This window comes from Dipodomys spectabilis, unplaced genomic scaffold (genome assembly GCF_019054845.1).
Source record: "Dipodomys spectabilis isolate Male_0828 unplaced genomic scaffold, ASM1905484v1 ptg000414l, whole genome shotgun sequence".
Taxonomy (NCBI): domain Eukaryota; kingdom Metazoa; phylum Chordata; class Mammalia; order Rodentia; family Heteromyidae; genus Dipodomys; species Dipodomys spectabilis.
The window spans coordinates 4,327,651-4,471,829 of NW_024871091.1; positions in this window are offsets into that span (position 1 = coordinate 4,327,651).

Genomic DNA, 144,179 nt, shown 5'->3' on the forward strand with positions numbered 1-144,179 from the left:
CCCGTTCTGGGTCCTGATCGGACCTCAGTTTCCAAGAGCCCTTGTCCTGGACTTTTCCCATAGACGTAGCCTCAGTCTGTTGGCAAAGGAATGGTTTCTCGCCCTTGTCCCGTACGTTTTCCCCCAAAACTTCCTTTCAATCCATCTATCTTTAAAACGACTTTCTCTCCTCGGTCCCCAGAGCCATAGCAATGAGGGAAGTTTTCTGCAGTAACACTCAGGGGCTCATGGGGTTTCCAGGGGGCAACACCCTTCCTCTTCTTACCCTCTAGTACTTGAACTCAGCGATTCCCCCAGTGCCAGGAATAACGACCTCTCAGAAGCTGCAGCCCTGGTTGGGTGGGAGCTCAGCAGCCCTTTGCTGGGGCCTTTCTGGAGCTTTGACTGAAAGGGATGCACCGCACCCTCCCTCTCTTAAGATATCGAAATTTTGCATTGTTTCCGCTACCTCTTTAAAACTCGCAGACTAAACATTTTGGGTTAGAACTGGAAGAGGGAAAAAACCAAAACCAAAACCAAAAGAGCGATCCAAGCTAATGCGAAGAAGCCAAGGCCGATCCCAGGCGGCTCCCAGAAGAGTTTGGGCGAAGAGCCTCAGCTCTACCTCTCTGTCCCCGGTGCCAGGCTGACATCACTATCTTGGGTGTGAAATTGTGTGGCTCCAAAGCACCAGACATAAATCGCTTCGATCCCGCTCGGAGAAACCATTTCTTCAATGGAGCGGCTTCTTTGGTTACGCATGTCAGAAGGAGAGGCGAAGATTCCAGAGATCGGCTAAGCCTCGCTGGGTGCCACCCTCCTCTAAGGAGGAGTGCCCGTCACTCTTGGTGATTGGGCTGCGGTTCCCCGCGCTACTCTTGCTGTCTGTGCTTTCTCCACTCGCTCACCCCAGGCCAAGAGGAAAGTGGCGCCTACCCTCCCTGCAGCGAGGATCCTGGAAGATCTCGCCTGGGGTAAACAGCTCTACGCACAGAAGGCCATCTGACCCCGAAAGACCCCCGGCACGCCCCTCTCCCGCCCCCAATCTAGAGCTTCAAAGTCGGGCCCACAAAAAGCCATACATTCGCGCAGTTCTGTTTGTCCAATGCCGGGACTGGCCCTTTTGCCCTTTGTGCTTGTAACTTTTCTAAACTTCCGTGTTCAACTAGTCTCTCCCCAACCCCTCCCTGTGAACATCTGCTTCCACTCACATCGAAGTCCCCTCCCACCTGCCCCCCCCCACACTATCTCCTGGATTTTCGGGCTATAAAAAACAAGAAAACACCGTTTATTTAGCACCTATTGTCTGGACGTACATCACTTTAAGAAATTCCCCTCACAAACCTTTACGTACACAGAAACTCAGGCACTGGACGGAATGACTTGCTTCCTGGGGTTCTGGAATTCAGGTGGCCTCGCCCCCCACGAAACACAACCCAGTTGTGACTTCCCTGGTCTTCCAGTTCCCCTCCTAATGCTGGAAGGGAAAAGCTGAAATCGGAGGAGCAGCTTTGAATGGGAGATCCGTGGGCCACAGAAGTCTGGCTTCAACAAATGCTGTTTTGAGGACGGAAATGTCACCTCCCAGAGAGTTTTCTTTCTTCTTCTTCTTCTTCTTCCTCCTCCTCCTCCTCCTCCTCCTCCTCCTCCTCCTCCTCCTCCTCCTCCTCCTCCTCCTCCTCCTCCTCCTCCTCCTCCTCCTCCTCCTCCTCCTCCTCCTCCTCCTCCTCCTCCTCCTCCTCCTCCTCCTCCTCCTCCTCCTCCTCTTCTTCTTCTTCTTCTTCTTCTCATCTTCAAATTGAGACTAATAACAACCATTTATCTCTTCATTGAGCCAAACTCAGAATTGGGGGTTAGAAATGTCGATATTACTGTCACTACAGTGAAGTACAATTTTGCCAATAGACTATTGAAGAACCATTTATTTGTTTTGTTTTGTACCAGTACTGGGGCTTGAACTCAGAGCCAGGGTGTTGTCACTTAGCATTTTCGCACAAGCCTGGTGCTTTACCATTTGACCCATAGCTTCCCTTCTGGTTTCTTGGTGGTCAATCACAGATGAGAGACTCGTGGACTTTTCTATACAGGCTGGCTTCAAATAACACTCCTTACATCTCAGCCTCCTAAGTAGCTAGACTTACCAGCCCAATTCACTGTTAAATGAACTAATCCTCTGGCCCTAAAGAATTCCAGGATCTCCACCCGGGCGGGCGCTGGTGGCTCACGCCTGTAATCCTAGCTACTCAGGAGGCTGAGATCTGAGGATCGCGGTTCAAAGCCAGCCCGGGCAGGAGAGACCATGAGACTCCTATCTCCAATAAACCACCAGAAAAACCGGAAGTGGCACTGTAGCTCAAGTGGTAGAGCACTCGCCTTGAGCTGAAGAGCTGAGGGACAGCGCCCAGGCCCAGAGTTCAAGCCCCACAACCGACAAAAAAACAAAAACAAAAACAAAAAAAGAATTCCAGGATCTCCTGTCAGCTGGGATACTGGATATGATTCCTGTTGTCTGTGCAATAATAAAGGTGGTGATGGGGAGGGAACACTCAGGGAAGTTGCCTGGCTTCCCAAGGAGCTGCCTTGCAAGCATAATCCTGTTCTGTCAGGAAGCCTAGGACACTAATAAAGTCTGCTGGAAGGTTCCCCTGAACTCCTGCCAGCCTGTAAGTCACAGAATTGGAGCTCTCAAGCTGCTCCGAATTGTCTTGTTTCAGAGCACCTGGAGATTCTGCATGCTCTGTCCTCAAGTAGTTTGCATCTTTAAAATGTAGTCAGGCTGGCCCAGATGACTGATGCCTATAATCCTAACTACTCAGGAGGCTGAGAGATCTGAAGAGGGTGGTTCATAGCTAGATGCAGCAGGAAAGTTTGTGAGATCCTAATTTCCAATTAACCACCAAAAAGCCTGAAGTTGAGCTGTGATTCAAGTGGTAGAACATTAGCCTTGAGTGAATGAGCTAAAAGACAGTGTCCACTCCCTTAGTTCAACCCCAGTACCCAAAAAATGTACTGTGAATCAGTAAATGAGGTAGTGTATTACTGGGTTCTCATTTGGTTTTTCTAGAAGACCTATGCACAAGTAGCTACAGAGAATTATAAATGTGTGTGCCTGCCTGCACTAAATCTAACCTTAGGAGTGCCTACCTTGTGTGAAGCAAAGGGCATAGTTCTGTTTTGCTTTGCTTAGGAAACGTGAAGGCACCTTTTCCATCACTGGAGCTCTCAGGGCAAGGTGCCCAGAAACAAGTTAGTAAGTAATTACTGTTCTAGTATTGGCATACATGCTTGATGATCATCTTGGCGGTCCTAAGAGTCTTTGGGACAAGAATTCAATCGCACTAGTCAGGAAGCCAAGCTATGAATGCACTTGGTCATGGGGAAAGGTAGTCTTTTCTGGCTCTACCTCAAAATGGAAGAATTCTTCCAAAGTTTTAACTGACTCCCCCCCCCCCCCACTACCCTCTGTGCCATCTTAGACTGATTTCCCCACTCTAACATAAATATCTCTCCAGGAAATTCCTTACAATTTAATTACATCTTTAGCTCTTGTTTCTTTATCTCATGCACTTAATTCTTTTTTTTTGGGGGGGGGGTCCAGTCGTGGGGCCTGAACTCTGGGCCTGGGCGCTGTCTCTCAGCGCTCTACCACTTGAGCCACAGTGCCACTTCCAGCTTTTTTCTTTTTGCTTATGTGGTGTTGAGGAATCGAACCCAGGGCCTCAGGCATGCAAGGCAAGCGCTCTACCACTGAGCCACCTTCCCAGCCCCATCATGCACTTAATTCTTGCATTCAAATAACTACTCAAGCACTTATTCTCTTCCTTTCTCAAATGTCATATGGTCAGACATAGGTTTTGATTTCCAATTCCTTTTTTAGGGCTGAACCCTTACATTTTGTCACTAACTGCTTTCTTGACCTGGGACAAGTGATATGAGAACTTGCCAGGCATCAGTGGCTCACGCCTGTAATCCTAGCTACTCAGGAGGCTGAGATCTGAGAATCATAGTTTGAAGCCAGCCCAAGCAGGAAAAGTCTATGAAACTCTTATCTCCAATTAATCACTAGAAAACCAGAAGTGGCACTGTGGCTAAAAGTGGAAGAGTGTTAGCCTTAAGTGGAAAAAGCTCAGAGACAGAGCCCAGGCCCCAAGTTCAAGCACCATGACCATTCAAATCCCATGATGGTTCAAGCCCCATGACCGACAAAAAATAATCATCCAATAAATAAAATACAAGTGTGTGAATCACTTAAAACTTTATCAAAGAATCCCAGCATGCTTTTGAATTTTAATAGCTTTCTTTCTTTCTTTCCTTTCTTTCTTCCTTTCTTTCTTTCTTTCTCTCTTTCTCTCTTTTCCCTTCCTTCCTTCTTTCTTTTCTTTTATTCTCTCTCTTTCTCCATCCCTCCCTCCCTCTCCTTCCCTCCCTCTCTCTCTTTCTTTCTTTTCTGTCCTTTCTTTCTTTCTGTCCTTCTTTCCTTCCTTCCTTCCTTCCTCTCTTTCTTTCTTTCTTCCTTCCTTCCTTTCTTTCTTTCCTTTCTTTCTTTCTTTCTCTATCCCTGAGTTCCTTTTGCTCAAGTCTCGCACTGTACCACTTGAGCCATGGCGCCACTTCCAGCTTTTTCTGAGTAGTTTATTAGTGATAAGAGCCTCACGGACTTGGACTTTCCTGCCCAGGCTGGCTTTGAACAATGAACCTCAGATCTCAGTCTCCTGAGTAGCTGGGATTACATGCATGAGCCACTGACACTTGTTTACTGTATTTCTTCATGTATAAAAATCTGAAAATATATGTTAAGAAACAGAATTCTAAACTGTTTTGGCATTAGGTGATAACACTTTGGCCTATATTTAGGTCTATATAGTTGAGTATTTGACTAGGCACCTTACTGGACTCAGGGGTAATATCATCACATTTGGATTCTCTTCTGCTTTAGATTTCTGAAGGAAACACACAGCATGGTTAGGATAAATGGTTCTAAAAATATCACAGCTTTGCCCTGGCAAGCAAGTGAATTTATGTGGTTTTGGCCAAGTGAGGTTAGTGTCCTTGGCTTTGCTCACTATGTGCTCAGATAAATGCTCTGCATATAATTTTGGAGAAATGATATTTTGTTGTTGAGTCTTTTTGGGTCTGGCCCACAGAGACAACAGACTTTTGCAAGTTGTCAGGATCTGTATTTTATTTTATTGTTTAATGTAAAATGTTCAATTTTAATATACAAAGGTAAGGTATTCCTTTGCAGGTTGAAATATTAGATTGGAAAAGCTTAGTTAACATAACAAGTTAAAAAGCCGGGCGCTGGTGGCTCACACCTGTAATCCTAGCTACTCAGGAGGCTGAGATCAGAGGATTGTGGTTCAAAGCCAGCCCGGGCAGGAAAGTCTGAGAGACTCTTATCTCCAATAAACCACTAGAAAACCGGAAGTGGCGCTGTGGCTCAAGCGGTAGAGCGCTCACCTTGAGCTGCAGAGCACAGGGACAGCGCCCAAGCCTAGAGTTCAAGCCCCACGACCGACCCCCCCCCTCCAAAAAAACACAACAAGTTAGTAAAGAAACTGTATTTTAATCATCTTGGCTTGGTGCATATCCACATGGTGGTAGTGTTCCCATCAGTCAGTGGCCTCTCAGTTGGCTTTTACTCTGTGATTTCCCTTCTGGATTATTTTCCTCATCATTTTAATTGTACACAAGGATCAGTTATACTATATTTCCTGACGTTAAATGCATTTGAAATACCTATCTCAGGTGTCCTACCTCAGCAACGGGAGGAGAAATATTTTTATTGCTTTGGTACTGAGGCTTGCGCTCAGGATCTGGATTCTGTCCCTTAGCTTTTTTTTTGTTCAAGGCTGGTATGGGTAGTACTATCACTTTAGATGCAATTTCACTTCCAGGTTTTTGGTGGTTAATTGGAGAATAAGAGTCTCACAAATTTTCCTGCCCAGCCTGCTTTCCAACCACAATCTTCAGATCTCAGCCTCTTGAGTAGCTAGGATCATACAGGAGAGTCACAGGCAACTGACCTGGGGGAGAAATACTGATGTATATTTCTGTTAACTCAACATTTATATAAAAGAGGTGGACATTTTCAAAAGAAGTACCTAATTGGGTCCAAATCTCAGTCCTACCATTTACTGGCAATGTGACCTTGGAGAGTTATTTAATTTGCCTCAGGCTTGATTTTCCCTTTTGTACAAAAAGTTAGGCTATTAAAGAGTTAATACAGGGAAACTCCCAGGACAATGTCACCTTGAGTAAAGGCTTAACTTTCTCTTTTAAAAAATCTGTGTCTTTAAGAGACATCCTCAGACATTTAAAATTGGAACCCAAAATAACAGGGGAGTCTTTGGCTCAAGTTTCTATGAGATTAAGGTCCATCTGTAGGAAACCTTACCTCCCTTTTTGCCCCTGCAATAATGGGATGGAAACCAAAACTGGAATGGGCCTTGAGCATTGGAAGCAAGCAGTATACCACTAGGCTTCAACTGCAGTCCTTCTCATCTGCACTCTTAAGAAATTGTGCAGAATCAAAAGCAAAGCTGCCTTTTGGAGCTTAGGCTGTTTTTAGACTGGATTGCCTTTGCAAATGAATCAATTAGCAGGTCTGAGGTTGTGCTATATGTTTTATTTTGTACCCAAAACATCACAACTTTCCCCCCCCCCAAGAGCTTGAGAACTCCTCCAGGAAGTAGATTGTGTCCTTCCCCTTACTGAGTTGTCAAAATATAGCCCAGTGTGTGCCTTGTGCACGTGATCTAAGAGCTATTATTGTTGCAACAACAGATTATTTTTAGGTGCCCAATGGCACCGAAAAGATGAAATTTAGTGTAATATGGTATTTCTGAACACAGTGATAACAGACTCAAATAGTCCAGGAAGACTGTATGGATTGGCACACTTAGCTGTGTCTGAGGAAATTTCAAACTGCCTTTCCTCAAAAGAAGAAGCTTCATAGATAAAATGAAGCTGTACCATTGGGATGAAAAGGCTTTTATCTGTATTTTCTTTTTTGTTTCGTTTTGTTTTTCGTCGGTCGTGGGGCTTGAACTCTGGGCTTGGACACTGTCCCTGCACTCTTCAGCTCAAGGGGAACGCTCTACCGCTTGAGCCACAACACCACTTCCGGTTTTCGAATGGTTTATTGGAGATAAGAGTCTCACGGACTTTCCTGCCCGGGCTGGCTTTGAACCACAATCCTCAGATCTCAGCCTCCTGAATAGCTAGTATTACAGGCGTAAGCCATCAGCGCCCGGTTTTATCTGTAGTTTATAAACCTCCTCAAAGTTTTACCACAATTTAAGTTTACCAAGTTTACCTCCGTTGAAGTTCAGATATTATTTTGCTAGAAGATATCTCATTTTTAAATAAAAATAAAGACTTTACATTTTTGTGCTTCTTTTTTTTTTTTTTTTTGTCGGTCGTGGGGCTTGAACTCTGGGCCTGGGCGCTGTCCCTCAGCTCTTCAGCTCAAGGCGAGCGCTCTACCACTTGAGCTACAGCACCACTTCCGGTTTTCTGGTGGTTTATTGGAGATAGGAGTCTCACGGTCTCTCCTGCCCGGGCTGGCTTTGAACCGCAATCCTCAGATCTCAGCCTCCTGAGTAGCTAGGATTACAGGCGAGAGCCACCAGCGCCCGGCTATTTTTGTGCTTCTTAATCTTGTCTTTGTTACCAACTATTTTAAAACGGAAGGATCCACTCAGAAGCAGTACCCAGAGTAACAATCCATTTTCAGATATTTAGAATTCAAAGGGAATCAAGGTAGCAGCGGAAATGGTTTAGGTAACTTGTGTTAGAAGAAATGCCATCACACAAAAATTTCTTATGGCCAGAAGTCCCATTGATGGCATATGTGAAGCACTATTTGTTATAGCTGAGTTCCTGCACTGCAAAGGAATTTGGCGTCAGACCACACAGTTTGTTCTAACACAATTTGACCTGTTACTGCAGTTAATTTCTGGGATCCCACAGCACTGGTGATTCATGCCTATGATCTTAGCTGCCTAGAAGGCTGAGATGTGAGAATCATGATTCAAAGCCAGCCCAGGGAGGAAAATACATGACTCTTTTCTCTAATTAGCCACCAAAAAAAATATCAGAAGTGGAATTGTGGTTCAAATTGGTAGAACCCTAACAGCAAAAGAGCTCAGATACAGCACCCAAGCCCAGTTCACCGTCCACGAACAACAGCAACAAAAATGGTATTGAATAAGAAGTGATTTGTTATAGATTTCTTCTCAGAGAAAACTCATAGCTAACATTGAACATCACCAAATTCCTACTCAGTCAAGCACTGCATTAGCACATCCAGCCAGGTAAACATCTTTTCCTAAAGTAAAATGTCAACATCGCATCCAATTCTATTCCTAATTCTTCTATATATTACTAAACATGCACTTCCAAGCTCTGTTAAAACATCTAAAGATGCTAGGAAGCATAGATAAATGAAGGACAGACTCTTTTGTTCTGGAGCTCACAGTCTAGAGGAAAGAGACAAAGAAATAGACAAATCCAAGACAACATTCTGTATTGCTATAATCAAATTCTGAAACCTAGACAGGAAATGCCATTGCTAACTACAGAATAACACGAGACTTCTTTAATCTTTAGGAAACATGTAGGAAAAGTTCCAGACTAATGGCAATGGCCACACAAACAGACTGCACCTCCCAGACTGCATCTCCTTCCTCCTTCCTCCTCTCCTTTTGGGGGAGTTTCTCATTTGCTTTTTCAATACCACTAGTTCCCAATTAATCAACCAATCAATCAATTAATTAGTTGGTTGTGGGGCTTGAACTCTGGACCTGGACACTGTCCCTTAGCTCTTCAGTTCAAGGCTAGCCCTCTACCACTTTGAGCCACAAGGCCACTTCCTGTGCAGTTAAGAGTCTCAGGGACTTTCCTGCCCGGACTGGCTTTGGACAGCAATCCTTAGATCTCAGCCTCCTGGGTAGCTAAGATTACAGGTGTGAGCCACCGGTGCCTGGCTAATTTATTTATTTTTTATTTTTTTTTATCACCTCACATAGGTATAGTTTCTTCTGTGAACTAGTTATTATATTTGATGGCCAGATACTACGATACTATTTCATCTCTCAAAGAACAACCAATATAGTGAGGAAGAGTCAATTAAAATTGGCTATTATCAAATGGTAAATGCATACATGCTGTGCAACCTACCAACCACTACACAATTATTATGTGTGAGGTGATGAATGTGATAATTACATTAGATAATTGTATTTGTTAAATTCATTATCATACATTGGAATCATTTCATCTTTATAATTAAATGTAGTATATTTATTATAACTAAGATTAAAAAATATTTATGACTCCAGGCATGTTACATATATCACCTCATTTAAAACATTGCTTTGATTTCAGGTGGGGAAAGTCACAAGGAGATTCAGCTACTTTCTTAAGGTTCCCTGGCTAGTCACTAGAAGATTTAGACATAAGCTCTAAGGTCTGTGTGTTTCCAAAGCCCACAATCCACTCCATTATCATAAATAATAGCCTTTGTCCTCAAGATGCTCATAGTAGTGGGGAAGACAGAGAAGGAAACAGGTAATTATAACACCATGGGACACTAGGAGCCAAGTGGAGAAATATGTCTTTGCTGAAGGTATTAATTAAAAATAGCATGGTAACAGATGACTCCGGTTGTTTTGTTTTTTCAAGATCAAGTGTTCAAATTTATTGTGTTTTTTTAAATGGCAAAAGACGCATAACCTAATGCATTATAACAATTTTAAATGTACAATTTAGTGATAGGAAATAAATTCACAGAAAATTTTCATCATCTCAAACAGAAACTATGTACTCATTACATAATAACCACTCCATTTCCCCCTCCTTCATCCCTGCAAACCACCATTCTCTCTCTATCTTTAAACTGTATTCTGATTATTCTAGGTATATCAGAGGGGAAATCATTAATTATACAGTATTAGCTTATTTTCTCTTCCAATCAAAGTTTAATGCTTCAAATTTATATTTTAGTGTATATAAAAATTTCCTTAAGAAAGCCAAATGAGCTGGGCGCTAGTGGCTCATGCCTATAATCCTAGCTACTCAGGAGGCTGAGATCTGAGAATCATGGTTCAAAGCCAGCCTGGCAGGAAAGGCCATGAGACTCTTATCTCCAATTAACCACCAGAAAACCAGAAGTGGTGCTGTGGCTCAAGTAGGAGAGCACTAGCCTTGAGCTGAAGAGTTGAGGGACAGTGCCCAAGCCCAGAGTTCAAGTTCCACGACTGACAAAATAAAGAAACCTAAATGAAATTCTGTTGTATGACTTGATATGGATACTTGATCTTTTTGTACTTTTTGGCTAGGGAAAATAATGCCATTATGTATAAATAACAATGAGTTCCTTCATTCAAGTCTTTTGAGGATATACTTAAAAGTGGAATTACTAGGCCATTTGATAGTTTTAGGTTTAATTGTGATGGGGTGGTGCTGGTGGTGCTGGTGGTGGTACTGGTGGTGCTGGTGGTAGTGGTGGTGGTGCTGGTGGTGGTGGTGGTGTGTGTGTGTGCTGGTATTAGGGCTTGAAATAAGCAACTTGAGCTCTTGATCATGGATGGTGCTCCACTATTTGAAACACATCTCCAGTCCAGCTTTTTGCTGCTTAATTGAAGATAAGAATCTACAACATTTGTCTTCTACAGGTTGGCTTCAAATGGCAATCTTCAGATCTCACTGTTTTTAGTAGCCAGGATTATAGGTATGGGCTACAGTTGCCTGACTAGGTTTAATCATTTGAGAACCCACCTATTTTTCCACAGTGGCTGCACTACATTATGTTCTCACTGGCAGTGAAAGAAGGTTTTGCACTGTCCCTGCAAAATTCTATGAAGAACTTTTCATCTCCTTACCATCAGTTGTTCTTTTTGTCTCTATTTTTAAAACTAAAATGTGCCCGTGTGAGTGTGTGAAGTGGTATCATATTGTGGTTTGAGTTTGCATTCTTTTTGTCAGTCATGGGGCTTGAACTCTAGGCCTGGGCACTGTCCCTCAGCCCTTCAGCTCAAGGCTAGCACTCTACCACTTGAGCCACAGCACCACCTCCGGCTTTTTTCTTTTTGCTTATGTGGTGCTGACGAATCGAACCCAGGGCCTCATGCATGCAAGGCAAGCGCTCTACAACTTAGCCACCTTCCCAGCCCTACTTCCAGTTTTCTGGTGATTAACTTGAGATGAGAGTCTCAGGGAATTTCTTGCCCAGGCTGGCTTTGAAACATGATCCTCAGATCTCAGCCTACGGACTAACTAGGATTACAGGCGTGAGCTACCAGTGCTTGGCCTTACCTTATTTCTTTAATTGGATTGTTTGTTTCTTGTTGTTGAATTATTGGAGTTCTTTTTGTTCATTCGTTCTTTTGAGATAGGGTTTGGCAATGTGGCCCAGGCTAGCCAGGAACTCTTTAGTCCTTCAGCTTTCTCCTTCCCAATTGTTAGGATTATAGGCTGGTGCCATGCATCTAGCTTAAGACTTATTTATATTGTAAATATTAATGTCTTATAAGATACCTAATTTACAAACATTTTCTCCCTCTTTGTACATTTTCTATTTTGCTTTCTTGATTGAATCTTGTGAAGCACATTTATTCTTAATGTGGTGAATTTCAATTTATCTATTTTATGTTGCCTTGTTTTTGGTGATATTCATGAGGTTACTGATAAATTAGACATCATAAAGATTTAGTTCAATATTTTCTTTCAAGAGGTTTGTACTCCTAGCTGTTCCGTTTAGGTCCTTGAACATTAAAAAAAAATTTTATTATGAAAATACTGTATAGAAGGGTTACAATTACATGGGCAAAATAATGAGTACCATTTTTAAAATTTTTGTATCTTGTTTTGTTTTGTTGTAATAGTCCGACTATATGCCTCAAGAAGACCTTGAACTTATTATGTAGTTCAGGCGGTCCTCCAACTCTCACACCTCTTATCTCAGCCTCCCTTGTGCTGCAAATACTGGTATGCATAGCCAGACCAGCTTTTGAACCAATTTTTTTTTGGGGGGGGTCTGGTTGTGGGGCCTGAACTCTGTCCCTCAGCTCTTCAGCTCAAGGCTAGCACTCTACCACTTGAGCCACAGCGCCACTTCCAGATTTTTTCTTTTTGCTTATGTGGTGCTGAGGAATCAAACCCAGGGCCTCAGGCATGCAAGGCAAGCACTCTTTCACTAAGCCACCTTCCCAGCCCCCTTTTGAACCAATTTTAAGGATGGTAACATATAATAATATGTTCATAATAATAAAGAGATTTAAGCGCTTGAAATATACTGCTATGTACAAAAAATAATTATAAGACTATTGACAGACTCTACAGTTTCATTTTATACATAAATGACTTTAAAATTTAAGATCTTTATTGTATATAATGATTAAATGTAAAGAAATATGGAATAGAATGGTGGTTATCAAAAGCCAGGAGAGAAGGAAACGACCATAGATCAAAGGGCACAAAGTTGAGGTTATATAGAATGAATATGAAGAGCATGAGGATGATAACTAATCTTATAGTTATAATAGTACATTATATATAGCTTTTATGATGTAATATAAAATGATATAGTTGACCATGTAATTATAATTTTATAGTTATTAATATTGTATTCATAGTAGAAATTTGTTAAGAGAGTAGAGTGAAGATGTTGACAATAACAACAACAAAACAAAAAAAACTAACAGAAGGAAGTCAGGTGCTGGGTGGCTCACATCTGTAATCCTAGAGGCTGAGATTGAAGATCATGGTTTGAAACCAACCTGGGCAGTAAAGTGTGTGAAACTCTTATTTCCACTTAACCACCAGAAAACAAGAAGTGGTGTTGTGGCTCAAGTGGTAGAGTGCTCACCTTGAGCTGAAGAGCTAAGGGACAGCGTCCAGGCCCAGAGTTCAGACCCCACACCGACCAAAAAAAAAAAAAAAAAAGGAAGAAAGAAAGAAATGATTACTATAATCAACCAAATTAATATTTTCATCATCTTTTTCTTTCTTTTTTCCCTCTAGTGTTATGAATTGAACCCAGCCTTCCTCATATCCCTTCTAGGGGGTTTTGGTTTTGGTTTTATTTTTGGTTGGTTGTGAGGCTTGAACTTGATTACTTTAGTAATCATTTCTTCAGGCATATGTATATTGAAACATAATGCTGTACACTTTGGATCCATTTCGAGTTAATTTTTGTCTACGACATGAAATAAGGTTCTAATTCCACTCTTTTACATATGAGTAAATATTTCCTCTGCACCAGTTAGTTACAAGGGTGTCATTTCCCCCCTTGAATGGCTTTGCCACCTTTGTGAAAAAGTTATTGTGACTAGATGTAATGGTGTACACCTGTAATACCAAGATTTGGGACATTGATTCAGGAGGATGGTGAGATTAAGGCCAGCCAAGACTTTGTCCCAAAGAATAACAAAAATGATAGTTGACTGTATACATGAGCTAGTTCTGTTTGGAATGTGTACACCTCTAATCACAGTGACCTGGTTCTTTGTTTTTGCCTGTCCTGGAGCTTAAACTCACAGCCAGGGCACTGTCCCTGAGCCCCTCTGTGCTCAAGGCTAGCACTCTACCACTTGAGCCACAGCTCCACTTCCGGCTTTTTCTGTGTATGTGGTACTGAGGAATGGAACCCAGGGCTTCATGCATGCTAGGCATGCACTCTACCACTAAGCCACCTTCCCAGCCCAGTGACCTGGTTCTTGAGTGTCTTGCCTGGGTAGAGAGAGATGATGTCCAAAGATTTCTGTAGCATATGGGTTCAGGGTAACTTTATGTTAATGAGAGATGAAAGATGTTTGACTCGAAAACCATTTTCTGTTTGTAGCACCTAATTCCTGAGCTCCGCCATGTACATTATGAGTGCTTGAGAATGTATTTCTTGAACAAATATTAAAAGCACTTTATGCTCTTGGTAACAATATGGGAAAACAAAATTTCTCTGTTTGATGTCTCCATTCGAATAAAAGCAAGAGCAACTCCTCAAATTAGAATTGGTGACATTTTCAAATATTCTGATAACTTCCTAACTTTAAAGCAGTTTTCAGAATTTCATAAAGTTCAAAGAGTTCTTTGATTATGATTCGCTCCCCTCCCTCTTTTTCCTTTAGCCTTCATGCTATACAACCCACTACAGACCCAGATCACTCTTTGATATAACTGCTATTAATCTTTCTCGCACTTAGGAAGCGACTACATAATGACACAGAGTAAATAAATTTCTCGCATTTACACTTCACAAATATGACGTAGTAATAAAGTTGTTCATTCTTTTTCCATGTCTATAATATGCCTAACACTACTCAAAAAGAATGCAATAAAATATTGTGGTGTGTGTGTATGCACGTGTGTGTGCTGGTTCTGGTGCTTGAACTCAGAGGCTGAGCACTGTTTCTTAGCTTTATCTGGTACTCTACTACTTAAGCTACACCTCCACAACTCCACTTTTAGGGATTTTTTTGGTGGTTAATTAGTGATAAGAGTCTCACAGACTTTCTTGCCTGGGCTGCCTTCAAATCACAATCCTCAGGTCTCAGCCTTCTGAGCAATTAGAAGTATAGGTGTGAGCCACTAGTGCCCAGCTAATGCTGTATTTTAATAGGGTTTAATTCCATATCTGGCTATGTGACAAGATTCTCAGAGGTTTAATGGACTGGATGTTGCCCACAAAATGAGGAGGCACAGTCTTTCCTATAAATAGTAATAGCGCAATTCTCTCCAATAAAAATCTGAAGCCACTCTTTAGGAACTCATTTGAGGATGGAGACTCAGTAGTTTCCTATGGGCTGACAGTAGGGCCTGTCTAACAGGGCCCATTTTGTGATTGACAGCTGAGTGGAAGATCGATAGTTGACATGGCAACAAGCTTGTTGCTCCAGAAATGAACTCCTTTTATTAAATTTTGCCAGCTATTGATCAATTCCTGATCCACATATCAAAACATGACAGGGAGCTAATGAATCACATATCTGGCTGAATTAAAGAACAAAAACATATTCAAGAGAATTAAGGCTGCATCTTCATCTAAAGTGTCTATTATAAAAGTGACTGGGATAGCTTAAATCCATGTGTAAGGATGCAAATGTATCCAGACTGGAAAATGGAATAAATAAAACACACTCTCCCAGTAAGTTTAGAATTGTAATTTAATTCTTTTCTTTTGATACTTTAAGCAAAGCTATTCTTCATATCAATCCACGCTCTTACTTTCCAAGTTTTATTCTTAAAGATAGAGTATCTGGCTAATCTGGCAGCAGGCCTGGATATTTTTTTCCCTTTAGCTGCTAATGGTATCACCACTCTTCTGCCTGTAATTTTAAGCTCTCAGACTCTGCACATGAAAGAACGAGCTTGGTGAAGAGAAAGGTTCCCATTGTGAAGAAGAATGGTGAAGACCATGGAGATGGCTTTGACTCATTCCCTTCCCATTTTCCTTTCTTCAACTTCCTTTACATTTCCTGGCCACTCAGCACCTCTCTTCAGTTGATTTTTTCCCCAGCCCAAATAGAAGACTGATTTCTCCTATAAGTAATGCTTTTAGTTGAGGACCCTCAGGGGTCCATCCTTTTTCTTCCATTAAACAAGCTCATGCCACTTTAAAGAGTGAAAATAGCTTAACTCTCCAGTATCCAAACTGTACATTAAAATCATTCAGAGACTTAATGATGTCACACGAACCATTTAGTCCATCACAAAAAACAAAAAACAAAAAAACCCCCAATGTTATGGAACTGTAAACCCTTTGTACAGCTACTTAAAAATAACAATTATAAATGCAAAACAGATGTGTTCTAAACCCTATTTACATGAAGTATAATAACAATTCTGACCACACAGTTTGTTCATATTGGATTTAGTAAGATTCCATTTAACATAAAACCTAAAGGGCTAAAGGTGTAGCTCAGCATGTTTCAATGCCCTGTGTAATAAGTAAACGGATGAATGAATAAAATTTTACTAAAATGACAGATTTCCAAAAATACAAGAGAAACTTTTCTAACTGCTATGAGTGAACTTGGTACAATTCACAAATTGTCAGCTTCTTATTTACTCATGTATAGGACAATTACTGAAAGACTAGCTGGATTTCTGTGTTATTGTGTGAGATCTATTTGTATAAGAATTTATTATCATAAATATAAAGTTCCTTCAATAATAACCCTATAGAAGGAGCAGCTTTGAGAGCTCTGGCAGGGATTCCAGACCTGAATTAGAATAGACTACTTTGCATGGGGGAAATTAGGCCCCACATTACCGATAAGTGATTTCATTATGTCTGATATTCTCAAAATGACTGCTGGCAGAATGAAGTGATTGGCTGCAGAGTATAAGTGGTACCTATTTGCTTCGTGGAGTGTCTGGGAACTTAAAAAAATGCAATTGGCTAGGAGCAAACTGAAGTAATTTAGGATTAATAGCTATTTTTATATATGTGCATGTATGTATATATGTATATATCTTTGAAGGTTGACTGGATATTACTGTTCAGTGTTCCAATAGCATTCTCTAGACATTGAAAAATCAATGGGCCATTCAATTTAATTTGAAAATAGATGTGTTCGTCAGGAATAGTGCTCATACTTGTAATCCCTGCACTTGGAAGGCTGAGGCAGGAGGATTATAAACTTAAATTCCATCTGGATTAACATAGCTAGAACCCAGGGATGGGGACATAGCTCTCTGGTAGAGTAAAAAGTTTGATCCACAGCACTGAAAATGAGTGAATAACAAACAAACAAATGTATCTTTAACAAGTATTATGAATAAGGCAAATAATACTAGGTCCTGCAGGGCAAAAATAAATAGTTCAAGTGGCTCTTAGGCCATCATCTAGTTTAGATGTCTTTCTGCTTTATATGTGGTTTGTGAGCCCACCTCTTGGTAGCTAAAAGATAGGTTCTAAGCCCCCTTCTTTCACGACTGCACCATTTACTCCTCAAGGTTAGAAATGACTGATTCATTCTGAAGTTGTTTTTCTGTATGTTTGTTTCTTTTTCTCTGATTTATCTGTTTATTTAATAAATTAGATTTTTGTAATTGTTATTATAAAGATGATGTGCAGAAGAGTTACAGTTATATAAATCAGGTAAAGAGTACATTTCTTTTTGGACCATGTCCCCCCTTCCCAGGCTATCTCCCAGTTTTTCCCTCCCATCGTCACCCACAAATTGTATAGGTCATTTTCAACATGTTGTCTAGTATCACTGTTGCATTTGTTCACCCTCATGCCTCCATTTCTGTGGCCCTTCTTGTCCCCTCCTTCAAAGACAGATAAACAACTGAGCAAATAGAAAAGAAAACAAAAACAACAACAAAGGGGAAAAAAACCTCTTGTTTTCATTTCCTGGAGTTTATTTCAATAAATATTATTTTGTATGATCATAAGCACATAGACATTGTGTCTTGTGTTCCTCTCCTAAAGAAATTACATTTTTTAATGCAGATACCAGGGCTTTAACTAAAGGTATTGCACACTCATTTGGCTCTTTTGCTCACTATTGGTGCTCTACCACTCGAATAACACCCCCACTTCCAGATTTTCATTCGTTAATTTGAGATAAAAGTCTCTTGGATTTGTCTGCCCAAGCTGTCTTCAAACAAACATCCTCAGATTTCAGCCGAGTAGCTAGGATTATAGGTGTGAGACATTGGTACCTGGCTTCTTTTTGTTGCTCTTAAGAAGATCTATATTCATTCTAGAAACTAACTTCTGCTAGGTGTATGCATTGATGCATGTAATGTGAATGGATTTGTTTGTCTTGTTTTATTCATAGGGAAATAGAAATTCAGATTGGTAAAAGATGTTTGCCAGTTTTTCACAGCTAATGATTAGGAGATCTGGGATTTTAGTCCAGGTCTGTCTGCCTTTATGAACATAAAATACAGTGGATACATCCTATCTACTTACATTTAAAGACTTTATTGGCTGAAAACTTATTCTGATTATTCTGAGATATTTTATTCTTTGAAGAATTAGGTTAGTATCTGAAAATACAAGAAAGAAAAATTCAAGACATTTTTTATTGTCATACTACTCTTTAGATTTAGATACTATTTAGATACTCTTTAGATTTATATTCTTCATAATTACTAAGTGCAAATCACCCATACATAGACATCTTTTACCACCAAATAATAATACCCATAGCATCACTGATACTATTACAAAATCTGAAATTCTAAGAATGGTGGCACACATCTGCAATCCCAGCACTTGGGATGCTGTGGCAGGAGAACCACATGTCAAGGCCAGCCTGGGCTAATTAGTCAAATCCAATCTCAAAACACATTGAAGCAAAACAAAACAGAAAAACAGAACGCAAATAAGACAATAAGCCATAAAAGTAGTTAATATTGACTAGTTTTCATTTGTGAAGTGTGAAAGCAGGGTATTTTCCAAAGAATTAAGTGTCTGCTGTCAGATTGGCCCAGTGGATGGAAAATCTATAAGATAGAAAGCAACAAGTTCCTGAGTCCTAAATAAAGGGAAATGGAACGAATACAGTAATATGTTACATAATCCCAATAGAAGTAGATTCAAAGAAATGTAAAATAACTCAGGAAAAGACACTGAAGGGTGATAGTACATTTTCTTAACTTCTCTTAGAGTAAGAGAGGTCTTATTACTGAAGAAACCCAAAACCCACTGAAGAGAATATGATTCCACAGATGCCTTCATAAAAAGACAAGAAAAGGCCTTCTTTTTTCAGTCATGCCTCTCCACTATGTATGGTGGGGGCAGCAGTTCGATAAATAAACTTCTTTTCCTGCCTGAAAAAAAAAAGACAAGAAAAGGCTGGGCACTGGTACTTCAGGCCTACAATCCTAGCTACTCAGGAGGCTGAGATGTGAAGGGTAGCTGTTGAAGCCAGCTGGGGCAGAAAGGTCTATGAGACTCTTCAGTCCAATTAACCAGCAACCAGTTGGAAGTGGAGCTGTGGTTCAAGTGGTAGAGTGCCAGTCTTGAGCAAAAAAGCTCAGGGATGGCACCTAGGCCCCAAGTTTGAGCCTTAGGACCGAGAGAGAGAGAGAGAGAGAGAGAGAGAGAGACAGAGACAGAGACAGAGACACAGAGACACAGAGACAGAGACACAGAGACAGAGACACAGAGAGAGACGGAGAGAGAGAATAACAGAAAAAATAAAAGAAAATAAAGCAAAAAAAGAAAGTAAGAAGGCTAAAGGAAAAAAAACAGTGGCAAGAATTAATTTTCAGCAGGTGTCACAAAGGCAGACAAAAGGCAGATGTGCAGATTTTCTTATGGGAGAACTGGGGGAGGAGGGAGTAGGTTCTGGCAGGGGATCCTGAATGTAAAAGAGTTAAAGGTGAAGGCCATATTCTGTGTTAGGACCAGGGAGGGGCTTTAATGTGAAAGGACGCTCAGCACTAGGTAGGAATGCACACTCCTATATGTGTCTATCAAGAAGAGTCAAAAATGCTCCCTACAGGAGGAGTAAACTAAGAGGCCAGGCCCTATAACAATGAAGTGTCCGTTTGACTTGAGTCAGAATAAACTCGCCAAGTTTCTGGATTCACAGGGGGCACAGCTTTTTCATTTTCGTGCCAAAAGACCATCTCCTAGGATATGGAGACCATCTGTGTCAAGGAGCAAAGCCCTTAAAGATGATTTCAATGTAAAATGTGGCGTGACGGGGGCCATATTGTCTGACACTGTCCAACCCCTTTCGTATTTCAACAAGTTAAGCACAAAGGAAGTAAAAAACGGCCAGTAACAATGAACCAGAATTCCCAGACAGCTCCAGGGGAGAGGGAAGAAGGCTTTGACAGAATTAAGACAAGTCAGTATGGATGTGCACAAAGGTGTCTAAAGCCACTAAGTACAGGATTTGAAATGAGCGAAGAAAGATGGCCAGCTCAGTGAGAAGCCACAGCCATGGGCCCCCACACTGCCCCAGCTCCTTGCGGGGAGATCAGAGTGGGAAGACAGGCAGCCAGTCTCCACTGGCTCCAGTTCTGCAAGCAGTTGTCAGAATTAATTCTGCTCAGATTGTGTTATTTTCCAGCGGTTGCTGAGCTGGGATTGGTAACAACAAATCCAAAAGCTTTGATAAACAAACTCTTGCTGCTGCTGCTGCTGCTCCCTCCTCCCTCCTCCCTCCTCCCTCCTCCCTCCCCCCCCTCCTCCTCCTCCTCCTCCTCCTCTTTTTGGCTGGGGCTGGGGCTTGAACTCAGGGTCTGAAAGCTGACCCTTAACTTTTTTTTTTTTGCTCAAGGCTAGAACTTTATCATTTAAGCACAGCTCCACTTCTTCTTTTTTAAAATTGGCTAATTGGAGGTAAGAATCTCATGGACTTTCCTGCCTGGACTGGCTTCAAACCTCCATCGTCAGATCTCAGCCTCCTAAGTAGCTAGGATTGCAGGCGTAAACCACAGGTAAACACCTTATGAGATACTTTTTAAGGTGTTTTTTTTCTTTTGATGCTGTTGTCAATGATGATGGTTTTGTTCAGTTTTTGTTTTCTTGAGAGCATTGGCTTATTTATTCCTTGCATTAATCGTTTGACAGATGAGGAAACTAAAGGTCAGAAAAGGAAAAGTAATCTGAGAAAGATCACATAGATAATTACTGATGGAGGTAGATTTCCATCTCATGTCTGTGAAGATCCATTTCCTTTCTTTTCTTTTTTTTTGGAGGGTCCAGTCGTGGGGCCTAAACTCTGGGCCTGGGCGCTATCCCTCAGCTCTTCAGCTCAAGGTTAGCACTCTACCACTTGAGCCACAGCGCTACTTCCCGGCTTCTTTTTTCTGCTTATGTGTTGCTGATGAATCGAACCCAGGGCCTCATGCATGCAAGGCAAGCGCTCTACCACTGAGCCACCTTCCCAGCCCTATGAAGATCCATTTCTGTCTTACTGCTTGCACAGAAGGTTTACTACTTCTCAGATGCCAGTGATGGGGATAGATATCAGTTGCAAATAACAAAGTCATTACGTCAGCTCAACTCACTGTAGTACTTTCTAGAAAGACTCACAAAGAGTGGACTCTTTATACCTGTGTAGGGAGAAGAAGATGGAGAGATGAGTAGTCAGTTCTTCCTAATCAGAGGTGGCCAAATGCTGCTCTATGGAGCTACAACACAGGCACCAGGAGGAAAAGAGGTACAGGAATCATGGAATGTAGTCAGGTCCATGATCCTACATGTGTGGTTGAAATGATCCACTGGTGAATGCAGCATCCCATGTAGACTGTGGCTAGTGGTCAACTCCTTTGTAACACTTCAATACTTCAGGACAAGAGGGCTGATACATTCAATAGAATGAATTATCTGCATGGATTTTCTTCCTTGAACACATCTCCAGTGAGGAAAGTATCCTGCTGTGGAAATGTTTCCCGTGGGCCATGGGCAAGGGATACACTCAAAATGGTATGTATCTTGTGTTTAGCAGGGTAGCTAAAATGTTATTTTCAAAGGCCACTGGGACTGAATGTCAAGTGCTTAAGGTGACTGTCCAGTGGAAACAAGTATCGGTCTCACAATCTAAGAAAACCACAGATTGTTTAGGCTACAGGGAAACATGGGGATGGTTGCAACAAAAATCCATTTACATACTGGGAACCTGAGAAGTGGAGGCCCCAAGAGAGTGAGGTCACACAGCATGCTTCCCTTCTTTTCAGTTTGCTATGATAGGTTTCTTCCTATTCCTATCTGTCTATGGTGCAGTTCCCTGGGACAAAATGCTGCTGGCATACTTATCAGCTGTGCAACGACTACACAATGAGAGACTTTCTTTCATTGAAAACTAATGTTGCCTCACCAGAAGAAATTGAAGTCCCCCAAAGAATCATTTCCTCCCTGGGATAATTTTGCTACAAGCTTTTCATTAATCCAATCATAAATTCAGTAATGCTCTTTGGCAGTTTGCTGAAGTCTTTAGGAACCACAGGGGATTCGATGTATTGTCTGTTTTATGACAAAAAAAAAAAGGAAAGAAAGAAACAACAAGCTAAATAAGCTCAGCTTTTAAATTGGTTTGGTTTCACATGGTGTAAGAAAATCACTCAGTTATCCAACAAACAAATGTGGACTAAACACCTACTAGCTGCAAGATATTATCCTATGAATATTGGGACTACACAGATGAATCATTCATTCAACAAATGCTCACTGCCCACTTTAAGGAGTGTTCAGCCTTCTGATCTCCTTAAAATAGAGAACAAATAAGTAAAAGCTAGACAATATTTACAAGTTCAGAGAAGGGAAGTATGGCTAGGATGACCAGGGAAAATACGGAGGAGGTGAGATTTCCTGGCCTTGAGTTTAGGTAGGATATGTGCATGTACAAATATTCTTGAAGGATACTCAGGGTAGAGAGCATGAGATGGTCAAAGAGCATCAGCTTGGCTAGAATATGGCTTCCAATCTGGGTTTGGTGGAGCTATCTCAGGTGCTACCACAAAACAGCAAATCATATGATGATATCTACTTCATTTTTATCAAAGCAGCTCTAACTTGATCTGCTCTTTTGCATTATGGTTCCACAAAATGTTGACTGTGCAGGTATATTTTACTGATGAAAGCAAATTTTTAAACCACTACTGGGCACCAGTGGCTCACACCTGTAATCCTAGCTACTCAGGAGGCTGAAATTTGAGCAACATGGTTCAAAGCCAGCCCAGGAAGGAAAGTCTGTGAGATTTGTCTCCAATAAACTACTCAGATAAAGCTGGAAGTGGCACTGTGGCTCAAGTGGTAAAGTGCTAGCTAGCAAAAGAATCTCAGTGACCAGCACCCAGGCCCTGAGATCAACCCCCAGGATCAGAAAAAAATTAAACAACTGGACCAGAGAACAGCTACATTGCATAGTGAGGAAAAGCTGAGAGACAAAGTTCTCCCAATAATTTCCTGTTACTCACCATTGTGGGTGCCAGGCCTTTAATATATGAGCTTTTGGAAAACAACCAGCATCCAAATTATAGCTACCTCTTTTTAATTTCCCTCATACTCACACAGCACAAGAAACATGGGCCGCTTAGTATTTGTTTGATGAGATGAATTTGGTGGCTTAACTTGGTTGTAGTGTTGGCTACTTATCAGATACCTTATTTCCCAGGCAGAATGAGATCTGTTTTCAACAATTAGTAGAAATCAGGTTGCTTTAAAATGTTGTGTATAGGGGCTAGGAAGGTGGCTCAGTGGTAGAGTGCTTGCCTTACATGCATGAGGCCCTGGGTTCGATTCCTCAGCACCATATAAACAGAAAAAAAAAACAAAAACGGAAGTGGTACTGTGGCTCAAGTGGAAGAGTGCTAGCCTTGAGCTGAAGAGCTGGGAGACAATGCCTATCCAGAGTCCAGACACCACGATTGACAAAAAAACAAAAAACAAAATTGTTGTGTATAGATTCAGGCTTCTACTCCCTTTTTCTTTTCTTTCTTTCCTTTTTCTTTTTAAAAGCACTTCATTTGCTGGTAGAAGTTGGGTCATACTGGATCTGTGATGATGCACTTCAACTCCAGGCCTTCCTTCTTCATTTAGGATTAGTAACAAGACAGTTCAATGGTGAATACATAATGATTTCTTGGCTTTGGTTTAATCAAACTGTGGGGACATTGGCCTTACTTTTCCATCTGATAAGCTTCTCCAGAGATGAGGGACCAAAGATGTATATCATAGGGTCAGAGTCCAACACTAATACCTGCTTTCCTGCTGAAGGATGAGATATAGACTGATATAAAGTATAATTGTCATGTTTTCAGGGATACAACTTGGACAGTAGTATATTCAGAGCTACGAAACAGCAAGCTATGCTGTCATGGGGTCTCAAGTATGTTTCATGAAATGTAATAATTATTTTCATCTTTACCACTTTACATAAAGATAAAGATTAGCCCTACTTTTTGTTTTACTTCACTGCTTTACCTGACCCTCTATTCATTTCAATCCAGAGTGGAAACTGAGTGCAGTGGTGGGTACCCGTAGTCCCAGCAGAATAGTAGGTAGAGGCAAGAGGACTGCTTCTACCAGAGCCCAGAAGTCTGAGGCCAGCCTGACAACCTAAAGAGACACTGTCACAAACACATCAAACAAACAAGAAAAAAAAACCCACAAACACCCAACCCCTCCCCCCAAGTAAAACAGAAAATTAAAGCAAATCAGTTCTCACTGCTGTAAAATATAATGCCAGAGACCACTGTAAAATTTTTCCTAAAGCTATCATTTGTTAGAGTTATTGCTTACCCACAAAGCCAATTGTCAGCTCATAACATATCGATTAAGGAATTTTGTAACAGACCTCCCTGTGGCTTAGATTTATCCTAAAGATAGATACTGATCTTTCACTTACCCCACCCACTGCATTCCATTTTTTTGTAAAAAATTGTGTTACCAATATGTTGCAACCACTTCCTCCTTCATTTATAGTATATAAACCTGCTTGTAAGTTCAATAAACAGACCTTGATCAGAACCCTGTCTTGGTCTCCTTCCTCGTGTCTGGTTTGTCTCTCATTCAGGTCAGTTCCTCTTCGAGCCCTTGTTGACCAACCCCGCAGGCCGGGGGAGGAATAATTTTGGAAAAACATGGCTTTCAAAAGTGAGAGTGTTCCGGTCACTCATCTTAGCAGTGAATTATTTAATTTTTTTCTGGTTGTAGGTTTGAACTCAGGGCCTGGATGCTGTCCCTGAGATCTTTAGCGCAAGGCTAAATACTCTGCCACGTCCAGCCATAGGTCTACTTCCAATTTTCTGGTGGTTAATTGGAGATCAGAGTCTCACAGTCTCACAAGCTTTGAACTTCCATTCTCAGATCTCAGCCTCCTGAGTGGCTAGGATTACATGTCTGAGCTACCAGCACCTGGCTCATGAATTCATTTTGTTTTAAATTTGGTGTTCGTTTTGTGTGAGTGTGTGATAGGGAGTAATACTGGAGTATGAACTCAGGGCCCACAGGGCCTTGTGCTACTCATTTGGCTAGAACTCTACACTAGCTAAGACAGGCTTCCTAACCTGTTTCTTTTCTGGTTATTTTGGAGATGGAGCCTCACAAACATTTTTTTGTTGAGATGGCTGCCAACCTTGACCTTCTAGATTCAATCCTTCTAAGTAGCTAGGATTTTAGGTAGGAGCCACAAACAACTTGTTTTTGCTTTGAGAAACAATTTTTTAGTTCAGGCTGGCCTTGAACTCATTATATAGCCTAAGCTGTTCATAAATTCATGATACTTTTACCTCCACCTGCTAAATGCTGGGAATGTATGTATGTGCCACCATACCTTACTATGTCAGCTGAATTTGTAACAGGAAAAGTGGATTAGAACTATGTGAATAATATACAAAACCTTTAGGGGAATAACAAAGGAGGAGGCAACAATGCTTGATAGGAAATGTACTCATTACCTTGCACATGTAACTGTAACCCCTCTGTACAGTATTTTTACAATAAAAAACATACAAAAAACACAAAAACTTGTATTGTACTGAAGCAAAATGCACAGAGGTGAAAGACTACCTAAATCAACAGTCTGCACTATTCTCCTGAGCAACCTTCTACTAGAAATCTGGTTGTCATAGAGGTTACCTATGAAGTAGGCCTAAACTGTGCTTTTTCCCCAAACTGCTCCTTCTCATAGACTCTCTGTATCTGATAATGCTTCACTGTCCTCTCAAACACGTGTGTCAGAGACACTCAAAATCCCTATTTTTTTACTAATACATTATGAACACACCAAACCTTACCAAGCCTCCATCCCTTCTATATGTCTTGATCAATGTCTTCATATCTACTATCTTATTTAAATCCTTCAGCATCTCACACGGATTATTTCAGCAGTTTCTTCTTTCCCTTCCTCCTCATTATTTAAGGCTCCTTCTCCCATAAGTTTTTCTCACTCCACTTACTTCATCCAAGGGGAAATTAGGTATCCTTTCAAAGTATATCCACTAGTTGGAACACTTATTTAATAATGGCTTATTTGATTTGCTTGTCTGTTTTCTTCACTATTCTTTGAGTAATTTGAAGGTAGTGGCTTTGTCTTATTCTTCACTTATTTTCTAGCATCTAGCACAGTTCTTAGCACATAGTTGGAATTCAATAAAACACTTGATGAATTGAAAAGAGACCATAGCCACTCACTGTAAAGAATGCCAAAATACCAGCTCTTTCAGTCAATTCACAGGAAAAAAAACTTACCCAGTAGTCCTTGATGCCATGTAGACAAATCAACTCATTGACTGGGTTTTTCACCTGCTCACAATTGTGCTTCAGTATAGAAACTCATCGCTAATTGTATACACTGTAGGCACAGTATATAAAAGATTGAAATAAGTTCACTCAAAGAAGGAAAATAAAAAGTCATAGTAATTGTCATTATCTCAAAAGCATGACTATAGATTATTTTAGAAGTTCCTTGGAGGTCAAGCACTGGTTGCTCAGCCTGTCATCTTAGCTATTCAGGAGGCTGAGATCTGAGGATCATGGTTCAAAGCCAGCCCAGGCAGGAGAGTCTGTGAGATTATCTTAAATTAGTCACTCAAAAATCAGAAGTGATTGTGGCTCAAAGTGGTAGAGTAGCACTGGGAATGTGGCTTAGTGGTAGAGTGCTTGCCTAGCATGCATTAAGCCCTGGGTTCAATTCCTCAGTACTACATAAATAGAAAAAGCCAGAAGTGGCGCTGTGACTCCAGTGATATAGTGCTAACCTTGAGCAAAAGAAGCTCAGGGACGGTGCTCAGGCCCTGAGGTCGAGCCCCAGGACTGGCAAAAAAATATGGTAGAGCACTAGCCTTGAGCAAAAGAGCCCAAGGACAGCACCCAGGCCCCACAACTGACAAAAAAAGGAAGTTACTTGGAGTCAGATGAAATGAACAGACATTAATGGAATCAAATCCTTTATATTGTGCTAGACTTGGGTGTGGAGAAAAGAGAAACAGAGGAGCTATTAGATTATTTTTTCTTCCACTAATTGAACCATATCACTAAATTGAAAAGTTTCATGCACACAAAACATTTAGTACCCTAAAGAAGATGAATCAAAGCCAAATCAGTACATACACAGTAAAATTATATTTTTCCAAAATATGGTAAACTACCTTGATGCCACAGTTGTTTCAAGGAAATAACATTCCTCTGTGTGCCTAAAATATGCGACTGTTACCAAAAGAGCCAAAATAACAATAGCATTCTGTAACTAAGAAAATCTTAATCAAAATGAATCAGTTTTATCCACCAATTTTCAATATTATTCAATGGAACTTCTAATATGGAAGTATATATCCAATCTAAAAGGCATCTTTGTTTTAATTATACTGGGATTTGATTAAAACAAAAATCATACTAGAAAGCCCAGCCTATCCAAGTGCAGTACTCAGTGCTGAAAGGTGATCAAATGTCTTAGTGCACTTTAGTATACTTCTATCACCTTGAAGCTGGCTGGTCTCTAGCTTCTTTTTCTGAAGAAAGTGATGCAGAGACTATCTTTTCCTCTCTCAGCAAAAATAATTATTGCCGGGTGCCAGTGGCTCACGCCTGTAATCTTATCTACTCAGAAGGCTGAGATCTGAGGATCGAGGTTCAAACCCAGCCTGGGTAGGAAAGTCCTTGAGACTCTTATCTCCAATAAACCACCAGAAAACCAGAAGTGGTGCTGTGGCTCAAGTGGTAGAACGCTCACCTTGAGCTGAAGAGCTGAAGGACATTGATCAGGCCCAGAGTTCAAGCCCCACAACTGCCAAAAAAAATTATTATGCAGTATTAGTAGGTCTGACTGTTAGCAGGTGATTATCATTCTTTTTTTATTTGACAGCATATACAACATCTACATAGAACTATACCATTGAACGGAGATAGGACACCAGCCTGAGCAGGAAAAACTGTGAGAGTCTTATCTCCAATTAACCACCAGAAAACCAGAAGTGGAGCCGTGTCTCAAAGTGGTAGAGTGCTAGCCTTGAGCTAAAATGCTCAGGGACAGTGCCCAGGCCCTGCCCTGAGTTCAAGTCCCGCAACCAACAACAACAGTTAACAAAAAGGTAAGGGCAATTCTGGGAGCTTTCCTTGTCCTAGGGGCCAAGCAAACCTGCCAACATTCTAGCTTTTTCAGGCAATTCAATGACTTTGCCAAGAAGGCGCATTAACTAGGTGATTGAACCCTTGAAATGTGGCTAGGAAAAATTGAGATTTATTCTCTAATTAATTAAATTTTATTGACTTTATAATGAAGTGATAATATTGGATATGTTGAGATAAAACAAATGTATTATATACTGTAGTGTTGAGGATCAAGTCCAGGGTCTTACGCATGCGAGGTAAGTCCTCCACTTCTGAGGTATATTCCCAGCTCCTTTATCTTTTATTTAATGAAACTACCAGAAAAAAAGGAGAGAGAAAATTGTGGATGTAGCTTGTCTTCCATTTCTGTTCACAGCAGCTGATCTAGAATCTTGCAATGCAGAGACATGAAGTAAACCCCAGGAATCAAGTTATCTTCCCATAGGCAAATGGTATCTCAACCTCCATTTCCTTGTCTGTTTATTGTTGGTGACTGGGACCTGTCTTAGGTGGGCCACAGGGAGACTCCCGGTCTCTGGATCACTGAGGGTTGGACCACCCAACCGATGGGGAAATACTATTACTCACTTAATGATCCTAGTAGACATGTTACATTTGCCAAATGCTGCTCTCAGGAGGTAGGAAAAAAAAAAAAAACCTTTCAGTTCATCCTCAGATGCCCAAATAAATCTTTTTCTTCCTCCCCACAGCAACAAAATATTGCAATAATAAAGCTTTGTGTCAACCAAAAAGTATCCCAAAGTCTTTTGCGCCTGTGGGGAGACCTGCTGCCAATAAGGCATTAAATCTGAGGGAAACATTTCTGCAATTACTGATCAAATACAATACAGCTAAATTTCACCTCCAGCATATCATTTTGATAATGGCTATGGAAATTATCCATTCAATCGCTATTCAAAAATAACTCAGGAAGATTGGTTACCAGATACTTCACAGACCTTCAGAATAATCCTTTCTAATCAGGCTGGTGGGAATTCAATAGGCAACATTTGCCTTGGACAAAATAACCTTTTGGGGGGGCTGCAGAGCTGTAGGCTTGCTCCTTCTCCCACTTGCTGCCCAGGAGGTGAAAGCACAAACCCACACACCCACACCCACCCACCCACAACCCCCCCCCACATACACACACACACACACACACACACACACACACACACACACACACAAAGCAGGGTCTGTTTCCCTATGGGCTGCGCTGCTGTCCGATGACTCACCAAAGTGCAGTGCAGACAGCTGTGCCTGCAAGTTAAGTGAAGCGCCTTAGTACTTATCAATCAGAAATCAGCAGGGCTTCTCGAGTTGTCCTCATTAAATTTAAAGCATATTCTCTTCCCAGCAGCAAAATTCTCCATTGCCATCCATTTCTGTACAGCCAATTTTAGGCAATCAAAGAGTGTTGGCTTCATCACTGTCTCTGAACAGATTTCTAGCTTGACACAGCTCTTCCCAGCTTCCCTGATCTTTGACAACCAGTAGCTATCTTCCTCAAGTTGCCACCAACTTGTCCCCACTTCCAAGTCATTTCCAATTATTTTGTCTTCTCACAGCCTTTCACAGGTCAGGATGTTTTTGTCCACAAAAGATGTCTCTCCTATCTGTTCCAACAGAAATGCTCCTTCACTTTTATTCATTTTATAGTTCTAAAATACGACTTCTCATTTAGCACACAGTAGATGTTCAATGTTTCATATCTACTTGCACACTTAACTCGAGAAGTCGAAAGGAACAAAAGTAGACTGGGATTAGGAAACATCATTCTACTTCTGCTTACCCATATGAACCCCTTAACTATAACTGGGAACTTCTCATTCCTTCCTCATGAGGTTATTGTAAGATTCAAACCCAGGGCTCTGAGATGAAAGATTTTAGTTCAGTCATCAAGAATTGAATGAGTCCCTCTTACATAAATCACAAGATGAGAGCTGTCCTCTTAGTCTTCTCTCATAACAATGATATGTGCGAGATAATTAACTAACAAAGAGAAAAGGGTGATTTGGGGTCATAATTTTAGAGGAGAGTGTCCATGATTAATTGGCCCCATTGCTTTGGGTATGTGGTGAAGCAGTCCATGCTAGGAGTGCATGGCAAAACAAAACTACTCACCTCATCAGCCAAGTATCTGGGAAAAAGGAAGAGGACAGGGTCCTTCCATCCTCTTTAAGGGCACACTTGAAATGACCTTTGAATTTCATGTAAGGCTCTACCTGAAAGTTTCCACCTTCTCCTAACAGTGTTACCCTTGGGATCAAGCTTTTTAGCACATGGACTTTTGGGTGACTTAAAAATCCAAACTATAGCAACTATGAATGATAAGGAAAACCCCTATCTTGTCTTCAGAGAGCACCCAGTCTTGGGTAAACAGAGAGGGAGAGAGAGACAGAGAGAGACACACAGAGAGAGATAGAGAGAGACAGAGAGACAGAGAGAGACAGAGAGAGAGAGCACAAGCTAATTCTAACTATTTGGCAATAGGTGATGCAAGAAGAGCAATAAGATCATGACAACCAGGAGTAAAGTGGTTCACTCAAACCATGGGCTTGGAAAAACAAACAAACAAAAAAACATGGGCTTAGGGGCGTGAAATATGTGTGGAAGAACTCAGAGACTTCCAGAGTCCTTTTTTGTGGGGAGAGGGGGAGGTACTGACAACTAACCCCAGGACCTCATTCATGCTAACACTTCCATCCCAAGCTTGTAGAGGAAGCATTTACATCAGAGTGGAATGGTGGCATGTGTTAGTAGACTATGAAGGAGAGCGTCCAAGGCAGAGTGAATGTATTGAAAGGCCAGCAACATACCTGAGAGTGGTTAGAGCAAACTGCAGAAGATAGATGATCGTGTCTGAGAAGGTAGGCCATGACTAGCTTGAGATCTCTTGGAGAGGTTCTGTAATTTGGAGGCCCTACACTAGGTGACTGACTATAGAATGGAAGGGACATATGCGATTAAAGTAAGACAAAAATTGGGCAGGAACTACAATAGAAATTATTCAAGCCACAAGTTCCCCATGGACTCTCCGGATGCTTAGTACCAAGAAAGAAGGCTCTAGAGTCAAATCTTCAGGAGATTCAGTGTGAAAAGACAAGACAAACTGAAGGTTAATTTCTTCTACTGTATTCTCACAATGTGCTTGGTGGGGCGGGGGGCAGGATTTAAACTCAGGTGAGCTTCACACTTCTCAGGCAGGTTTCCTATTACTGAGCCATGCCTTCAGCCCTTTCTACTGTAGTTACTTTTGAGGTAAGACTTCACATTCTCCCCACGCTAGCCTGGACTATGTTCCTCCTATTTACCCTGGGATGATAGGTGCATGCCACCATGCCTACTTTTTTCTGTTGAGATGAGGTTTGAAAAACTTTGTTGTGGGCTGGGAAGATGGCCCAGTGGTAGAGTGCTTGACTCGCATACATAAGGCCCTCGGTTCGATTCCTGCATCACATAAGCAGAACAAAGGGAGAAGTGGCACTGTGGCTCAAGTGGTAGAGCACTCGCCATGAGCTGAAGAGCTGAGGGACAGTGACCAGGCCCAGAGTTCAGCCCCCACGACCGAAAACAAAAACAAAAACAAAAACTTTGTTGCCCAAGGTGACCTGAAACTAGGAGGCTGACCTTCTACATATTTGTGAGGACGGATGTTTTCTACCACACTCAACTACCAGTAAGAAGGGGGTCTTATAAATGTTTTGCCTGGGCTGACCTTTAACTGCAATCTTCCTATCTCTGACTCCTGAGTAATTAGGATTGTAGGCATAAGCCACAGCCATGTAACAGGGCATACTTCTTAACCTAAGGTTTGAGGAGGATTTCCACCATCTACCAAGCAAGCAATGCTACAGTAATAACAGACATATCTAGTCTCCTCAAATTCAATTCAATTCTTACATTATCTGGAAAGAGAATCAGATTTCACAGATTGAGGATTCACTGCCCGAGACTGACCTTCAATATCAGATGCCACTTGCTGAACATCTGGAACTTGTGATTGACCAACTGTAAATCAGGTTCCCAAAAGACAATTATCTCTATGAAGACTCTGAGTATTTTAAGAGTTCTACACAAAGCCAGGAGCTGGTGGGAGGCTGAGATCTGAGGATCATGGTTCAAAGCCAGCCCAGGCAGGAAAGTCCATGAGACTTTTTTTTTTAAAAAAAAAAAAACAAACAAAATCATTTATTTAATATATAAAAGCATAAATGTATAAAACTTTATATTTCAGGCCTCCTTAATACTAATTAACAGATTCCAAGAAAAGAAAGGAAGAGAAAGAAAATAATAGTAAATAAATTTAAAATGAAAGCATTTAGAATAATTGGTATTATGATATGCCCCTTACCTAAAAATAAAACTAATACAATTATGATATAATCAATAGAAGCATGTCCTATTATTTATACTATGATGAGCATGGATTTTTAGAAGTATATCTTTTGTGCAGTCAATAAAGCAAGTTGGCAGATGGCCACTAGAAATTAAAGCAAAATTTCTTAATTTGGGATTATTTCTGAGCTCCAAGTCTTTTTTGTTATTTTTTAAATGTTTTTTATTGTGAAAATACTGTACAGAGGGGTTACAATCACATGAGCAAGGTAATGAGTACATTTCTTATCAAGCATTGTTGCCTCCTCCTTTGTTTTTCCCCTACCATCCCTTCCCTCCCACCTCCACAACTATACTCGCCCTCCCAGCCTAAATTGTAAAGTTCATTTTTCAACATAGCATCTTATATTTCTCATTGTTGCAATGGGTCCACCTGTATCCCTATTTAAACAATTTGTTTTTTCCCTTCTGCTCCCCAAATTATACCAACATCAAATACAGCAAAAACAGGGGTTATACCGTGGGGGAAGGACATAGAAAGCAACAAAAAATCACGTGATACCTTATAAATACGCAATAGCATCTCCAATAAACCACTAGAAAACCGAAAGTGGTCCTGTGGCTCAAGTGGTAGAGCGCTTGCCTTGAGCTGACGAGCACAGGGACAGTGCCCAGGCCCAGAGTTCAAGCCCCAAGACCAACCCAAAAAAAAAAAAAAGAGTTCTACACAAGGAAATGGGTCAAAGATCAAATGAATATTTCACAACGTCACATTCACATTGCATATCGCAGGTTTCTCTAGAGTTTTTATAAGTATATATTGACATATTCTCCTAGTCTTGATGAAGTCTTTACTTCATATAGCATTTTCTAAATTTAATTGGCCATAGAATTCTTTGTTTCCTCCTCCAGAAGATTCTGCAAAACAAGTATTTATTTATATCAAGGTTATGAAAAACAATGATAGAGCTTGAAACCGTTACACATGTGGTACCCTAGATTAAAGCCTCAAACAGGAAGGATCTGAGTGGAGAAGAGTGAAATCCAAATGATATGGGATAGATAGATGAGAAAGGGGGTAGTTAAAAGTAGTCAAGAGCCAAGTACCAATGGCTCATACCTGTAATCCTAGCTACTCAGGAGGCTGAGATCTGAGGATTGCAGTTCAAAGCCAGCCCGGGCAGGAAAGTCCATGAGACTCCTATCTCCAATATACCACCAGAAAACCGGAAGTGGTGCTGTAGCTCAAGTGGTAGAGCGCTCACCTTGAGCTGAAGAGCTGAGGGACAGCGCCCAGGCCCAGAGTTCAAGCCCCATGACCAAAAAAAAAAAAAAGAACAACCATTTTGCTGAGCATCAGTGGCTCACGCCTATAATCCTAGCTACTCAGGAGGCAGAAATCTGAGGATCATGATTAGACCCCAGCACTGGCAGGAAAGTCCATGAGATTCTTATGAGATTCTTATCTCCGATTAACCAGAAAGCTGAAAATGGCACTATGGATCAAAGTAGTACAGCACTAGTCTTGAGCACAGAATCTCAGGGACAGTGCCCCGGCCCTGAGTTCAAGCCTCAGAACTGGCACACACACACACACACACACACACACACACACACACACACACACACACACACACACACACACAGAATCACCATCTTAAGTTTTTACTTCCAATTCTTTTTTTTTTTTTGGGGGGGGGGGGTCCGGTCATGGGGCCTGAACTCTGGGCCTGGGCACTGTCCCTCAACTCTTCAGCTCAGGTCTAGCGCTCTACCACTTGAGTCACAGCACCACTTCCGGCTTTTTTCTTTTTGCTTATGTGGTGCTGAGGAATCGAACCCAGGGCCTCATGCATGCAGAACAAGCGCTCTACCACTGAGCCACCTTCCCAGCTACTTCCAATTCTTGTATGGGAAGCAGGAAGTATTTCTTTTCACCCATCCTCATTTCTAATCAACTTTATCCTATTATGCTAAAATAAATCCTTACTAAAACTTCTACCTTGTGAGTATCTCTGTGAGACTCCCTGAAAAACTTTTCCTGTGTGGAATTCTTTTTCATGTCTCATCTGATGACACAAGCAAAATCTGGAATTGTTCATTGTATTGTCCTACTGTTGTTAATTTCTAACTTTCAACAAATTTGCCTTGCTAATATAAGATGTTATCATCCAAGGAAGGTGAATGAATATGTGGAAATGCTATACTCTTTGCCATTCTTCTGAAAGTATAAAATCAACTCAAAACCAAATGTTAAAAAAATTATCAGTGCACACCAAAAACAGCTCAGAAATTACGATATAATTTGAGATTTAGTAATGAATTTTATTTTCTCAAAAATTGGAAATGAAAATACTCCTTTGTTTTTGCTAAAGGGAATATTCCTTCAAAACTTCACTGTTAACATGAGTAAAACACCTACCACATCATTGAGGTCCAATAATTTAGTCACCCTTTTCCATGCTTTCAATAAAGAAAAGAAAATTGTTGAGTGCTTAATTAGAAATATTATTTTTTTGTAGTATTAGGTTTGAACTCAAGGTTTCATGCTTTCTGGGCAGACTCTCCACCTCTTTGGTTGTAGTAAATTTTTAAAGAAGGTCTTGTACTTTGGCAAAAGGATAGTAATCCTATCTGGGAGGATCCCTTCATAGCTGGTTTTGTAGACATACACTATCATGACCAGTTTATTTACTTTTTGCAGGGGCTAGACTCAAACTCAATCCTGAGTAACTAGGATTACAAGTGGGTACTGTAAGGTTCTCGGGAAAGCAAACCGTTCAGGCAGAAAAGAATTTATTGGGGGTGGGGGGGTGGGGGGGTGGAGGGGGGGGGTGGGGGACGGCTGGGGGCGGGGGGAGGGGAGCAAACTGCAGGCCTGCACAAGATGGAGTCATGCGGGAAACAGAGGGGAAGGAAGAAGAGGAAAAAAAAGGGGGGGGGATAGTGAAAGATGGGAGGCGGGGCCACAAAGGATGGGAAAGTGATCTCAGAGCCTGGGGAATCTCTTTACTCTCATAGGGAGGCATTAGCAGGGGTGTTCAGTAAATGACCTCAGCAGGTGAGGAAGTGACCTCAGAGTCTGAGGTCCTTTGCTGACTCAAAGTCAGATGATTGACAGTCAGGTGATTACTGGTTTCAGGCAGGTGAAGAGGAAGAGAGGAGGGGCTGTTCTCCCAGACAGACCTAACAGGTACCACCACATCTGGCTCTTTATGTAAGCAAAAAGTTAAGGTTGTTGTTGTTGTTTGTTTCTTTGCCAGTCCTTAAGTCTAGGGCTTAAACTTAGGGCCTGGGCACTATCCCTGAACTTCTTTTGCTCAAGGCTAGCACTCTGCCACTTGGGCCACAGTGCCACTTCTGGTGTTTTCGGTGTATGTGGTGCTGAGGAATCGAACCCAGGACTTTATTCATGCAAGGCAAGCACTCTACCACTAAAGCACATTCCAGTCCAAAAAGTTAAGTTTTAAAGTTGAAGAAAACTTGTTTCCTTTCTATAACAAATAGGGGAGAAGGAAAAGGACACTTAGCACAGGATGATCAAGTGTTCATAGGGGAGACAGGAACTGATGCTGTACGGTATCATGTTCTATTCTATTATTGTGGTAAATAACAAATAGGAATGTGTAAGATAACATTGTAGCCCACACAGCTATAACGTCTTTCTGAAGCTCCTTTTGTGTGGCCCCTTTTCCCAACACATCATGGTAGTCTCATGGAATGGTCAGGGCATTCTCTTCTATAGGCAGCATGGAAAGTTCTGGCTGGCTTCTGATCCAGGGCAAAGGTATTCCTATCCTTCCTAGCCCATAGCTGAAGACATGGTTTGTTTTACTTTTCTCTTATTTTTATTTTTTTGGTTTGAAAATGGAATCTTTTACTCAAATTGTCCAATCTTTTCAGGTGTCCAGTTCTGAAAAAAATGAATCTTTGCTCACTGCCATTCTCATGGATTTATCACTGCTAGAAATTTTCTCAAACTTAATAAATGAATCATATGGGGCTTGGAAGGTGTCTTAGTGGTAGAGTGCTTGCCTAGCATTCATGAAGCCCTGGGTTTGATTCTTCAATACCACATACACAGAAAAATCCAACAATGGTGCTGTGGCTCAAGTGGTAGAGTGCTAGCCTTGAGCACAAGAACCTCGGGGACAGGCCCAGAGTTCAAGTCCCAGGACTGGCAAAAAGAAAAGAAAAGAAAATAGAAAAGAAACGAAAAGAAAAGAGTCATAGTTTCATGTATTCACCTATAATAGAGAATAGAACTGAACTGCTTAATAGTGATGGCTTGTGTCTGAATTCCTTTGTACATAAGCAGATAAATAGAAAGTGTACACGGTCTCATTAGAAGCAGTCCTGTAGTCTCCCTGGATTCTTCAATGAAAGTAGAACACTGTTGTCATGTTGGGAATGTTGTCTGATGGTAGAGCACTTAGAAAACATGACGCCCTGTGTTCAAGCACTAGCACTGAAGAAAAGAATAAATGAGTACACAAATAAGTAAGTAAATAACTAAAACACTCAAGCTTTAAATAAATATATAGATAAATGTACAACGTGCTTGTCTTCATTCAGCACAGCATCACTCTTTGTTATTAGGCTCATTCTGTCTTAAAGGAAGGATTAATTAATGACCTCCACAGTACAATATACAACCATCCTTCAAACGTATTCATCCATCCATCTTTTACTTCATTTTCTTTGTTTCTTTCCAATTGAAGAGACAACAGGATATATATTCCTGTAGAACAATAGATTATTATCCTAATTATAGTTGCCTGTTTTCTACACTTTCACCATTTTATTAAAAACAATTATCTGAGAAGAACCAATCTTTTGTAATACCTACCCTATTGTTCTCATTTCTCTCTGTATCTGATGAGGTCTTTTCAAAGGGTATTTTATTCATAATTATAGACTATAGGGCAATTGCTCAGAAACTGAGCCTAAGAGATATATTGTAGAGATTAATTTTTCTTGTACTTCTTGATCCAATTACACCTTTAGTTTTTGTTTCACTACTAGCAACTTAATAAACCTATTTTCTGCAAACCAACCACAACACTAAGAACAATCAGCATTAAAGAATGTTTTTAAAGAGTGAATATTTTAGCAAAGTATGAAATGGTAAATATAATTTTTATTTCTTAAAACAAAGATCCTTTGCGCATGACTATATGGGGGGAAAACATGCTTTAAATCCAACTATTCTTCCCAGAGAATGGTACATACTGAACAGAAATTTTATAAAAACCTTTTATTGCAAAACAATCCATGGCATTGGGACTTTATCTATTTTATTAAAAGATGGGGATCTCTGTGCTACCCAGGCTGGCCCTGAATGCCTATGCTCAAGGCATCTATCTACACACCTCAGCTTTCCAAGTAGCTGACACATAGGTGTGCACCACTCTGCACCCCTTGCTGAGAATGTTTTTAAAAGGTCCAACTCAGGCCAAATATATCTGAGTGAAAGTGCTGATCAGTCTAAACTGGAGGGCTAAAAATAAATCTGTGGTTGGAGCTTCAGATGATGATGGCCTACTGTAGTAGGTACTACCTTCTAGTAGGTAGTAGGATACAGAAACAAAACTAAAATTTCAGCTTAAAACTTTTTTTATGTTGTTACTGTAAAAATACTGTACAGAGGGGTTACAGTTACATAAGTAAAGTAATGAGTATGTTTCCTGTTGAGCATTGTTACCTCCTCCTTTGTTTTCTCCCTACCTTCCTCTCCTTCCCCACCTCCCCAACTTCCCCATCCCAAGTTGTAAAGTTTGTTTTCAACATAGTGTCTTGTACATCTCATTGTTACAATGGGTCAACTTCTATCCTTATTTCAGCATTTTGTTATTTACCTTCCTCTCCCCAAATTAGAAAAATGTATAAACAAGATGCAGTTCACCAACGTCAAATACAGTGAAAACGGGTTAAACCGTGGGGGAAGAACATACAAAAGAAACAAAAAAAAATCACATAGTACATTTTAAATGTGTTGAAAACAATAGCAAGAAAGAAAAAACAAGTTGTGTTCCTATCTTGGGGTTCATTCACTTAACATCATCTTATATGGTCATATGTACATAGCTTTTGACCTTTTCTGCTTGTCCTAGACTTATATTAGCTATTGCAAATAAGGGAAATCATACGACTTATGTTTCTTTGGTCTTGGCTTACTTCACTTCACCTTAAAACTTTTGATCAGATCCAAAATCAAAGCACTTGACATCATGGTCAGAATACACACACACACACACACACACACACACACACACACACACACACACACACACACATTGTATGCCTCATAATGACATTTCAATCAATGCCAGATCCATATTTAACAGTATCATCCACGTTTTATCATAGTTATCTTTCCTTACGTAACTGTATTCTATGATAGTTACAATGAATTTCTCAGAAGATATCTTTGTGGTTTGGGGACACATGTACATATGTACTTAACCTCTTACTACCTGGAAAGGACTGGTTTGTTGTTGTTGTTAGTTGTAGGGCTTGAACTCAGGGCCTGGGCACTGTCCTTGAGCTTTTTTCCTCAAAACTAGTGCTCTACCACTTTGAGTCACAGTGCCACTTCTGGTTTTCTGGTTAATTGGAGCTAAGAGTCTCACAGATTTTCCTGTAGGGGCTGGCTTCAAACCTCGATCCTCAGATCTCAGTCTCCTAAGTAGGTAGGATTACAAGCACGAGCCATCAGCACCCGGCTTGCCTTTCTTATCATATATTATCCTATTTCAATCTAAACCCAATTTATTTTTTCTGTTCATCCCTTTTTAATGCTGGCTGTGATTTCATGATCCACTTTTGAGTCATAACCAGCAGTTTTAAAAGCACAGCTCTTGTTAAGAAAAGGCTGAGAGGAGTCAGGCTGAGGATGATCAATGACAAAATGTTTTGGGTCATTTGCTCTTTACTGACCTAGATGGCTTCATGGGTGACACACCTCTAGCTCATGCAAGAATCATTCCAAGCCAGTATTTCTTTAAGTACTGATGTTTGCTGTGCAAACCCTTCAGGAAAGTGAGCGAATTATGAACAATAGGAATCTAATCAGGGAAAGAGAGAAGAGGGGCATTCCAGACAATAATAATGTAAAGATTGACTTTTTATTTATTTATTTATATTTGGTCTACAGCACAGAGAATCTGGCCAAAATAGATCATGGGCCAAAATTCTTTTTTTTTTTTTTTTTGGTCAGTTGTGGGACTTGAACTCTGGACCTGGGCACTGTCTCTCAGCTCTTCAGGTCAAGGCTAGTGCTCTACCACTTGAGCCACTTCCAGCTTTTTCTGCATATGTGGTACTGAGAAATTGAACCCAGGGCCTCATACACGCAAGGCAAGCGCTCTACCACTGAGCCACCTTCCCAGCCCTGGGCCACAATTCTTGATAGTTACATACTTGCTCCAGTTTCCACGCCTAATGGAGTCCTAACTTCAGATGTTTGAATGTAGTGGAAATTGTTTAACATGATATGGGTAGGGTACCCATTCTGAAAGAAAAAAAATTGTATTGAAAAGCTCAGATCATTTATAACATTGTGTACATGGTTTCTCTGCTATTTCCCCCATCATTAGAGCCTCAAGTACCCCAACTTAGTGAGTCTCTAATTTTGGATGGTATAATGATGTCCAATTTAATTCCTGCCATAGTAAATTTAAGGGATCTAAGCTTCTTTTGGCTAGCATCAACAATGTTATTGCTCTGTACTTGACTTTCCCTTCACTTTTTTGTATACAAGCCAATTAGTTGAAATGCCAATGTTACATGCTTATCAGTAGCAGTACAAAAATAGAACCAGCGAAAATGTCTGGACAACTATAATGGTATTCAAATCCCTTCGCTTTGAGGAAGACAATGTACAGAGAAAAATGGCATGGACTGCTGTACTCCAGGAAGGAAACAATATTAGATGAGATCCAGTTTTGGCACTTTAAAAATGCCTATTTAGGGGCTGGGAAGGTGGCTCAGTGGTAGAGCGCTTGCCTTGCATGCCTGAGGCCCTGGGTTCGATTCCTCAGCACCACATAAGCAAAAAGAAAAAAGCCGGAAGTGGTGCTGTGGCTCAAGTGGTAGAGCACTAGCCTTGAGCTGAAGAGCTGAGGGACAGCGCCCAGGCCCAGAGTTCAGGCCCCACGACCGGACCCAAAAATAAATAAATAAATAAAAATGCCTATTTATCGATTGTCCAGCAGTCCACAATAGGTAGAGAATGGGCAGATTTAGGCAATCAATGGAGAATGCACAATGTGCTGAGTATGTGAAGGCAAGGAAGCACTCATATGTACTGTGAAACATGTAGATCATAATGCAGGGGTCTCATGTCTTGGAATCACCCTCTTCTCAAAGGGTAAAGTGTGTTCCTCAACAACACAGCCATATATTTGGAATAAAACCTCACTGCGGTCTTTGAGTAAAGCCCTACCTAGCAAGCCTAACATTGCCTTTCCCCGATGACTGGATTCATACAACTTTGGGTAGCTTTAGCAAACTCAGTAGCAACCATTTTGAGGTCATGATCTTCATTGCAAATGGTCTCAGGTGAAGGGACACCCCACACTTCTGAAGAATACTTTAAACAAGATTTTGGAATACAAATTTATGCTGATTTAATTGCCTTTTGTCAAAGAAGATGGAATCTAAGCCTCTTTTCTTTTTCTGGGGGCAGGTTAATATGAAAATAATGGATGGTGAAGCAGTCCATTTGCTACTTCTTCCTGTTAGGGCTGCTATCCATCCCTTCTTTTAGCCTAAGCTGACTTGAGTGCTTCCTTGATTATTTTTTCCACCTCTGATGTGCAAAAGTAAACCAGGGCTTAGAGAGTGGCCAATTCAGGAACCTGCCTAACAGACAAATACTATAAAAACTTTGGCTAAATTCTTTGGAAAATATTTGGTCTTTTAACAGATTGGTACCAAAAGATAGCAGTTATCTAGTTTTGTATTATACTTATGGCACAAACGTTACCTAGATCTCAAAGGACTACATAGGGATAATCAATCACTTTTTCCCCACAGGACTCTTATATACAAGATTTTGTTTTATCCTCAAAGAAATCCTGCTAGGAGGAGTAGAGCAAGAAACATTATCTCCACTTTATTTATATATATATATATATATATATATATATGTATATATATATATATATATTTTTTTTTTTTTTTTTTTTTTGGGTCCGGTCATGGGGCCTGAATTCTGGGCCTGGGCGCTGTCCCTCAGCTCTTCAGCTCAAGGCTAGTGCTCTACCACTTGAGCCACAGCACCACTTCCGGCTTTTTTTTTCTTTTTGCTTATGTGGGCCTCATGCATGCAAAGCAAGCGCTCTACCACTGAGCCACCTTCCCAACCCTTATTTTATTTTTAAATAGCATATATATATATATATATATATTATATATATAGTTGGTGGTGGTGGTTATGGGGCTAGAACTCAGTCAGGGTCTGGGTGCTGTCCCTGAGCTGTTTTGCTCAAGGCTAGCACTCTACCACTTGAATCACAGCTCCACTTTCGGTTTTCTGCTGGTTAATTGAAGATAAGAGTCTCATGGATTTTCCTTCCCTAACTGGTTTCTAAACATGGTCCTCAGAACTCAACCCCCTGAACAGTTAGGATTAAAAGTGTGAGCCACAGGTGCCCAGCTTTTAACTATAATTTTATTATCTTTGAGTAGTTGTACAAATGAGTAACCATTCAACAAGTTAGTTCATATGATGTTACCCTTTTCATCATTCTCCCACATCCATCCCCAGCCAACCCCTCCCCTTGGTTTTCTTAATATCAGAGGATATACATTGACTATTATGACTCCATTTCCCCCCCACACCCACTCATGCTTCATTCGTCTACTCTCTCCACTTGAGCTCCCATCCCCTTTCAAGTGTCTGTTTCCTGATATTCATTTTGTTGGACTGCAAGTTAGTTTTGCTAAGGAATTACATCTGTGAACACCTTAACACAGTCAATACATTTGTGTACAGTTGCATACAACCTCATATGTCTTTACTTTTACATTTATAAAATAGCTCTAGCTTTTACATATAGGAGAAAATACATACCCTTTGTTTCTCTTGGCCTGACTTACTTCACTTAACATACTTTCTACAGGTGCATCCATTTCTTGGCAAATGATTTAGTATCATTGTTTCTATCGGATAAGTAAAATTCCATTATATATGTATGAATGTGTGTGTGTGTCTCACAATTTCCTGATCTACTCAATAATTGAGGTGCATGTGGGCAGATTCTATACCTTGGCTCTGGTGAATAGTGCAGCAATGAATATGGTTGTGCTAGTGGCTTTACTGTATCCTGACTTGTAATCTTTTGGATAAATGTCCAATAGTGGTAATACTGTACTGGTACAGTAGTTTGAACTCAGGACCTAATTTTCTTCCATTGGCTCTCTTGCTCCTAGATGATGATCTACCATGTCTTCAGTCCAGCATTTTGCTGGTTAATTGAAGGTGGAGTCTAGTGAATCTTTCTGCATGGGCTATATTTGAAAGGTGATCATCCAGGTCTCACTCTCTAGAATAGCTAGGATTACAAGTGTGAACTACCAGCATTCAGCTGTCACTTGGCTTTACACAGATTGTATGTTTATAAATACGGTCAAAGAATTTAGTCTCTTTAGAACTCTAGATTGTTTATTGTACTGGAATTCTATTTCTCAAGAAGTTTGAGAGAAAGAAGAGTGAGAGAGATAAAGAAAAGAGACATAGTCTTTATTTAAACTGGTAAATCGTTTTCCTTTTTAAAAACTTATATTTGTAGTAATTTGAATTTGGAGCAAAAGTGTCTCACAAATGTGAGAGTCAATATGTATATCTGCTTTTAAGGCCAAGATGGCATATTAACTAACTCACAGAGGGTAGCTCTGCTACATCTGTCCTATTCACAGAAATCAATATAAGCCATCACTACTGCTATGGTCTCTACAGCAATACATCAGTAGCCTGAAGGAAAACTTTCATGTCCAGCACATTTCAGCTACCTCTCATCACCTTTGGCTTCTCCCCAACTTGCATATTTGTATTGGATGTCCTCATATCTAAAATGATTTTAATGTGATTTTCCTATTTGATTCTGTTCTACATTATTTTAAATGTTTCAACAGACACAGGCATATAATCTGCTTTCTTTCAAAACACATTTCATTGTCACCTCTTAATTATAATTGCATTTGCAGGAAATACCGAGGTAAAAAAAAAAAACCCACCAACAATGGAGGCTAATTGCAACATGGACAAAAGATTGAAAAAAAAACCTAGGAAGATATTTTACAGGACTAAGCCCTAGGGTAACAGTATTGCTTATTTTCCAAGAATATCTTTCCTCCTCCTATTAGTTTGAGGGGCCATGCCACAAATACAACCCTAAACTAATGCCTTCTAATTTTCCTTAATGAATAACTTAAGCCATTAAATCCAAAGGAGATGTTACAAATGCACAAAAATCAATTCTAAATGTTTTGAATGCATGCTGTGTTCTGCTGGGTGACAGTGAATTATATAGATGTTGAGGGTTTTTCCCCCTAATAATGACGTCATCACTGGATAAGTGGTTTGCTAAGGAACAAATATTACTGGCTATAGGAAACTGTTTCTATATAGGAATTGGTCACTATGACATGATTATTGAGTCAATGCTACAAGGAAATCTGAAAGGATCTTGTTCCGTGTAAAACTCTACTTTGTCTTAAGAATATAGATGTGTCTGGACCCTTCTGATTTCCCAGTTGCATTTTTTTTATGTGTGTGTGTGTGTGTGTGTGTGTGTGTGTGTGTGAGAGAGAGAGAGAGAGAGAGAGAGAGAGAGAGAGAGAGAGAGAGAGAGAGAGAGAGTGAGAGAGAGAGTCAGAAAGACAGACAGACAGACAGACAGAGAGACAGAGATAGAGACAGAGAGAGATGGAGTCAGATAGAGGGTCCTGGGACATGAACTCAGGCTCTTGGTGCTATCCCTGAGCTGCTGGGTTTCTTGGAGATTAATTGGAGACAGGAATCTCATACTGTCCTGCCCAAGGTATTTTCAAATTCTGATCATCAGATCTCAGCCTCCTGAGTAATGAGGATTATAGGTGTGCGCCTTGCTTGGTGTTCTTTTTCTATAAACATCTGCAAATGACAGACTATATTTTTTGTTGGTCATGGGGCTTGAACTCTGGGCCTGGGTGCTGTCCCTCAGCTCTTCAGCTCAAGGTGAGCACTCTACCACTTGAGCCACGGAGCCACATTTTCTGGTGATTAACTGGAGATAAGAGTCTTATGGACTTTCCTGCCTGGGCTGGCTTTGAACCATGATTCTCAGATCTCAGCCTTCTGAGTAGCTAGGATTACAGGCGTGAGCCACCAGCTCCCAACTAATGATAGATTATTTTAAATGACAACTGCAGTTTGCAATCAGTAGTTCCCTTCCCTCCTCTTCCCTTCTCCTTCCTTCCTGTCTCCTCTCTCCCTTTTTTCCCTTCCTTCCTCCCTCCCTCCTTCCCTCTATTCTTCTTTCCCTTCTTTCTTTCCTATTCATTGTGCATTTAAACTTCTAGCTGCATTACAAAAAAAAAAAAAAGAATTCAGTAAATCTACAGCATTGTTTGCCTCAGTCCTGATAGATTTCAGACCTTTACACAAAACCAGGTATTTTCACATAGTTCTAATCACTGGGCACCTGATGTTTGCTGTTGTGATTTTTCCAATTAACATTATTTTCATGCAGATATTTCCACACATTGAAACAAACCACCTGCTCAATGTGCTAATGGCTGTGCAGTGCACCACTGAGTTGCTATGATATTCTTGGCTAACCAGGCTCCTTACGGTTGGGCACTTGGGCTGTTTCCAATTTTCTCCTATTATAAATGGCTTTGTTATAATGATCCTTATAAAATTACATTTCTTTCTTTTGGATTATTTCTTTGGGATACAGTCTCATACGTGTAAGTACCAGGTCACAGGCTAGTGTTGGTTTTAGAGCTCTCATATAGATGTCTGTACCACATAGCAGTTCCTGCCTAAATCCTCTATAGGTGATGTTACTGAAGTGTTTCAGTTGAATCAAACTGTTTTCAACATTGTTCTTTATGGCTTTTGAGAATTTTCTTTACTAATATATATATACACATATCTATATATTTAACTTATGTAGAACCTACAATACTAATTAGTAAGTGCTAGGAAGATGTCCAAATCTTTTAAGGAGAAAAAAAAACCACATTAAATACTCATTTGAAAATGAAGGATTTCATTTGCACCCTGTGGTTAGGGATTGTGTCAGCCAATAGCCTCTGGTCAACACCCACGTGGGATGGAGCTCTGTCAGGGCCTCCTGTGGGTTCGTCTGGGACACCTGATCTCATCTCCTTTTTTTTTCAATAACAAAGAAACTTTTATTCTATAAAAACTGATTTCTTGTTCATTCTACAAACATTTGTTGACTAATCCCCATTTGCCAAGCACCGTTCTGGGTGTTGTGCCAGGTACTTACCCAGCAATCCCAGGTTATACACAGCTGGTTAAAGGCTGCTGGGGCTAAAGAGTGACTGAGCTGCACCTTTGGGCACAGCTGGCCAAGTGCTGGCAAGCCTAGCCTTCACCCTGCACAGTGTACCATTTATATCAAATTTTCAAATTGCCGACACAATTATTTACATGCTGGGTTCCATACCTTTGCAAGGGCTCAAGCTGTCAGCATAATACATCTCATTACAACCAACACTGGGCATGGAAGATTACTTTTCAAGGCTGTGAGTGCAAAACATCAATTAGTTATAGGAGAGAGCAGTTAGCTGGCATGTGTTCGAGATTTTGCACCTTTGGGAGGGAGGGGAAATGCATTTACTTAATCTTTTATAGCTGAATCAAATGAAAAAAAAAGAGGGACAACAAAACCATTCAATTTGGGTTAGTTGATTCTTTAATCAGCCAAATAATTCTATGCTTCTCAATTAAGTGCAGATGCACACAGTGAACAGAGACAGCCAGGAAGGTGGCCTTTTCAATATGCTGTCACTATTCACTGGAAGCATTATCACACTGGGGCAGGAGACTGTAGAAATCAATAGCAGCTTTCTCAGCTTCAATCCTGGGGGCTGCAGCTGCCTAGGAAAACTATCTTTCCTTGTGTCACTTTTGATTTTTTTCCTCCAATAAGAGAAAGGCCAGATTCAACCAATATTAACCAAGCCTCTCCTCAAGTATGGAGTACTAAAGTATAAACTTGGGGATGTGTTCGGTATGAAGAGAACTGGTAAAGTGTTCTGGTCTAATGTTCCTACTTGCTCCTGGAGAGAAATGATTAAATTGAGTCATTGGATTCTGGAGAAAATCTGAGGCATATGAACACGAAGTGGGTATTACACGAGACAAGTATTCAATGTATAGCCTACAAAATTAAGAAGGAAGTTGCGGGTAGGGGAGGGATGGGTGAGCATGTTGAAAGGGATGACATTGATCAATATATATTCATAAACTGCTTTGTTAAATGCTAGCTCCTTGATACAACAACTTAAAGACGATTTTTAAAACAAGAAATTGATTGTATTAGGCATGGATACAGTAATTTAAGAAAATGTCTGTCTTTTTAAAAACATACCCAGAGGTGAAATGACATAATTCTAGCATTTGCTTTAATATAGTATAACCCAAAGTAGATAGGAGTGGAATGGATTAATAAATATAGAAAAAACATAATTCATATTCAAGCTGGGTGATGAGTTTATAGATCAATGCGGCTTTGGTAGTTTTGAAAATCTTCCTATTAAAATAACCTGTGTAAGCCAGGTGCTGGTGGCTCACGTCTGTAATCCTGGCTATTCAGGAGGCTGAGATCTGAGGATCGTGGTTCAAAGCCAGCCCAGGCAGGAAAGTCAGTGAGACTCTTATCTCCAGTGAACCACCAGCAAACTGGAAGTTGTGCTGTGGCTCAATGTGGTAGAGCACTAGCTTCAAGGAAAAAAGCTCAGGGGCAGCACCGAGGCCCCTAGTTCAAGCCTCACGACTGACAAAAATAAAATAAAATAAAATAAAATAAAATACAATGACCTGTGTAATCAGTGGCTTAAATTGAACATAAATAGCTTGCCTACAAGATTGATGGGATTTCAAAGGCTGATCCTTTGGAAGGGCTAGAAGATAAAATGAGGAACATTCTCAAATGATAATATATGATTTCATATTACTTGTGTGTTGAGATACCATTTCCAAAATCAATCATTACAGTTAATTCATTTAAGAAACACAACTTTATCAGACATGTACAAGTTCAAAAATGTATTAATCAAAATATGACATTTCAATACTAGTGGAAGTAGAGGGGGACAGGAAATAGTGAGTTTTCATAAATAAAGGGTGTCACTGAGATCAGCTGGAGGTGTTGACACCTATAGTTATAAGTAGGACCATAGCAACTGTGACATCACAGTGTAATGAATCAGCAAGATATTTTGGTTTACCAATACATCTGTAGCTATAATATGGTTTCTCCTCTGTTTGGCAAGAAACTACTATAGAGTAAGTAAAATCCCCACCAGGTGACATGGAGTGTATTTCTTGGTGGGGTCCTTTAAAAAACTTGTGTCTCTGTGTATCTAGGAGAACCTTTGATTTTGTTCTCTTTGGGGCTCTTTACTCCTTTCTGTAAATGACAGCACAGCTTCGTTTATTCAGCTGGGGCTGTCCCACAGCCTACAGATGGATTGTTAGGTGTATGCTGGCACCTGAGTTAACTAACTCTGGGTCATGTGGAAGTGTTTTTCTCTAAGATTATCCCCTTCACACCCCTCACTCCTATACTACCCCCCCTCCAAACTGGGCAAGACCACCTTGCAGAAGAGATAATGTCTCTGGGATGGAGGTGGAGCTCAATGGTAGACTATTGATATCATATGCACCCTACGTTCCAGCGGGGAGAAAGAGATAGTACCTCTGATTGACATAGATGTGTCCCAATTAAGGTAGGCATGTGTAACAAATAAGAAAAAGTACAGCCAGGCTTGTAATCCTAGCTACTTAGGAAGCTGAGATTTGAGGAAGGCGGTTCTAAGTCACCTGGGACAGGAAAGTCTGTGCAACTTTTATCTCCATTTCACCACCAGAAAATCAGAAGTGGCTTGTGACTCAAAGTGGTAGAGTGCTAGCCTTGAGGTAAAGAGCTTTTAGGGACAGCACCCAGGCCCTGAGTTCAAGCCCTGTGACTTGAGTCCCCATGCTAGGGATTCGGGTTGGGGTTGTATGTAACCTCTCGTTTAGCTGCGCTACTGGACCTGGATTTGTGCTGATTCCTCAGTGTAACCAGTCCCACAACCTTTCCTAAAGACTGTGCTAAAGTGAAAAAAAGCAGACCTCTAACCCCATACTTGGTGGTAAGGATCATTCTTTGTTGTTGTTGTTGATTGAATGAGTGATGAGCTGGAGGGGGTTACAGTTACATAAGTAAGGCAATAAGTACATTTGTTTATAATCATTGTTAACCCATCCCTCTTTATCTCCTACCTGCCCCTCCTAATAACACCCGACCCCAGCAAGTTGTAATGTCCATATGTAAGGATCATTCTTAAATAAAAGGCATTCCTGGATTTGATGCAGGAATATAGGAATTTTCAACATTTTTCTTCCATGCTTGAAGAAAAGCTTGTGTCTACATTGAAATTTGAATAGGATCCTCAGCTTTTGAGAAATCATTGTCACCCTGCCAATTGACAAAATAAAAAGAGATTGATCTGGCATTGACTATGGTGAACAGAGACAGAGCCCAGTAGCTGTCTTTGGGGAGCAGCCCAAGCTGCTGGGACCCAGCCACCTTGGGCACAGATGTGGTTGCCTCTCCAGAATGGATGTCTTCCAGAAATGTTGGCTCTGATGTCTGGTTTTGTAAATTAAAGCATATTTCCCTCATCAACCTCTGTCATAAAGTTACACTTGTTTTCATGAGGAGGCTCTGGCTACTAAAAAGTAATACAAATCACATTTTAGAATGTGACATGAGTTATTTGAAGGAAGGTGACAAGGCTTTCCAAAATCACATTAAAAGATAAAGAATCCTTTTATTGTAAACAACTCGAAATGCTGCTCTGATTACATTGGAAAAAGGGGGTTTGCCTCCTGTGTTTCTTCAGTTGGAAAACGTATTCCATCGCTTACCTCTCCCTGGATAAATATTTTCTTTGAAAACTTAAAGCAATTAGCTGTCCCTTCTGTAAAGGGCTTTATCCGAAAGGAAATCTCGTAATTGTTTATTTATTTAATCACCCTGTTCAAGGCTGCCAGTAGTGGCTGTGTTTGCACAATACCCTTTTAAGTTCAGTCTCCAGAAGATTTTTTATCTTTCTGTATAGTTGAGGCATCAGATACTGACGGAAAGATAATTACTATAATTTGTTCTTTCTGTAAGTATAGTCCACTAATGAGTTGTATTGAAGCGAGATCCTCCTATATTTGGAAGATACCAATGATCATTCTGATAATTTTTCTTTTTCCTTAATATTTAAAAATGTATTTCAGGTACACATAATAGCTGTGCATATTTATGGGGGTACAATGTAAAATATGTGTAATTCATATGCATCTATATATATTATATGTGTGTAGTGTGTATTGATGAAATCAGATAGTATGCTATAACCTGAAGCATTTATCATTTCTTTGTAATGAGAGCATTAAAAAAATCTCTCTTCTAGTTATTTTTCAATATAGAGTAAGTTGTTAATTACTATGCTAAAGACCTCTAGAACTTATCTGTCTTTTCTACCTACCATTTTGAGCTACTAACCAACCTTCTATTATTTCTCTCCCTCTCTCCTTTTCCCAGTCTCTGGTAATCACTATTCAACTTCTAAATTCTACGAGATGAACCTTTGTTTCCATGCATGAATTTGATCATATAGGATTGGTGCATGGCTTAGTTCATGATATCCTCCGCTTTCATCTATGTTGCTATAAACAACAACATCTCATCCTTTTCATGACTGAATAGTATTCAACTCTCTATACATGCCTCAATTTCATTATGCTTTACTAATATTGCTTTTCCTCATTCTTCATGCATTTATGGATTATTGTCTTATACAACACATGCACATATATTTACTTTGAATAATAATTCGATGTAAGACTTAAGATACTTTTCCTAGGGCAATAAAAATAATATATTTAAGTTGCAATGATAAAAAGTGCCAAGTGACATTCTTCAAGATTAGGTTTCCAAGCTAGAAATCAAAATAATGTATTAGATCTCTGCTTAGTGTTCATACCAGAATTCTGAAGCTTTGCCTCAAGCTGTATTTTCCTGGAAATTTTCAATCAGCTAAAAATAGCTTTATTGGTTATTACACATGTATATTTCTTTTTAAAATGCTTACTATTTTTTTTAGCTAAAAAGAAAATCATTGACTAATAAAATGAGAATGCAAGTCTTACTGCAAAGTTGCTGGTTTCTCCAAAGGATGTTCTATTCTAAAAAAATCTCATGAAGGCTCCTGAGCAATTATGGAACATGAAGATCCAAGCCCTGAAAATTACATTAAATGAACTAATGAGGACTGGAACTCACAACTAAAAGCAATTCTGGGGCTGGAAGGTGGCTCAGTGGTAGAGTGTTTGCCTTGCATGCATGAGGCCCTGGGTTCAATTCCTCAGCACCAGATAAGCAGAAAAAGCCGGAAGTGGTGCTGTGGCTCAAGTGGTAGAGTGCTAAGCTTTGAGCTGAAGAGCTAAGGGACAGAGCCCAGGCCCAGAGTTCAGGGTCCACGAGTGACAAAAATAAATAAATAAATAAAAGCAATTGTGAAAAAAAAAATTCATCCAGGCACTGGTGGCTCATATCTCTAATTTTAACTACTCAGGAGGCTGAAATCTGAAGATTATGGTTAAAAATCAGTTTGGGCAGGAAAACCCATGAGACCTTTATCTCCAATAAAACTATCAAGAAGCTCGAAGTTGAGCTTTGGCTGAAGTGATAGAATACAGGCCTTGAGAAAAAAACGCTAAAGGACAGCATCCTGACACTGAATTCAAGCTTCAGAAATGTCACGCCTTCCAAAAAAGGCTAAAAGTTCTAACAATTTCTAACAATGAACACAAATAGGAAATTTCTCTTTTCTACCAAAAGATGACTTTTTTTTGTTTTTCTTTTTTTTTTTTTTTTTTTTTTTTGCCAGTCCTGGAGCTTGAACTCAGGGCCTGGGCACTGTCCCTGAGCTTCTTTTTGCTCAAGGTTAGCACTCTACCACTTGAACCACAGCATCACTTCTGGCTTTTTCTGTTTATATGGTACTGAGGCATCAAACCCAAAGGATTTGGGCAGGCTAGGCAAGCACTCTATAGCTAAACCATGTTCCCGGTCCAAAGATGACATTTTCTAAGCTAGTCCATTTGAAAAACCTAAGATGAGTTGTTGTTGTCTGTGCCTGTGTAATGCTCAGCATTACATAGGAAAATTATGTATTTCATTGCTATATAACAAAAACTATCTGTTAATATACATATCATTGACTGTTCCAGTCAATTAAGTGTGTGAAAAGAACCAAGGTTACTTGTACCAGTATGCCAAGTATTCAACAATAATCCAGATTTAATTTCTTCCCAAATTAACATGATAGTCATTAATTTGACAGTGCATCTGTTGCTACCTTCAGTAAAAACATATATACAAAAGACTCTGGGCTGCATTTTAAATGATAACCTGCAGCATATTAGACTTAATCATTTGTCTAACATAGGTAAATGTATTGTTTCTCTTTCATTTCAAAAATTTTACTCTGATAGCATGATTTTTCCTTGGGAATCTGCAGGCACATCGTTAATAAATGATTTTGCAAATATGATTATGCAAAGAACAAATGAATATTGATTAAACTGAATAATGCATTATTTTCTTGGATAAGTATATTAAATTAACTCTCAGTGAACAAACAGCATGAATTAAACTAGTTAAATTTTGGAAGCTGTAACTAGCTTATTTTGCAATGCTGTGAACACTCAGACTGGTTTGAAACTTCACTTGCAGTGATTTTTTCTCTTCCTTTAATTAGGAGCTTTTAAAAGGCAGATATGTAAATAAGATCTTTAAAAGAAACTTGGAAAAGAAAAAACCACAATAATAATGTCATCTTTCAGAGTCAGCCATTCAGTAGCTCTACTTTTTTCTTGCATTGTTGATGTCATGGTTTTTCAGATATTTTTTTCAATGTTTCACTCTCTTTTTTCATTATGATGCCAGCTTCAAGAATCCATGGCATTGTTTTTCCTCTGTCTTTTCATATTTCCAAATCCTTTACACATTACTGAATAAAACCAATGATATTAGAAAACAAGTGAATTGTTTTCTAACCCCAACCATTGTTTTTTTTCCCCCCTCATCCAATCTTGTTTGAAACAATTTAATCTACAGACTAGAGGGATGTTTTCAACAGCCAGGCACCAGTGGCTCATGCCTATAATCCTAGCTACTCAGGAGGCTGAGGTTTGAGGACTGAGGTTTGAAGCCAGCCTGAGCAGGGAAGTCTGTGCAATCCTTATCTCCAATTAATCACCAGAAAGGGGGGGGGGAAACTAGAAGTGGAGCTGTAGCTCAATTGGTAGAGTATGAGCCTTGAGCACAAAAGCTCAGGACAGCACCCCCGCAACAAACACACAAAGAAGTGTTAAGCAGTATTTGTGGCTATAAAGAACAAAATAATAAATAGCTGGGGTTAGAGAGAGTTTGGTTACAGGTAATATATAAGTAGTTGACAACCACTAACTACTAACAATATGCTGGGTTCTAACATTTTATCCTCAAGCAGTACTGTGGCTGGGGGTAGTGGGGGGGTGGCAGGATATTAAGATCTAGATTCTCCAATGGAGAGTAGAGTCTCCAATAGTTTCTATGGATGGCCCAAGAGCGAAAAACTGTGTGAAAATGTCAGGTTTGGAGCACAGGTAGTGTGACTCTCAAGCCTGCATTAGCCCAGGCCATGCAAGTAAGATGTCATTCGAAGAGGTCTTTCAACCAACTGAGCATGTATCAGCCAGGGTCTCTAGTCTAGAGCCCTTCTGGGGAAGGAACTTGCAAGAGAAACTAACTGGGTGGGGGCATCCATTTGCATAGAGTTGAATACAGACACAATATGAAGAATCCAGTGATTTTAAGGGTGTGAGGCCGGAGAAAAGGGTGGAAGGCAGATCAAGACACCGTGTGTTTTGGAGAGAGAGGATTGACACCATCCACCAGCTGTGACCTAAGGCTGAAGAAATAGGCTGGGACTGCTGTGCATGCCATTAAATACATTGTTGGCATATAATAGTGAGAGAGGGAATATTATTCATACAATCCACAGGTAGTTACTGATTATAATGCACCAGGGACTAGCCTGAGCCCTGGAGATATGAGGCTGGTAATATTGTGAGTTGTCTATCTTCATCACAGTGCAATGGGTGTTGCACAACTGCACACTGCGTGTACAAGAGGGATTGCCTTTCAACAGTTTGTAAGCACAATTCCTCTCGACCAATATCAACCCTTTCGCCACTCTCCCCTTTCCCTCCCAACCCTGTGGCACAAGAATATGTACACCATAATTTCCCATGTTGCACAGTGATTCTACATTTGTCCTCTTGCTTAACCATGCCAGTAATTCTTCAAAGCACCTTTACTGATGTTTATATGTGTTTGAATCACAGAAAACTGGATTTCTTTTCTTTCTTTCTTTTCTTTCTTTCTTTCTTTCTTTCTTTCTTTCTTTCTTTCTTTCTTTCTTTCTTTCTTTCTTTCTTTCTTTCTTTCTTTCTTTCTTTCTTTCTTTCTTGCTTGCTTGCTTGCTTGCATGCTTGCTTGCTTGCTTTTTTTGTCAGTCATGGGGCTTGAACTCTGGGTCTGGGCACTGTCCCTCAGCTCTTCAGCTTAAGCTAGTACTCTACCACTTAAGCCATAGCACCACTTCTGGCTTTGTTTTTCTGGTGCTGAGGAATCAAACCCAGGTCCTCATGCATGCAAGGCAAGCATTCTACCACTGAGCCACCTTCCCAGCCCCCAAACTGGATTTCTTGAATGCTGTACAGTGGTAGGTTCTTGGGGTGAAATTCGGGTGATGGTCAGGTTACCACCACTGTCTCTAGACTCTTCCTTCTGTAGTTCAGGTGTGATAGGATAGTAGGAAGTTGTTCTCTCCATTCAGTTTCAAGGTGAACCAAGCCTATGACACCAGTTTTATCTAGCTTAAGGACTCAAACAGGGTAAGCTAGGAGCAGATCTGAACTGCAGCTGTAATGTGAGCCACAGCAAATACCAAATAGAAATCGCTTCAGAGGCTTCATGATGTGTTTTGAATACAACAGGATAAATCAGTATTTTTAGTAAATTCTCCCCAAGGCATGTATTTTTTGAGGGGGTTGGGCTTTGGGGCTGGCCACCAAGGCCATAATACTTGTGGTCACCAGCCAGAAGACTGACCAGTAGCTGCCACTCAAGGCTGCATGTCCAAACGGAACTCGTGTGTGTGTGTGTGTGTGTGTGTGTGTGTGTGTGTGTGTGTGTGTGTGTGTGTGTGTGTATGAGAGAGAGAAAGGAGGGGAGAGGGAGAGAGAGAGAGATTCATTGCAAGTCTCTCCTTTAGGACTCCTTTAAACAAAAATAGGAGCCATTTACTGTGAACCAATTTGATAAGGGAAATGTGGTAGCAATTGCAAGTAGCTAGCACCCTCTCAAGAATACTACCTGGATGGGAGAAACAGGGCCTAGAGAAGAACTCTATAGACTCGGTCTGGCATCCTCTACTCTTAGCCTGCTTTTCTAGGTTTGATTTCAGGACCTTCCCACCCTCTAGCTACAGTTTAGATTCCACCGCTGGGCTACACTGCCGCCCCTAGCACCACACTTCTCCGAGCCCCACAGATCTAGAGGTCTCATGGTACCTGCTTTCTTGATTTTTCAGCCTTCCGGGTATAGGAAAAAGCCCATCTTCCCTTTTATCTGTCTGAATTCCTCTCAAGACCCCTTCCTCCCAAATGCCTTCAAAACTTCGTATGCCCTCAGTAACTTTCACCAAGAATAGGTGGAGGTTTCTGCTTTGTGCTTCCCCAAACCCGTGTCTCCCCCAGCAGGAGCTGCCATTCATGCTCCAGCCACTTCATGATTTCTGGGCCTGGACAGGGAGTTCTTTGAAGACTGATGTCTCTCTCCTTCCTGTTTCTGGTGCCCAGCACAGACCTGATTGTCATTAATTGTTCCCTGGATGAATAAATGAATGAATTGAAATGCCGGATTATTGTGGAACATTTAGAAAGCAGAGAGTTCTAAGAATAGCTGGCAGATGAAGGGCTGTATTTATATTTCCGTTACCCTGACCACACTTTTCCAAGTCTGTTCACATGACTACTTCTTACAGTAAAGGGAGCTGAATTCTGTGGTCAAGTATTTTATTCATTACTTGACTCTTATCCCTGCACCTGAGAGACAAGAGAAAGAAGATGGTGAGTTCAAGGTCAGCCTAGGCTTCATAGTAAAACCTTTATTCTAAAAGAAATAACAAAAAGAGAATCTTATTTACCTTGCTTGGTACCACATAGTGCTTAATGAAATATTTGAGTAGAAGGCTGAAGAGGTTCTTAGGCACTGGCCTTGCAGTATCACACTCAACAAAGACCTATCGTTTGTTGCATAATGATCCCAGACATTCAGTATGAATTGCAAACTGTACAGTTCCAGAGAACCTTCTTCAGTGGTTCAACTCCAGCACACACACACACACACACACACACACACACACACACACACAATGATTATGGAGTTTCATGGGAGTAGACTCGGCAGGCTTTTGGAAGAGAAAAGAAACCCCCAAAACCTGCACATCCACAGTGTTAACTTTGTTCAAATTATTGTTAATAGTTTTTGGTCTTAACACTTCAGTTTGCCAGTGAGTACACAGGTAAGAATTGAGTATGTGCAGTACAGCAGATCCTGCTAAGGGTCTTGAACTCAGGGCCTGTGTTCTGTCCCTTAGCAGTTTTTTTTTTCCTCAAGGCTAGTGCTTTACTCCTTGAGCTCCACTTCCAGCTTATTACTTGTTAATTGGAGATGAGAATCTCATAGATTTTCCATCCTGAACTGGCATTGAACCAGAATCCTCAAATCTCAGCCTCCTGAGTAGCTAGGATTATAGATGCACAGGTCTAAATATTCATAAGGGCAGATATTTTGCACTTTCAGTCTTAATAGCATTACAACAAAAAGTTTTTTTTATTGAAAGTGCAAAATATCTGCCCTTATGAATATTTGGACCTGTGCTTAAATGATTGCATTTCCTCATAGTCCAACCTTCTGAGGTAACTATTATCATCTACCAGTTACATATAAAGCAACCTGAGCATTGAAAAGTCAGTAGATCTCCATCTCTGACAACAGGTTTCATTTCTTTTCTGCCCCATAGTCTGGAGTTTAAGTGAGAAATACATTTTTTAGATTTCAGAATATTAACAAAGCAAGACTTGTAAAATGTTATAGAAACTTAGAACCCATAGGTATAGAATTCATATAAATAAATAAGTAAATAAAAAATTAGAATTAAAAGGCTTTTCCTTACATTAAATAAACTCAACTAATAAATGTTTGAGATTATTGAGTTAGAAAATTACCATTTGGCAACTTCGTAGGAATAATTAATTCAGTCAAGAAACATCAATGGATGCTAAAATTAATGGGTGCAAGTTTGATGAGCAGTAGAAAATTGACATAGTCTCATGGTACCTCCACACAGAATACTTATTAATTACAAAGGGAATAAATGCAGTGAAGAAGCCTGGCAGATACTGCCACCTTAATGAAGTGATCAAAGTGAACATCATTAGCAATGGGACAAATTGAAGTCATGTGCCACCTGATAGGATGCAGTGGAAACACAGCAGCACTTCTGTGCTACTTGTAAGAGGTGCAGAGCTTGGGTCTCATCATGAGAATATATCAGACAACACTAAATGAAGAGACATTCCTCAAAAAGACTAGCCTGTACTCGTTGGAAGCTTCAAAGGCCTCTACAGCGAGGAAAGATGGAGTAGCTGTTGTAGATTGAAAAAGATTTAAGAGCTAGAAAGATTAAATCCTACTCACCATCCTGGACTGGATCCTCTTGCTATAGAGGGCATCAGTAAAACATCCACAGAAACTTGGATTGTACTGGTATGTTAGTGTAAGGTCCAATCCTGGATGGCTAGCAGACTCCACCCTCCTCGCAGCAAAGTCTCCACCTAGTACCTGCATTACCTAGGCAACTGGGACACCTGGAAGGTCATATCTGCATCCACTGAGGTCACATCTGAATTTGATGTGGCCACACCTTTCCCCGCCCATACCCTAGATAAGGCCTAGCCCAGGCCCAGGCGCTCTCTCTCTGTCTCTCTGCTCTGTCTCTCTGCTCTGTCTCTCTGCTCTTTTCTAGCTCTTTCCTTCTCTTCTCTTTCCCAGCTCCCTTCTCTTTCCTAGCTCTCTCTTTCCCACCTTTCCCAGAAGCTCTCTTTTCTAGCTCTTTTCTCCCTCTTTCCCAGCTCTCTCTCTTTCCCAGCTCTCCCAGCTCTCTTTCCCAGGCCTTTCCCCACCACGTGGAAGACCAAGATGGCCTGGTGCCAGCAGGAACGATGAATAAACCTACCCCTTACCTGAATATCACATGCGTGCTGCTGTTCTTACTCAGCTACCTCTTTTTAAAAACCTAACAGTATTCACAGTTTAAATGGCTGTATTGTTGTTATATAGAATACTGTTCAATAACTGAACTATCAGAGACATCATGTTGGCAACTTCCTATAAAGTAATTCAGGATAAAAAAAAATCTAAGGATACTATTTGTACATTACTATGAGCTTCAAACTTTTTGAAATACAGCCCTTTTGTGCTTCAAGGAATCTTACTAAACTGTGCATTACATTCACAATGAATTACCTGAAATGTAGAATGGCAGATATTGGGTGTGTGCATTGGAAGGGGGAGATAGAGCAGGGGCTGGGAATGAGGCACCCACACTTACTGCCCTGAGGATCACATCGATTTGAAGGGTTACAAGAGACCTGGGGCTTTCTTGTTCTAAGCTTTTAGAAAAAATCAGCACTCAGGGTGTCATTGACCATTCCTCCCCTAATACTTCCCATTTCTCTTCTTTCCCAGGAGACTAGTTTTGTCACTCAAGCAAGCCTGGCCATAGGAGCCACCCATGGGAAACTGCAAAAGATCCTATCAAGATGGTAGCTACCACGAGGCCTGGGTCATAGTTGGTTCTCAAGATGTCCTTTTGATATTTGATTGTGTTCTTTAAGCAGAGTTTTCTCACATAGACAGTGACTGGTATGGTTAAGTAAAAGTAACTGGAGACAAATTGGCCATGTTTGCTTGTTTCCTGGCTCTCTCTCTCTCTCTTGTTGTCTCTCTTGTATGGCCTCAGCTGAGCTGTATAAACTCTCTATAGTATCCTCATCTGTAAAATAGGGACAAGAGTACCTACACCACAGAAGTGTGTGTTGTGGAGATTAAATTAGCATATATATATTGCATTATCATATGATATGTACATATATGTATGTATGCATACATATACATGGAAAATTTTTTAGGCAACTGAGAGTCTGTTGCCTCTTTAAATCCAAACATGGTGAAAATTCTCCTGAGGGCATTCTCCCATACTGCCCTCCCCTTTTCAGGGGATATCTCAAAGGAGATGATATATGAACTAGGCCCCGAAAGAAACTGAAAGAACACCTCAAAGAATATCAAGGAATCAGCGCTCCCCCCGCCCCCCCACCCCCACCCCCCGCCACGACCCCAGCTCAAACTTGGACAAAAATTCATTTACCCAAAGTGAATGAATGATGTTGTCATCACTTTTGTTTACTAAGTATTCTGACATACTGTGTTTGGCAGTTTGATATTGACTTAAAATAAATGCACTTTAATAGTGCATAATGAGAGGCAGTACAGTGCATCAGTCTTGAGCATGAGCTGCTTGGCTTCAAATCCAAGCTCAACCATTCCTGGCTGGGGAACTGTGGGCAAACTCCTCAATCACTCTCTCTTCACTTCTCAGGTTATGATACCCACTTCACGCAAATGAGATGGGGCTGGGAAGGTGGCTCAGTGGTAGAGTGCTTGCCTTGCATGCCTGAGGCCCTGGGTTCGATTCCTCAGCACCACATAAGCAAAAAGAAAAAAGCCGGAAGTGGCACTGTGGCTCAAGTGGTAGAGCGCTAGCCTTGAGCTGAAGAGCTGAGGGACAGCGCCCAGGCCCAGAATTCAGGCCCCACAACTAGACTCCCCCCCCCCAAAAAGGCTAATGAGTTTACATTTTGTGGCTCACAACCAGAAACTAGGTAATTTATGAAGTGTAAAAGTATTGTTTCATGGTTCTGGAAGAAACAGAAGTCCTAGAACCTGGTGTTGGCATTGACTAGGCAATTGGTGAGGCTCTTCTTGCTTCATCATAACATGTAGACAAGGCCTCAGATAATAAAACAGCAACTTGTTACACTAGGTGTCGTCTTATTTTAAAGCCACTAATGCCATTATGGCCCCCCTCCATCCTCATCTAATGATTAGTACCAACTGAACACCCTACCTTCAAATATCATTAGCATATGATTTTGGGAATTCACTTTCCAACATGTAAATCCTGGGGCCAGAGCACACCCAAGCCAGAACAGTACAGAAGTAGACAGGAGTATAAGGTTCGGTGGAAATACCACCACATATTTCAGGCAGAAAAGAGTTCATTGAGGGGGTGGGGAGAACATACTGCCACCTGTAAAAGATGGAGGTGCTTGCAGGGAGTACAAGGGATGCAGGGGAAGGGAAAGGGAAAGGAAAGGGAAGGGAGGAGAGGGGCAAAAGGCAAGGGAAAGGCTACAAGGGTCAAGGGCAAGGGTACAAAAAGGGGCGGAACTAATGATGGAGAGTAATATGTAGGGAGAGGGTGGGGAGGAGGTGTGGCTGAAGGGAAGACCTCAGAGCCTTGGGGACCTCCTACTACCCCCAGGTGCCAGTTACCTGGGCAGGGCAGGGACTTCTAGGGAAGAGGCTACTTGGGTACCAAGGGTGAACAATGAGGAGGGGGCCATTTTTCCCAGGGTGGACCTAACAAATAAAATGGAGGATCCTGGGTAAGGGGGGGGAGGGGCACTTAGGTAGTTACTATTCAAAGGGCATAAGAGTACACTTTTCTGAGTAAATTCTAGAAATCTAATTTACAACAGAGTACCTATAGTTAACAAACTATTGAACAGTCAAAATTAAGAAGATAGAGCTCATGTTAAAAAGATCTTACCACCACCACACACACACACACACACACACACACACACACACACACACACACACATGGAATATGAGGAAGCATTTGGAGGCCATGGAAAGCATCTGGATTGTGATGACAACACAACTATGTCACCAAATTTGTATACATTAATTTTGGTAGATGTGTGTATTTGGGGGAGGGTGTCTTGGGGCTTGAACTCAGGTTCTGTGCACTGTTCCTGAACTTTTTTACTCAAGGCTAGTGCCTTACCACTTGAGCCACAGCTCCACTTCTTATGCACTTTTCCTGCCTGGGCTGGCCTTGAATAGCAATCTTCAAATCTCAGCCTCCAGAGAAGCTAGGATTGCGGGCCTGAGCCACTGGCACCCAGCTATTCAGGTTTATTTTGTATACAAATTACATTTCAGTAAAGCTGGAGACAAAGAATCAGCTCTCTAAGTCAGTGCGCGTGGCTTCCTGTAGATGACTTAATTCACCTGAAAGTCATGAGTCTCAGCAGGATGCACAGACTGAAAGCCTAGGCATCTCTTGGGAGCTTAGTAGTAATTCAGATCCTCTTAGTCCCAGGCCTACTGAGTTGCAAATCCATTTGTGAAGCAAACCAGTCTTAGTCGTGAGTGATTCAGATGCATACTACAGTTTGCTGAACCCAGGTTTAGTGCATTCCTCAAATCTTCCCAGTTCAACTTACTCAGTCTTTAAAGAGTGCCCATTGATTTTCAAATTGTGCTCTGCCTTTTCTTAGGAACACAGGAAGACTTTTCAAGAAGTCGCAACTGAATCATGTTCCTGATCCTGAAGGTCAATATGTACTTTTTCCTTAAATTCATCTGCTTAAGAAAGTATCTATAGTAGAGGTAGCAAACCAGTTTCTACTACAGCCTTTTTTCTCTTTACTAAAGAAATGCTAAATCTTACCCACTAGGGCTGTCTCCCTGGTGCATTGCCCTGGGCATGTAAACACCTCTACAAAAACAAAGAGGCAATTGGAAATGCTCTGCTGGTGCTGAAAAAGTGGATGGTTCTAATCAAAACTAGGTAACAAATCTCCTTGCAAATAGGTTGTGCTCAGTTCTTGGCTTTCAACAAAATTGAGAAAGGGGCTAATTCATTTGTTTATTTATTGCTAGTTGATTGGCCATGAAAGATATTTTTCGTGTGTGTTTGTGTGTGTGTGTGTGTGTGTGTGTGTGTGTGTGTGTGCTGATGGTGGGAATATAAAATGGTGCAGTTGCTGTGAAAGATTGCATATTGAATCCTCAATACAATTTTTTAAAAAGTAGAATTAGTAGCCGGCCACTGGTGGCTCACGCCTGTAATCCTAGCTACTCAGGAGGCTGAGATCTGAGGATTGAGGTTCAAAGCCAGCCCAGGCAGAAAAGTACGGAGACTCTTATCTCCAATAAACCACTCAGGAAACTGGAAGTGGTGCTGTGGCTCAAGTGGTAGAGCACTAGCCTTGAGCTGAAGAGCTGAGGGACAGCACCCAAGCCTAGAGTTCAAACCCCATGACCGACAAAATAAAAAAGTAGAATTAGTATGTGACCCAGGAATACCCTCTTTGGAGAATCTGTCTCAAAATATCAATGGTGAAAACCTTTTGGTATGCACTTTTTTTGTTGAGAAAATCTTTTAAGATACACTTTCCAGAATGAAGTACCAAACAGATGAAGAAAGTGGAGGAATTAATAAATGAATTAGTGAATACACACTAACTACCTCAGGTAAAGACTTGAACCATTGCTGTGTGCTAGGTAATATGAAGGCCCTCAGAGTATACTGGTGAACGTGAATAATTCAAGGTCCCTTTTTTGGCATTTGTAGGACTTGAACTCAGGGCTTGAGTTATTTCTGAGCTCTTTTTGCTCAAGGCTAGCACTCTATCACTTTGAGCTGCAGTTCCCTTTTTGGTTCTTCTGGTGGTTAATTGGAGATAAGAGTCTTGCAGACTTTCTAGTCTGGCCTGGCTTTGAACCGCAATCCTCAGATCTCAGCGTCGTGCGTAGCAAGGATTACTGAGGTGAGTCACCAGCTTCCAGCAGTCCAAGGTCACTTTAAGAGAGCATGGTTTAGAAGTTCAACCCAACTCATTGTCTTTTTAGGCTCCTCTTTCTTCAGACCTACTTTTCCTCCTCTTTTGATTGCTGTAAATGCTTTCACTTTCAGTTAGTTAGGGTCAGGAAATGCCACACCTTGAGTTGAGGCACTCTTCCTCAAGTAAACACAGCCACACAAGGCTCTCATTTCCATAACACTAACTCTTCTACCAAATACCCACCGGCTTCAAAGGCAGGACATCTGAGCATTGACCTACCCTCCAGATTTCTCAGCAGACAGCTGAGAGGGAAGATCTTGTGTGATCACATCCAGATGATTAATCCACTGTGATTGACTCTCGGGAAACTTACTAGGTTTATAATTTGTATGGTCAATCTAGTAGTCAATTATGTACTACTCACTTTCACTCCATCATTTAACAAGTATTGGTTGCCTCCCTTGTGCCCAGGGCTCAGAGATTCCCATAAGGATAAAATCTGCCCCTGGTGGTAATAAACTTACAAATTTATTAATTTAAATCCCACCCCCCTCCAAAATATGTGTAACAAAATTCACATAAAACAAGATTTCTGAATAAGGCACAATTAATTTGTACTGCAGTGACTGGGAAAGGCTTCAGAAGAACAATGATCTAAGCCAGAGTTTGAACTGCAAGTGGAATTTTGCCAAGCAAATAAAGTGGAAGAAAAGAGCAAATTAACTATTACATTGTCATCATCATGGTATATAATAAACCACCTAAAACTAAGTGGTTTTATTTATTTATTTTTTTTGGTTGGTAATGGAGCTTGAACTCTGGGCCTGGGCTCTGTCCCTCAGCTCTTCACCTCAAGGCTAGCACTGTACCACTTGAGCCACAGTGCCACTTCCAGTTTTTTCTGCTTATGTGGTACTGAGGAATCGAACCCAGAGCCTCATGCTTGCAAGGCAAGCACTCTACCACTGAGCCATCTTCCCAGCCAACCAAGTGGTTTTAAACAGCAATCATTTGATCTTGCTAAAAGTTTTCTAAAGATCCACTGCATCAAATCTGCTAATATGTTACTGCTGTCCCTATGGTAAATCACATAACTGAGCCCAAAGGTAAAGGATGGATAAATATATCCTGACTCTTAGGGAATGTAGTCACATGGTAAAGGGCATGGATATAGGAAAGGGGGACAGTTTGGAACAATCTACCCCGAAATTTCAGGCACAGAGATGACACACAATCAAAGGCATGGTTACACTGTAGGTCCAGTCCAATATATGCATTGTTTAGCAGGAGGTAATAAGGCTGTATTCAGTAACTATCTCCATTGACTAGAACATGGCAAAAGTGATGATGTGTATCTTCTGAGAGTAGATCATAAAAAGCAAGCAGCATCCTCCTTGCTGTCTTCAGCATCTTTCACTCTGGGGAGGGTTAACTGGAATTTTATAAGGCAAGGAAATAGTTTTAGATGAAAGAATGTTTTATCCTTCCAGAAAAGGAAGCAAAATCTTGAAGGAAATTAAAGTCGTTAGGCTTGCCATTTCAATAACAGGCCCAGGTGGCAAGGCTTTTCTGTTTTCACTTTGACAGTGTTTCCACCTCCTAAGTTTCAGTGGGCTGGGAGGTTAAGAGGTCCTTGTGTCATGCCTCAAAGATAGGGCTTCTGTGTGAGCTGCCAGGGAGGAGACAGGACAAAGGAATTTGTGGTGGGGCTGGTGTGTAGAGTGAATGGTCAGAGCCTCAGCTTAGGGCAATGGAGTGAATGATGCTACTCCAATGGGCAAGAGAGACAGAACACCTAACAAAGTTTGTTTTAAAGCTTTACAATCTAAGGAAACTTGCTTGCTAAATTTGGGACTTGCTTGGAACCCACTACCCTCTTTGACCTCCAATTTCTCCTTTTGTAATCGAAATGTCCATCCTTTGTTTGGCCCATTATGGTGATTTAGAAGCATGGAATTTGTCTTCCACAACTGAAATTCCTCATCACATGGTGAATAACACTCAAGTTGCATTCATACTTGGTTAGTTAATATTTAGAAGAGATGTTGGACTTGGGATTGATGCTGGAATGAGTTGCAACTTTGGGGACCATTTGGGTGATTTATTTTGCTAAAGAAGGATATGAATTACAAAATGCAAATAGTAGAATGTTATGGACTGCATCATAATGCCCTCAATTCATATGGTGAATACCTAACTCCCAATATGCATATATTTTAAAGTAGAGATTTTAGGGGGTTGATTAAGGTTATTGGAGGTAACGAAGATGGCTCCCTATTTCAATAAGATTGGTGTCCTTTTAAGAAGAGGTGGAGGGGCTGGGGAGATGACTCAGTGGTAGAGTTCGATTCCTCAGAACCACATAAGCAGAAAAGGCCAGAAGTGGTGCTGTGGTTCAAGTAGAATGCTAGTCTTGAGCTGAAGAACTGAGTGACAGCGCCCAGACCCAGAGTTCAGGCCCCAGGACCAACCAAATAGAAGAAGGAGAAGAAGGAGAAGGAGAAGAAGGAGAAGAAGGAGAAGGAGAAGAAGGAGAAGAAGGAGAAGAAGAAGAAGGAGAAGGAGAAGAAGAAGGAGAAGAAGAAGAAGCAGAAGAAGAAGCAGAAGAAGCAGAAGAAGAAGAAGAAGAAGAAGAAGAAGAAGAAGAAGAAGAAGAAGAAGAAGAAGAAGAAGAAGAAGAAGAAGAAGAAGAAGAGGAGGAGGAGGAGGAGGAGGAGGAGGAGGAGGAGGAGGAGGAGGAGGAGGAGGAGGAGGAGGAGGAGGAGGAGGAGGAGGAGGAGGAGGAGGAGGAGGAGGAAGAGGAGGAGGAAGAGGAGGAGGAGGAGGAGGAGGAGGAGGAGGAGGAAAGCAATGTCTGTCTGTCTGTCTGTCTGTCTGTCTGTCTGTCTGTCTCTCTCTCTCTCTCTCTCTCTCTCTCTCTCTCTCTCTCTTTCTGTCAGATGTGAGGTTATAGGGTTAAAGAGGACCTGTATTGCAAGGCAGAAGCCTCACCAGATAAACTCTGCTAGTACCTTGATTTTGAGCTACCAGCATTCAGAACTGTGAAGAAATAAATTTCAGTTGTTTGTTCCACATAGGTCGAGGTATTCCACGATTGCAGCCCAAAATGGTTAGTATAGATAGGTTGAATTGGAGATAGCAGGACACTGATATTTTGAATACCTGGTGGGCAGTTGGAAATACTCCTGCAGTAGTCATTTGATCATTGGCATTTGGAGGTAGATGAGATAGATTGATCAGAGAGAAAGAAAAAGGCTTGGCTAGAACTAGAGAGTGATGCTATAATTGACTGGTTCATTGAAGAAGATAGAACAATAGACATTGAATGTACTGTAAGAAAAATAAAACACATATATAGCAGAAACAAGGGGAAATTGGATGCCAAACTAGTTGTCAATACCACCAAAAGTTCAGAAAATGCATGTAAGTAGAGGATCAAGATGAGAGTGTTAAACTTTTCAATGGGAGTTCATGGGAAACCTTTGCAAAAGTTTCCTGGTGAGTTCTGCAAAGCTAGCTTATAGTGAAGAGTGATAGCTACTTTTCTGTTACTATAATAAAACACCAGGGCTAACCAATTTAAAAAGGAAAAAATGGGTTGTTTTGGTTCATGGTTCTAGAGGTTTGAGTCCATTGGCTCCATTGCTTTAGGGCCTGTGTTGAGGGTGTATAGTGGAGTAAGTCATGGCATCTGGGAAGCAAACAGAGGATGGAGGGACCAGCGTATACCTCAAACAACCTAAGATTTCATAGTAGGCTCTACCACTTCTAAGTTCCCATTAGTGCCATGAATTTGGGACCAAGCTTTTCACACATGGGCCTTTGGGAGAAGCGGGGGTGGGGGGCATTCTAGATCTAATATACAGTACTAATTTCATTATAAGGGTGTAGCTAGCTATCACAATCTAACTCATGGTCTCTCTGAAAGCACTGTCGCACTCTGGAGAACCCTGTGAGGTTGAGTGGTCAATCCCTAGGCCTGTATCTCAGCTCATTATCTCCCTCTGCCTAATCCTGCCTCTACAGATGATCCCAAGGAACTCATTAACAAATACCTGGCATTTGAATGGTCTTAGACTGTGCTTCATGGAAAACCCAACAAGAAACATAGCTTGCAGAAGAGAAATCGAAGTAGACTATTCTTCCAAGGCAACAAAGATTCAAAGTAAGATTATATAATGTGAGGGAAGGGATTTTGACCTTCAAACTTCCTTTCTATATCAAGCTCCGAGTTGGACATGCAGGATGTAGCTTTGCCATGACTGCATAACTCTAGGAAGAAGGTGAAGTAGGCAGGCAATGATGACTTGTTCACACGTCCCCTCTTCAAATATTTCAATAAAATACAAGGCCAGGGGCTGGGAAGGTGGCTCAGTGGTAGAGCGCTTGCCTTCCATGCATGAGGCCCTAGGTTCGATTCCTCAGCACCACATAAGCAAAAAGAAAAAAGCCGGAAGTGGTGCTGTGGCTCAAGTGGAAGAGCGCTAGCCTTGAGCTGAAGAGCTGAGGGACAGTGTCCAGGCCCAGAGTTCAGGCCCCACTACCGACCAAAAAAAAAAAAAGAAATACAAGGCCAGAACATCCTCCACCTTGTTTGCAGCCTCCCTAACACAATATGCACACTCATACATGGGCACATGCATGCATGTGCACACATCCCCACACCTCATATCTCTTAGAAATAATTGTTTCCTTTTTACTTCTTCCCTGGTTGATGTTAGACTGGAAAAGTGATTACATGAGCTGCCGAATATTCACGGCCAAGAAGGTTACAGTGAAAGGGAAAGAGGTAGGTAAATGGTATAAAAGAGGAGCTGTTTTTAGCATGCTGTAGGTTTGACTACCAGCACTGCAGAAAAGAGAAAAAGAGAAGGAAGGAAAGAAGGAAGGAAGGAAGGAAGGAAGGAAGGAAGGAAGGAAGGAAGGAAGGAAGGAAGGAAGGAAGGAAGGAAGGAAGGAAGGGAGGGAGGGAGGGAGGGAGGGAAGGAGGGAGGGAGGGAGGGAGGGAGGGAGGGGACGAAGGAAGGAAGGAAGGGAGGAAGGAAGGAAAGGAGGGAGAGAAGGAAGGAAGGAAGGAAGGAAGGAAGGAAGGAAGGAAGGAAGGAAGGAAGGAAGGAAGGAAGGAAGGAAGGAAAGTAAAGAAAGAAAAAGAGAGCTTTCTCTGCTGGGGACAAGTGAACCACTAAACTTCAAGCTTGGAACCTTTACACTTTATTTCTCCTACAAGAGGAACTCAGTCAGCTGGCAGCATGCAGGTCTGGGTGAGCTTTCTAGAGGGCATCATGGTGCAGGTCCAGAGGGAAATTGTACTATTCTCAGTAGCCCACCAATATGAAAGCCTTTGGAGCCTTCTCTCTGGAGAAATTGGGGCAGAAAAGAAAGCTTAATGAGGTGAGTTGTGATCACAGACTTGGTAGAGAACATTCCCACTAAGGCTCCAAACCTCAACTCAAAAGCCCCACCCCCACTCCTGTCCCATGTCACCCAGTGCTCTGCCTGGAAGTCACTGGGACTCTGTGCTTGAGTGCAAAAATAATGCAGGGAGACAAGCAGGCACCATGGGTATCATGATTACCCAGCACCAGAACTACTTAACAGAGACACTAGAGCATTTCAGACAGTGCAGATGCTGACTGCAGTCTGCTTAAGCATCAAGTTAAGGACTCTGAGGTAGCAGATCTAAAAGGAGATATAGACGATTGCCTTGGTGGCTCATGCCTATAATGTTAGCTATTCAAGAGGCTGAGATCTGAGGAAGGTGATTTGAAGCCAGCTTGTGCAGAAAAGTTTGTAAGGCTCATCTGCACCAAATAATCAGCATGTGTGCAAATGTGCAGGAAAGGAAATAAGGAAGTTTCTCACAGGACTTTTTGTGCTATAGAAATGAGATGTTTATCCATTGGAAAGTTGTCAAATGAATAAGAAGAAAGATAACAAATAACAAGAAAAAATGGAGTTATGAAAACTCTAAGACCAAGGTATTTTTAGTGTTCCCCGGAAATACCACGGTGAACAGCTAGCTATGTTTCAGCCATTTTCCAAGTGATGAAATATCTCTGAGGATGCATATTTTGAATTTGAAGGGCTAGACGGCAATGTTCAGGAAAATATCAATGTGTAACCAGCAGGAAAACAGATGGGAAAGAAGCCAGAAAAGCTACAGGAGAAGAAATGACAGCCCCTATAGGAATGTAAAATGTAAATGGAGGGGACATTGCATATCTCTGCAATATGTTTCATTCCTTCATAATTGCCTTTAAATTAAAAAGAGGCACATGTCTGTTTGTTTGTTGCAAAAAAAAAAAAAAATCCCAACTACAAAAGAAAACATTTAACTCCAGGAAATAAAAACTACTTGTTTTGTGAATAATCACTCCCATGCCTTAATGTCATACAGTGATAATTTCCCACATGATTTTCTTCAGTTCAATCACAGGTGTGTGTGTGTGTGTGTGTGTGTGTGTGCGCGCGCGCGCGCACACACACACACAGCCATCCTGGGGCTTGAATTTAGGGCCTGGGCACTGTTCCTGACTTTTATTGCTCAGGGCTAGTGCTCTACCACTTGAGCCACAAGTCCACTTCTGGCTTTTTTGGTGCTTAGTTGGAGATAAGAGTCTCATGGGCTTTTCTTATCCAGGCTGGCTGCAAACCCTGATCCATCATCCTATCCCAGCTTCCTGAGCAGCTAGGATTACAGGCTTAGGCCACAGTCATCCAGCTCAATGGCAGTTTTAAACCTGAAGAATAAGAGAACATGAAAGGTACAAATATGAATATGGATGTAGATAGAGACTTAGATTTTATCCCAATGTATCTGAAAGGAAGGGCAAAATATGCTGTGTCGATTTCTTCATTTTCCTTTAAAGTATCATTAAAAGACCATATTAATTGTACAAAATAATGGGTTTCATTATGACATTTTATATATGTATATAATGTACAAAATAATGGGTTTCATTATGACATTTTATACATATATATAATGTACTTTGATTATCTTCACCCCTTCATTACTCTCTTTTCTTCTCCATTTCTTCCTTAATATTACCCCTTTGAGAGAAAATATGTGGTATTTGTGTTGCTTAGTGTGATTTATTTTCCTTAACGTGATTATCTCTAGTTCCATTAATTTTATTGCAATTGACATTAGTTTGTTCCTCTTTATGGCTTAATAATTATGTCCGTATACCTCATTTTCTTTATTCATGCATTAGGTGATGGCACCAGGGCTGATTTCATAGCTTGGCTATTGCAAATAATGACACAGTACACATGCATATGCAGGTATTCCTACTGTAAGCTAGGGAGATTGTTTGTTCTCCTCTGCCTGAGAATCTAGTCACCCACTCAGAAATATCAAAGCAGACAGCAGTAAGAATTTAAAAGGATTCAGTAATAGAAAATGGTCTGGTCCAAGCAGCCTTTATTCATCATCTCCAAAATGCAGTGGTTTCCCATAAACCATAGTGCTAATTCTGTTTCTGGTCATCCCAAAATGAAATATTCAAAGGAATGTAATGACAGCAGATTGTAGCCTAGACCCTATGTGTTCCCTGAGTCAAGAAGCTCTTTCTACTCTTTTTTTTTTTTTTTTGAGACACTGTCTCACTATGTACTCCCAGGGGACCTTGAACTTTTGATCCTCCTGCTTCAGGTTCCCAGGGGTTGGGATATTGCAGGTGTGTCCCAACCTGGCCCAAACTGCTCTTTCTTTTGTCTCTGGCAACTCATTGTTTTGTGTCTTTTCCCAAACTAATGAAAGTACAAGTTATTTTCTCTCTCTCTCTCTCTCTCTCTGTCTCTCTCTCTCTCTCTCTCTCTCTCTCTCTCTTCTCTCTCTCTCTCTCTGCCAGTCCTGGGGCTTGAACTCAGGGTCTGGGCACTGTCCCTGAGCTTCTTTTTGCTCAAGGCTAGCACTCTACCATTTGAGCCAAGTGCCACTTCTGGCCTCTTCTGTATATGTGGTACTGAGGAATTGAACCCAGGGCTTCATTCATGCTAGGCAAGCACTTTACTGCTAAGCCACATTTCAAGCCCAAGTTTTTTTTTTTTTTTTTTGGTCAGTTGTGGGGCTTGAACTCTGGGCTTGGACGCTGTCCCTGCTCTCTTCCTCTCAAGGCGAGCCACAGTGCCATTTCTGGTTTTCTAGTGGTTTATTGGAGATAAGAGTCTCACGGATTTTCCTTCCATGGGCTGGCTTTGAACCAAGATCCTCAGATCTCAGCCTCCTCAGTAGCTAGGATTACAGGCGTGAGCCACCGGTGCCCGGCCTTTATTGATTGTTTGATTGTCTGCTGTAGGGCTTGAACTCAGGGCCTGGGTGCTGTCCCTGAGCTCTTCCGCTCAAGTCTAGTGCTCTACTATTTTGAGCCACAGCTCCACTTTCAGGTTTCTGGTGGTTTATTGGAGATAAGAGTCTCGCAGATTTTCCTGCCCAGGCTGGCTTTGAACTGTGATCCTCAGATCTCAGCCTCCTGAATAGCTAGGATGACAGGCATGAGCCACCTGTGAGCGCCTGGCTATCAAAGTACAAGTCATTCTTTCCCATATATTTTTGAGGCTCATTGGTTATTTTCAGTGTGTGTATAAAATGATCAATTCTTCATCTGGTAATTTGGCATCCTTTAGTTGTGCAAGGGTTCTCTGCAGGTACTGATCAAAGTTCAGGCAGTTCAGAGCCTAGTTTGTGAGTTTCCAAGAGAGCCTTTTAAATTCAGTCTCGTTTGAAAGGGAGGAATGCCACGTTCTCACCATGGCAGAAAAGCAGAAGAGGGAGAGTTTCCACGAAAAAGACCTTTTATAGCTTCATTAGCACATTCAGGAGGGTTCTGTTCTCATGAAATAGCTATCTTCCATAAGGTTCCATCTCTCAGAACTATTGGATTGGGGATTAAGCTTCCAACGCATACATTTAAGGGCCACATTCAGACCAAAGTAACTGAGAAATGAGATGAATGAGACTGAACGAGAGGAGGAAAGGAGAATGCAGAGAGAGAGAGACCACGCTTCCAAAACAGTGTGCATCTGACCTCCAAAGATTCCCCTCTCCCTCTTTTCAGCACTGGGCTTTGAATTTAGGGCACTTGCTAGACAGGTGCTCTACCACTTGAGCCAAACCCCCACCCCAAATTTCATGATCTCATCTATCCATAACATGTCCTAAGCTACTTAGCCAGTAAGCAAGTAGAGCATCTCCAGGTACACATGGCTTTGTCATTGTGAATGTCTGAAAATTCACGCCAATTAAAGAGTGGAATAGCAAAATTGGTAGTGACTCTATTCTTTGACTTAAATAAGTGTAGATAGCAACCAACAAACTTAATCCAAGAACTTGCTTCAGGCATCCAAAACGAATGTAAAATAGCTCATGAGTGGAAAACCAGAACTTCAGAGTAGGTTGAATAAGGCCTGCAGAACAACAAATAGTCAAGAGAAATAACAATGGCATTCTTGGATGTGAGCATTCTCAGAAGCCTAGCCTAGCCGAGGACAATGTTAACATTCTACTAAGTTTAGTGCTCTAGTCTCCCTAGAGCGAAGGTCTCTGTTTTTCTCCCTCAACAATTTCTTTTTCTTTATTTTTTTCCTGTGCCCATCAGCTTGTTCTCAGGGTGTAGGTGCTGTTCCTGAGGTCCTTTTTGTTCAAAGCTAACACTCTACCACTTAAGCCATACCTCCACTTCCAGCTTTGTGGTGGTTCATTGGAGATAAGAATCTCACAGACTTTCCTGACTGGGCTGGCTTCCAACCAGGATCCTTAGGTCTCAGCCTCCTGAGTAGCTAGGATTACAGGCAGGAGGGACCAGTGCCCTGTCCCCTCAACTGTTTCTATTTACCATGTGTTTGCTCCCAATGTCCAACCTGAGACTATCTTGGCTTCTATACTTTCTATTATGCAAAAATGTTATTCATAGAGCAGCTGTGGGGCTAGACAAGAAAAAAAATTACAAACTCACCAAGTATCCAACTCTCCTTTATACCTTCATCCTTCCTTACTCTTTAAGATACTATGGATTAAAATGATTTAACTCATGAAACCATGAGTTGAGATTCAAGAATATAAGAATATATTCAAATTGGGCTCACATTTTATTTCGTTCTGAGTCACTCACTGTGAGAAGAGACCTGGAAGATAATATAGTTCCACTTCTGTTTCTTTAAATTCAAAGATGGGAACTGACTTTATGGAAGGTCCTAGAATCAAGGGCTTACAATATCATGTACAGTCCTCTTTATAACATTCCTGGTGACAGTTGGGTGGGTGGGGGTGGGTGTTGGTTTTGAGAACAGTCAAGTATTTCAGGATCATGGGCAGACAGCAAACCTTAGGTCTTGTAGTTAGTGAATACTTTGACCTCAACCTCGTGCCAGTGAAATCATTATTTTGAAAGGCCTGCATTTCCAGTCCTGAGATAATTTCCTTTGGGTGCACTTGATGGGTATAAGACATATACCTTGTCTTCTCTTGCTCTCTTTGTGCTTACATTCAGGAAATAATTTTTCTTGTCAGATCTCCACTGGACATCTGTTCCATTTCAACTGTGCCCACCATTCCTGCCCTACCTTCCTCTTGTCACCTCCAAATCTGGAAATAGGAGTTGACAGTGACGAGTGCGCCCTCTGCTGTCCCCTCTGAAGTCATGTCCATGAAATTTATACTCGCCATTTATACTGCTACCTGAGACACATTTGGTCAGAAACCGAGGCATGAACTTGAGTTTCTTTCTTGCTTACAAATAATCAAATCGCTGGGAACACATTGTCTCAGAGACTCCTTGTCAGTCCTTATGATGAGAATACGATCGTTAAAGAAATGTATAAGTTCTGAGTTTTACTGACTTTTGGCAGAAAAGCAGATTTCTAGCAACACAAAAAGTTAAAAACGTATCAACAGTGCTTTCACATGTGGGCTGTAACTCAGTACAATTACAAGCTTTTAAAACAGAACTTAAAAGGAGCTCCTTTTCTTTCCTGGGAGCATGAAAAGTAATTAGAAATACATTCTGAGTCCTTCCTAGATCCCCCGCTCTCCTGGGGTGTGCTTTAGCATTTGTCGCTTTTCTCACACGCCTCCTCCAGCCCTCCCCCCACCAGAGCTGCCTTGGGAGCTGCCGCCTCATTCTCAAGCCTTTTCAACATTTCGCCCTGACCCATTCCTTTCCTTCCTCTCTTTCTTCACTGTCTGAGATCAAGAGAGGCACCTCCAAGGTTACACTCAACCTCACTGAACCAGACCCTGGCACAGATACTGGACTATGTTTGTTTCCAGCAGAGAAATCTAGATACCAGCGAAGAGCAAATGCCAATTGTATTTGGAAGCCTCTGCTTCATAGATCTAGTTGGGTGCATTAGGGGGCTGGAATGTCTTGGAGGTCTGTCTTTGCATTCTCTTAAAGTGTCCCAGGATAACAGGGAGGACTTGGAGCAACTCAGCAAATGCACAGTTCTGGTAGGAATTCTCCTTCAACTGTAATTGGTTTACAAAAAAAAAAAAAAAAGCTCTGTCTGGGTGCCAGTGGTTCATGCTTGTAATCCTAGCTACCCAGGAGGCTGAGATCTGAGGATCCTGCTTCAAAGCCAGCTCAGGCAGGAATATCACTGAGACTCTTATCTCCAATGAATAACCAGAAAAAAAAGAAGTGGTGTTTTGGCTCAAGTGGTAGAACACTAGCCTTGAGCTGAAGAGTTCAGGGACAGCGCCCAGGCCCAGAGTTCAAGCCCCACAACCAACCAAAAAAAAAAAGCTCTGGAAATGAGTGGACAGCGTTTTGGAGAGCTTTAGCTGGGAGAGGGAAATAGCAGAAGAAATATCAAAGCCATCAGAACAAGAATGTGGAAGAAATCCCACAGGATGTAAGTGGAAGAAGGAACATGAGAGCAATTCTAGAACAGTGAGCACAACTGATTCCTCATTCAATCCCAAAGGCAGCAAAAGTAGCACTGCCCTAGCCATGATCCCATTCACACCTTTGCTACCAGGTGATCCCTGACTATGGCCTTCAACTCCTAGCGAAGAAGCCTACTGTCTCTACTTCTGAATCTAGTGAAGAAGGCACCCAAATCTGGTAAGAAAGGACAACGTTACAATTCATCATCATCATCATCATCATCATCATCATCATCATCATCATCATCATCCATTACATTGGGTTCAGCCTAGGGGACAAGACACATTAGGAAATGATGGATATACTCTTGAATAAATACCTAACAGACTATTTTATATTTAATGAGAAGGTGTGAAAAGACTATTAAAAGCGTTTAATGTTGTTGTTCTTGGTGGGAGAAAATCACTTCAGATTGGGCTGAAAAGAGCCATGGGGTTGGGCTCTGTGGGTGGAGTGAATCTGAGAATTGGTGGCAATTCCGAGTTGGGGACAGAAGGGGAAACCACAGGTAGGGGATCTGAGAAGAAGTGTGGGGGTTGGGCTTTGACCTGCGGACCTTGGGCATGTACATGGAATGTATATATTCCACAAAATCATATGCATTCTTAAAATTTTTTATTGTAAAGATACTGTACAGAGGGGTTACCTGAGTAGCATTGTTACCTCCTCCTTTGCTTTCCCCCTACTATCCTTTCCCTCCCTACTTCCCCAACTCCTCCCTCCCCTCCCCCCAGGTATATATTCTTTAATGATCATATATGTATATATGACCCAAGCTCATAAGCAGGGTTTGTATTGGCAATTTGTGGAGGTAGGCTTTCATCTTTTCAGCGGGTTGGTGCTGACTCCAATAGTTTAAAACATAATCCTGAGGTGTCTGGGGGAAGTTTAGGTGCATTTTTGGTAAAGGGTGCCAGGTGCTGTGCAAATTGCAGTGTGCTCAACATCTTCTTTTTCTGTGCTTGGGTTAGAGACAGGATACAGCAGGTGGTTTCCTTCCTTCCTTCCTTCCTTCCTTCCTTCTTTCCTTTTTTCTCTTTCTTTTTTCTTTCTTTGTGTCTTTCTCCTTCCTTCCTTTCTTTCTTTCCTTCTTTCTTTTTTCTTTCTTTCTTTCTTTGTACATAGTCTGCACTCTGTACCCCTGCTCCCATACTTTTCACCGTATCTTGATGGCTTGCTAGGGCGGGGGGGCCAGAGAGATTCTTAACTCCAAAGGCAGCCTCAACCCCCTGTCCTCCTCCCTGTGTACCTGTAACTCTGGATCGCTGGAACCCCAAGCTGGTCGGTATAATGAGTGCGTTGTGCAGCTCTCTCTGTTGATTTAATACAAGTGCACCGTGAACGCGGAAAAATAAATAGAAGGACGGAACATATGACTCTCAGTCGTGAAAAGTCTTTTCGAATAAATAAAAAAGCGGCTGCGTTTTCCCTGTTGAATGTAAATTCTTTTGAAGTGGAACTAATCATTTCAAGGATAGTTCACGTTGTCCTAACAACGCGGGTGAATGGCAAGGGCCCTTCTTTTTGTTAAAGATATGTTTTCTTTCTTTCAGTCAAAACTGATGATGATACCCTTTTCACGCTCTGTCCTCCGGGATCGTAAATCTCCACTCCCAGCTACTCCGAATCACACTTTCAGAAGCCAAACCCCCGCGGGTGACCGCTTCTCAGTCCCAAGCACTCCCCTCGCCCATTCCCTGCATTCTCTGAGCCATAGGGGGCGCTGCAGCCGGGGAGGGGCGGCGAGAGCCTCCCAGATTCGGGGTGCAGCTGCACCCGGGGAGCGGAAAAGTTCTGGGGGCACGCGGGGTGCAGCTTCAAACGAAGCACGGGGTCGTGATCTCTTCCCTCCTCCATCCTGATACCAAGGCCCTTGTCAATCTTCACGTGGCTCTAGGAATGTGACTAGGAGTCACAAAAGCTCCAGCGCCCTGGCCCGCGCTTATCGGCAGCTGGTGCCCACTTATTGGGGACGGAAGGTCATCCTGAAACAATCCCGCTCAGCCAACCCGCTCAAATCCTAACTTTCCTCGCCTAATGGGGGGAGGGGGGGGTTCCCTTGAACAATCCCAAAGACCCTTGCGGCCCAGCTCCCTGCACACACCGCCACCCCCTTCCGTGGCCTCCCTGCTTTATGGGGTGTAGCCCACCCGTTCTTCGAACCCCACCCTCCCGGGGGATTTGGTGAAGCACCTTTTGTACCCAAGCCGATTGAGGGGCGGGATCAGCTCGCCACCCTAGCAAATGTCCTTGTCACAGGGGGCGGGAGAAAGTTGCTTCCAGTTCACCTACTCTGGGGCCTCGGACGAGGTGGGGGAGGGGACTGCAGACGTCGATGCTGTGCTCCTCGGTGGCCCACAAAAGCTAAGTGTGGGAAACCATGGGGACTCGCTGGGTGTCCCGGTGCCAAAGCGAAATGGATCGAGTCCGCCCACCGTCCCCCCCACCCCCCGCCTCCGAATCTTCGGCGTCCCGCAAAAAAACAGGGGAAAGGAGAGTTGCTCCGACACGAACAACGAATGTAAGCAGCCACAAAGGTGGGCCTGCCCTAGACAGGTCCCAGAGACAAGTGTGGTGAGAGGAGCTTCCCTGGAAGGAGCCAACTGGGCAGTTGTTCCCCACGTCCGATCGGTGGCGGGACGGTGTGTGTGTGGGGGGGGGGGGGAAGGTGGGCACAGGATGGGATTCCTGGTAGCCCGGACCATGCTGGCTTCATTCGATTTCCCGAACAATCTCAGGGGCTCCACGGCTGAGCACTGCCCGATCAGAAGGGTGGAAAAGGAAAGCGAGGAGCCACTTCACTTTCACTTCCTTTCCTTCGCATTGAAATGGACAGGCCCCCGCCCCTTGCCCCCCCCCCCCCCTCGGCAATGACCATTGCCTTTTGCCAGCACAGCAGAGCAGCAGCCTGAGCACAACACCAGCAGGTGTTCTCTTACATATACCTAGCTGGGATAAGTCCCCCCAAACTGCGTGGGTGGGGCTCCCCATCACATCGCTCGCTGATCCCCAGCTATGGCCTGCGAACATCTTGGGACTCAAATTAGCTGTTTAGTGGAGGTGGGGGGAGGCAAATCGGAGACAGTTCGTGAGGTGGACAACTCTGAGAAAGGTGGAGGCAGGCTTGAGTTTGGCTTGGATGCTGATGGTTCCCACGGGGGCCTCTTCTCTTTGCATCAAAACGAAACAAGCATTGCAAACTCAAGCTGCAGGCTGTGTGTACACCTCTAACTCCCTACAGCAGACACAGGCCACTGGGCCCCGACGTCCTCGCCATGCACTTCCCTTTGCCTGCTTCTTACCCTCAAAGACGTTATAGTAGAGCATATTCACAGAGCCTTGGGTGGGGGTGGGCATATGGAGCATTGTTATACGGGATTCGTCCTCGTTCCAGAAGAGCCAGGCTTGGCCCGGTGACCCAAGCTGCCCTGGCCATTATAGACATAAAGCTCCCAAATATCTTTCTGCTATTGGTCAGGTTCAGGATCTACTAAAGAGGAGCAATGATGAAGCTCCACCCGTTGCTAAAAGAGAGCCAGTGCCTGGGAAGTACAGGGGTTCCTGATGCGTAGTAGGTGCTCAGAAAATTCTTATTTTCTCTGTATGCTCTTTATAGCCTGGGCCCTTCCCACGCATCATTGGCCAGAAAGTTTAAGAAAGAAAACCCACTTAAGTGTCGAAGTGGATTTCAGTGTTCGAATCTGCCCCACCCCGCGCAGAATGGGCTGCGGACCCACATGCACAGCCTAGGCTCCTCACAGGCACCTCAGAGGACTGGGGGCCAAAACCCCAAGGAAAGGCTTTCAGGGAGATTGGGACGTTTCCCTTGTAGTTTCCCAGTGTCTGAATTTAGGGTCAGAGAGAGAGAGAGGCGGGGGGGGGGGGGGGGGGGGGAGGGGGGGAGGGGGGGGAGAGCAACTTAGCCGCTGTACTCCAGGAAGCTGAGGAGCAGGACCACGTGGCCCCACGCAGCCAGGACAACTCAGAGTACCTAGGCAGCCCGCGCACTCGTCTCCTCCGCTGCCAGCAAACCGTGCGCATCGGGCTGCAGTGCCAAATCGGGAAGCGGCCGCTTGTAGTTCCTTCGCCCCGGCAGGAGGCTCACACCGGACAGGAGGGAGGCGCTGTCTTGGTGGTTTATTCCCGCTGTGGCGGCAGTGCTAACATCTCTGTCCACCCCCTTCGCCCCTCCACGTTCTCTCTCTGTCTCTCTGTCTCTGTCTGTCTCTGTCTCTCTCTCTCGTACTCTCTTTTTTAATAGAGAGAAAACGAAAAAAAAACCCAACAACCCACAACCAACCTTCCCTTCCCTCCACAATAGACGCACCAGGGGGCCTTTCACTTGGCCAATCTCAGGAGTTTCATAGGAACTTCATTAAATCAATTACTTGGTGAACACATCACAATTTATTTGCAATTAGTATCAAAATGTCTTACTTTTCTTAATAGGTCGGAGCAGATGTAGCTACAGAAGGGACTACGCGATTTCGTGAAATCTATCTCCTACAACATATTAAATCTTCTGGTCAGAAGAGAAGGAGAAATTCAAAGGCAGTTTAGAGAAAGAGGAACAAATCCATCCTGGAGACAAACGTGATCCGTGCAGGTGTTGGAGCAGCTTGCGTTATAATTGTATCTAGCGGAAAGGTTGCCTTTATTACCCGTAATGAGCGAACAAAAGTCACTGTAATTAAACGTCTGGTTTTCTCTGATGACTGAGAGGTGCGTGTCTAAAGGCGCCGGGTACAGAGAAGGACTTCAGAAATGGTTAACAAGACGCCTCGTTCTTTGAATAGTGGCTTTGTCTTAACGGTGTGTGTGTGTGTGTGTGTGTGTGTGTGTGTGTGTGTGTGTGTGTGTGTGTGTGTGTGTGTGTGTGTGTGTGTGTTGGGGGGGGAGACAGAAAGAGAGAACAGTTATCTAATTTTCATTGCCCCAAACCTGAGATTTATTGATTGCGACAACAGTTTTATTGTGGTCGGGGAGGGGCAGGCTGCAGGTTTATAGAAACTGATTTACTTGCGTGGGGATGTAAAAACCTATGCCACCGTCGCTCGTCGGAAGAATGGACCTCTCAGCTCCTGTTAATACCATTAGTGACACGGGATCGAATTTCAAATGCAGCCTGGTGACAATTACAGACGGAAACAGATGCCCTTGGAAATTTAGGTCAAGTGTTCCAAGATTCTGGTTTCATGGTCAAGGTTGTCTCGGGGGGTCGCCTTGAGGAGACGTGCATAAATCTGTCCTCCGAACTGGGGACGAGCCTTCCAGGGACGAGACGGGCCGAGAATTTATTTAGAGGGGTCTCAGGTCACCGAAAGAAGAAGTGCGGGAGGTTGTAAACCATCCACTCACCCACTCACCCACTCACCCCCCCTACACAAATGTACTGGGCCAGAGCGAGGGGGCCACTAGCTACTTCTGAGGGCGCCTCCCTGCAGAACTGTGCATGGAGATCTATCTGCACGCCTGCATCCCATTTGTCCCTGTCCGGAAGCCTCCTAACTTTTGTGTTAAAACCCATCCTCTCCCAAGTAGGAATTGTGCCCCCCACCCCATTAGTCTATCTGGAAGAGTAGCTTGGAAGATTACACGTGAGAACGAATTCGGAGGAGGCTAGGCTTGCAAATGGAAGGTCTTATTATGAAAGCGCACGCCCTCGCTTCCTGGGCTTTTGCATCGCTGGCCCCTTCCGCTAAGTGGGAAAGACCCTCGGCTTCTTCTCCGCTCCTCCCTGCGGGAACCCGAGCTGAAAGCTGCCGGCTCCGCTCGGCCCGCACCCAGGTCTCTCCTCCGGGACAGGAAAAACATGTTGTCTTTGCTCCCGGTTCTCCATCCCAACCAGGCGCCTTTAAGCGTGGCGATCTTTGGGGTTTACGTCCCTCTGGTGGGTGTTTTCCACTTGACAACTCTTTTAAAGACGCAGAACCATATTTTATTTACTGCCTACTATAAATTATTTACTAGCAGGCTGAGGTAATTCCATTAAAGCCGTACGGTTTGTTTATACTAAATGGTTATCTGGGGACTGCTTGCTTGGCTTCGAGCCTCGAGGTTCCAAGGGAGGTGAGGACGGTCGGCGTGGGCACGATGCCCACGGAAAAGAAGAGGTCCGCCGGACATGAGAACAGCGTTATTCCCCTGGAAGAATGTATTAACAATCAAAGGCACTCCAATAGTTGTCGTTTGGGTTTGGTGGGAAGTGTCATTCTGAGCCAAGTTTATTAATCCCACTCCACCCCACCCCCAACTACTCGCTCACCCCCTAGTATGACACACAACGTGAATTCTTTGAACTAACTCAGCGGTGGCTTCAATCAAAGTTGAGGGAGGATGAAGTATTTACCTGGGAAAAAAGTCACAAGACCATTTGGGGGATGTGTGTGTGTGTGTGTGTGTGTGTGTGTGTGTGTGTGTAGCTCCTAGTCTGGACTGCTGGACGAAGAAAACACTGCAAACTTCTGTCTCTGGTCCCCTCCTCCATCAGGCTGAAAAGAAGGAGTAGAAAAAAAATGGCTTGAGAGAGAAGGTATCCCAGTGCTGGATAGATTGACTGTGTGTTTATATACACATACGTGTATACACCTCTGTGTACACACTCACATGCTGTCTCCCTCCCTAAGAGTGAATCCCCACATCAGCACTGGCCACTGAATTGCTTTTTTTCCTGCTTCTCTGATCATGCCTGTGTTATGTGTATATGCACAACTGTATCACTCATGTCTCTAAAAACATCAAACAACATGAGACACACTGGCTTTTGGGGGTGCTTTTGGGGCTGAAGCAATCGAATCTTCAATGAACTTTTTATCTGAACTCGTTGCTTTGACTTATGTTGGCCTTAGAAGAAAGGAGGAGCTTCACCCATTTCTATGGATATCTTCTTTAGAAAAGGCTCTGGAAGGATTAAATAATGGCCTGTGAATTTCTCACCTGGTTTTATACATGAGAACTAAAGAATTGATTGGGTTATCACATTAACATGGGGAGAGATAAAACACCTGGACCAAAAGCTACTTATCTGAAGCAACTTGGAAATGATGTACAACATAAAAAACACCTATTCCCTAGTTTGTTTTCTCTCTTTTTCTTTTTCAGCTGAAGAGATTCAAGGTAGGTAAAACATGGTGTTGGTCTCAATGATTAGAAGACCTACTGCTGTTCATGACATTTGGGACACATCTTCTATTCCCAGTAGGTAGATTCCCCAATAGTTTAAAATTCAATGACATCATTTTAATATTCTTTGATTATGTTTCCTGATAATTTGGTTGCATTGATTAGTTTAAATTATGTTTCACCAAAGAGGGAAAGTATAAACACCTTAAGTATGTGAACACACATCAGTCACAGGGAAACCATGGAGATGCATGCCTGTGAATGCCAGGAGATTGCACATGATCTAACTACACATTTCAATACCCCATATATGTAGCTTTTGTTTTGGAAATCATGCAATATAACCTATATAATATAAATGAGGCACTCAATAGTGAACAGTTGAGCACATTCTCAGTATCATACAACCACCTCCACTACTTAGTTACAAAACAGGATAACCTACCCAAAATAAAATTCTGTACCCAGAATTATTCTAGCCTCAGACAACTGTTTTTATTGGTGTTTTAAAAAAAATCTCTTTAAACTAGTAGTTTTTTTTCCCCAGCCAAATTGTGGATTTTCCTTTTTTTAAATTTTTTTATAAAGATGATGTACAGAGCCATTACCATTTCATAAATCAGGTAATGAGTATATTTCTTTTTGTACAATGACACCCCTTCCATCATTCTTTACTAGTTTTCCCAGCAGTAGTATCTTTATTTTCAACATCTTATTATTTCTTAAGATCCATTGAATCATGTTCTATTTCATACATCGAGCCAAAGATACAAAGAGATAGGAGATAAACAGCATAATCTGTTTATTTACATTTGTTCTAGAAGCCAATAGGTTTCCAGATTGGTGTTTGCAGCCTTTAATGAGGGGGAGGGGTGAATCCCCAGGTAACACAAATACTTTCTTAGTCACTGGGGGAGGGACTTGAGTTCCAGGCCTCAGATAATCTGACTTGTCACCAATAGAAAGTGGATTAGTGTGGTATTTTCTCTCCTGAAATGTAATTTGTAAAGCTTCACAAAGCAATAGTTATATACTCAACCTTTTGTAAACCAAGTGTACTAAGAATAGGTTGTTAGAAAACCATTTGTTTCTGGTCATCAACATTGTGCTTTGAATTCACAATTATGGAAAAGCATTGTGAATAGCTTAGAATTGCCAGAGTCCTATTTCCTTGCACTTGTGTGTGCTGATGCATTCATTTACTTCACACAGGCTCATCATAAAGACAAAAGGAAATATGACTGTGGCTTAATGAATTTTAATCAAAATTGAAGCTACCAGTCATGTCAGTAGAACCACAGTATTCATAGTATTGGAGAAGCTATTTCTGGGATGACAGTGAAGGGGCAGGATTGGTCCAGAGCCTTGAGCTCAGACAGATTTTTGAACCTTGTGTACCACCCTGGATTAATATAGAATTAAAGGGGTAATGAATGCATTGATGGGTGAAATCATGGATGGTGAGTCCTGCAATTGAACATTTGGCTTCATTTTGTTTAGGGAATGTTCCTGTTTTAGCGGAGCTGGCCAATGCTGACCCTCTAGTATACTACAAAAGACATACTATGCATTTCATTTGGAAATCGAACATCATGTCAGTGTATACATGCTTCCAATGAAATACACTATATTTTCTTTTTTCCCCCTTAAAACATCCTTCCTGCAGCAAGGCTGTTCAACCGTAGACATTAACGTACAGAGGCCAAAGGAAGCTATGCATTGGAGTGGAGGACAAAGGCTCGATGGCTATGGACAACTCTACAATAACAAAAAGGTGGAAAAAAATTTTAGACTTCTTTGTTCTTTGTTGTAGGAAACGATTTTGTACCTTCTAGACTGTTTAACATCATTCTTACACTCTCCATTTACTCCCTAGACATCAGTAACAGAAACATAGCTAGTCATGACCATGATTTAAAAAAAAAAAGTATTTCTGGAAATTGCCAAATGATCCAGGTGAGAACCACAGTTTTACAGGGAATCATATGACCTTGAGACAAACTGTTCTGTTGTATCAGTGTTGGGGATAGAACCCTAAGCCCCATGCTTGCTAGACAATGGCTCTACCACTGAACTACACTGCTGCTCCAAACTGTTCCTTTTCAATTGAACTTTTAAAAGCCCAGTCTGAGAGTCAGAAAAGATATTAGAAATTCTTCCTTCATGCACTAAGGAGGCTGTTAAGAGCATGGACTTTAGTACAAATCCTAAATTATAGCTCTGTCAGTGCAGGGAAGTCACTGAACTTCTCGGAGCTTTAGTTCCTCTTTTGTAAAAAGGCTACCAAAATCCATTGTCTATTTGGGTGGACTGTCAAAATACAACTTCCCCTGCACAAGTAACATGTGCTACTTTAGTAATTTTTTAAAAGGACATGAAAAGATCCATGAGAATTGGGGTGGAGTTGTAGTTCAGTGTTAGCATGTACGAAGCCCTCAGTTCAATCCCCAGCAGTACAGGATATATGTGTGTATATATGTATATACATATGTATGTATGTATGTGTATATATATGAGACAGGTATTTACTATGTAGACTAGGCTGGTCTTGTCTTTTCTATGTAGTCCAGGCTGGCCTCCAACTAACTGTTGATCCTCCTGCCTCCACCTCTGGAGTACTAGGATTACAGGTATGTACCACCATGCCTGGCTTCACAGCATTGCAAATAAAGTTGACACGAGGACCGAATAAGCTATTGCATGTGTTGAGTTTAGCATAGTGCATGGTGCACAGTAGGCAAGAGAGTAAGCACACTTTATGCTTAGTTACTGCATGCGAACTGTGAGGTAGCTAAGCATGAATCCCTCCTCTTCAGTTCAAGACTCCTGTTCCACAGCTGAGAGAGCTTGGGGTGGTAAAATCCCAGCATTCCTTACTAAAAGAGCCACCAGCAAGGCACAGCAGTTATCTGAAGCAGTATTAGTCTGTGACTGTGTCCTCATTGCTGTCCACCCTTACTTTTCTGAGTCCTTACCATGGATTCCCAATGTTACTCCTAGGATGGGCTATCTAGTGTCCCTGACTTAGGCCCAGTTATGTACAAACCCCCTTCATTGTGTTTTCCCTTAGCACAGCCAGGAGAGGTGCCATTACCAAGAGTACTTTCATACTCACTTAGAGTGACCTAAAAGGGATCGGTTATCAATTAAACAAGCAGCATACAAATGGATTTGCAAAACAGATTTCTGATTCTTGAGTCCTAGTAAAAGTGTCAAACAGCCTATATGCTAATGTTGTTCAGACAAATACAATCATTTATTCACTTAACAAACTGTGATAAACACCCTCAAGACAGTGCACTCAGCTATTGCATGAAAACTGACTGGGTTGGGGTAGGAGGGTTCAAGAGTGCTATTTAAAAAAAAAACATATTTGTGCTTTGGTTTTGAGGTCCAGAAGGTGCTTATGTGATAAGAACCTGGGATAAGAATATGCCAGGTAGAAGGAAGAATAAGTCCGAATACCTGGAGGCAAGACTGGGCTGGGCATTTATTTATGTGTGTGCTGGTACTGGGGCTTGAACTCACAACCCTGTTTTCAACTCAAGGTTGATGCTCTACTATCTGAACCACACCTCCACTTCTAGCTTTTGGTTGATTTGTTGGGAAGTACTCAGGCCCCAAGTTCAAGCCCCAGAACCTGTGCAAAAGCAAAAAAAAAAAAAGGAAAGAAATACAAAAACAAATTTAAATTGATTTCTTGAAATTTACTTTGACATGTATGAATTCACAATGAAAAAATTGGAAAAAATGCATTTAAAATGTTACTCGCTTCCTTTTTATTGCTTTTGAATATATTTTATCTAGTTCAATTTCTGTGGCTATCCATTTTGTGGCTAGGAATGATCTAGATGCCTTAGGAGATACAAAGATCCAAGACATGGCCTGTGCCCTCAAGGAACTGACAAGCTAGACACAGTATCATGTTCTTCAAAAAGCTTGAAGACTAGAAACAGAAGCTATAGCTTATAAAAGGAAGCAAAAAAATCTACTCCAGAAGACACTGTGGCAGTTTGGCTACCCTCTGATTTTGTGCTTGAGTTCTTTTTCTAAAGCATAGAAAATGCCTATCACTGCCTTGTTTTTTTGGTGGTGGTAGAGTTTTTGGCTTTCCTTTTCTCTCCTTCCTCTTCCTTTCTTCATCCTCATCATTAAGACAGCTCTTGATCGTTAACATTATTTGTTTTTCTTCCTAAAATTTTTTTTAGCCTTTAAATGGTAGGAAAGACAGAGGCACAGAGCACAGTTGCCCCACAGATATTAAAATTTTAAATAAAATGATAAAAACAGTATTAGCTTTGTATAATGAATGTTTTCTTCACTAAATAGTATTTTATTACTTAGGTCAGGTGATCCAACAATACTTTAAGGTATTACTTAAAATATCATAATAAAGAACTTTCTACCTGAAAAGAACATTTCCTGTATGGTCTCAATTACTTGCTCTCCTGAGCCTTGTCTTTATTGTTTTATGGGGTATTGCCCCTTAAAATTCCTACAATACAACTTGGAAGCTGACTTGTGCATATAGACAACAATCAGTTCAGAACATTATTACTTTCTGTTTCCTCTTTTCACTCCTCTTTGGCTTTTCTGCAAAGGAAGCAAACTGACCTAATACCTACTCTCTGGTGTTTGCAGTCAAGTACAGAATGATGCCCACTTTCTATTTATTTTTGTGCCAGTAGTGGGACTTGAACTCAGGGCCTCATGCTCTCACTTGGCATTTTGCTCAAGGCTGGTGCTCTATCCCTTGAATCATACCTGCACTTCTGGCTTTCTGGTGGTTAATTGGATATGAGTCTCACAGACTTTCCTACCCAAGCTAGCTTTGAACCACAATCCTCAGATCTCAGCATCCTGAGTAGCTAGGATCATGGGCATGTGCCACCAGTACCTCGCCTGATGCCTACTTCATATCAGCAAAACATGGGTGTCTGTGAACAGCAACAAGGAAGGGAGGGTAATTTCATTACATGGTATTTAATACTGAGGAATCTTTAATGGAGGAAGAGGCAGCAATAAGAATAAGGAGTGAAGACAGTGCCTCCTCCATTGCTTTATACCTGCTATTATTATTAATCTATTAATCTGCTACATATTGTGAATGGGTTAACTAATTGTTTCACCTTTCGCTCCATCAAGGGATATTTAAGTTACAGTATTCAGATGCTTTTTCTAGTTTTTTTCCTATCACATACAATCCCAAGCAGTGTTTTAGTAAGGTTCTACGCAGAGATATTGCTTATCCCTCCAAGGATGAAAAAAAACTGTGAACACTTCTTTGTGTTGTATCCTGTGGATGAAGATTGAAAAATGTCACAATGAAAAAGGACTTCTGACACTCTGTTCACCAGCTGCCATCATCCCTCACACATCATTCCTCATACCTCCTGACTTTGTTTCTCATTTGTGCTTATAACTAAAAAAAACAGTGTCTTCTCATGCAACAGAGTTGCACTTCTCCGTGTGCATGCAAATACATATCCCTGACAATTTTCCTTTTCTTTTTCAACATCAATTTCTCTCTCCCCCCCTCCCTCTAATGCGTCATTCTCATTAGCATACAATTGTGTTGCTATTCTATTCCTCCCATCTTGAAAAAGATGTATACTTTTAGGGACCTACATTTGCTTTCAGATACTGTCTTGTCTCTCTGCTCTCTTCTGGAACTAAATTCCTCAAAAGAGCTGTATGTACTCCATGAGTGATCAGGTACTCACCTAGCAAGAATAAGGCCCTGAGTTCAATTCCAAATATGCCCCACTCCAAACCCAGAACACTCAAATTCCTAAATTCAGGTAAGAATCACACCTGCCATTTGTTGTTTGTTTCTCATAGTCTTTGGATGTCTTTTGTTCCTTTATTCCTTTTACATTAAATGAGTATTTTTTGTGCTCTATTTTAAGACTCATGCCATTTCCTTTATAGAATTTTAAAATCATTTTCTTAATGCCTGCCTTGGGATTTGAAACTGACATCTTAACAATCTAGTTCAGATTAATATCAACTAAATTTTAATAGCATATGAAAACATTGCTCTTCAACATCTCCCTTCCCTCCTTTTGCCTTTGTGATGCTACTGTCATACAAATGATAACTTTACCCGTTGTCTGACCATCAATAAGCATTCATAATTAATGCTTTATGTATTTGTCATTTAAATTCAATGGGAGAAAAAAGAGTTATGAACAAAAATATGACAATAATGCCATTTGGAAATTTCAACACTCACATTCAATAATGAGTAGAATAGCTAGCTAGACAGAAGATTAACAAATAAATAGAACCTTGAAGAACCTATACACATACTGGAGCTAATATATACCTAACATCCTAACTAACAAACATATCCTCAGCCAGGCACTGATGGCTCATGCCTCTAATCCTAGATACTCAGAAGGCTGAGATCTGAGGATCCTGGTTCAAAACCAGCCCAGGCAGGAAAGTCCATGAAACTCTTATCTTCAATAAACTAATCATAATAAGCCAGAAGTGGCATTGTGGCTCAAGTGGTAGAGAGCTAGTCTTGAGCACAAAAAGGCTCAGGGTTAGTGCCCACTGAGTTCAAGGCCCACAATGGACAAAACAAAAACATAACCCCCCCCCACATCCTTCTCAAGTGCATACAGAAGAGTCATAAAATCAAATATACATTAGTCCTTAGAACATTAAATATGAAAGAACTGAAATTATGAAATATATGAACTTTGGCTACAATGAAATATAAATAAAAATAAATAATAAAAATTGACAAATGTTTGGAAATTGAATAATACATTTCTAAAGAATCATTGGATAAAGAAAAGAATGAAAAAATAATTTCAGGCTGGATGCCAGTGGTTGACTTCCAACTGGCTACACTTGTAATCCTAGCTACTCAGGAAGCTCAGACCTGGAGGACTACAATTGTAGACCAGCCCCAAGAGAGAAGCTTGTGAGACACCTTCTCTAATTAACTGGCAAAAAGTTGGGCTGGAGGTGTGGCTTAAGTGGTAGAGTGCCAGCTAGGAGTAAGCAAGCTTAGCAAATGTGAGACCCTGAGTTCAAACCTCAGTACCATCCACACCCCCCCTCACCAAAAAAAAAAAAAAGAAAAAAACGAATTTCAGATGAAAAAATATCACACACTATACCAAACTTTATGGGATGTGATGATAGCTGTGCTAAAAGAGACACTTCTAGCTTTTACACATATAGTTTTAAAAAGAATCTCAGGTCTGAGGATGTAGCTCAGTGGCAAAACACCTGTTTAGCATACATGAAGCTTTAAATTCCATTCCAAACACCACAAAATATCTAAATATAAAAAAGAATGTCAAATCAATAACCTAACCCACAATCTAATCAACAAAAGATTGAAAATCAGTAACTTAAACTTCCATTTTAAGAAACAAGAAAAGAGAGCAAATCAAACAAAGGAAGTAATAAAGAATAAGAAGAAATATATGAGCCAGATGTGGTAGTTCACATCTGTAATCCTAGCTACTCAGGAGGTGGTGATGGTAAGGACGTGGTTTGGGGCCAGTCAGGCAAAAACTTAGCAAGATTCTATCTCAAGCAACAAACAGGCATGTGGTGTGCATCTGTAATTCTAGCTATATGTGATTCATAGTTAAGAAGACTGCAATCTGAGACTAGCCAGGCAAAAACATGAGACTCTATCAAAAAAATAATTTTAAAAATAGGACTGTGAACTTGGCTTACGTGGTACTCACCTAGCAAGAATAAGGCCCTGAGTTCAATTCCAAATATGCCCCACTCCAAACCCAGAACACTCAGATTCCTAAATTCAAGAATGAGAAAGGACTCGCGTTACAAAAGAAAATGAATTCTAAAGGAATACTATGAATAGTTTTAAGTCAGCACATTAGAAAACTTAACATATAACAAAAAATTCTGCTGGCATGTAAAAAAAGAAAACTTAACATATAACCCAGCAATACTAGGCATAGATATGTACCCAAGAAAGCGGAAACAGAAGTGAGGGTAACACAAAAATCCACCTAACCCATGAATAAACAAATTGTGATATCTATATATAATGGGCTATTTCTCTCCATGAAAACAAATGAAGTACTCATTGATACTATCACCAGGGTGAACCTTGAAACCATGGTGCTCAGAAGAAAAGCAGACATGAAAGGTCACATATGGTATGACTTTCTTTCTTTCTTTTTTTCCCCAACTTAAAAAAATATTTTAGTGTAAAACTGCTGCACAGAGGGATTACAGTTACATGAGTAAGGTAATGAGTACATTTCTTGTTGAGCATTTTTATACCTTCCTTTGTTTTTCTCCCATATCTCTTCCATCCCCCCACTCCTTCCCTCTCCCCAACTTTTTGAAAGGTAAGTATATGAAGATAGTATACTGGGTACAACTTTATTTCTGTGAATCTTTCACAAAAGGCAAATTCATGGTTTAAAGCAGATTGAAAGGGACTGGAAGGCCAGGTGCTCGTGTCTCACAACTATAATCCTAGCGACTCAAAAGGCTGAGATCTGAGGATCTCAGTTCAAAGCTAGCCTGGGCAGGAAAGTCTATGAGATGCTTATTTCCAATTAATAACAAAAAAGTGGGAAGTGGAGCTGTGGCTCAAGTGGTAGAGCAGTAGTCTTGAACAAAAAGGAGTTCAGGGACAGTGCCCAGGCCTTGAGTTCAAGCCCCTTGACTGGCAAAAAAAGGAAAGGAAAGGATAGGAAAGGAAAGGAAAGGAAAGGAAAAGAGAGGGACTGGAACTAGGAAGCAATGTGGAGTGACTGCTAATAGGTGTGATGCTTCTTCTAAAGGGCAATGAGAATTTCCTGGAATTATATATTGGTGACAGATGTACAGCTCTGTAACCATGTTAAAAAACACAACACTCAATTGTACCAATAGACTGGGTGAATTTTATGATGCATACATTGCATATGGGAGAAACAAGATCAGAGGTGACACTGTTTGAAAAGAAATGTAGTCATTACCTGACTTATGTAACTGTAACCCCTGATGTTTATGCATCACCTTTACAATAAAAAAATTCATATAAAAATGTTCAAAGGCACACAGCTTGTACTAATTGACAGCAACAGGCCCATTTTCCCATTAGCTAGCATGGGTAGATTCAATGTTTAGTCCTAATTCTTTTTTTTTTTTTTTTGGTCGATCGTAGGGCTTGAACTCATGGCCTTTATGCTGTTCCTGGGCTGTTTTGCTCTACTACTTTGAGCCCTAGTGCCACTTCCAGTTTCCTGGTGGTTCATTTTAGATACTAGTCTCATGGAGTTTCCTGCCTGGGCTGGCTTTGAACCATGATCTTCAGATCTCAGCCTCCTGCGTAGCTAGGATTATAAATGTGAACCACCAGACCAGGTCTAATTCTTTTCTTTTCTTTTTTTTTTTTAATTTAATTTAATTTTATTTTATTTGTGAACATACTGTACAGAGGAGTTACAGTTACATGGGCAGGATAATGTGTACATTTCTTACCAAGCATTGCAGCCTCCTCCTTTGTTTACCCTTCACATCCCTTCCCAGCCTCCCCCCTCCCCCCCTAATCATAATTCTTTTCTAATACATGTGCATGCTTGTCTTTGCAGTATGGTCAATGGATTATACATTCCTATATCTTTACATTTCACTTGGCTATATGACCTGATTTATCCAATAGGATGGTGGAGCACATGATACTCATAGTTACTATGAATATACCTGGGCAGATAGGTTTGTCCTGTTGCTCTTGAACATATCAATATTAGATAACTAACCTTATGACCAGGCAATTGCCTGAAAAATACATGCCACTCATAGCATCTTGGGTTCTATAATGAGACACATAGGACAGACATATTGTTGATTTGCCAACTTGAAAGCAAGGAATAAATGCCTATTACTATATTCCATGGAGATCTGGAGATTGTAACACTGCCATAGGTGACAAACACAAGGTCACTTTGGTGGGTTATAAATACAAAGGTTTAGCTCTTGGTTATATTGTATGTACTATGCCAATCAGTTCCACTTGTTTCATTTCTTTCCTTCTAGGATCCACTATGAAGAAACAGCATCACTCAAACCCCCTTGGTCTGTGGATGAAGGAGAAAAGAGTAGAATCTAAGCCAACTGTTCATGTTGTGTGTGTGTATGTGTGTGTGTGAGTTGTGGGCTTGAACTCAGGTCCCAGGCGCTATCCCTAGATTTGAACTGTGATCCTCATATCGCAGCCTCCTGAGTAGCTACGATTATAGACGTGAGCCACCGGGCCAGCCTTTTCAGGTCTTTTTTTTTTTTGTCGGTCGTGGGGGTTGAACTCTGGGCCTGAGCGCTGTCCCTCAGCTCTTCAGCTCAAGGCTAGCGCTCTACCACTTGAGCTACAGCACCACTTCCGGTTTCCTGGTGGTTTATTGGAGATAAGAGTTTCACGGACTTGGGGCTGGGAAGGTGGCTCAGTGGTAGAGCGCTTGCCTTGCATGCCTGAGGCTCTGGGTTCGATTCCTCAGCACCACATAAGCAAAAAGAAAAAAAAGCTGGAAGTGGCGCTGTGGCTCAAGTGGTAGAGCGCTAGCCTTGAGCTGAAGAGCTGAGGTACAGCGCCCAGGCCCAGAGTTCAGGCCCCAGGACCAGACCCTCCCCCCCCAACAAAAAGAGTTTCTCGGACTTTCCTGCCAGGGCTGGCTTTGAACCTGGATCCTCAGATCTCAGCCTCCTGAATAGCTAGGATTACAGGTGTGAGCCACTGGCACCTGCCGGCCTTTTCAGGTCTGTATTCAGAACATTTCAGTTCTGTTCTATGTCAGAGGGGAAAAAAGCAAATTACATGGATAAGATGGATAAAAATGTGGAGGGGATAGAGACTCCTGGGGTACCACAAGTCACATAGCTAAGGTCAATGTCAACACTGCAGGGATGTATAGTCCTCCCACATACTCTAAAACATTCTATAATCTGTAATAGTGATCTTAACCTCTTCAGGACTTCGCTGTCTCATCTCTGAAATGGGACTCATGGTAGAACCTATCTCAGAAAGTGACTATGCAGATAGGGAAAACAACATTGCAAGAACATGTAGACTAAGCACTGTAACAATATTGTTACATTAAAAATGAATGTTTATGGGCTGGGAATGTGGTTCAGTGGTAGAGTAGCATACATGAAGCCCTGGGTTTGATTCCTCAGTACCATATAAAGAGAAAAAGCCAGAGGTGGCACGGAGACCCAAGTGGTAGAGTGCTAGCCTTGAGCAAAAGTAGCTCAGGGACAGTGCCCAGGCCCTGAGCCCAAGCCCTGTGACTGGCAAAAAAAAAAAAAAAAAAAAGAATATTTGCTTATACCAATTGTTCTCTTTGACTATGGTGAAAACTGGGTATTCAGTATGCTTCATTTATCATACTAAGGTATTTTATTTATAAACATTGAAAACAATTCTATTTTTAGAAACTATGACTTTAAAATCAAGCCTTTAAAATGGTACGAATGCTTAAATTCCTTTCGAAAAATGTTCCTCTCACAGGCTTGCAGTCGAATTCATTCTCTCTGGAAATCGGTAGAAGAGTTTCTGTGTGGTAGGAATAGGACAGCAGGTGGTGGTAGCATGAAACAGAAGAAAAAGCTTCATGGCTGAAAAAAGATGAAACCAAAAGGTCCAAAAAGCTGCTTGTAGCTGTGAAGGAAACAGCATCGCAGGACCCCAGGTGGACGAGCCACTCTGAGCTGTCATTGCCCTTGGAAAAAAAACATTTCTATTCACATAATGCCTCTTCCTTTTCTTTACTGTACACTAGATACCCGGTTGTGGATTTTCACTGAAATTCTTTGCTCACTCAGCATGCCTGTTAATCACCTCCTGCAACACTCAACACACACTTGGGGTTTCTGAAAACTGTAATAAGTTGTTTTCTTGCTTCTTGAGTTTCAAAAAGCATCAACAGACCCACACATCAGAACAAATGGGGAAAAATATACCTACACACAAATTGAGCCTGTTCAGTACTTCTTTTAGTCCTGGGCAAGACCAGAGCTTTGGTGAAGACTGAGGGAGGCAAGATGTGAATATAGTTGTCTTATAAATACTATACTACATAAACACTTATGCTATTGCACTTTTCACTGGATACCGTCTACTTCTATATATCTTGAAAACTTCAAGGTGCTTTCCAGTCCTGGAGAATCTATATTGAGTATTGAGTGTCAGTACTGACTAAGGTCTCTTGGTAGAAGTGGGATTCTCTCGAAATTTACCCTGCCTCTAACCATTTATTAACTGCAATATTTTTTTTCCCGTCTTGGTACTTGAACTCAGGTTCTGGGCACTGTCCCTGAGCTATTTTTGCTCAAGGCTAGCACTCTACCACTTGAGCCACAGCACCACTTCTGGCTTTTTCTGTTTATGTGGTACTGAGGAATCGACCTGAGGCTTCATGCATGCTAGACAAGTACTCTATCATGAGCCACATTTCCAGACCTGACCTACAATCTTAAATTACACTGAAATGGTACATTTCCCTGTTGGTTTAGTTGGAGATAAATGTGCATTGAGTTTCTAAATGTCTGTATATGCCATAGGTTCTACCAACCTCTTCATCCTTCAGAACTGTTAGCAAAGATATAGCAGCAACCATGGTGGACACTCACTTTCACTACGTACCATAAACATCCAGTATTTTACTTAATCCTTGAGTTCGAATGTTTTTAATGTCAATACTAAGGCTTGAACTCAGGGCCTGGGCATTGTCCCTAAGCTTCTTTTGCTCAAAGCCAGTGCTCTACTACTTGAACCACAGCACCACTTTTGCCTTTTTGGTGGTTAATTGGAGATACAGTCTTATAGACTTTTCTACTCCAGCTGGCTTTGAACTGATGAGCCTTCCATCTCAGCCTTCTGAGTAGCTAGGATTACAGGTGTGACCCATCAGCACCTGACTTGAATTAGAATTCATTTATCATCTCCATTTCACAGATGAAGCGATAGAGTTCCTGGGGCTGGGAATGGGCCTAGTATAAGCAAGGCTCTATGTTCTAAAAAGAAGGGAAACGAAGGGACATGAATTTCCCAAACATAATGTAGACATAATGTAGACCAGTTTTGGCATATGGTAGTGATTGCGTGTGTAGGTTCTGATGTTTGACTTCTATTTTAATTGTTTTCTCCCCTCACTAGCTGTTTTAACTTGTTCAATTTGTTTATTTATTACCTTTCTTTTTTTTGGGGGGGGGGGGTCCAGTCATAGGGCCTGAACTCTGGGCCTGGGCGCTGTCCCTCAGCTCTTCAGCTCAAGGTGAGTGCTCTACCACTTGAGCCACACCGCCACTTCTGGCTTTTTTCTTTTTTCTTATGTGGTGCTGAGGAATCGAACCCAGGGCCTCTGGCATGCAAGGCATGCGCTCTACCACTGAGCCACCTTCCCAGCCCTATTTATTACCTTTCTTGTGCCTCAATATACCTTTAAAATGAAGATAATGGTATTGATATCACTTTAATTATTAATATTTCTTTAATAATATTTTTACTTTTATCAATGAGTTAATGAGTTCATTGAAAATAGTGAATGATACAAATTAAGCATCATGAGAACATTTGTTAATATACTAAACATTTGCCTATTCCTAGTGAAAATTTATGTTTATGCAGAAACCTATACACAGTTCGAACTAGCCTTAGTCATAATAGTTCCTAACTGGAGATAACCCAGAATTTCTATTAAGGAAACTGGGGCACACTCATAGTATGGAATACTATTTAGCTATTAAAAAAAATAAGAGCTGGTCTCTGGTAGCTCACACCTCTAATCCTAGTTACTCAGGAGGCTGAGATCTGAGGATCATGGTTGGAAACCAGCCTGTGCAGAAAAATCCATGTGACTCTTCTGCTCAATTAACCACCAAGGAGCCAGGAATGGAGCTGTGGCTCAAGTGGTAGAGTGCTAGCCTTGAAAAACAAAAGCTCAGGGACAGTACCCAGACCCTGAGTTCAATGTCCAATACTGATACACACACACACACACACACACATACACACACACACACACATACACACACACACACACACACACACACACACACACCACAAATGAACTTATTCAAGTAACAAATTGGATGTGAGTTTTAAAAAGCTAGCTTCAAAAAGACACATGCTGAATGGTTCGGTTTAAATATCATTCTTGAAATAACAACATTGTAGAGATAAGGAAAAGATTAGTGGTTGCCAGGGCTACAGATTGCAGAAAGAATGATGTGGGTGTTGTCATAAAAGGGTAGTACAAAGATCTTTGTGGTAATGAAATAGTTCTCTACTTTAATTGCAGTGGTAGTTTTATGTTTAAGTCATAAAATAACCTACACATGGAAAATGCAGTGTCAAGCTCCTGATTTTGATACTATACAATAATTAGGTAAGACATAAACATGTTTAAGGTGTGTTCACTTTTCAACAACTTTCTGTGACTCTACAATTACTTCTAAACAAGTGGTTAAAATGTTTATTAAATGAGTGAAATGTTTGGAGCAAGCTAGAATTTGAATGTCTATCTGTGCAATAATTATGAACATCTGTTAAATGTTTACTGTAGGCCAGCTCCTGTTAAGTAGCTTGTCAGATGTCCCAGTCAGAAGTCTATATTGCAAGACCAGACCCCAAGTTTGGGTCTAAGCATTCTAATGACTATACTGGTTCTCTCTGAATCATATTGAGGAAAAGTATCAAGATGTTATGTGAAGGGAAAAAATGGGAGTATGAGAAAAACTAAAGGAGGGACAAACAAGTGCAAAGAAAAAGATGAACTCATAGCTGGGCACTGGTGGTTCACAACTGTAATCCTAGCTACTTAGGAGGCTGAGATCTAAGGAGCACAATTCAAAGTCAACCTGGGCAAGAATGTGTAAGAAATGCTTATCTCCAATTAGCCACAAGAAAACCAGAAGTAGTGCTGTGATTCAAAGTGGTAGAAAGAGCTCAGGGACAGCGCCCAGGCCCCAAGTTCAAGCCCCACAACTAAAAAAAGAAGTTCAATTCATTTTCTTCAAGGATATAAATATTAAATCCACAATAATATATTATAAAACAGATAGGTTGTCAAAAACAAAAAGTCTAAAAATACCAACTACTATCAAGCGGTGTGATACTGGGGATTTTTATTACACATGTTTGAAAAGAAGCATGGGTTTATTAACATGAGCATGTGCATAACCCACACCTAGCAATTCCTCTTCTAGTCAGATACTATGAGGAACTTGTGCATCAGGAAACATTTTTTTAATAGAACTTTGTTTACAATAGCAGAGGAAGTTGTAACTGATAAAATTGCCCAGCAGTAGTAGATTTGGAAAGTAAATTGTAGCATAGAAAATAAAGCGACAGAGAACTTAACACTATAAATTGATGTACTTACTGCACTTATATAAAAAATTCCTAGCCTGGTGCCGGTGGCTCACACCTGTAATCCTAGCTACTCAGGAGGTTGAGATCTGAGGATCACGGTTCAAAGCCAGACCAGGCAAGAAAGTCCGTGAGACTCTTATCTCCAATTAACCATCAGAAAGCCAGAATTGGCACTGTGGCTCAAGTAGTAGAGCTCTCGTCTTGAGCTGAAGAGCTGGGGGACAGTGCTCAGGTCTAGAGTTCAAGCCCCACAACCGACAAAAAAAATTCACTCAACAGAGTATATTTTTCAAGGGCATATAGAACACTGTCTAGAAAAAAATCATATGTTTTGTCATAAATAAGTCTCAGTATTTCTCTTTGTGTGTGTATTTGTGTATTTGTGTGTATGTGTGTGCGTGCCAGTACTGAGGCTTAAAGTACTGTAGCTTGAACTCTGACCTGGATAGTCTTCCTTAGCTTTTTACTCAAGGCTGGTGCTCTACCATTTGAGCCATAGCTCAAGAAATCATACTAATTCTGAAGAGTTGCTATCTTACAAAGTTAGCTTTCCCAATGACAAAGGAAGGAATCTATAAATCAATGAAAACTAGATAATTCACAAATATGTGGAAAAGAAATAATATTCTCTTTTTTGTTGGTCCTGGGGTTGGAGCACAGGGCCTGGGTGCTATCTCTAAGCTCTTCAGCTCAAGGCTAGTACTCTACCACTTTGAGCCACAACGCCACTTCCGGGTTTTTAGTGGTTAATTTGAGATAAAAGTCTCATGGACTTGCCTGTCTGGGCTGACTTCAAATCTCAATCCTCAGATCTCAGCCTCCGGAGTAGCTAAAATTATAAGCATGAGCCACTGGTGCCTGGCAGAAATAGTATATTCTTTAAAAAAAAGGTCATCAAAGAAGAAATTACAAAATAAATTAGAAAATACTTGGACACAAAGTGAAAGCTTGGCATACTAAGCAGTGTTCAGAAGGAAATTTATAGCAACAAACACAAAGGTCTCAAGTAAATAACCTAGCTTTATAGTATTAACTACTAGAAAAACAAGGAGAAAATAAACTACAGAAGGAAAGAAACAATAAAGTTCACATTTTTAAAATAGGGCAGAGAAAAGTGATTTAAAAAAAACCCCAGGGTCCCTTCGAAATTTACTCTATGAGAATATCAGCACAATTGAAAAACTTTTAGTTATAATGAAAAAAGACAGAACACAAAACATACCTAAAAGTAAAATTGAAAATAGCACTATTACTTCCAACCACAAAGAAATAAAAAGGACTAAAAGAGAATCATATGAACCTTTGTAGCACAAGAAATTAAATAACCTAGATAATACAGAAATATACAACTGGATCTAAATGGAGAGAGGGATAAATAGAAAATGTGACTACACTGTAACAAGTAGAAAGTTTGAATCAATCTTCGAAAATATCCTGGCAATGAATAGCCCACTGAAAATTCCGGGTGGCATCACTCATGAGTTAGTTTTACCAAACATTTAAAAAATAACTGACATCAATCCGTATCAAGTTCTTCCAAAACAATCAAAGAGACTGACACACTTTCTAACACATCTTACAAGACCAGTATTACCTAGATACCAAAGCCAGATAAATATATCTCAACAAAAGAAAATGACAGCTGATTATTTCTTGTGAACATGGTCATCAGGTTCCTTAATAAAAATACTAGCCAAATGAACCCAGCAGCATATTAAAATATTATACAAGAAGCTGAGGTTTATCCCTGGAATGTAGAGGTAGTTACATAATGAAATCAATTCAGAGAATATATCATGCTAACAGAATAAATGAAAAATATCTTCAAATTATCCCACTTGATGCAGAAAAGACATTGGAAAAAAATCTCAAACAATTAGATTAAACAATTTCCTCAATGTGATTAAGGGCCATTATGACTAAGTCTCAAAACGCCCAATCAAGAGACTCTAATGGTGCCTTGCCCCACATGGACGCAGGCTCTGAAGCTCAAATGCTCCATTGCCAGGTTTTTTGTTTTTTGTTTTTTGGCAGTTGTAGGGCTTGAACTCTGGGCCTGGGCGCTGTCCCTCAGCTCTTCAGCTTGAGGCTAGCACTCTACCACTTGAGCCACAGCGTCACTTCCAGTTTTCTGGTGGTTTACTGGAGATAAGCGTCTTTTGGGCTTTCCTGCCAAGGCTGGCTTTGAACTGCGATCCTCAGATCTCAGCCTCCTGAGTAGCAAGGATTACAGGTGTGAGTCACCAGCGCCCAGTTGCCAGTTTTTTGTGTTTTGTTTTTCTTCTCAAACTTCCTAGACTGTTACTTGGTAATGGACTGATTTTGGTACTTTTCCCTACCATAAACAGCTGTTGTTTTCTATATCCACCCTCTTTTTTTCTGTATAAAGACACCCAGAATCATAATTTCCATAATGAAATGGATTGTCTATTTAAAGATGCTTTGAAAACTACCTGCAGGTTCTACGTAGTGGTTAAGTGGCAATCTATAGCTTTATTTTCAATGTGTAAAATTATCTGTAGTGAGGAAGGAATGAGAAGATATTCTGGATGAAAAGCTTTAAGTGCAAAAATGCTTTTAACAAAACTTTATTTTCAAGTATTCATGGCTTATGTCTGTAGTCGTAGATACTCTGAGGGTGAGATCTGAGGATTGGGGTTCAAAGCCATCTTAAGCAGGAAAGTCCATGAGACTCATCTCCAATTAACCACTGAAAAGCAAGAAGTGGAGGTATGACTCAACGGGAAGCATACCACCCTTAAGTAAAAATGAAAAGGGACAGTGTTAAGGTCCTAAGTTCAAGTTCTATTATTAGTGCACACACACACACACACACACACACACACACACACAAAGCCCCAATACCCTAGATGGTAACTTACACTGGGAAGTTATATTAGTTCTCCAGTGCTTTATTATTCATGAGGGTCTCAATGAAAGATTCATATTAGGAATTACAGTAAAATGAAGTATTCTTTCTTCAAGCTTTACAAATCCAGCTGTTTGTTTTCCATATTCGTGTATGCTTACTTATTAGTTTTAATTACACTAATAATTTCCCTAGGTTCTTAAATTTACATTAGCTTTTAAAATATAGAGAAAACATTTCTCATATAATTTAATCATTTGTGCAAATGGCAGACAAGAAGTTATTGGCTTCTATTGTAATTATTATAGTCCATGTTTGGAGCTCATTTGTACAATTGCTAAATTAATAATTATCATTTACGTAAGCAGATTAGGTCATCTGCACTCATTTACAATTATAATTCAGAAATGATTGGATGTTCTTCAAATTTCTCAATTTCTTTAATGCCCTTATTAAAATGGTACATTAAAGAATTTTCCAATTAAGTCTATTATCATAAGTAAATTTGGCTTAGTACGTATAATTACTCCCATGCTATTGCATACAAATTTCCAATTAATCCATCTATTTTCTAAAGTGTATGACAAAACAAGTTGATTGTCATGATGTCGTTTGGCAGCACTTGCTTGAAAGATATTTTTTCAAATTCACAATGCCATATCATCTTTATGAATCATATGAAATAGATAAGTAATTATTCTATAAAACAGATAACAGCAGGGAAACTTGAATGGTCCTTGCTCTTTACATTGGTAAGTAGATTGTGGGAAGAAGGCATTTGACTTACTATTAATATTTTTCAATCCTGTAGAATGCCAAAAGATACTTAAAGTATTTAAAAATTCAGGCAAAGTTAAAAAGACATCTATTTTTCAAATTATGAATGTAATAGACATTTGTTGTATGGAATTTAGTCAATACAAAAGGTAGGAAAAAAGATCATAATTTCACCAACCAGATATAATCTTGGTTTATATTTTAGTTTTTATCTTTGAAGTCTCTATCTATCTATCTATCTATCTATCTATCTATCTATCTATCTATCTATCTGGGTGTCTATCTTTCCATGTCTATCCACTTATATCTTTAACATACAGTAATGACATTACAGATGTATTGTTCTATGACTACAATGAAAAGAAAAATGTTTCTTTCCACTTTTTTTTTACCACAAAATTGACTTTATTTTGTATTTACTATATTATTTATTATTTCATATTTGGAAAAAAGTTCTTTGTAAGAAAAGGTGTTTAACTCCCAACTCTCATACTAATAGGTTGGGTAACTTTGAATGAGATACTTCATCACTCAGAACCTCAGTCTTCTCATTAGTAAAATGAGAATACAGAAAGGAGTTGTAAGAATCAATGAATTGATTCAATAGAAAGCTCATACATAGAACAGTGCCTAACACTTAGAGACTATGTTTTCTGTATTATTTTATTAGCTTCCTGTGAGGTAGACAATCAGCTTGTTGCTGTGGTATGTAAGTATTGGAGATTGTATTTTAGAGGAGGAACCACAAATAGGAAACTTGTCACTTACAGTCCTTAGTACAAGATCAGAAAATAGCTGTGTGCCATGGCTTATGCTTGTAAACCTAGGTAAACAGGAGGTGGCGATTGGGAGGAGATTGCAGCTTGAGACTAGGCTAGGCAAAAGCTTAGCAAAACCACATTTTAGCTAAACAAGCACACCTACAACCATAGTCCCAAGGAAAGTGTAAGTAGGAGGATCACTAGCCAAAAATGGCAGCAAGAGAACATGGGATCCTATCTTCTAAAACAAATGATTTAAAGGGGAAGGGTAAAGACATGGTTCAAGACACAGATTGCTTGTCTAACAACCATGAGGTTCTGAGTTTGTTAAACCACTACTGACTGACCAAAATAAATGAACAGACCAACAAGTAAATGAAGGAATGGAGATCAAAGGATACCTTTTGTAAAGAGAGGTATTAATAATGGACCTTTCCATGATGTGACAATTTTTTTTTTGTCAGTCATAGGGTGTGATCTCTGGGTCAGGGCACTGTCCCTCAGCTCTTCAGCTAAAGGACAGTGCTCTACCACCTGACACTTGAGCCACAGCACCACTTCCAGCTTTTTTTTTTTGGTCTGGTCATGGGGCCTGAACTCTGGGCCTGGGCGCTGTCCCTCAGCTCTTCAGCTCTAGGCTAGCACTCTACTACTTGAGCCACAGCGCCACTTCTGGCTTTTTTTCCCTGCTTATGTGGTGCTGAGGAATTGAACCCAAGGCCTCGTGCATGCAAGACAAGCGCTTTACCACTGAGCCACCTTCCCAGCCCCACTTCCAGCTTTTTCTGTTTATGTGGTACTGAGGAATCAAACCCAAGGCCTCATGCATGCAAGGCAGGCACTCTACCAGTAAGCCACCTTCCCAGCTTGACAATTACTTTTGTTTAATGTTTTTTTCAATGCTATAAAAGCAAGAGTACATATTTAAATTTCTATTTTTGAAAGTGTTATTAAGTTCTATTAATGAAAAATTAAATTAATGGGCATAAGCAAAAAGATCTAACTACAAAAGCTACAAAATAAATGTATTGAGCTATAATTTCTAGTGCATGAAAAGTTAAAAGACACAGTTTGGATAAGTTCTGGTAAAAGTATTCATTGGAGTAACCACTATTAAAATTATCTTCACCCCAACCCCAGCCTAAGACTTAGCAAATCACTGATCTTCTTTCTGTCAGTTTTAGTTTGCAACTTTTAGAATGTCACATATGGAAAAAAAAAAAAAAAAGAATGTCACATATGGATGTTCACCACACCTCTTTTCTATTTCCATGCACATTACAGATTCACATGGTCAATTTCTAAAAACAAATCATGTTGTGATTTTGATTAGTTCTGAGTTGCATTTATACATTTGTATAAATTTGTAAAAATTGTATATATTTGTAAAAATTGATATCAATTTGGAGGAAGATTAAGGACATGATTCATTTCTCAACTTATATAGTTTTTGTTCTATTTGCTTTTACAGTATCTTAGATTTTTCAGTGGATAGATATGCTAATATTTTGTTAAATTTATTCCTAACTATGCTTTGGTTGCAGATGTTTTGTGAATTGTTTAAAAATCCATTTTTAGGGTCGGATGCAGTGGTTTATGGCTGTAATTCTAGCTACTCAGGAAGCTGAGATCTGAGGATCAGGGTTCAAACCCAGACGAGAGAGTCCATGAGACTGTATCTCTTAATTAACTACCAAAAAGCCAGAAGTAGAGCTGTGGCTGAAATGGTAGAGCACCAACCTCAAAAACAGCACTGAGGCCCTGAATTCCAGTGCTATTACCATCACACACAAAACAAACTTGAGATCCCAGCATACTTCTTTTGTATAAATTGACAAATTGAATCTATAATGTACATGTGAATGAAAAAGGCATAAAGGAAAAACATATACACATATTTATATATACTATCTATTAATATTTATTTAGATATTCTAGTCTATGTTTGCTTTCAGACTACAATGACAGATAAGAGTAATTATGTCATAGATCATGTGATCTGCAAAGGCTACTGTATAAGCTATCTCTTAGGAAAATATTTCCCCCCCACTACTGCTCCAAACTACATGTGGAATTCTAGGAATTAATTCACTCACTATTCCATAGGAAAGCAAGCAAGAACTGGGAACAATTCCAGAGGAAGGATACTAAGATGATTGAGATGTTGGAGTGCTGAGGGAATGGGGGGAGTGCTAATAGCTATCAGAGAACTGACTTAGAAAATAAGAAAAAAGGGCTGGGACTGTAGCTTAATGGTAGAGTGCTTGCTTAACATGCACAAAGTCCTGGGTTTGATTCCTCAGTACCACATAAACAGAAAAAGCCAGAAGTGGTGCTGTGGCTCAAGTGCTAGCCTTGAGCAAAAAAGCTTATGGACAGTGTCCAGGCCCTGAGTTCAAGCCCCAAAACTGGCAGATTTTTTTAAAAAAAATTAAGATGGCACTAGCATTTGAACTCAGGCCTCATGCTTGCTAGGCAGTATATGAACCACATCCCCAGCCCCTTTGCTTGTAGTTCTTTGTCCAGGCTTGCCTAGGAACATGAGTGTTTAATCATGCTATCTGAGGGCTAGAACGACAGTTACACACCATCAAGCTCAACTTTTATTTATTAACAGAGTCTTGAGAACTTTTTATCAGTGATCCTTCCAATCCCTGCCTCCTGAGTAACTGAGATTAAAGTTATGTTAGGGAAATGAACCCTAAGATATGTAATCAAATGTTTTTTTTCCTTTCATGCGATAGTTTCTAACACATTTACAAGATTATTTCTTTGTTGCTTTGTATGTCCCTCCCCCACAGTATAACCCCTGCTTTCACTGTATTTGATGTCGGTATAATTTGTGGAGGGGAAGGGGAAAAACAAGTCGTTTAAATAGGGATACAGGTGGACCCGTTGCAACAATGAGATGTAGAAGTCATTATGTCAAAAACGAACTTTACAACTTTCGTGCGGCAGGGGGGCGGGGTGGGGGGCAGGGGGGCGGGGAGGATTGGGTGGGGGGCAGGGTGGGGGAGGATGGGAAGGGATGGAAAGGGGAAACAAAGGAGTTATCTGTAGTTATCTGTAGATAACTAAGATGATAGATACTTTATTTTATTTATTTATTTATTTTATTTTTTATCATCAAGGTGATGTACAGAGGGGTTACAGTTACATAAGTAAGGTAATAAGTACATTTCTTGTCAAACTTGTTATCCTTTCCCTCATTTTGATAGCTACTTTTAATCATCATATGATTTATGAATGTTTAACAGATAAAATATATTGTAACTTTATGGAAGGGTTATTTTACCATGGGCCCAGATTATCCCTAAACTTGCTTCCTGAAAGTGATATCCTGCAAGGCCTACCCACATTCTGACGTCTGTAGTTAGTCATGTAGGCACAAACAGATCAAGGCAACCACAGTGCGAGTACTTCACTCTTGGGGTGGGGAATTGTTTTGTTAGTTACATGTTACCACGGTATAAAGCCTTTTAACTTTTAGGCTCTCTAGTTTGAGCACAAGCATAGGTAGCCACCATCCTGGTCCATCACATTGTCCTATGAAAAGTGCATTTTAGACAGATGGTGCTTCTGGTGACCAGTGTGTGATGAGTGTGAACTGTTTTACTGTGATCTATTAAGTCTCAATGTTGTACTTTTGTTCTGTGTTTGTGGTACTGGATATACAACACATGATCTCATGCATGCCACACAAATACTCTTCTACTAAGCTGTAACCCTAACCCTCACTTGCTCCTTTTATAATCTTCTTTAGCGTCATTTTACTTCTTGCTTACTTCTAGCAGTTAGAGTGGCTTGAAAAAATACATTTGCTGAATAAATACATTTGCAAAAGGGTAAGATTGAAAAGAAAAATGTTCTGGCTAATTAAAATAGATCATACAGGATGAAGTAGAGTTTTTGAAGAAATCACTCAAGAATCGCTGAAAATAAAAAAAAATTACATCTCTAATATATATGATTAATAGAAGAATCTTGAAGACAATATTACACAAATTCAGTGACTTCTCAGACTGAACGTGTGGGTCCCAAGTTATTATTTTAAGTGTGATAATTGATTTTTCTTACTGTCAAATACTTGTCTCGTAGACATTTCTGTAACACAGGCAAGTCAATGTTCTTCACTCACTTGTCACTGCTATTGTCATGGGTGTGTTTGACTCTTTTGTGACAAGGACCTATTTGAATTCTATTCTAACTTTTGGCATTTTTTCCTGAGTTTCATCTTCTCCTTTCCTGAGGTACCAGGCTGCTTTTCTCTCAAAGATGTCATCAATCTCAGCTTTATTATTCTCAAATATATTTCCATATATTTCCATCCTGATCCCTTACAATACTAGCATGCCATTTATTCTTCTGTTCCTGTGACAGTTACAAGCAATGTTTTGGGGAATGGAGATAATACTTTTTTTTTTTTTTTAGCAATCAAGTGTTTCATCCTCATTTATCAGAGGGGCCTTATCATTTTGTTTCTGGGTCTAATAACTCCAAATTATATTCAAACTCCTTTCCTATTTCTGAACACTCATCAAGTTATATTTTCTTTCTATTTTTTAAAATGCCTGTCTTAGGGCTTAATTTTTTTGGGGGGTCCGGTCGTGGGGCCTGAATTCTGGGCCTGGGCGCTGTCCCTCAGCTCTTCAGCTCAAGGCTAGCGCTCTACCACTTGAGCCACAGTGCCACTTCTGGCTTTTTTCTTTTTGCTTATGTGGTGCTGAGGAATCGAACCCAGGGCCTCAGCCATGCAAAGCAAGCGCTCTACCACTGAGCCATCTTCCCAGCCCCTAGGACTTAAATTTTAACTCAAGGCTGGCACCCTACCACTTGAGCCACAGCTCAATTTTATGGCTTTTTGGTGGTCAACTGGAGATCGAGGACTTTCCTGCCTAGGCTGGCTTGAACCTTGATTCTCAGATCTCAGCCTCCTGAGTAGCTGGGATTACAGGCATGAGCCACCAACACCTGGCTTTCATTTTGTATAGGTTCTCCCTCAGCCACACTATTGTGAGTCATCGTAGCTTCATCTCATATATTCCATTCAAAGCTCAGCTGAGGACCACTTTCCACCCACCAACCACAACCATCAACTACAGCTTGTACAGACACCATACCAGGAAATAATTGGTATTTCTTAATTTACAGCTCAACTATATAATAGTTTGGAGATGCTTATAGTATACATTTGTTCATTTTGGTACCTCTGCCCTCCTGATGCAAACTCTCCGTCATAACTTCCCATTGTATGCAGAGTGAAATCCAGACTTCTTTCTATGGTCTACAGTCCTATAGATGTGATGTGGCAACCTCTCCCTGTTTTGGCTTTTTTTTGCCAGTCCTGGGGTTTGAACTCAGAGCCTGGGCACTGTCCCTGAGCTTTCTTTACTCAAGGCTAGCAGCACTCTATGACTTGAGCCACTGTGCCACTTCCACCTTTTTCTGTTTATGCGGCACTGAGGAATCGAACCCAGGGTTTCATGCATGCTAAGCAAACACTTTACCACTAAGCCACATTCCCAGCCCACCCCCCATCATTCATTTTTATTCTGAGCCATTCTTCCTATTGTTCATACTCTGTTCTATACCAAGAATATTATCGGTCTCTTTTTCACCTCCAGACACTTGGCTTGAATATCCACCTCTTTTCTCATTTGCAAATTTTTGGCCAACTCTGCCTTTCAGTGCCAATTTACTCAGAGGAGCTGACTTTGTGTTTCCCATTTCAATTAGCCTGTATACTTTTGATATTCAAACACCAACTTCTAAGGGTATATTTATATTTTAAAAACCATCTATTTTACTCAACAGACATTAAGATCATAAAGTCAGAGACAGTGTTTGCCTGTCTTATGTCCAAGTCCTTATCACTTAGCACAAATTCTGGCACATAGTAGGCATTCAAGCCAAACATTTTTTAAATGAGAGATTTTCAGCAGCATCAGAAAGTTTCTTATTTATCTATCCCTTTAATGAAAACTGAATCCTACTTAGCCTAAGCCATACAATCCCTAAGCCCTCCATGTGCTGGAGACTAATCTTATTAAGTTGTTTTGACTGCAAGACTAGCAGACACCTGCTCCTGGCTTTATTAGGTGAGATTATGCTAGTGTCTTCTATTAATTTCCTATAGTGTTTCTGAGAGTTTCCTCTGGAAATAGCTTTATGTTTTCCTTTAATGTGCTTAGTGACTGATCCTCAGTGTACTCCACGACCTGAGTCCCACCTTGATATTTCTATCCACACTGTCTTCTTATCTATAATTGGACCTACTGCAGTCAAGTCAAACCACGACTTTAAGATGTCAGTCCTGGGCCAGAGACATGGCCCAGTGAAAGAATGCCTTCCTAGCAACTAGTCTCTGAATTCAAACCCCAGTATTCCCTCAAGATAACAGTCCTTCTAAAAATACTGAATATTCTGCACCCAAGCATTTAAGTTGATCTCATTGGAAGAGACATACTCCCTCTTTCAACAGAGGCCCAAATGTAAGAATCTCAAGTTAAAAGCTGATGGGAGAAGATTGTCCCCCCAAAAAGCCATACCTCAGAGGAGGTATGATTATGAGTCATGAGTTCATCAGCCACAGGATAGGAAAAGGATGTTCTTGATTTTTTGGAATGGTTGTCTTCAGACCCAAGCCCTTCATTTATCTTGTCCTTATAAGTCTGCATATCTTTGTCCACTTATACATCTTATATGAGGATGCATCTTAATTTAGTGGCTAAGACTTGTGACTAACCAGCTAGACCATCAAGTTTCAAATCTTGACTTCAGTAACTTTAAGATGTATGACCCTGACTAAACAACATACTCTGGGTATAATTTCATCATATACAAATGAGAGATAATAATAATAATAATAATAATAATAAAAGGATGAAGCTGGGCCCCGGTGACTCACATCTGTAATCTTAGCTACTCAGGAGGCTGAGATCTAAGGATCACAGTTTGAAGCCAGCCAGGGCAGAAAAGTCTATGATACTCCTATCTTCAATTAATGACTTTGAAAAATCCAGAAGTGGTGCTGTGGCTCAAGTGGTAGAGTGTAAGCCTTGAGCACAAAGAGGCTTAGGGACAGCACTCAGGCCCTGAGTTCAAGCCCCAGAACTGGCAAAAAAAACACCCAACAACAACAGGATTAGTAATAGTTATAAGAGGATGCAAGAAACTTACATTTGTAGTGCTTGGAATAAGGCTTGGCATATGATAGGTATTCTATTACTTTCCTTCAAAGGGTATGTGAACAAGAATTTACCCTTCTGCTTTTATCATTGACTTTTTTGTTTTAAATTTAGAAGGCATGAAAGTACATGCAATCAGGCTATTATGTAATATAATAGTCCATCCATTTCATTTATGTGCCCAGAAATAAACCCTCCTTCACTGCCATTCTTGTATGTCAGGTGATATAAGAGAGTAACTGAGGCTGGGTGCTGGTAGCTCATGCTTATAATCCTAGCTACTCAGGAAGCTGAGATCTGAGGTTGGAGGTTCAGAGCCAGCTTAGGCAAACAAATCCAAGAGACTCTTATTCCCAATTATTCAGCACAAAGCTGGAAGTAGAGGTGTGACTCAAGTGGCACAGTGCCAGATTTGAACGATAAAGACAAGCAAATAAGAGTCTGATTGTGACATGCGAAAGGAATCTCTCAGGGTAGGCATCACTTCCTCTTTGAATGAATCTTCTTTAGCCTGTTTGTAAACAAAACTCAAAACTAACCAGTCTCTTATTATTTTAACTAAATAAAATAAAACTGCTATTTTTTTTAAAAGAGTGCTGGGCCCTGAGTTCAAGACCAAGTACTTCAAAAAGTTTAGACATTTATACATCATATGCTCATCAACAGAGATGTATAATTGCTGGTTTTTGCAGTTGACTTTTAAATGAAAAAGGAGAAAGAGTTAGACCTCAAACATATACCTGAAAACATCTAGAAAACCATATACATATACATTTATCATGATTAAAATGAAGTATGATATGCTCAGGAATGGATTCCCATGATGTAAGTGCTTCAAATGATTAGCTGGCAGTTTAACAAAAGGACAAAGAGGAAACTGAAACACATCTTATCTGAGGAGGGTTCAGGGAAACGTGGTGGACAAATTGAAAGGAATGGTGGGTAAACGCAGTTCTAATATTCAATGTACATATGTGAAATACAATCAGGAAATTTGAGGAGATGGATGAGGTTGGGATAGATAGAAGTGTGGAAAAATCATGGAAGACCTTTTAATCTACAATGGATTTAGTCATTTAAAAATACTTTAAAATTTGGCAAACAAAACTGATACTTGGAAATATTTTGGAGACAACTTTTCTTTGGCTTAAAGCTTAGAAATCATTTGAGTTAGTCTGGTGTGAAAATTAATAGGCTCAAGTTTAGTGAAGGAAGATATGTGAGTGTCTGGAAGATTAGCAGTTAGGATTACAAATGATAAGGAAGTGTAGTAATGTACAAAGAAAATGGATTGAATTTAATAGTCTGTGGAGAACAATGCTCCAAATCTTGCTCAAAAATTTTCTGACTGAGCTTTTTTTTATATAATCATCATTTCCGGCATTTGAAATACCACAAAGAGCAAGAAAGAAGAGTCATTGTCATTCCAATTAAAGAAGAAGGTTTATAGCTACTAGTAAAATACCAAATCTATGTATACTAAAAGACCTCATCAGAATAGGGCCCAGAACACAGTAGGTATTCAATAAATACTTGTTGAATTTATTAAATGAATTATACTATAATTTATTTTATGAGAACATAATAGGTTGAAGTTTAATATTATTGTATGTCTTCTGTACATGAAGAAAAGGATTTGCTAAGTTATGTCCTTAGCATAAACAAATGTTAGTTCTATTGTAAAAGCTAATTCTGTGGTATAAAGGAAATCTTTTTTGAGGGTCTACAGAATTTTAGTTTTGATGGAAACAGATGTCAGGCCAACATCTAGCTTTAATAAGATGTTATGGTAAGGTAATTTCTAACGTATACAGGTAACAAAACTCCACAGAGATTTATCTAACTGTAGAAATGCATGTTTACATTTCAAGGACAAATGAAACTACAAACCTTAAAGACATGTGAAGGTCACCATTTGGTAATTTTATCTATTCCTTGGGAAAATATTTATATATTTTAAAAAGGTTAGAATAGGATTTTTTCCTATTTCTTCCAATCGAATCTTCCTTCTTCTTCTTCTTCTTCTTCGTCAGTCATGGGGCCTAAGCTCCGGGCCTGGGCACTGTCCCTCAGCTCTTCAGCTCAAGGTAAGCTCTCTACCATTTGCCAGAGCATCACTTCCGGCTTTTTCTGCTTATGTGGTGCTGAGGAATTGAACCCAGGGCCTCATGCATGCGAGGCAAGCACTCTGCCACTGAGCCACCTTCCCAGCCCTTTTTTTTCTATTTCTTTTGGGAGAGAAGAAGGAGTTAGCTGCCTCTTTCTCCTATATGTAAAATAAGGAAAATCTGTTGCTCAGTTGATAACCTGTAATAAAGACTTTGTCTGTGTAGGAGATATGACCTGGCTTTCACTGTGTCACCCCAGAGGTGAGAGTGAGGGTATAGGGAATTGAGGTCATTACTTGCTTCTTAACCGAATATTAATAATCTCTCTATCCAGAACACCTAATGTACATTTGGAATAAATTAATAAAGATGAATATTAAAAGCCCAACACAGATTGTTTTGAAGAACTGTTGTCACAGCAGCATTTGAATCAAACAAGAATATGTGATTTTCAAAGCACTTACAGGATTCTCAAGTATAATACTTGAAAGTAATAGCAATGCACGTTACAAGAAAAAGCACTTTTGTAAGTTTGAGTCTTCCCCAGATCTGGCTGGCCATCTAGCTAATAAGGCAAATTATGGGACATTTACAAAAATTAAAACTCATCTGAAATATGTTACTCTGAAGAGATAAGAGCTTTTCATTAAATGTCAGAATAGGAAAATGATTAAATTCTGAAGGACTCTATTTTGTTGTTAAGATGATTCCTTTGCTTTTTCAACTTATAAACAACACATCATACTGATTAGAAGTCAGGCCTTCCACGCAGGTACAGCTACAGATATTATTTCAATATTATTTCATTTCCTGTCCACAGACATTTGAAATAGCTTTACAAACTTACATAACATTGTGCAATTTGTGTTAAATTAAAAAAATCTTTGATGTTAGAGGATTTTTTTGTTACATTCGTATAGCAAATGATAGCAAATACAAAAAGCCAGGAAATGTGTTCTGAAATTCAGCTGACTTTGTGGCAGCACAAAATGACTGAAGTACATTTTTGGTTTCATTTAGCTTTGCTCTAACTGGCTTTCAACTTAGATACAAGAATTGTATAGGAGAAGCAGAGGTCAAATATAAAAGCAAGGCACATCACTGATCAGTTTCCTGGCTGTCATTACAATTTAGACTCCTTGGAGTGGTCCCTTATGACCTGGCCTAGTTCTACACTTCTGTGCCATCTTCTCTTCTTACTCTTTCTTCTCACAGACTTCATATTACTTCAGCAATAGGCAGTTACTTAAAGTTTCATTGACTTGCTGGACAGAGTCACATGTTCATGACTTTAACCCTACTGATCTTGTCATTCGCAAATACCTTCCCAAATTTTTAACCTTGTCTCTTTGACAGACACCAATCCATCCTGTGTCAGATCCTCTTGGATTGTACTTCCTCACAATATGTCCATGACTTTATTACTTGTACACATGTCTGGCTTTGTATTTGTATATGTCAGCCCACCTGTACTGTATATATCTATATATAGAATATATAGATATATAACATTTCTGTCATATTCCTTTGTAGAATACAATACCCAGGGAATAGTTGCCATTCAATAAGTTGTTTGCTGAATTAATGAATGGTGCTCACTTGGAGAAATTAATGGAGATATATGATCTTATTCTCTTCATTATTGTCTGGTATCATAGAAAAATAATTGAGGTTATATAAAGGATGACTTTTGAATTACATGCCTAGAGGACACAAGTGTCTCTACAGTATTCCTCCCAGATGCTCAGCCACCTTGAACAGGTTGAGATAGAAGTCTCTGCTTCCTGAGCCAAGGCATTCTATTGCTAGTCTTTATTTTCATCAGGATTTGTTTATGTGTTGTGTTGATGTGAAATGTGCTTTCTTATAATAGCCATCTATTTGTCCTAGATTTTTTTTATAGTAATACAATGTAAATCTATTGCTTTCTTACGTTAAAAATCTTGTAAAAGAATAGATGCTCTTACTCTTCTCTTTTGACCAAACAATACAGTCATTTCAATCATTTCTTATGTGGCATAGTTTTTACATCTGTTCTCAACCTGTTTCCTTTTCTCTCTTTCTTTTTCTTTTTGTTGGCTGTGGGGCTTGAACTCTGGGCCTGGGTGCTGTCCCTGAGCTCTTCAGCTCAAGGCAAGCACTCTACCACTTGAGCCACAATGCCATTTCTGGTTTTCTGGTGGTTAATTGGAGATAAAAGTCTCCCAGTCTTGGGGCTGGGAAGGTGGCTCAGTGGTAGAGTGCTTGCCTTGCATGCTCAAGGCCCTGGGTTCGATTCCTCAGCACCACATAAGAAAAAAGCCGGAAGTGGCGCTGTAGCTCAAGTGGTAGAGCGCTAGCCTTGAGCTGAAGAGCTGAGGGACAGTGCCCAGGCCCCAGAGTTCAGGCCCCATGACCGGACCCAAAAAAAAAAAAAAAAAAAAAAGGTCTCCCAGTCTTTCCTGCTGTCTTTGAACCATGATTCTCAGATCTCAGCCTCCTGAGTAGCTAGGATTACAGGTGTGAGCTACTGGCCCCCGGCTCTGGTTCCTTTCTTGATCTTTTTTCCCATTCTCACTCCTAAATGCACTGTCCATACTTGAACATGATGCTCTAGATGTGTTCTAACAGACCCTGGCCAGTACGTTTATGACTTGCTGCCTCTGCACAGTATTATTTTGAGAAGCTAATGTTATTCATGGTCATCATTCTCAGCACCCTTACCATAGATTCACATTTCTAGAGTTCTCTATTTCCCTTGAAATTTTGAATTTTTTTTTCCATATTGAGAGGGTAATCTGTCCCTATTACAAACCAAATATGCCGAGTATGGGTTTATGGGCTGGTGAGCAAAAATGTTTCACAAGAGAAACAATAAACAACTGGTCCCTCAAGATCAGGACAGCATTACCTTAATGCACAAATTGGGTCTTTCAGAAAGGCTGGCAATTACCTCCTGTGCTCTCACCAGTTTAGTATACATAATAGGAGATGTAGATGGGATAACGAGGCAAAGCTTTTAGCAGTGTTGTTATGTGCACATTCAGTCTAAAGAGACAACCTCATCTTGCACCTCCACACATGGGTATACAAAATAATTGCTGCAGTCAGTTTTGCCAGAGTGTACTGGTAAATGAAGCCATCGTGCTACCAAGTTCTGATGACAGCCAAGAAAGAGCTGTGTCTACACATAGCCTGGCCTTCCTGTGCTAGGGAACATTAGCATGAGTGACAGGCTCTTCAACAACAGATTACAGGACAATTACGTCATGACGTGCTCTTTCAGGAGTCACAGATTAAATAACATCCACCTAGGTGGGGAAAGGGAAAATCTGGCACCAGCCCCAGATCTCATCTTTTCATGTCAAGCTCTCATACAAATTCTTGTGACCATTGTGGCTCCAATTTTGTTGACAAGGAAGAAACATAAAAATCTCATGCAGGGGAAGAGTGGAACTACTCTGTTGTATACTCATAAAGTATATTTTATCAGTGGCATAAGGAATTTATTTACCTATAGCTGGAGGAAGTATATGTTCATTCAGCCACTCTGGAAGACTATGGACTGTTTTTACTAGAATGGAATATAGACAGAGTCTTTTTCCATTTATATATCCCATGGAGGAATATATGTGTACGGATGGAGACCAACACAGCAGCATTGTTTATAACCAGAACAACACAAATGTCCATCAGCAGTGAAATGGATAAATTATGATATATTCACCAAATGGAATACTGAATGATCTACCTCATGCACAATGGTGTGAATAATCTCAAAAATGAAATATCAGGCAAAGCAGTGTTGATCCAAAAATATGTATTCAGTATTATTTCATTTACATGGTATTCAAGAAAATGCAAATAGGGGAACCATGGCTTTAGAAGAGTAGTCTTCTTCCTACAGCAATTTAAGTAGCAATTTAAAAAAGAATGATCACAACTGTACGTGTAACAATTATTAAAAGCCTATAGAGGAAAATTAGCCTCCAGAAGGTACTAGGTTTGTGCTGAGGATTTCTTTGTTTGTCAGTGTGGGGGCTTGAACTCTGGGCCTGGGCACTGTCCCTGAGCAATTCAGCTGAAGGAGAGTGCTCTACCACTTGAGTCACAGCGTCCTGCTTCTGCTTTTCTGGTGGATTATTGGAGGTAAGAGTTTCATGGAGTTTCCTGCCCAGGCTGGCTTTGCGCCATGATCCTCAGATCTCAGCCTCCTGAGTAGCTAGAATTACAGGCACAAGCCACCGGCATCTGGCTTTGTGCTGAGGATTTCTGAGATTTTGATTTTTGTTTCATATACCTTGCCTAAGGCAGCCCCTTCTTCCATATATATGGGAAGATAAATTCCTCTCAAAGCCACATTGCTTACTGAATCCTAATAAAGCAGAGCCACAGTTCAATGGGAATCGCTACAATCTTACATTTAGAAAGATGACAGAGAAAAGTGTTTGCATTCCTGATGAAGGCAACATGTTCTTTATCTTTTTCTTTCATAGGCACCAAGGCCCAAGTTGTTGGGAGAATCAGTGATCTCTATATTCTACTATTTCTTTTGTAAACAGAAAGTGTGAAATATTTACAGTTTTAGTCTTTGAATTTCAAAAAGGGTTCACAGAAACAATTTGAGCTGGAAGGAGTCGCAACTGATGATCTTTCCTATTATTCAGTATGTACCACTCATTTAATATGTTCTGGCTAGTTTACAAATGTGACAGGCAGCGAAGAAAAACTTGGACTTGAATGATGGAAAGTATTAACTGATCTTCAAGGTTCACAGAAAGGAATGGTTTGTATGTCCTGATTATTATGTGCTACTTACTGTCTTAAGCATACACATGTGTTTTCTTACTTAATCTGCATGAAAACATAGTGAGATAGATATAGTTCCTATGTCCCTTTCTCAGGATAGGAAACTGTGGCTCACAGAGGTCTTATACCTTTTCAAATGTATGCAACTGGTAACAGAAAGGCTCATTCTTAACTTCTATATGGTCCAGTCTCTCTACTTCTAGAGAAAGGGAAACTGAAGTCTGGAGATAGCAAGTCACTTTTTTTTTTAAAGTGATGCAGCTATTTACTGGCATTGTCAAGGGTATGTATGACCCCAGCTTTGACTCCTAACCAAATGTCTTTTGTACTATTATTATAAAGGTGATGTACAGAGGGCTTTCATTTTCCAGTGTTTTTTAAAAATGGATTCTAGTGTCTAAGTCTTTCAGGGAAATGGAATGTGTTCTGGACAGTCAAATCAATGCTCTTTCTCTAACAAAAATTAAAAACAAATGTTGAACAGGAAGCCCTCTTAGTTTTGTCTTCAAAAGCTTATTCATTTAAAAGAAAAAGAAGAAAGAAAATATTCTGTCCCTAGGATAGCCTTTTCTGGGTATGCTGCTTCATAATGGACATACTCAGGCAAATGGAAGCAGATCAATAGTGGGGCACAAAACAACTATCTCTATACAGAAAAATGATTCAATAGACAAGCTCAGTGGCTGCTTTAAACCCTGCTTATGTGGTGCATCCATCATTAAGGAACAGTTAAGCACACTTTGAAAATAATTTTTAATAACTCAGAAAGAAAAACTCACAAATAAGAGAATATGTGCTGGCTGTCCTTTCTGATGCTTGAATGTTGACTGATGTTTAAATAAGCCTGGGTAAATGCTATGGAATAGATTTGAATCGATGTTTCCTATAAGCCTGAAGGTAGTATTGGGTTGCTGGACTTATCCAAGGAGAATACAGGTTAATGAAGCTGAAATCGAAGTCAATGAGCTAGATTTAAGATTCAACATGTAGTGGCTATACCTTGTCTCAAAATGTCCTTTCTTGTGTCTCTTGGTCCCTGCTTTCCATCATCCCAGTGCCAAGCATCAGTTCATAGCATATGGTAGGTGCTCCATAATTGTTTGCTTCACCAATGACTCAGAGAGTTGGCTCAAATCACCAACACTCAAAGCACTGAACCTTGCCTTTTGGAAGGACTTAGGAAACATCAAAAAGGACATAAAGGAGCTCTCTGCACATTTATGAGGCTTGTTCCACAGAAACAAAATATCTGTATTTTTATTTGTTCCTTTTGCTATTGTCAAGTTCCCTCCCTCTCACATTAGACATTAGGGTGTCCAAGCAGACCCATGGATAGTACACTGCCATGAAATCTGATGTCATTACTAATGTGCAATATAATGACCCCGTGCCATGCACATTGCTAGAACACACGGTCTCAATCCCTTCACCCCGTGCAGCAGTGTCATAGGAAGTCCTAGTCAAAGAAAATCCTTCCAGACAAATGACAATCTGTCTGCGTTCAAGGGCAGAGAGCACTGAGGGAGAAGTGCATCTCCTAAGACAGATGGAACCAGCAACTGAGCTTTTTTGGCATCATCCATTCTTCACCAAGATAGCCCTTTGGTTCAGTCTTCCATGAAGACATCTGAGCATCATTTATAAACTTGAAAGGGGAAGCAATTGATCAGCAGAGTTGTTTAGTTACTTCACAGAGGAAAACTAGATTTGATATAACCTTAAAGTCTACCTACTGCTGTCCATTTCTCAGGGCTGCTTTGAGAAGAAAAAGTCATCGATGAAACCTTAAAACACATAAATGTTACCTCGCTTCCAAAGGCTTCATACACAATTCCCTTGATTTTTACTGCTCATAAGCAATAAAAGAATCCTTAGAGAAAACAATAACAACCAAAAAACCCAAAAGAACTAGTAAATGTCAGAAGCATGGACTTGCTTAGTTTTCCTGGCATTCCTTTTCCCTAGTCTGTTCTGACTAAGTTAGTGAAATTTTGCCCTTCAAACTGCCCTGGGATCACGGGGAGCAGCTGAAGGACAAAGGGACATCTTACAAGACGGAATTAGTGTACTAGAGGAAAGAGATTTGGAGAGAAAAGAACTAATCCTGGTTCTGGCCCTCTCTACTATGTGTACTTAAGCGGGTCAACCTTTCTTTCTGGAGACTGAGTTTCTTAATCTATACAAAAAAGGGGCTCAGAGGTTCTTCGAGTGTCAGCAATTTATGATTCATCATCTGTAATTTTGTTACGATGATTGATCAAAAAAGCAAATAAAAAGAGTTTCATTTGTAGTAAGATAACCAATTTCCAGAGTTGGCTATGAACCAGTACAATCATAAATTTCTAGGAGGGAAACAGGAGCTGTTTGTTTGGCATTATAATTGCAAAAACATGGGCTAATCAAAATGTCATTTCCTCTCAGTAATTAAAACCTGGGCAACAAATTCAAATGCAGCTCAAATTTTGTGACTTTAGAATGTGTGGGATGTAGTAAAAAGCACTGGGTCAGAGTTTGGAGTTTGGAATTCAAATTCTGGCTCTACCTCTGACTATCGGCTTCATCTTTTTAGGCTTCATTTTCTTTGCATGTAAAAACAATGCCCATTTCTCCAGATTATTGAGAGAATTAATTTATATAACATACTTAAATCTGCTAGCAAAATAGAAGACGATCAGTAAATCAGTCCCTTTCTCATTCATGCCCAGTTCGCCAAAGTAATGCACTCCCTGTTCTTTACATTTAGTATTATCCAATGAATCAAATAAGCAAGGACATGCTTGAGAATAAATAGGTGGTATAGACCCAGAAGGCCTGCAGGTGAGTGGTCTAGACCCAGAAGGCTCCAAATACAGTAATGTGCTCACAGAAGCTTTTTAGATGAGATAGCCTTTACTAAAACAATGCATTTCATCTTTGAGTCTTGATGTATATGTAAGATACATATTGTTGTTGTTTTGTTTTGTTTTTGTCCAGTCCTGGGGCTTGAACTCAGGGACTGGGCACTGTCCTTGAGCTTCTTTTGCTCAAGGTTAACACTCTACCACTTGAGCCACAGTACCACTTTCAGCCTTTTCTGTGTATATGGTACTGAGGAATTGAACCCAGGGCTTCATGCATGCTAACTAGGCAAGCACCCTACCACTAAACCACTTTCCCAGCCTGAAGTTTCCATTTTGTTCCTTGTGTATGGACGAAGAGCTAGGTTCAGAAGAGAGAAATGACCTGTTTGAAGTCACGAAATGTGTAATTATAACAGCATGGATTTGAACTAAAGCTTTCTAATACCGTGTGCAGTGCCTTTTCCTTTCTTTTTTATTAGTGTATCTTAATTGCACAGAAGGATTTCATGAGAATATTTGCATACCTGCTTATCATGTGTCCTGATCAAATTCACTCCCTCTGGTTCTCCTCTATCCATTTCTCTCCTGCTTTACATGATTTTAACCAGTTTTGTCTTTCTATTTTCATACATGTACATGAAATACTTTTGTTGTAGGGCTCTTTACAGTAAACAGGTTGAGTCTGGATCGGCAGAGAGGTGTAGATTATGGAGGAAAGTATGAGGAAGGAGGAGATGCAGGAGAAGCGGGCAGATGGGACCTGAGGAGCCATCAGAGCAGAAATACCTCTTCAGCTCAGCTTTATTGTTCCACTTGTGGGGCTTGAACTCTGGGCCTGGGCACTGTCCTTGAACTCTTTCAAGGCTAGCACTTTATCACTTTGAGCCACAGGGCCACTTCTCATTTTCTGGTGGTTAATTGGAGATTAGAGTCTCATTGGCTTTCCAGCTAGGGTTGGCTTTGAACTCAGCCTCCTGAGTAGCTGGGATTACAGGCATGAACCACCAGTGCCAGTCCCTCTTTTCTTTTTACCCGGCTTCTAAATTCTGTAGGGCCAAGGCGCAATGCTTAGATTCTACTATGGGATAACTTGTGTCCTTCAAAATTAATATGTTGGAACTGCAAGTCTGAGTACGTCAGAAGATGACAATATTTGGAAATAGGTCCTTAAAGAGGTGATTGAGTTCGAGTGTGACCTTTGAAGATGATTCTAATCCAATTTGATTGGAAATGTAGACACAGGGAAGAATAGTCATAGTATTATAAGCACAGTTACAATGAGATAGTACGCAGTTGCAAGCCAAGGAGGAACACCTTAGAAAAATGTGACCCCATCAACACCTAGATCTTGGACTTTAACTCTCTGGAACTACGGAAAAACACATTTGTCTTCTTAAAGTACTGTGACATTTTGTTATGACAGCCTATGCAATCTATTAGAGAACTCTCCTCTCTTCTCAAGGTCTATAATCACCAACTTTCTGATTTTGTCTAGTCCTTTGGCTCTAAATACCAGCCATTTGCTGACAAATCCTGCATTTATATTTCTAGTCTGTTCCTTTCTTGTAAGTAGCTACCTGCTTCACATCTCCAGTTGGAATTCTAATAGGCCTCTTTCATTTAATGTGGCAAAACAAGAATTTTCTGACTAAGACTCATGCCTTTAGCCACTATATTAAATTAGACCTATTTTCTTGTACATTTCTATTAATGTGAGCTATAATTACGCTATTCATTTTTCTTTGGTCCATTTGTTTTTGTTCTTATCAAAATGTTAGTGAGTCACTCTGTACTTGATATATTTTTCACTTACTGTGCTGTCAGGAGAAATAGTCCTCATGATGTATGTTGGCAATTGATATTTTCAAAATCCAAATTCAGTTCCTTCACTTTATTTTTCTCAGCTTTCATCTTTGTTTAAGCTTATCTTTACAGCATATCAATATTTTGAAACTTAGTTCTATCATCCATTATATTTACTCTCTTACCTATCTTTGTGCCATTTGCAAACTTGATAGGTGTGACTGTTTCCATTCAATTTTGAAAAAAGTAAACAATGCAAGACAAAGAAATTCTAGGTTGGTTATGGTGGTAGTCTCAGCTCTCAGGAGGCTCGAGTACGTTACTTGAGGTCAGTCTGAGCTACCTGGTGAGAAGCCATCTCAAAAACAAAACAAAAACAGCAAGAAAAAATCCCCATATCACTCTAATACACAATTGTAAGAATCTAATAATCCATACTCTGTCTATATTCACTCAATCATTTGTAGGTCTAGCTAAACAAACCACCATCTAACCCCTGTATTACAATAAACTTTCAGTGCTAAACTTCATTGGTGAGTTACATCGGTTCAACATTCTATGGTAAATAAAAACAATCCAAAACAAAGGAGCACAGGAAACCTCTAATTACTTGAAAGCTTTTAATTATGTTCACATATTAATATTATTGTCAGTGTTGGAAAAGATTAGAATCCTTGTAGGTGAATTTTTCTTTTGAGACCAATGGTTCATCAATACTAAAGAAGTATTCTTAACCTTGAAATGCTCTGATATTAATTTCTTGTCATCAATTTTTACCAAGATGACTTAGAAAACATATTTGCAGAAGCTTGCAAAATTGCCCTTGGAACTGGGCACCAGTAGCTCAGGCCTGTAATTCTAGCTACTCAGGAGGCTGAGATCTGAGGATCATGGTTCAAAGCCAGCCAGGGCAGGAAAGTCCATCAGATTCTTATCTGCAATAAACTATTCAAAAAAAGCCAAAAGTGGCACTGTGGTCAAGTGGTAGAGCACTAGTCTTGAGCACAGAGAGGCTCAGGGACAAGCCAAAGCCCTGAGTTCAAGCCCCAGGACCTGGCAAAAAAATATTACACTTGGATTTCCTTTGTTTACAAGTTAGGTAAGTTAACTCTTCTTAGCAAATAAAGCCATTTTCATTAGTTTCAGTGGTTACCATTTTCCACAAGGCTTCCTACACTTCTTTATGTCAAATTTGAATGTCCCAAATGTTAAAAGGCTTTTACTTAGATCAAATACCTAAAAATGTTGGAATTCACATGTAGAGTCAAAATTATTATTATTATTACTACCATCATCATCGTCATGATCTTTAAATAGTTGTACAAAAGGGTTTCAATTGGACAACTTAGTTTATAAGTACAATGCATCTTTTTTAAAAATTTTCCCTTACAATCCCTTCTCATCTCTCCCCCCCCACCTCCTTCCCACCCCTGCCTCCCCCCAACCCACGCCTTCGCCCCCCCTCCCCCTCGCGCCAAAGTTGTAAAGTTCATTTTCAACATAACATCTTGTACATCTCATTGTTGCAATGTGTCCACCTGTATCCCTATTTAAACAATTTGCTTTTTCCCTTCCCCTCAACAAATTATACCAACATCAAATACAGTGAAAGCAGGGTTTATATAGTGGAGGATGGACATACAAAGCAACAAAGAAATCATTTTATAAAGACGTTAGAAACAATTGTATGAAAGAAAAAAACATTTGAATACATATCTTAGGGTTCATTTCCCTAACATCACCTTATCTGACCTTTTCTGCTTGACTCAGACATATACTAGATATTGCAAATAAGGGAAACCATGGGACCTATGTTTCTTTGGGCCTGGCTTACTTCACTTAATATAATTTTTTTCCAAGTCTTTCCATTTCCTAACAAATGTGGCAATATCATTCTTTCTGATGGAGAAATAGAATTTCATTGTGTATATATACCACATTTTCTTGATTCATTCATCTACTGAGGGGCATCTGGTTTGGTTCCATATCAAACCCAGTAAAATGCATCTTGATGAATGTCACCTTTTCCATTATTTTCTTTAATCTTTCCCAATTTCACCAATACCCTCAAGTTACCAGGTTCCATTTTCACATATATACATTAATATAATGACTGTAGCATCAAACTCAATACCTCTCGGAGGCTTTTCCTAATGTCAGACACAAAACTAAGTTTATTTACTAACAAGTTTCAGTCAATTATCCAACTGTCTGCAGTTTTCCTGCTAAAAGGTTGCTAAACACACCACAGGGCAATGAAAATGTACACTTTTTTGTGTCAGTGGTAGAGCTTGAACTCAAGGTCTATGTGCTGTCCTTGAGTTTTTTTGCTCATGGCTAGCTCTCTACTACTTTGAGCCACACAGTACCACTTCTGGTTTTCTGAGTAGTTTATTGGAGATAGGAGTCTCTTGGACTTTCCTGCCTGGGCTGGCTTCAAACTGTGATTCTCAGATCTCATCCTCCTGAGTAGCTAGGATTACAAGCATGAGCCACCAGCTTCCAGTGAAAATGTGTACTTTAATCACTAATGTACTTACGCTTTATTTCTCATGACCACTATTTGGCCATGAAATTACTCCACTTAGCTATATTAAAATAACTAAGAAATGAAATTGCTACACATAGTATGTGTTAGAAGGAACAAGACTTTTCCTTTATGTTAGTTCTAAAATTACTTACAAATTAGTACATGATCAGAGACAAAATATTTATCAGACATTAAAATCTTTATCACAAACTATATTTCTGCCACCAAAGTATTTTCACAGAGATGACACCTTTTCATCATGGATAGTATTTTGACACATTTAACTGTGACTGTTTTTGTTTTGCTTCAAATTTAAACACAGTGGTGATCTGGTTGTACAGTAAATGTGAAAGATTTTTTTACAAGGCAAACCACAATCACCTTGTTATGAAAAGGAAGAGATTTGATGAGTGTCTTCTAATCCTCATGTGAAAACACACATTGTTTTCAAAGTCATCCTTCTTTGGAACTTCCATTTATATGCTTTCTAACCTATTGCACTAGTTAAATCTTTCATCGAATTCTTTGTTTTCATATACAGCCAACTCTTGATTATCTCAATTCAGCAGTACAATTGAACAAATATTTACTGCGCACTTGTTAATGCTGCAGCTTATCTAAACTAGCAGAGCATCTTACAAATAACTCATATTTGGCTTTGTAATACATTCTGATTTTATTTTTAAAATGTCATGATTTGTATAGTGCTTTATAATTTTCAGAGTAGTTTCACATACATTAGCTCATTTGATTTTATGCAGATTCACTTCCATGCTCAGAGAGGTTGATTTGGCTTAGGCTGATTGATATTAATATTAATTTGCATTCACTAAGCACACACTGGCTGAACAGCAGGAGCAGGCGACTGCTGGAGTGTGCAGATGAACAGAGGAAAGTTGTCTTCAATTGCAGCTTTAAGCTGGACAATAGTGCTGATACACATAATAGGGAGATAATGACCACACACCTACACACACACATATGCAAGTGTGAGCATGCGCGTGTGCGCACACACATGCACACACACAGAGGCATATATGCATGAATTTATTTTTTCCATTGCTATTAATCACAGAAAAAGGCATTTTTGCAGGTTTCAAATGGATAGCTAATTATGATGGGCAAATAGGACAGCATAATAATTGTGTTTGAATGAGTCATTCACTTGTAGTTGAAGAAGTCTTTGTGACTATCAGTATTGACTCTGGAAAAAGAATTTAAATGGAAATGAACAAAGTAACCACAGAGAAGAGTTCAACAGCCTCTCAGAAAGTAGAGACTGATGGCAGCAAATCCATTAGTGGAAGAACATTACATACTGATTTTAGTCCCATAGGACTAAATGGTGGCCATATTACTTTGGAAGCATATTCATACTTTGGTTTCATTGGAAGTACACAACATGAGGAAGTAGAAAATGTAAGTGATGATGCTGAAGTTCAAGATGGACTCTCAGAGAAAAATTCAGTTTCAAATGACCAGGCTGTGAGGACTGCAGGAGAGGAAGTAGGTAAAGGTTTGCAAATGACATATGGCATATAGTCTGCACTCAGTATTATGGTAGCTACTGCTTGTAGCTTTCCTTTCAAGTATTGTTATGATCACTTTTCTTCCTTAGGAGAACCAGTGTCTCTCCTGGATCCAAGACAGCTATTTGGAAACAGAATAACTATAGCAGGAAGGATATGGTAGCTTTGGGCAGCAGGCACCATGTACAAGGATAGGTAATTAGAGAAAGGATGGCCATATTTCTTTCCCATACACAGATAGTGACCAGGACAGATGGGAGTTTAAGCAGACTGTCCAGAAGAAACACTCTCATGGAGGGACAAAGCCAACTTCATGGTTTCCCAGGAAATAACAAGATGGACAGAGGAGGAGGAAAAGATGTGTGTCTTCTCTTTATTGGATGTGGGTTGCAAGGAAGCTTGCCATTCTGACAAATTGCCCTCATGTTATCTAAAGTGGAACATGGGGCTGCAAGTCCAGTAGCATCAGAGTGACAGGAGAGAACCAGAAAGCATATAGGCATAAGGGAAAGAGCATGAATATATGGATTCAAATCAGTCATATGTGGGGGATCAAAGTTTGTGTCAGAGAAGAATAAACAGAGGAGGTAGAAGGAGCACAGCTCCTAGATATGCAAGACTATGGGAACGGAAGGAATGGTTTCTGCATCATTCTTTCTGGATTAAAGCAATGCAATTAAACAGAAGGAAGCATGCCTGCTTAGTTTCACTTTCTTTAAACAAGGAAGTTACTGTTTCTTTTATTAATGACAATGTTTGGAAATCCAACAAAAGTGATGTAATTTCCAAGGGAAGAAGTAGATGTATACCTCTCTACAAAAAGTTACCTATAGCTGGATGCCAATGGTTCATGCCTGTAATCCTAGCTACTCAGGAAGCTGAGATCTGAGGATCACAGTTCAAACCCAGATCAGGCAGGAAAGTCTGTGAGACTCTTATCTTCAATTAACCACCAGAAAACCAGAAGTGGTGGTGTGGCTCAAGTGGTAGAGCTCTAGGCTTGAGCTGAAGAGCTCAGGGACAGTGTCCAAGCCCAGCTTAGTGCTCAAGCTCCTCGACTGACAAAAAAGAAGCTAACTATAATTCAGCCTTTAATGTCAGATGGAGACCCTCTGCTCCCCAAAGATATAGGTTACATTAGAACTGATGTTACTGGGGCTGGGAAGAACTGATGTTACTGGGGCTCAGTTGTAGAGTGCTTGCCTTGAGCTGAAGAGTTGAGGGACAGCACCCAGGCCCTGAGTTCAAGACCCACAACCAACCAAAAACAAAAAAAAACCAAACTGATGTTACAAACATGGGCTGGAAACCTCAAATCTCACAAGATAATCTATCCAGTTGGTTTCAGCATTCTTGAGACATAATTAACAAGTATTAAGTGAAATAGGAAGGATGCTGCTAAAAGCTTTCCATATAGTGCCAATTCCAAGCAACCATTTCATGACCAATCAACGCTAAAGCCCTTTCACTAATAGTTCAAAAGGCTGCTCTAATCTGAAAGAAAAAGGGAGAATGTAACTCTAACATGTGTTCTCTTCTATGAGGCAAGAGGCAGGTTCAGAATTTCAGCTCATGTCTGTTACCTACATCTTCACATATCTTGGCATCATGCACCAAGAATTAGCATTGGGTCTCAAGAGCTACTACATATTTCATATGATACGTTTCCTTTCCTTTGCCTTGCTACTAGCAGAGACTACATGGAAGGATAGAGGAGCACTAGCTGAGCACTCTGGTGGCCACAAATTGAGTCACCATAATAAATAATGGAATATTTCTTGTTTGGACATTTTCAAGTCCCAAAACTCCAGAAATAGCAATTTAAATGACTTAATTTTCTTCTCCATTGACTTTAATGAAGATCTTCTCAGATTCAGCCATCCAGTAAAGCCTAAACTCTCAAATAGTGCTGCAAGTGTTTGAATTGGGCCAGAAATGTCTGAGAATCGGACTCTGCTTATGGAACTAAAATATGAATTTGGATTAAATGTGCTCATGACGAAGCCTTGAAAGGTTAGGTGCTCATTTCAAAAGTTAACGCATTTCAACATGACTACAGCCGCATTTCAAACATTGAATCGGATGGATTTAAGGCTTACAGATAGTTATGTTTCTTTATTTTTCCCTCAAGGACACTTTTAGCATCTGACCATCAGCCTGAAATGCTCAGCCATTGGATAACCAATCACCCAGCTCTCTACTTCCACCCCCTACACAGAGGCCAAACAAAATGAACGCAGCCCCAAGTGCATCTCTATAGACTTCAAGTCCAAGTGCCAGCACCAACAGGTATTTAGGGTCACTGCTAGTCAGAAGTTTTATGTTCAGAGATGCAAGGATGCAGAGACAGTGATTTTGAGACTAGACACAAAAGGGCATGGCTAAAAGAGGTGTTGAGGGGCTGGGAAGGTGGCTCAGGGGTAGAGCGCTTGCCTTGCATGCCTGAGGCCCTGGGTTCGATTCCTCAGCACCACATAAACAAAAAGAAAAAAGCCGGAAGTGGCGCTGTGGCTCAAGTGGTAGAGCGCTAGCCTTGAGCTGAAGAGCTGAGGGACAGTGTCCAGGCCCAGAGTTCAGGCCCCACAACCGGAAACCCCCCCCAAAAAAAGAGGTGTTGAATAAAAATGAAACTAAGTATCAGAAAGAATAGAGAACAAATAAGGGAAGGGTATCAAGTTTGACAAGGAATGTACTTATTATCTTACTTATGTAACTGTAACCCCTCTGTATATCACCTTGACAATTAAAATTTAAAAAGAGAGCATAGTAAAAGTTCTCAGCCAAGAAGCAAAGGCTAATTTTAGGTTTAAGATCAGGTGGCTAGTTATTCTCCGTTTAAGACAGTGATACTCCCAAGATCCAAAAGTGGTTATGATAAGCAGCAGCCCTGGTAAAACAAACAAACAAACAGCCAAACAAACAAAAACCTTCCTTTTGGGATTTCCTGTGTTTTGTACGTATGATCTGAAGATAACATTGATGTTGTCTATTCATTAGAATGTAATAAGAATATTATGATAGCAATTGTTCAATAAACTACGTTAGTAATTTTAACATGAATTGGCTTTTTTTTGGGGGGGGGGTCAGTCATAGGGCTTGAACTCAGGACCTGGACGTTGTCCCTGAACTTTCTGGCTCAAGGGTAGTGCTCCACCACTTTGAGCCACAGCTCCACTTCCAGCCTTCTTATGGTTAATTGGACTTAAAAAGTGTCATGGAATTCCTTGCTTGGGCTGGCTTCAAATCACAACCCTCACATTGCAGCCTCCTGAGTTGCTAGGCTTACAGGTGTGAGCCACCAGCATCCTGAAGGAATTGTCTTTAATTTACAATAAATAGGACCTGTGCTGAGACTAGATTAGTACTGATCATACTCTAACATATCCCTCTCATTTGCAGGCATTTTCTGTACATAAAGCCAGTTAAAAAATTAATTTCTTTGAATAGCATCAACTGAAATGACATCATCATCAGTGTGGGCCATCACTTCCCTGCTCTGCAACATCAAGACTGAACTCTGAAGAGCTCACATATCATGGCTGCATGGCAATTACTGAGAGCAGCTTATGTAAATTGGTGAGACAAAACCAATTCTTGTAGTTTCATAGTCTCAAAAAGTAAAGAGATCTTGTGCATTGACCTGCTACCTGGACTTGAGTGTGCTGGCTTTTGAGTTAGACAATATTTATTTTCCTCTTCACTTCTCACTTGAGTGGTGCAGACTGTTTCATTTTTTAAAAAAGATAAAAAGATTGAAGATGGTACATAATAGCATCTGCTAACTTAGCCTGATGCATGTACCAAGAACTGCTCTACATGCATTACCCACATTCTCCATTTGATCTTAACAAAAAAACTAAAGAAGGCTGTGATCCCCTTTGACTAGTGAAGAGGCTTCAAAGTTGTCACCTATCCAGGGTCAACCATTTAGTAGATGGCAAACTCAGGATGATAATTTGCATGATGCTGACTCTTCTATCTCTTAAGCTATGATATATATATATATATATATATGGATATTTATATATGTATATATGTATAATGTGATGTTGGATTATGTTAAGTGAAATAAGTCAGACACAGGAAGACAAATACTGCTTGTTCTTACTTGTATGTAGAAGCTAAAAAGTCCATCTTACAACACTAGAGAGTACAATAGATGTCACCAGAGGTTGGGAAGACTATGGCTGAGGAGACAAAGGCAGAGAATGGTAAACAGTTTTAGTTGTATAGGATGAATAATTTCCATACATAGTAGATAGCAAAATTGAAAATAATTAGTTGAAGGTTTCCAACAGAAAAATAATAATAAATGTTTAAGATGATGAGTATACCAATTACACTGACCTAATCATAGTGCATTAAATACACGTATTGAGGAATAGAACTGTGTTGCAAAATTATGTACAATTATTATGCATTAATTAAAGCTTCATAATTTACCAATGCAAAAGCAGCTTTCATAGATTCCTATCAGGTCTATAAGAGAGCATCACAATATAAGGGTTGAGAGTTTTCACATTATTCCTTCTTTTACATCATCTAAATCATTGTACTTGCTCACATGGTTATGTCCCTTGGGATGATATGTTCTCATTTAGGATCTGGAAAACCCACTCAATCAGTTCTGAGCTTTACCCCTTCGTGGGCTAGGTACTTAGCTTCTGGGAGCTGTGGAGAAGGAAGGAGATACGATGAGATCCAGTGTTTGCCCTTGAAGAGCTCATGTTCTTTCCTGTCTGGATCCATTGACAGCTAGGTGGAGTGGCAGACGCCATTCACCAGCACTGCTATACAGCTTTACATAACAGTCTGCAAGGTCAAGGCAGAGGGAAAGCCATCTGAAACAGAGACACTGTGGAGTCAGAGGCAGACCACGGGGTCACTCAATCAATCCATGTATCTGCTGAAAAGTTTTCTGTTTATTAAGTTATAGGAGATTTGTTTTCTGTTTCTGGTCTCCACCACTAGACATTTAAACCGATGAAAGCCACCTTTTGCTCGTTTTGGTGTTTTGAGACATGGAGATAAGCTTCTAGAAAAGACTACCTTCAAAACTTGGTTCCAAGTCAAAAAATTTCCCCCAAATGTCTGTAGCTAATCAGAGAAGTTCAAGTATAGTCTTTACTGATTGATAGGTGTGACCAAGCAATTACCCACACTCTATAAAGCGGCCTCCACACAGCCACACACAGATTTGCTGATACCTGGGAGGAGCATAATATAGTTCAAGCTCTGATGAGGGTGTGAGAAAGCTCTGAAAAGGCTGTTTTTTTTTCCACCCTAGAAATAATATATTGCCCATGACCATCGTTTCTCAATCTTTCTTAAGAACAGCCTTCAAAGATTTAAATAACTACAAGGGGATTTAGAAAGTCAGACCAGAAAGAGCCACAGGCAAAGATTAGTGTCAGGAAGGCTGACAGGTAAATTGTCATTGTGGTGTGCTAGGTGAAGAGAAATGTGTGCAGCCCGTCACTAATTTTCCTCACTAATTTCCCCTAACAATGGGTAGCCCAACCCACATGAGCTAACTCTATGGATTAGGAAGAAATAAAAAATAATAATAATGAGTATAAATCAAGCTTACTGCATCACCAAACATATTATTATTATTTAACACTTAATGAGCACCCACGGTATGCTGGAAGGTTCATCTCAACAATAGCAGCTTATTTTTATTCGTAACATTTCATGGAAAGTGAGTAGCATAATACAGTTCAAGTTCACTTTAGGCTTCCGATTCAGGGGGAATCAAGTTTTTGGGACTAAGCCAATGTGTAAAAGCAGGGGAAATCGTTCCCTTTAACTAGTCTTTCACAGAGGCTAAAAAAAAATAAATGAAGAAGAAGGAAAAGAAGCAAGTCCATTACAGAAAGGAAAGTGGGAAAATACCTTGATCCAACAAACAAAGTAAATACCTGGATGCTATATATTTTATGTGTGCTAAGTATTCATTCAAGAACTTAGGAATTAACTTTGGTACATACTATATCAGGACTATATATATGGAAATGGCTTCCTTCCCTTTCCAGAGTAAACACAACCTATTTCAGTACACTTTAGACAATGACTCTCATTTTCACCTCTTCTTAGTTCCTACTAGCCTCCATTTTACTTTTTTAGGGACCTCATCTAAGTAGAATCACATAATATCTCTCTTGTGGTATCTGGTTTATTTCACTTAGAATACTGTTTTCAGGGTCCATTCATGTTATAGCATACATGAAAATTCCATTCTTTCCATGATGAAATAATGTTTTCTTATATGGATATGCCACATTTTGTTTACTCATTTATTTGTTGTTAGACACTGACTTTTTCTACAATTGTTTGGTCAGTTGTGGGGCTTGAACACTGGACCTGGGCACTGTCCCTCAGCTCTTCAGCTCAAGGCGAGTGCTCTACAACTTGAGCCACAGCCCCACTTCCGGTTTTCTGTTGGTTTATTGGAGGTAAGTGTCTTATGGACTTTCCTGCCCGGGCTGGCTTTAAACTGTGATCCTCAGATCTCAGCCTCTTGAGTAGCTAGGATTATAGCCATGAACAACCAGAGCCCAGCTTTTTTTTTTTTTTTACATTTTAGTTGTGAATGATTCTGCTATAAATATTCGTACACAAATATCTTTTCGATTCCCTGATTTTGGACATAAGCATAGTCCTAGGTTTAGCCAGGTGAGAAACCAACAAATGGTGTTTTTTTTTTCTTTTTACACAATGGCTATTTTTACAAACACAAGAGCTTCAGTTTATCCAAATGCTCACTGACAGTTGTTCTTTTCTGTGCATTTCATTAGAGGTATCTTAATGGACATGTAGTTGTATCTTATTGTGCTTTGGATTTGCCTTTTTCTGATGACAAGTGATGTTGCAAATCTTTTCTTATGCTTAGTAGCTATTCGTATATCTTGTTTTGGGGTCCTATCTGTTGCAATTCTTTGGTCATTTATTTATCCATTATTTATTTTTCAAATTATCTTTAAATAGTTGTACACAGGGGTTTTAATTTAACATGACAATTCCTAAGTACAGAATAGAACAGTGGTAGCCAGGAACAAAAGGTGGGGGAGCCTGGGAGCTCATGTTTATTAAATAGATGAAGTAAGGTTTCTTTATCTATTATCTTTAAGCATTTGTACAGATGAGTTTAGGAACACAATGCATCTTGACCAATGTCACCCCTTTCAACCCCTTTCAACCTTCTCACCCACCCCATCCTCCCCTACTCCTCCGTCACTTTTCTTAATTTTGCAGTATATACATTGGATTGTTGATTGGCTTCTTCCCCTCTTCTTCATGCTCATTTTATAATTGGTCTGCTTACCCTTAATGCACAATGGTTGAAGAAAGGGCATGGGGAACTTCACATTTGCCACAAAGGGATGACCATAGAGAAGAATACCTAAGACAGGCTGAGCAGAATCATAAATCCAGCCACCATTTCTCATTTTGAAATGATGTTCACAGTGAAGTACTTTTGCTACCAGACAGTTGGAATCTTATAGAGAGTTTGGAAGATTCTCTACTCTGTTGAAGGCAGAGGTCTTCCTGACCTGCATATTAGGCAATTTACATTCCCTTTAAGATGGCTAACCTTTCTGGGGTTTGCAAAGTGCTCCAGGAGGGGGTATGTGTCCTTCTCTTACCTCCCACAGTTAGTAGGCATAACTATGTTCTAGCACTCTGTTGCATTGTCTGGCCTTCCAATTATACTAAAATCTCCTTGAGGTAATGGGACATGTCTACTATGGTTACTGCTTTATCCTCACTCTCAGTAGTGCATGGCCTATGATTGATTCCCAGTACATATTTTCCCACCGAATTTTTGTATTATGCATGTACAAATACTCAAAGGCACATTCATGTCAGAGGTGGCATTTGGGAAGAAGAGCCTGGAAGAAGAGCTCAGAAGGACCATGAATAGCTGGCTAGTCACAGAATACATAAATGTCTCCACCTTATAATTTCCTCTTAAGATACTACATGGATAAATAGTCATTATAGAAACATTTACTGGTCTTTCGATATACATCAGGCACTTTATACATCACCCTTTTCCTTTAATTTTCATCACCACTCTTGCAATAGTACTAATTTCAAAGAGAAAGAAATAACTAAGTTCAGACATTAAAAACACTTGAAAACTGCAGTTCTCTGATTTTTTTTTTTGGTCTAAGAACTCTTTTACAAATTGTTAAAGATTATTAAAAACTATCCCTGGGCAGTGACATGCACCATTACTCAGGAGGCTGAGGAAGGAAGATCACTTGAGTCAGGAGTATAGAACCAGCCTAAGCAAAACAGTGACACCCAAACCGAAGACAGACAAATAATAAAGTAAATGCATAATCTTGAGACCTTTCTAGAGTTTTTTGTTTTGTGGGTCATATCTATTGCAACACATATTAAAAAATTAAAACAAAGCTGTTAAAAAAATCTATTTCCTTCACTAACATATCCCATAGTAGCACATATGATCCACAAAATACATTCATGAAAAATAGATGTTCAAACACAGAAGAAAATTCAAGGAGAGGAGTGGCACTGTTATATTTTTGCCAATCGAATGCCTGGCTACATAGGAGACAGCATGATTCTCTTATCTGCTTTTGCTTTCAGTCTGTGGTTGTGTTGTCTGGGATGAAGGAAAGCATTTACATACATACAGGGTGTCAGAATGAGGAGGAAAGCATTCTAGGGAGGCCCTGGCCTCCTCCAATACCACTTTGAGAATCACTGTTATACTTGCTTGCTATCTGTAAAAATTACATTAAGGCCACATGTATGCCAAAGACAAACAAAGAGATGCCAGGGCTTTTCAGCAGGAAAAACATTTTGAAGCTGCCAGACTCCCATTAAAAATAGACTTGGCCTAAAAGAACAGCCCTCCATGAACTGAATCAGCTCAGGAAGCAAACCAGCCTGATTGCCAGGATGCAGAATAGGCTAATTTAAGGATTGGCAGATAGACATACAATGCTGCTTAAGGAGGGTTGGTGGCAAACTTACTTCACCCCAAGTGCCCAGCTGGAAAAGACCTTCTTAAGCAGTCTTATTTTTACCTCCAATTTAAGAATGGCAGGGACAATTAAACACCCACTCCAGTGTTCCAAGTGAACCCATTATGTTTCCATCCAAGCATTATTATTATTAAAGATAATTGTAGGTGCAGTAGCAAAGACCAAAAATGCCCCCTAAGTCCCTCACAGCATTTTTAGAGAGAGCAAGGGAATACATTTTGACAAAGACAAACCTTTCTGAGTCCTGGGTTTTTTGAAATTGGGGTGGGGGAAGGGACGTTTATTTACAAGGAGGCTAAGTATAATTCCCGACTTCAGGACAGAAGAAATTTTGTTCACCATCGGTCCTAAAGGCACACTGAATCAAATTGACAGGAGATTCTCACACCTGTTTTCAATGTCCCCTGGTATGAGGGGTTAAGACTGGGATAGATAGTGGGAAAACAATGGGATACCTTCTAGACTAAGTTGAAAGGCAGTTGTGGGCCTCTTGTCCAAAGCTGAAAAAAAACAAATCCTCTGCTAGTAATCATCACCTGATGACTGGAGATGTGTATTAAAAGAATAAAATGTGATGTATGATCTAAGATACTGTATGTCACTTAAGACTGAGTCTTTCCTGCAAGAGGTCCAGAAGAGGCCCAGGAAGAAGGCAGCTTTGGGAGAGGGGCAGGCTCTGACAGGCCAGCTTCTTGATGGGTGGGAACACATCCGTGGGACTGCCTTATTATACTAGCAGTAACCACCTCTCATACTCAGCCATGCCTGTTTCCTTCTTTGGCAACATCCTGTCTCCTGCTCATGTCATCTCCAGAAATACCTGCTGGCTTGGTGAGATCCAGAGAAGAAAAACAATGTGAAGTAAATTGCATGTTCTTCTGCTCTACACCAGCTGTCAGGGCTTTGTGCAGATAATGGAGAGAAATGATAAAGGGAGGAGGCTTTACAAATGTGCATCTCTCTACCCTCTTCCCTTTCTTCTTGTCTTCTACCTAAGTACACACACACACACACATTCATGCACACACGTGTGTGTTTGTGTGTGCATGCGCGTACACAGATGCTTCCACACCAAGTGTTATTCAATGCTATTTTGGAAGGTGGCAAAATTAGATAGTTGGGTAAACATGAACTCAGCTAAGAAATTTTTGTGGTGAGACAAAATTTTATGTTTTTATCTAAGCACCTGTAATTTGGAAGCTCATGGTCACTGTTGTGCAGGTTTTCTAGCTAGGAATGGTGGAAGGAAAGTCAATAGAGTCTATTGAAGGGATAAGAGCAATCTGAGAACACTCAACTGTCATATGTGTGCACCATGAGGTGGCAGTCCACAGAGTGAGACCTATGACATTTTTTTTTTGCCAGTCCTGGGGCTTGAACTCAGGGCCTGGGCACTGTCCTTGAGCCTCTCTGTGCTCAAGGCTAGCACTCTACCATTTGAGCCACAGCACCATTTCTGGCTTTTTGTGTTTATGTGGTACTAAGGAATTGAACCCAGGGCTTCATGCATGCTACGCAAGCACTCTACCACTAAGCCAGCCTTACCTACGGCATTTCTGTAACTACTGAGCATACTGGGACACTTCTACTTTCCATGTTGGCCTGCAACCTCATGCATTCTCCCTGAGCTTCACAACACCACATAGTTCTGCAGAAGACAGTGCTTAGCCCACCCACCTGACTGCTTCTATCAGCATCTTAGCGGCCACTCGCTCTCTGGAAACTCTGTCCCTCACTGCTTCCCCAGGTGTTTGGTGTCCTGCATGCTCAGGTGCTCTGGCTTAATTTCTATTTACTTTTCTGTATCACCTCCAGTCACCAACTAGCAGGCCTCTGAGAACTTCTTTATCAGCCCAGGCCTGGCAGATTTCCCCAGATGTTCAAAGCTTGTCAGGGCTTTGCTGAGAGTAAGGCTCAAATTTCAAAATGGCTTCCTTAAGTAGCAAAGATAATTGTTGAAGAATGTAACAAACTGTGGAAAGGGGAGGGTTCTCTAGCAAGTTGTATGGTATAATCTTCTAGAACTTTGAGGCCTCACTTGCACACTTACTAGCAGTGTGATCTTTGGAATATTATTTAAGTACCCCATGTCTCAACTTCCTTATTATAAAATGGAGAAACAGCAGCCTCTGTCTCCCAAAGTCAGCCAGAGGATTAAGTGAAATAGTGTGGATCAAATGATAGACATATAATAAATGCTGAGAAAGATGGTAGATTTCTTCTCCTTGGAGCTAAAATGTCTCTGAGAGTTTTCCTGTTTCCTACTTTTTTTCTTTATATGAAAGCAATTGTCCCAGGGGTTCTCATTCATTACCACGTGTCATGAGCTGACATGAAGGAAATGCGGAGTTTGGGATTTCCCAGTTACTTCGTTCAACTTAAATAATAAAAAAATTCCCAAACAACATTTATAAAGAATAATATCTCATTTAACTTCAAGAACACTAACACACGCTTACAATTTTTATTAAAAATCCTACAGTAATAGAAGTCCCTTATCCCGCAAAAGACCTTTTTGTGTGCTATACAGCTAATACCTCGTGAGAGATGTTGAAACCCAGAGACTCTTGTATATAACTTACTTTGCCGGTGGGCCAGATACTGCAGAGTGACATACTAGCCCCCTAGTTACGGAGGTTCCTGCTTACAGAACATATTACCTCAATATGTTCTGGTGTATGTTGGAGTGGGGAAAATTGAAGGGGAAGCAAGTAGGATGGTGAAATAAAACACCATTCAGAAAATCAAAGGCAGAGAGCTCAAGATTTAAACTCTTACATTAGATCCAGCTATTCCTCAGTCTTTGTTGGGTCTGCACTTGTCACAGGAAGGCTTCTAGAGTTGATGACAGCAGAACATAACCAAATTTACAAGGCTGTTCTTCACTTATCTGGAGCCTACACTTCTAATCTTGCCTCTATCTTCTCAGCAGCAATAGTTACCTTATCTTTCTACTTCTGTTTCTCGTCTCAGGCTCTGCTCTTCCCAAGGCTTCAGAGAGTACCTGTAAAAGCAATCCAGAAAGCACCCATCTGGCTCAGGGCCTGGAACTGAATTCCCAGTTCTTGGTCTGTCAGCTGTGAAGTCAGCTCTTGACCACAACCCTTGACACTGAGACATAGGGTACAAGAAAGATCTGGATTCGGTTTGTTAATGGGGTAAAAAAATTAACGAGAAGAAATCAGATGAACAGAAAAAAGAGAATGACAGTAGTCACAGGACAATATATATATATATATATTATTGTGAACATACTGTACAGAGGGGTTACAATTACAGATAATGAGTACATTTCCTATCAAGCATTTTAGCCTCCTCCTTTGTTTCCCCTTCCCATCCCTTCCCATCCTCCCCCCACCCAATCCTCCCCCCCCCGCCCCCCTCCCACCCCCCCCCCCCCCCCCCCCCGCCCGACCAAAGTTGTAAAGTTTGTTTTCGACATGACAACTTGTACTTCTCATTGCTGCAACGGGTCCACCTGTATCCTTATTTAAACGACTTGTTTTTTCCCTTCCCCTCCACAAATTATACCGACATCAAATACAGTGAAAGCAGGGGTTATACTGTGGGGGAGGGACATACAAAGCAACAAAGAAATAATCTTATAAATGCGTTAGAAACAAATGCATGAAAGAAAAAAAACATTTAAATACATATCTTAGGGTTCGTTTTCCTAACATCACATTATCTGACCTTTTCTGCTTGACTCAGACATATACTAGATATTGCAAATAAGGGAAACCATGGGACCTATGTTTCTTTGGGCTTGGCTTACTTCACTTAATATAATTTTTTCCAAGTCTTTCCATTTCCTAACAAATGGAGCAATGTCATTCTTTCTGATGGAGGCATAAAATTCCATTGTGTATATATACAGGACAATATTCTTAAGAAGATGAATTGGTGTTAGTTTGCTCTGTGTAATCCTAGATGTACTTAGAATGGTCATGGAGTATCTTCATGAGGCAAAGTAGGGGAGATCTCTGGGAGAAAGTCAGGAAAACAGCCTTCTCACAGTGCTAGAGGAAAAAGGAGGTGGCTGAGATGAATGAAAGGCTACGGGCTGTATGCATGAATCTTCTACACAACAGGCTTTCCTCTCCAAGATTTTATCAGCCAACCACAATGCAAGAGTAGCCCCAGTTGTCTCATAATTAAGTACCAATTCTCAGCGAAGCTGATATTATAGAATAATAGCTTAATTCACAGTTCAGGGTGCCACACTTTAAAGTAAGAGCCATCAGTCATCAGAAAAATGTCCACTTCCAAGCAGTCTGATTCCTGCATCATTAGCAGTATGAGCGAAAGATTTCATTTGAAAGATATTTCAGATGAGTCTTGCAGTCATGAGCACAACAATGTCTACATTATTGGTAAAGTACAGTTCTTTTATCGCAAAAACACAAAATCCAAGGAAGGAAGATAATCAATAAACTCTATGATGTTTACTGCTGCAGATCTTGAAAGCTGATAGTGATACTCCAGTAATCCCTAAATTTCTGCACTGATTATTTTTTAAAGTAAGTTATTATTTTAATTGGATGTATGTATTAGCAATAGTGCAATATTTCAATAGCTATATCTCACATCTATACAGATTATCTTTATTTAGCAGACCTCTCCATAACTAGATTTCTGCATAACCACAGCGATTACAATCTCATCTATTAAGAACATAATTATTTGTCCCCCAAACCTGCTTTCATAATATTTTTAGTAGTGGTTTTAGAAATCATGATATTTGTTTCTCTGAAAAATTCCTATGTTGAAGCCGTAACCTTAAATGTGACTATATTGGAGATAAGGCCTTTAAGGAGAAATTAAGTTTAATGAAATAATAGGGCATAGTTGTAGTGCTATAGGACTGGTGTTATACAAAGAGCAAAAGACACCAGAGGGCTCACTCCAGGCACACATATAAGAAAGACCAAAGGAGTAACCAGAGAAAAGAAAGTGGTTTGCAAGTCAAGGAGAGAGCTCTCCCCAGAATCCAACCTTGCTGGAACTCTGATCTTAGAATTCCATTCCCATGAACTGTGAAAAAGTAAATTTTTGTTTACCACTCAGATATGGTCATTTGTGATGCTATCTGAGCAGACTTAAGTAAGTGATTAAAAGGTACTAGTTACATGATGTAAGTCAAGCTAAGGAGAGTCTTAGTAAAGTTAACTTCAACAACATGTGAAAAGAATACTACATCATGATTAAGTGAGATTTATTACTGGAATGCAATTTTCATGTAGTATTTAAAAATCAATGTTAACAAGATTAAAAAAGAACATTTTTAACAGACACAGAAAAAAAGTACTTAAGAAAGAATAAAAAAGCTGTGACTTTAAAAAGTATTGGAAACTAGAGCCAGAAAGGAATTTCTTAACCTAAGAGATAACTACAGAACTTCCACCACTAAAATCTACTGAATCATTAAATAGCGGATCATTTTTAGAAAAGTTTAAGAAAAAGACAGGGATAACTGCTTCTAGTACTTTTATTCAATGTTGTGCTGATAGAGGGTCTACATAGAGTAAAAAGGCAAGAAAATAAGATTAAAAACTTCTAGAGTAGAACAACAATGAAAATTGTCCTTATTCACAGATATGGTCTTATATACTACAGAACATCTTAAAGAATCCACTAAAATCATTAGCTCTAATAAGTTCACTAAGGTTACATACAGGCCATAAGATACATACACATATTAAATGAACAAGTCAAAAATGAAATGAGGAAAACAGTTGTGTTTGAATAACATCAAGAAATCAAAGTGTAGGGCTGGGAAGGTGGCTCAGTGGTAGAGTGCTTGCCTTGCATGCATGAGGCCCTGGGTTCGATTCCTCAGCACCACATAAGCAAAAAGAAAAAAGCCAGAAGTGGCGCTGTGGCTCAAGTGGTAGAGCACCAGCCTTGAACTGAAGAGCTGAGGGACAGTGCCCAGGCCCAGAGTTCAGGCCCCATGACAGGACCAAAAAAAAAAAAAAAAAAAAATCAAAGTGTCTAGAAGTACATTTTACAAAGGCAGTACAAGGCCTAAATATTGAAAACTACAAAGCATTGCTGAGACAAGTGGAAGAACCTAAGAAGTTGGATGTGGTAGTATGTGCCTATAATTAGCACTAAGGAGGCAGATGCAGGAAGATTACAAGTTTGAGACCAGCCTGGCCTATATAGTGAAACCTCAAAGAAAGAAAAAGGAAGAAAGAAAAGAAAACAGTGAAACTAGGGTAACTGTTTTGTTCATTGATTGAAGCAGATACTATTAAGATATAGATCCTCCTAAATGATCTACAGATTCAATACAATCCCAGTCAAAAATTCCAGGAGGCTTTTTATTGAAACTGACATTAGATTCTACATTTAATATGGAAACTTGGCAAACCTAGAATGGCCAAACAAAGAAAAATAACAAAATTGGAGTTCAAGAATTATTATAAAGTTTCAGTAACCAACTCAGTATGGTGTTGGCCACAAGATAGAAAAACGGATGAGAGTTCAGAAACAACCCTATGCAAATATGGACAAATGATTTTTGACAAAGGTGCAAATTTAGTTCATTAAGAAAAAATTATCTTTTCAACAAATCATGCAAGAAGAGTTAGATACCCATATTTTAAAAAAAAACCCAAGCCATATCTTGCATCATCTTCATGAATGAACTCAAAATAGATCATAGATCTAAATGTGAAACCTAAAAGTATAAAATTTATAGATGGTAAATAATGGAAAATAGCTTCGTGGCCTATAGTTTTTTTTTTTTCTTTTTCCTTTCATGCTTGAACTCAGAGTCATGAGCCCTTGCTTGGATTTTTTGCTTGGGTCACAGTTCCACTTTTGGCTTTTGGCTGATTATTGGAAATAAGAGTTCTACATGTTCATCTGTTCAGGCTACCTTCAAACCATGATTCTCAGGCCTCTTGAATAGGTAGGATTGTAGGAGTGAACAATCAGTACCCAGCTAAAATTTCTTAACTACTTATGAATAAAAATAGCTAGTACATCTAACTAAATTACAGCTGGATCTTCTGCCATTCATATGAAGATAAAATGGCAAACAACAAGCTGCAGGTAAAGATATTCCAATTACATATTTGAATAAAGAACTTGTGTCCAGATTAGTTAACTCTCTAAACACAACAATATGAAAAAAATAATCTGTTAAAAATGAGCAAAATATTTTAATATACACTTTATCAAAGAAGATATACAGATGGTAATTAAGCCTATGAAAAGATAACAAACATCATTAGTCATTAGGAAAATGCAAATGAAAACTATAAGAAAATACAAGTGTGTAAATAAAGATTAAAGTTGAAAAGATTGATCATTCTCAGTTTTTGTCAAGGTAAAAATATAGGAAGACTTTTATATTCCAGGTGGGAATATAAAATTGTACTATCACTTTGTACAATTGCCTAGAAGCTTATTAAAAAGTTAAAGATATACCAACCAGATGGCCTATTTCTAGGAATTTGTCCAAGATTAAAAAAAAGCATATGTCTATACATAGACTGGTACATGAATTTAAGTAGCAGCTTTATCTGAAATCAGTCCCTGTCTGGGAACAACCCAGATGTCTATCCACAAGTATACAAACAAATAATTATGACATATGGATAAAGGAAGTATATGATCAGCAACAAAAATAATGAACTATTGATACATAAGGCCACATGGATGAAGCTCAAAATAATATGATGAACAAAAGACTATACAGCACAGAGAACTTACTGCATGATTCCATTCGTAGTTGAAAGGAGTGAATGATCAAAATGTATTCATAAAGTGCTTTGTTAAATGGCAATTCCTTTGTACTACTACTTAAAGATAATTTTTCAAAAAAATCTGTGAAAATTATATATAGATATGCACACACTGGTACATGCTAAATTGTATAGGAACCTACTAATTCATACACTGAGGACAAAGGAGTATATGCATAGGAGTAGTTGACAAAGGTTCAATAGCTATGTACAGATGATCATATAAAATAATATTCTATAAAATGAATTCCAAGAAAAGGAAACAAGACATTTTTTGGTTGTCATTGTTGCTGTTTTAGTTTTCTTTTTCTTTTGCCTTGTTTGTTTGTTTGTATTTGGAAGGGAAAGGGAGGGCACATGAAAGGTAGAATAACAGTGATCTTCACCAGACACTATGTGGAAAATGAACTGAACATCTTGTGGGTGGGAACTGGTAGGAAAAACCGGGCGAGAGAGATAGAAGGGGAGACGTGGTTCAAAAAGAATTGTCCTCATTACTCATTACCTGATTCATGTAACTATAAGCCTCTGTATATCAGCTCTACAAAAACAATAACAATTAGGAAAAGAAAATTAAGCTCTAATGATAGAAATAGAGAAGTAGTTGCCTGATCACAAAGGTGGAGACAGAAGTACAAAGGAATTACCAAAAAGGAGGCACACATAAACTTTTGGGGTTAAAATATACTCATTAAAGGACCTATGTTTCTTTGAGTCTGGCTTACTTCACTTAATATAATTTTTTCCAAGTCTTTCCATTTCCTAACAAATGGGGTGGTTTCTTTCTTCTGATGGCCAGTGTGTGTGTGTGTGTGTGTGTGTGTGTGTGTGTGTGTGTGTGTGTGTGTATGTGTGTGTGTGTGTGTGTGTGTGTGTGTGTGTGTGTGTGTGTGTGTGTGACATTTTCTTGATCCATTCATCTACTGAGGGGCATCTGGGTTGGTTCCGTATCTTAGTTATGGTGAATAATGCTGCAATAATCATAGTTGTGCTGGTAGCTTTAGTATAGCCTTGTTTGTGATCGTTTGGGTAAATGCCCAAAAGTGAGATTGCTGGGTCATAGGGGAGCTATATGTGGAGTCTTCTGAGGAATGTCCATACTGCTTTCCAAAGTGGTTGAACAAGTTTACATTCCCACCAACAATGCAGTAGGGTTCCCTTCTGTCCACATCCCCTCCAGCACCTGTTGTTATTAGATTTCTTGATTATAACCATTCTATTTGTCTAGGATAATCTTACCAGACAAGCAGAAAAGGTCAAAAGCTTTGTACATATGACGATATAAGATGATGCTAAGTGAAATGAACGCCAAGATATGACACAAGAAGTTTTTATTCTTTGTTGCTCTTGTTTTTAATGTTCTATGTGCTATTGTGCTATGTATTTTTTTTTCTTTTTTATGTTCTTTCCCCCTATGGTATAACCCCTGTTGTCACTGTATTTGATCCTGGTGCCCTGCATCTTGTATATACATTTTTCTAATTTGGGGAGAGGAAGGAAGTAAAATAACAGAATGCTGAAACAAGGATACAGGTTGACCCATTCTAATAATGAGATGTACAAGACTTTGCAACTTCAGAAGCAGGGGTTGGGGTGGGAGGAGGGAGGAAGGAAAGGGAAGAGTTGAAGCGGTAGGGAAGGGAGGGAAAGTAGAGAAAAACAAAGGAGGGGGTAACAAGGCTAGATAGGAAATGGACTCGTTATCTTACTCATGTAACTGTAACCCCTCTGTACAGCATCTTTACAATAAAAAAATTTTTAATGTACTTATTATCTTGATATATTTCCATGTACATATACATACAATACATGTATATCAATAGCTATTATGCTTTACAGTTTTACATATATTCAGTTTACTGATACTGAATGTGTGTGAGAGAGACAAAAAGAGAGAGGTAAAGGAGAGAGAGAGAGAGAGAGAAAGAGAGAGAGAGAAGAAGGGAGGCCAGGACATGTACACCAGGAAGTCCTTTATCTTTTTACAGTGCAGGCCCAAACTTAGCTAGATGCAGAGTAACATTGGAAATCTATTTTTCCCTCATTTAATTTATAAGCAATTTCCAGGTGTTGTCTTTGTCAATTTATGTTCTACCTTCCATATTTTACCTTCACTTAACATACCTAAGGATTAGAGACTTCCTTTTGCAGGGCTCTGTTTTAGAAAAAATAGATCTTCAAGTCTGGAAGTCGTAGTCATACCCAAGCCAATCTTCATGAAACAATTGTGAGGCTGGGCACCAGTGGCTCATGCCTGTAACCCTATCTACTCAGGAGGCTGAGATCTGAGAATCACAGATCAAAGCCAGCGTGGACAGGGAAGTCAATTAACCAGCAAAAAGCAAGAAATGAAGGTGTGTGGCTCAAGTGGTAGAGCACTAACCTTGAGCCAAAAAATCTCAGGGACATGTGCCTAGGCTGTGAGTTTAAGCCCCAAGCAGAACCAATACCAAAAAAATTAAGTCTAGGCTGTACAAAAGCACTATGAGAGATATGAGGCTAATCACAGGAAAGCAACATAGGAAAGCAGACTAGCATATCCATGTAATAATCCACGTCTCTAATCAGGTAGAAGGGAGACTCAGGGCCCTCTGGTCTTGCCATTGAAAGACTTATCCCACGAAGTCGTTTCTACCTACTGAGACAGGTAAATCTAAAACTGGTATTTTTAGTCTCTTTGTTCCTTTTGCCCCCTGTTGGAAGCAAAGCTTCCCTTCCATAAACTATCCAAGAATGCTCCAGGAGCTCAGATTCCCTACAATGTTAACTCCCAGTTAGGTCCTAATATTCCTCAACCATACTTGGTGAAGGAAGCTTTTCCTCTGTCCCAGGGCCAGGCACACAGGTACAAACAGCAGTGTTTGCTGACTGAATGAAGTCATGGCAGAAAGTGTCTTCTTTCCCTGTTCCTTTGACCTGTTAATAATAGCAGATCTGTGAGATGTCGGCAGTGTAAACAGAGCCCCTTTCTATATGTTATTTCATTTGCCCAAGGCAAGAGCTTTCCAGAGAATCATTACTGTTGGTCCTAGCTTTCTGAGGAGGAAGCTAAGAGTTGGGAAGTATGAAATGACCAAATGAGTAAAAATCAGTGAGTGGTATAGCCATGGCTCACATTGAGATCAGCCAATTCCAAACAAAAGTGTGTTTGAGAATAAGGGAAAGAGTATGCACAAAGG